At 39.5% G+C, this 144,179-nt stretch overlaps 2 protein-coding genes across 8 annotated transcripts; one reads left to right on the forward strand and one right to left on the reverse strand.

The window, feature by feature from the left end:
- Positions 1-12,775: 12,775 nt before the first annotated feature.
- Positions 12,776-91,196, reverse strand: LOC122989847 (protein MTSS 2-like). 7 transcript variants are annotated; one of them, XM_044363117.1, is made up of 16 exons: positions 90,488-91,196; positions 68,859-68,920; positions 68,268-68,341; positions 37,628-37,712; positions 36,797-36,888; positions 35,791-35,865; positions 34,499-34,507; positions 31,857-32,014; positions 31,209-31,316; positions 30,999-31,096; positions 29,236-29,380; positions 28,049-28,123; positions 24,687-24,842; positions 23,984-24,166; positions 23,195-23,360; positions 12,776-22,709 (listed from the first exon to the last, which is right to left on the reverse strand). In XM_044363117.1, exons 1-16 carry the CDS (start codon positions 90,572-90,574, stop codon positions 21,829-21,831), a joined length of 2,454 nt encoding a protein of 817 aa, XP_044219052.1. In that variant the 5' UTR covers positions 90,575-91,196; the 3' UTR covers positions 12,776-21,828. The 7 variants fall into 7 exon arrangements, with proteins under 7 accessions (XP_044219052.1, XP_044218828.1, XP_044218974.1 ...); XM_044362893.1 differs by having other exon boundaries at positions 29,236-29,521; XM_044363039.1 differs by having other exon boundaries at positions 29,236-29,383; positions 90,488-91,195.
- A 19,359-nt stretch (positions 91,197-110,555) lies between these two features.
- dhcr7 (7-dehydrocholesterol reductase) lies at positions 110,556-118,922 on the forward strand. The gene is made up of 8 exons (XM_044363467.1): positions 110,556-110,681; positions 111,612-111,718; positions 112,546-112,768; positions 112,894-112,984; positions 113,150-113,363; positions 116,318-116,522; positions 116,826-116,957; positions 117,166-118,922. The coding sequence occupies exons 2-8, from the start codon at positions 111,612-111,614 to the stop codon at positions 117,628-117,630; spliced, it is 1,437 nt and encodes a 478-aa protein (XP_044219402.1). The 5' UTR covers positions 110,556-110,681; the 3' UTR covers positions 117,631-118,922.
- The last annotated feature ends 25,257 nt before the right edge of the window (positions 118,923-144,179 follow it).

The raw sequence follows: 144,179 nt of genomic DNA on the forward strand, positions 1-144,179 counted from the left end.
GAAACACTCAGCAAAAAAACAGAATCCCAGGGGGGATCAGAGGCCCCAAATGTTGAATTATATCACCTGTCCAATCAGCTGAAATATCTTATAAAATGGCTCAAACCCTCAAAACTTGATTCTTTCTGGTTAGAAATTGAACATGCATTATGCATTGACATATGTTTATCAGACTTCCCATTTGTCAGCCAACCATCAAGCAACATTACTGTTTTCAAAACATAACCATAGCTTTAGCTGTGTCAGCTTAGTGTAAAGCACTTCAAATCACAAACTCCATAGTTGTAACATCCCTCCGCTCACCAATTTGGAACGACCCAGACTTCTTTATCAATGAAAAACATTAAATTTCACTGCCTGGAAGGATAAAGAAATTACAGATCTTTACCATATCATTCAAGGTAGAACCTTAGTTAATTTTCAACATCTAATCCAGAAGATTGGCATTGGGAATACAGTTTCTGGAATACATGCAATTAAAATCAACCAGCCTATCAAAACTCAGTAGAACTCTCAGGAGTCTAACTCATCCAATTCCAATCAATAATATGTTGAATCTCTCAGGTCCAAAGAAATTCCTATCAAGAATTTACATAATTCTCAGCAGTTCAGACACCTCAATATCTTTCCCAGTCTCTAAGTGGGAACAAGACCTGTCCATTAGTACCAATGCCAACTTCTGGACCCAAATCTGCAAAAATAACTTCAACAAGAGCGATAAGACAAATTAACAACTCATACAGTATAAGGTTATTCATAGAATACATTACACTGGTGACAAATTACACAAAATGGAATTTAATGAATCAGACAGATGCACACACTATTCACAAAACACAGCTGACACTTACTTGCATGCCACTTGGCACTGCTCACCAGACAGGCACTTTTGGCTCCAAGTTACAGATCAATTATCTCACTTACTGGACTGCTACATCCCTTTATCCTTGGAGGTCTGCGTCTTAGGCGACCAATCAGCACTACAATTATGCAGCACTACTTCTAGTATTCTCCTCACAGCCTGAACTATCGCCAAGAAGACTATCTTTGTAAACTCACAGTGCAATGATGAATGAAGTACTTTCTAGGAGTGTGCTCGAATACAAATACGTTATTCAGCAAATCACAAATAGTGTTTTTTTTTTTTTTTTACGAATATTTGTTTCATACAAATATTTTAAAAATTATTTGTTCTCGGGAAGAAAAAAAAAGTCAAATACCAGTGCACAGATCGTTTACATCGCTATCTCAGTCTCTCTCCTCTGCTCTGTTGTTACGTCTATCAGCAGGTCTCATCGAGTGGAGTCACATCCACCTGCTACATGACGCGCTTTTCCTAATTTGGACATCACCCCAAATTTTTTGCCGTCTAACTTTTAATGTTCTCTTTTCTTTTCCCTCATTTTATTATTTTCATTTTTTATCTCATTTTATTTATTTAAGTTAAATGTAACTACTTACCCGCCATATACTGAATGTGTTCTTGCTTTGCTTGTGTTTTGTTCATTCTAATCAAGTCCCTCCCCTTCTAAATACTGCTTTCCTTTGGTGTTTAGTTTATTGTGGTAATTAATGCAGTTATTGAGGGGGTGTTGGTAATTATTACTTTAATTATTACTTATTTGTTGTTAGTATTTTTTTTACATTCATCATTTTGATTAATTAATTTAATCTTGTTTTACTTTATTTTTGCATCACACCCTCTGATCCAAAACACTTATTGGTAACTCATTATAATGAATTTTAATATGAATGTATTAACGACAAAGATTGCTTATTATGATGATCATTTTGATGATGAATGTTATTATTATTATTATTATTATTATTATTATTATTATTATTATTATTATTATTATTATTATTATTATTATTATTATTATTATTGTTATTACATTGTTGTTGTTGTGGTGATATCATTATAATCATTATTATAATCATTTTGAATGCTATAAAGACAGACTGGTAGGATGAGGGTTAGGATAGTATTATTATTATGAAACAGAATACTATTAGTAATACTGAAACAGTTATAAAACAATGATTATGAGGCTGATTATTATTATTATATTGATTACTACTGGTAGGTCGAGATTGATGATGATGACGATGATGATGATTATTACTATTATTCTTAAAAATATTACATTGAATATTTCTAATAGTGCAATGATGTTGATTTTAATACAGATGATCATTATTATTATTATTTTTATTGTTATTACTAATATTATTACTAATGTTACTAGGATGATCGGTGCCTCTTTGTCCATAGAGCCCAACCAGAGATGCCATCCAAGCTGCATTGTAGCTGTTTTATTTATTATTTTCACTTTCTTTCTTCCTTTTGTTAATACTGTCTCCCCCTTATGCTCTTTCTCCCCTCTATATCTTTCACACTAAAAACCCATCCACCCACACAAACACACAGGCGCACACACACACACACACACACACACCTACAATAAGAAAATCTAAGCCAAACTCTATGCTTTCTTTTTTTTGTTTGTTTGTTTGCTTTTTTCATTACTGTTCTTGTTGTTGTTATTGTTGCAGCTGTTCTGCCTTTTTTTCTTTCTCTTTTGTTTCAGTTTGTTTGAGCCTAGTTCTCCCTCTGGCCTTGTGTTGTGTCATGTTTGTTTTTGTTTTGTTTTTTGGTTTCATATTTGTCACTTGTATTGCACTATAAACAAATAAAATATTTTTTTTTAAAAAGAAAAAAAAAAAAAAGATATCATGACCCAAATGTGTTTTTCATGGTCATTTTAGGCGTGGCCCAACTGAACCATTAGGATGACCAGGGGCAATACTGAGCTTCTAATGCTCATGCTAGCATTGTGATATTAATGATCTGATTTCATGCTGCACCCAGTGCAAGTAGTTTTCCACACAACAGCAGGGCACAGTAAAAGGAGTTGGTAACGTTGCTGAGGCGTTGCTCATGGTGGCTGACCAGGCTGTCCAAAAATGCCAAAAATTACTATGTCTGGTTTTGTAAACACAGTTTTGGATGATCATAGTCAGTGCTAACCTTGGTGACAAATGCATTGTTTCCTGTGACTGCAGCCTGGTGGAGAAAAAAAAAAACGCCTCATGTTTTTAATATGAAGCAGCAGCAAAAGGAAATGTTGGGTTTGCATTAGCAGCAACTTCATACAGCTCTGATACAGTGTTAAGAGGATTGAACAGTAATCCATAAGCGTAACAGTGATGCTGGATTGCGTGCTAAATTGTTTACTGTGTATCCCTTGTTAGTATGAGGAATCTATCAACTATGCCAACATGGTTCTCACTAAGTTAATTGCTGAGATCTCTGCACATGGCATGGCACAAAAAATAGGTCAGAAACACAGGAAGTCAGATGATCAAAGAGGTTGTAAACAATCCCTGCCATGTGGCAGTTTAAGACCTCAATGGTGTTCACACTGGAGCCAGATACATGACACTTACAAACATGAATATGAACTATCAACACAATAAGATCAGATCTGACTAAAAAAAAAGAATGAAGAAAAAAAGAAATTGAGCTTTAAGGCCTGTAATGTGAGTGTAACTTTAGACTTACCATACTTGCCAGAGTTTTACGTCCTCACAGCTTTTCTGTGCAATGACGGATTTATCAAAGACATTTAAAGTACTTTTACTTTTGGTTTTATCTCCAAAGTGGGTTAAATTATCTGGCTGAACTGTTGGCTTCTTTTACAATTGGCATGATCATCCTACTGCTTTCCACAGCTCTGAAAATAAAACCCACGTTGTAATAAACTCTAATTTTCCTTTACACCCCAAGTACAACTGAACACAGTTGCTTCTGATGGATGCAGTGCAAAGTCTGAAAGTGCAGCTAAGGTTGATGAAAGTGTTGATGAAAGTGGAGCTAAATCTGACAAGCAGACCCCGACACCCTGACATCCTACCAAGGCCACCACACATGAAACTTATTATTGAAAAGATTCTAAGTGTCAAAATGTTCAAGCTCTAGTGTACCAGCAAGCAGTAGACACTTGATATTCTGCTATAATTTATGCATATTTGTGTGTTTGTTGTCATCTCTCTCATCTCAGTGTCACTTTTCACAGATGTATTTTCTCGTTGTATTGTTTTTTCTTTGTCATTCAAAGTTGTGGACATGCTGTGAGAGCATACCGCACATCATTTACTTAGACAGGCTTTCTTTCGTCAAGCTTCTCCTCTTTCTTCCTCATCTCCCGTCGCCACTCCTCCTCTGGGCCACTCGGTATGCAGACGAGAGCTTCTTGATAGTTTTTGCTGTGAGCTGAGGTATTCTGTGATTTCTGATTTGGCTTTCAGATGCTTCAGACGATGGAGCCACCATTCTCCCTGAAGCCTGACAGCCATGTTAGGATATGATGAGAGCCACAAAATGCAGGAGAGACTGACATTTTTCTGTCATCCTCTCAGACACCCAAACTCCAGACATCCTTTTCATCTCCAGCAACCTTGCTTTGTTATTCTATCCGCCGACTCTTCCCTCCCTCTTTCCCCATGCCCTCCCTCTATTTTTAATAATATATACATTTAAACATGAGATCTGCCTGATTCATTGTGAGGTCTCACAGTAGGCCACCTATCAGTGTGATAATCAAAACATGTCAATCAGTGGACTTGTTGCTTCATGATCGGAATTTCATTCTTTCTCTTCATTTTCTTCCTTTTTCTTCTCTCCTCTGCCTCACTCTCTCTTACTCCATCTGTTATTAATTTGTTGTCATGCTCTCCCCACTTTCGAAGTGAAAACCTTTTTTATAGAAGGTCTTGAATGATTGATTTAAGAGGTTTGTGGCATCACAGCAGCATTTAAGACAGCAGCTGTCCTCATCAACAAGGCCCAGGACCCCCACTGACACATACTCTTATCACGCCCACACTGCATATTACATTGATGTAAAATCTCATTATTATCTATAAATCCATCACATGTACCATGATGTACTACTTTGTACAGTCCTGGTCAATATTTTGTACATTCCATTTTCTTCATTTTAAACTATGGAACAGCTCTTTTCGCTTTAGAATATATTTTATTTTTTAAAATTTTATATAGCAGATTTCTATTCTATAATATTTATGATTACTTGACTCTTGTGTTACTTGTATTTTATGTACTTGATATATTTTGAGTTATCCACCACAACATCAAGGCGAGTTCTTGTACAGTATATGTAAAACTACTTGGCAATAAGATGTGTTTTCGTGAGACAGACAGCAAAAAAGAAAGAAAGGAATGAAGGATGAAAGAAAGACAGAAACAACAGTGTCAAGATAGTGCCAAGATTGTATTGGATCAAGAGAAGCGATCCATGAAAAATGTATGATATTTTCCAGAAGCCAAATTATAACCCAAGATCTCTGATATTATGCAGTTGAAGATCATATACAACTGTGTGATCTCACAGTCAGATATAGAGTGTCTCACAATATTAAATCATCAATAAGCAGGATATAAGCCATGACCATTGCAAATGAAATACCAATAACTGGTGTTGAATGTGTTTGCGAGGATTGTAAAGATTATGGACTGGTGAGACCCTCTGAGCTGCAACTAAAATTTCTTTTTCATCCGTTTATCACTTTGTAAGCACTTTGAAGTGCTTCTGTGTGATTGTGCTCCACAGATAAACTTGAACTTACAGTGACAAATTTGTCACAGCGACAAATTTGTCACAGCGTCAGACTTGTCACTGTTTAAGAGAGAGATTTGATACTGTCATCCAAATTTGTCCTTAGGTGTTCTCTGTTATGTGGCGTCACCCGCATGCTTGTGGCCCTCAAAGGGTTTACTTAACTTGAAAAACTGAAAATCCAGCAGTCACGCCACGAAGAGTGTGACACTTGAAATCTGTATCACGTTCTGATAAACAGCTGGGACAGATGTGTGTTGACAGACAGACTCTCCTTACACCTTCACTTCACGTTTTCACACTTTCACAGTTGGTATTGAATATGCCAGGAGATATGGCTACATGTGCGCTACCTGTAAATGCAAAATTTTTGTTTCTCCAACCTATTTGTCTATAAATCTGTTCTGACAAACTGTGACTTAACTATTTCATCACCCCCTCACCATGATAACCAGCTTTAAAGCCCATGTTCTAAAGTAGCGTCTCTAAAAGAGGATAACTTGGCTTCTGAATGAGCACTTATCCACCATTACAATGGATATCTGGCCTGCCAACAAACTGCTTCTTGGCATGTGTGAATCTGGGGCAGAGGAGGCTTGTCCTTCCCGTGGTCTGTCTAAAACCACTGCACATGCATTTCTGTAATGTCAACAAGTTAGGTGTTCTGAAAGATTGTTGAACAGCTGAAACTGTTCGGGTGAGAAATCGTGTTTCATCCATTGACCTTTGTATTCTAAAGGAATATACACTGTACACCACAAAATGAAAAAAAGAAGGAATAAATAATTACAAGACATAAAAGGGGAAATTTAAGACATCAGGAAATATGTATAAAATGTTAAAGCAGAAATATTAAACTTTCAGGAAAATATGAAAATATTTAAAAATATATGAGAATATAAAAATATGAATACAGTAAGGGATCAACAAGACAAAGCAGACAGCAGTGGGAGTAGGCCAACATTAAACATAAAGACATTGTTCTGAAAACTAAGTGCAAGAGTGGAGGTGCACAGGGCCACACAGTGCTGTAGAACAAAAATAGCGTTTAATGGTGGCTAATGCTCTGACTGGTGGCAGGATACTGGTGATATGACAGAAAAGAGCATGGATGAAATTTGAGCAGTCAATATACCATAACATTGGTTAGATCAAACTCTGCCAGGCCAAGCCACAGCTAAAAAAGTTTGTGATTCAGTGTATGCTGTCCTTCCACGTTTATCCGACTCAGCCCTGGCCAACAGCATCCCCAGGTAGCAGCACTGATAACGTTCAAGCATTGGTTATTATCTACTGGTCTACTGTTCACCACTAAATGTAGTAAATTCATTTGTGATGTTAAAGCACCAACAAACCCGTAGTCTATACAATACACAGGTGTTTTCACTTATTATGCCTGATTACACCTCTTCTCAGGACGGTGTGGATTTGTTGTGCTTGTCTGACATCTGCCTCACTGTTCTGTTAGTGTTGTTTCACCTGCAATGTTATAACTGTTATTAATCCTTAAAGTATGATGACATCACGCAATTCACATCTACATGTGTGGTGTACAGGGTCAGGCCTTCAATTATTTATTTGACTAATTGTGACGGCCTGTTGCCTTTGGTCCTGTGGTTTGTGTCTGTGTGTCGCAGGTCCTTGGATGGGTGGAGCTGAGGTGCCATTTGGGCACTAATTGGGAACACCTGGCCAGTGCCCCAGAATGAATACTTAGAATACTTAAGCTCGGCTGTCCTGATTCCAGCTCTCTGATCCCTTCCCCACTTACCAAGCTTTGTTTGTTTTTGCATTACCCTTTTTGGTTTTGTTTTGCACTGACAACATGCACCTCACCTTATTCAATGCATTAATACACTTTCACACCCTATTGCAGTTATTATTGTTATTTGATAATAATTAATAAATAATACATTTGAGTTAGCTACTGCTGAGTTTGGCGTGTCTCTATTTTTTGTTGTGGCCCAAGAGCCGGTCATAACACTAACTGTGTGTATTCATTGTTTGACTTTTTTTTTTTGTTTGTTTGTTTGTTTCTTCTTAATCTTATTTGCTTTAAGTATTGTCTTTTTTTAAATTTATTTTTTTACAAAATTTCCTTTGATAATTTTCCTGTAGCTGTTATTTTTCCCTTTCTCTGTTCATCATATTGTCACCTGTGAACGATGATTACATCATTGTTTTCTGAATACGCATACATGCTTGCCTTGTTCTGAAGTGGTTTTTCCATTTGGTCTTCTGTTGGAGGTTGTCCCCTTTTTAGATATGTATAATGTCACTTGTCAGTGCTGCTTTGTGCCTGATGAAGACATGATTGATTGAAATGTTGCACAGTAAATAAAAAAAAAAAAAAAAAAATCACAGTGGGATTAAAGAACCATGTACAGATTCAAGTTTTTGCCATAGTAAAAAAAAGTAATTTATTAAAACTAAAGCTAACACAAACAATGAGATGATGCAGGGTGGATGTCAGCAGGAGGAAGAGAGAACAACAGTGACCACATGGGCCAGTTTTTATAGCCAGACAGACCCAGGTGAACTAAATCCTCTAATGACCTTCCGCTGTGAGCCAGCTGTATTCTTTTATTCCCTGGAGTAAGTTATTTAACCTGTGCTGTGCACCTGTCAGTAACATCAAGTATGGTTCAGTTTTTGTTCTCACTGTGTTGATTCAAATTTGTGGTAATTCTGAAGCTGCAATTTGTGGTTTTATGTTGTAGTAAATTGTGAAGACCAAAATCGCTGCAACATAAAAAAGTAGTATATATTGCACACATAGTAGTGGATTACAGGTGTTCCTTTAATTGTGTCCACCCACTGTACATTAAAGTAATATGTCTCTGAGTAGAGTTATATAAAGCTTTAAAATGTGCCTCTCTCAAATCTGTCAGTTTTGCCAAGCCAAAACCTAATTTGACAAAGTCAGACATTGTATGAATAAAATGTGAATATTTTATAAATAAATAATATGAACTTGACCGACCCATATTTAGAAAAGGCTTTTCTATATTCTTTCTTTCTTTTCTCATTAATAATAGTTTATTATTCAAATCTGGCACAGCAGTAGGTTAAACATGTATTTCCAACAGAAGTGTTGCTTCAGGAATTGTAGTATCAATGAGTGATGGAATCTTTTAACATTTCAGTACAGTACATATCAGACCTTCATTAATATATGGAATCAGGCTTCTTGCTCATGGACACAGAATACATATTGTATGTCCCAGTGCATCAGACGATACATACACAGCAGATACTTTACTTTACTACTATTACTGCTTGCCAGAACAAAGGAAGTGGGAACGGTCAAATGAGTAAAAATGGGAACAAAACTCTTCTTGATATATAATCTGATTGTGCCAGGTTTCCATCCAGGGTCCACATGTACATTTTAAAGCCATAAATGTCTGTATCATTATTCATTACTGCACAAAGAGCACCCTGCGTCAATTTCATCCTCACTGTCATTGAGTGTTGTGTCAGATAAAGAGATGCCTTTACACTTTCTCTGATCTTCAAGGGGACAAAATGGACATCACACACACCTACAGCACTCTATTTAACATCTCTAGAGCAGCAAGGTGTGTGAGAAAGACGAGGCAGAAGGCAAGGCAAGTAAAAAGCAAACATCAAACATAGTGCATTTCAATGTACAAAATAAAAATAGAAGGAAAGACTGTAAAAGAAATAATAATAAACCTGCTGAATTTTTAAGAAAATGTTGCAGATTTAATAGGATAAGCTTTACTTGTCATGTTCATCATAGTAAGGGATTACAGTACAGTGATACAGTATGTCATGCAACAGTATGACCCTTTTATGCGTTAAGTTAAGTGATATGACATCTGACTGAGATTTTTTTGATAAGCAAAAAAATTGGGTGTTATCCTCGACTCTGAATTGAATTTTAAAAGTCATGTCCACAACGTCACAAAGACAGCTTTTTATCATTTAAGAAACATTGCAAGAGTCAGACCCTACCTTACTTTGGAAGATGCTAAGAAACTGACACATGCTTTTGTTTTTTCACACTTAGATTATTGTAATGCACTTTATATCGTTTACCAAATAAAACCATTGATTGACTGCAACTCGTTCAAAAACTCAGCAGCAAGAATTTTAACCAAAACTGGGAAAAGGGAACATATTACACCAGTATTAGCGTCATTGCACTGGCTACCTGTAATGTTGAGGATAGATTTTAAAATTCTTTTACTTGTTTTTAAAGCCCAAAAAGGTCTAGCACCTTCATACCTCTCAGATTGCTTGTTGGAGTATGTTCCAAACCGTTTGCTAAGGTCGCTTAACGCTGGCTTGTTAAATGTGCCACAAATAAAATGCAAAAAGTATGGTGAGGCAGGTTTTTGCAGCTGTGCACCAAGGATCTGGAACAAACTCCTGCCACATATTAGACAAGCATTTTCTGTTGATAATTTCAAGAAGCAGCTCAAAACTTATTTTTATGGTCTTGCTTTTAATTAACTCAACCTTTTATTTGCTTTTTACCGTTATCTGTTGTTTTTACTACCAGTATTATATTTCTTATCTTCTGATGATTTTACCTCTTTTTTTATCTTCTATCAGGTTCTTTTTTTGTTTCTTTTGTTGTTTTTGTTTTTTTTTGGTTGTTTTAATGGTTCCTATTTTTGAAATATGTTTGTTTTTAATACCTTTTCTTATAAAGTACTTTTAGGCGCATTTTATGTTATGAAAAGTGCTAAATAAATAAAGTTTATTATTATTATTGTTAATAGAGTTGAGAGTTGAGGTATGCACTCACTTCAAGCCTTTCATTGTAACCAAACACAATTATCTCTGGTAAATCTGTCTTTAACTGGAGGACAGTTTTTGCACATTCAGCCTCTTATTTTTTCCTTTCTACAACAAGTTGTGTGTATTTAAGTGACATCAATATCTGTATAGAAGGCAGCTTTGTTTCTCTGCAAAACTTTGATCAACAAAAGATTGTAAATGTTGAATAAAAGGGGTTTGGAAATTGAACCTTGGGGAACTCCACATTGCCACCTTAGTTTATTTGGATACATAATTGCGAATGGACACAAAATAGAGACTGTGCTGCTTTTCTGTTAAACCACAACAATGAGCAAGTCCTTTCAATATGTCATACAGCAGCTTGCTATTAGTGGTGCTAACACTGAACTACATCATTTAAATATTTAATTTAAGTCCTAACATGAGAAGGACCAAGCAGCAGAGACACACTCTCACTCACTTATCCAGCATTTCAGCAGAGCACAAAGACACACACACACACACACACACACACACACACACACACACAGGCACAGTCACAAAAGACATCAGGCTTACAGTCTCAAGCCGCTGCGAGTTTGAATGAAGCATGCCTCCCTCAGATTAATTGTGGCCCATTTATTTTTAATTAAAGTTTCTTTGTGTGGTTCCACGCTGGAAACGTGGGAGTAGGTGTTAAGTAAAAGAAGTCTGTCCTTGTTCTGTCAGTGTGGCTTAATCAGGACAGACTGACAGGATTTGGTTCAGTTAACCAACACACTATTTACTGATTCTCAGCAGATGAGGGTCACAGCAGCAGCTTTTGTTGGAGACTGAACTAAAATCTCTCAAAATAGATATAAATTAAAGATTATGAAAATTATCTTTATGGATGAAGAGCTACTTCTTGCTCAGAAAATAAAGAAATTATTGATTCTTAAACTCTCTTTGTTTCTCAGCATTTATCCTTGCAATTCTTTGTTCACTTTGCTGTGTAAGCAACAGCTCAGTCCATTCAGCAACCATAGAAAGTCAGGTAAACTGAGGACATTCAGAAAGGATGAGTATAGCCTGGCTGCTTGTCTCAGTCTTCTCTGAACAGCTCAGGTGTCTGACATATCTGCATGGGAATGGCCTGACTGTATAAGCAGCTTGTATCATAACTGATCTGTCTTCCTCAGACTGGCTTCTGCATGGGGAAGTTAAAGGTCTTGGGCGCCCCCTACCAGCAAACACTAGAATGCATTTAATTTCCTCTCGCTTCCCTCATTTCCACCTTCATGAGTGATCTACAACTTTTTGTCATGGGCACTGACCTGGAAAAAAGGCAAATGAATTGAGGTGGAGAGCGCACACTCAGTATTCATTTAGGAAAATAACTGTAATGTCCACTAAGCTGTGTGCTGGATCAAGAGTGTGCAGAATCTAGTTTAGTTTCTCTGATATTCTTGGCATCGTAATCAGTCTCTATATAGTGAATAGTGGGGAACTTCCAAAATATAATTAACATGGCTTTTCCAACACTTTCTGTTTTTTTCATAACACTGAATACATTTTTGCATTAATGATGCAGGTGTTTCTTGTTTTACATTTACATTATTACTTTTAGGAACTATTAAAGGTTGATTTTCATATCATTTCCATATCAAATAAATCCTTTTGATGCAAGTAAACAAATTATTTGTTCAAAATTGTCCAAAGTGGACTGTGTGAGGTTAAGTTGACTCTCCTCAGTTATTAAATGTCTGATCATTAAAGATAATTGCAATAGTGCAATTATCTTTAATGCAATTATAAGTGGCAATTTAATACTGCTGATTAATGAGTCTCTACACTTAGTCACTTCAACTGAATGTGTGAACAAGAGAACCAATTCTGATTGACATATTTATACATTTTCTTCAATTTCCGTAAAATATGTCAGTGCTATATTAATGTTAACTGTTTTGAATAGATTTGCATACATATTGAGTTGATAAATTAATCCAGCTAAATTCGCTTTTTTGATTGACGAAATGCTGCACAATTTATTTTTTATGACTTTGAGAACTCACACAGAGTGAAGTGCAGATTTTTGAGAACAATAATTGGAAATGTAATAAGGGATGGATGCATTAATGTCAGCTGCAGATTGACCTGTAGACAATTAGGATTATCCATGTTCATGTATAAACATGTATGTGTTCAGTTTGAAAACTGAGGCTGAAAGTACACAAAATGTGTTGCTTTTTACTGAAAAACTGATATCCAGCCTGTTTTTTTATCCACTGATGGGTTAAGATGGAAGATTTATTTGTTAAAAAATATTCTGTTATCGTAAATATGGTCAATATTTAGTAATCAGGCTTTTTAAGTAATAATACTCGCTTCACACAGCAGCACACAGTTTAAGTACAACTTTTATTAATACTGGAATCATCACAGTGCGTTTTGTTACATTAGCAAGTGACTAAAGTTAACAAAAAAGGGTCAATTTTACAAAAAGGAAGACAGAAAATAAAACCTTATCATCAGCGACAAGAGGCGAAAGAACCTTAGAAAATCAATTCACAATAAATTAAAGAAGAAGAGCAGAGGAGGGGACAGAAAAAAGAGAGAAAGACAAGACCACAGTGCCTGCAGGGCTACTCGGGAAGGAAGAGAGGAGCAAAAGATCGGTTTGTACAGAAACATAAGAGCAGATGTTGACTCCGTCACAATGTTATCCTTTGAACAAAATGGCCACATAGAAATTATATCAATGCCTCAATGGTGAGTGGTGGAGAGATTTCTTTGTAGAGTTCAGATGGAGTCTGCAGAGGAAGAAGAAGAGTAAGAGAGCGAGCGAGTGAACAACAGACACTACCGAGAACTGGAGTATTGATAGTAAGACATTCAGTTTAGTTACAATGGCAGCAGGAGGCCACTTTGGTCACTCCGTTCTGCATGGCTGTATGACAGGAAGTTACAATGTGTTTCATCACAATCCCCTGGGGGATTTCAGCAGACCCTCGTGTGGCTTCGTAGAATCTACCTTAGTCATGTTTGCTTCAGATGAGTGTGTGTACTGTGTGTATGTGCGAGTGTGTAGTCGGTTTCTTAGCATCAGACAGCAAGAAGGATTGACAGATTGTGTGTGGGAGGTGACAGGGAGGAACAGTGGGGGTCTTAACAACGTGTCCTTGTGCAACAGACACATACACACACACATGCACGCACACACATGAAGGACACATTCAGTATGGGCAGATGGCTAAAGGAGTGAGCTTTATATAAAGCAAACTCAGAGTGCTGCATTTGTTCTCATCATAAACAACACAGTCTTTTCTTATTTGAATCAGTCAGATAAAGAACTACAGCGGGTTGATTTCACTTACTTCAAATGGGTGGTATTTTTACATCATATTTAAGACGGGAAGTTTCAGTGTGTTGCATTTGAAGAGATATAGATTTCTACTGGTGTTTTCACGCTGCAAGCAAATGCTCATGTTGGAAGTCCACCAATGTCCTATAAATCTGAGTAACCAGGGAAACTCAACAGTGTTTTCATGGTCATCAAGCACCACCAGGCAGCTAGAGCTTCTGTTTTACCGTATCAATACAATTTCAATTCAATATCAATACATTTCACTTCTGGCAACAGCAAAATGCGATGTGAAAGTCTACAAAATGAACTTCTCAAAAAACATTGTGGAACAGCTGAGTCAGTTGTTGGGTCACTGGTGAGCTCTGTAGTCATTTGAGTTGTTACTGGTTTGAAGGAATGTTAAAAAATATTTTGAAATGCAGTGAAAATGCCAGATATTGGCAAAAAATGCAGACCACTACACAAAAGCATCTGTAGCCTGAGGCAGTAAATCAGAACGAAGAGGCAAATGTACCAGGATGCTTGCAGTCAACAGTCTCCTACCCTGAGATCTCAAATCTACTTCTGAAATTGTTTTAAACTCAGCCCTAATAACAGTGTCAAACTTGTGATGAAAAGTGTAGATAGAGACACTCAACACAAGTCAACATTCTTGATTCAAAACTCTTGATAGCTATTGGTAAAGAAGCAGGGACTTTAGAGAGAAGGAGTTGGATTTTTTACTTTTTTAAATTGCATGTCTTAATTCTTACATTATGGTGAAGATGACATACACGCAACACTAATTCTCACCTCATCTCTCTGACTCTTTCATCTCATATTTTTTTTTTTTTTTTACAATACTTCAACCTGAAATAACAAATATTTTGGCCACCAGCAGGCAGCAGAAATGATCTGTAAACATACCTTTTAAGTTGATATGGTGAACTGGTTAGCATACTGTTGCCTATCTATACAGCAGCTAGCATTGTGACCGATGTTACTGAATCAGTTTTCTGGTTTAATGACTCCTTCAGCTTGTTTTAAGTGTAAATTGTTAGCAATTAACATTAAGCTATAATTATCACTAGAGGCCACAATGGGCCCTATTCAGCAAAAGTTAGTTTTAATTAGAGTTGATTTTTACTTTAGTAGGTTTACTTGTGTTTAAGTAATCATCAGTGAAGTAACAGCACTTTTCATTTGTTAAACTAAGGTAGATTTGGCAGTCAGCCTTGTGCTTTACACACCAGGAGATTACTAAAATCAAACTTGCATATTGTAGGTGTCTTTGAAAGAAGCACACCAAGAACCCAACAAAGTAAAATAAGATGCCTCTGAGATGATGCCAAAAAGATGTCTTAAAAAGCCTGATCAAAATGAATTAAAATTTAATCTAGCATTGAGATTCCAGCTGCTTGCCTTGAAACCAGCTCATGTTACTACAGCAGGAAGAAGTTTACTCTAGCTAACGCTTACAACACTTCTTTGAACAACACACTCTGGAGCCATAATGATGCCACCCATTAGCCATTACCAACTACACACACACACACACACACACACATACATTTAGACCATGGCACACATGGATACTGACACACATACACATTGTGAGAGGGAAGGGAGGAGAGTGAACGGGAGACAGACAGAGAGAGAGAGACAGAGCTGAGCTCATATTCACTGTGGACTGTGGTGAAAATGAAGACTTTATTAGAATTATTTTTCATTAGTTTCGATGGTTTGCGAGGTATCGAGAGACAGAATACAGCCAATGGGACTCTCATCATGATAAGCGTTGTTTTTTAACTTGTCAGCAAGGCATCCCTGGGTGTATTAACCAGTGATTGGAAGTTCAGGGGTATGCAAGAAAAGAAAGAGGAATATTGGAAAAAGAAGAGCTGTTGGAGAAGTTTAGAATCAGAGGATATGTAAATTTAGTTTTCTTTGCTTCCTCCATACCCCACATTAGTTGGTCAGAGACGTGAGTTGTTGGCAGTTTTCATACAGTTCCAGACTGTTCAGACAACGGTGCTGTTGAGTATTTACACCTTGATCCCACCATGGTCCGACCATTGCAAAAAGGGTATCACAAGTTTTGATTAAACATTTAAAGAGTGGTTCAGAATTTTGGGAAATACACTTTTTCGCTATCATGAGGTTGTCAGGCAACAAAATCATTTCCCCTTTCACTTACACTTACACCTCAGTTTTTGCATGGATTAAATAAATGAGATATAGCATGTTAGTGAAATGTAAAGGTGCAGGTAGGCCAAGCTAGCTGTTTCTTATTGTTTTCAGTCTTTATGCTAAGCTAATCTAAGAAAACCAGCTGTAGCTTCAAATTTAACAGACAGATGAGAGTGGTATCAATGTTCTCATCTCACTCTGGACAAGAAAGCAGGTGAGTGTATCTCCTGAAAACTTTTCTGTCAACATTTGAAAGTCTATAAGCTGATATCTGTCACATACTGTGCCCAATAATCAACAGCACCATAGTCTGCACTACCTGTATGTATATAAGACAGCATTTCCTAAGGTCATTATTTCATCTTTTAATCAAGTTTGTATATAACTAGCTGTAACATGACATAAGTGTAACATCTTCCAGGTTTCCATGAGTCCAATTGTTGCCTAGCTGGTGTGCTAGCCTTGCTAGGCACCAAGAAAGCTAATACCAAAAGAAATTTAAAATGTAGTAATTTCACAGAAAATGAAGATGGGATATCTTGACCTTTTAACTCAATGAAATTATGAAATGAAGGTTAAAATGTTACTTTTACAGTGTTTGTTCCTTTTGGACATGCTGTAGTTAAGACTGTGCAGTATGCTCAGTAAATGAAGATGGGGTTTTGTATGTGTGTGTGTGTGTGTGTGTGTGTGTGTATGTGTGTGTGTTTGTGTGTACGCACGCATGCCTGCACGCATGTAAATCTGGCCATGTGCTGTGTGTATGTTCCTACAGAATGTCCTGTTTTTCATTGTAGCTCCTGCTTTGCCCACATGCTGGTAGGCCTACTTCTACACACATACACTCAATAAAAATGGGCATATTGACACATCTGTAGCGGAGTAGTTATTTCAGCTTGTTCAGACAGTTAGTTCAGTACACAGTTAATTCAGCATGTTAAAAAAAAGACATTATTGTTTAGTTAGATAACTTCTTGTGCTGTTAACTGGGCATTTTAAAGGAAAATAGCAATGTTGTGTCTCACACTCATGTCACACTCATCCTAAAGCCAGTCGTCCTGTAGCATGACAGGTCGTGTGCAGTTTGACCTGATTCTCTCTAGATCCCATTCAGTATGAAAACCATACAGTTATAGTGTTCTTGTCTTGTCCTGAGATGTTATCCATCATTTGGAATTATTGTAAGCAGTGTGTCTGTGTCTGTGGGGGATTATAAACCTTTTATTCAAGCAATAACTCTCTGTAGATGACTGGCAGTGAATTCAGTTGTTTGCACATACAGCACATACCAACAAGTCCTCCAAATTAAACGACCACATAGATCATTTGTATCTGCACTCCAGAACAACCCATAGGAGCATAATATGCCACTTTCCAAAGCAGGATCATAATATGCCGCTTTACAAAACGCTTTTACAAAGTAATTATGATTTATGATGTGACAATGCTATGGTTAAGGTCTGGTTAGGTTTAGGAGCAAAAAACACTTGTTTAGGGTTAGGAAAAGATCATGGTTGGGTTAAAATGATCACTTGAAATATGGTAAAACGTGGCAACCGTCAGCAACAGTAAACACTATGTTACGGTTATGAATGCAGTAAAATATGTCCCGATGGTTGACACTGAGAGATGGAAATGGGATGCGAACAGTGGTCTCAAACAGTAGTCTCCTATAGCTTTGGCCACTTTTTGCCATCTATGGCTGCTAGATGGCGTCTGTAAATCAAACGTAACTATAGGTTGTTTTTGGCCACTGAATTTACGACCTATAGTGTCGTTTTTTCTTGGGAGGACAGGCTCACACATACACATTCAGACTAGTAGCATTGGCTCTTGCAGTGCTCTTGGATGTTTAGTAAAGGGTCTCTAAACTCCAAATTACACCATCAGATCCATGCCATAGGGGACAGGTTTTAGACGTGGAACACAAGTATCCTAGAATGGACAAAACATTGATATTTTCCTTTATAACACCCACACTGGAACATCAATGTGAATGTACGTACATGCACACTACCCCTCTATTGCTTTCCTGCAGGTTAAACTGGAAACTTCATTCAGTTGTACGAGAACAAGGTTCTGACATTGCAACAGTTCAAGCAAGTCAAACAGTTCCATGTTCCCCTTCACCTTGTAGTACATTCAGCATACGTACAGTGTGACCTTGACAGGCGGTCTGACACAAACTCTTCAGAAACATTTCTCCTCACCCAAAATATGTTTTTGGGGGGATGGAGTCCAAGCCCGCTGCTCTCCCCTTCCACCCTCTCACCCAGTCATGTTCAGCTGATACAACACACAGCATCCGCATGTGACAACACACATACAGTAGTTCCCCCCAGGAAAAAAAATAAACCTCCCCTTACTGAAGCACTGTTTTAAAGTTCAACAAAATAGCGTGCTCACAGAGGGTGACAATGTTTAAAAATTGCAAACATTCTCCTCTCCATCTCTTTTAATTAAATCATCCTAATTTTCTTTTAAAACAGCCAGAAATAGGTCTAAAACAGTGCTCTGTTCGAGGCAAAAAATAGAAATAAGTCGACAAAAAGAGCATGTATGAGTGTTGATGTCACTGGCTATGTTCAGGTCACTGCTAATAGAGCGTACAGACATGTTGATGAAGAGTTCACTAGCCTACAGTTCAACAGCCAAACAAGGATGCACTCACTCTCAGCCCACACATCCTACATCCGTATGTTACACAGCTTAGTAGTTTGTGTTACAGCTGGGGTTTTTCTTCTTTTTACATTATTTAAAAGTAAGACTAAATACTCAAACAGTACTGCAGAAAGAAAAAAATATATAATAAAACTGAATAACCCATGTAATATTTTCTAACAAACCTTTATACCAAATCTGTGCGCCTGATTCTCATTTACAAGTACAGCACATACAGTACATATTGTATGAACAGGCAGTGAAATGCTCATTCCACACATCTCTCTCTGTCAGCTTTCAAAGTCTAATTTAAATCTTTCTTTGTCATCAGCGAGCGAATCACCTATTCTCCCATTTTAATGTCCATAAATAATTCTTTCATACAGCCGTGTCCTGAGCTGAACTTGGTTATATTTGCACTGAGCTGAGCTGAATCAAACTGGAGTAGTCCGGTAAATTCTAAAAGATTTTGACAGCACATTATGTGTTCACACAGCATCCTGAAGCTACATTCATTCCTTATGACTGAATAAATGCTAGTTTTTTTTAAGTTTTAATTGATGATGCTCATCAACAAACAATTGTACCTGTGCTTTCTTTATGTCCTGCCTGTAGCTCAAACATCATCAGCGTAAACACGAATCAGCCATCAGACATTGACAGAGCAATATGGTGACAAGTGAAAAAAACAAAAAAAACAAACTATTATGTTCCTACAAGAATTCATTCACACTTTTCAGTATTGTTTGTCTCCTATGGTAACATTAGTGCTAGGTGATGTGTTTTTTATTCTTACCACAGAATTGCAAAATAGCGTTGTTCAGCTATGTTTAACACTTAACTGTCCTTTCCCAAAATGCAAAAATACAGTACTGGTAAGAATATATTTGCAGATAATCCTTTGTGCTGAAATGTATTTGCACATGAACATGGCTGAAAAATACTTTGTAATATACAGTACAGTGTTTGTACACTGAAAATACATTTCTGCAGCATTTCCATCTACGTGTGCAAATACATTTCAAGTCTTTTGTTAATGTATATTGAAGTTGTTTCACCCAAATGACAGATAAACATATTCTCTCATTTACTACTAGTGTTTTCTAGGCATGCAGATAATTTTGGTTTAATTTGCCCAGATTTTGATTCCTGTAGATTTCTGCCTCCACTTCAGTACAATGGAGAAAAATGTGATTGAAATTCTGGTGCTCACAGAGTTGGAAAATGTCATTTGAAAAATTCAACGATTCAAGCGATGTGTCTTTCCATGTTCAGTGTTCTTGTTACCCTGCATGATCTACAAAATGGCGCTGTCAAAAGGTTTTCAGGGGGCTGTCTCTGTGGTTGAAGGTAGTTCTGATGAAATTGGGGCCTGTAGATGATCCAGAGTGACAAGGACATTGTTTCTGAGAAGATTAGTTGCCGTTAATTTTTTAAAATGTCATTTAAAAAAAAAAATAATATCACAAATTCCATTCATATTGGTTAACCTGGAGTGGTGGCTGAAATGTCAAAACCTGGGCAAATAAAACCAAAGCTATCTGCATGGTTAGTGAGAAAATATGTCTGAGCTATTTGTGCCATGTATTTTTATGTCTTCCTTCAGATCCCAGTGCAGCCACATCATAAACAGCTTCAGTACTATTCACAACCCACAGCAGGTGATGGCTTGACGTCCAATCCTGTTTTAAATAAATATGTTGCTCTACTTTCTTAACCCATCTGTCATGTAACCAATCACTCCAATTCCACCATTCTTTATCACTTCCTCTTTGCCTGTCTGCCTACTTCTTCTTCTTCTACAAATTAAATCATTTCCTCAGGACACGGTCTTATTGGCAACCATCTCTCTCACTTTCACTCTCTCTATTACACAGTATGACTACAGCAACACCTAGTGGCTATTGCACTGCACATACTCTACCACCTATCAAAGTGCTTACAGTTTTCCTTTTTTTTTTTTTGTTTTTTCTTTTTTGTAATCCATTTCCTCCACTGGAAAGAGACAGGGACAGAGAGAGAGAGAGACACACGCCAAAACCAGCGAGGCATGAATTCACAGTCGATGTGTAATTTTAGCATTCCTGATGATTGCCTGAATGTGACAAAGGAGAACCTGCAATCCTCCATCGATCCTCTTCCTCGAAACAAGAAAATAAAACACATTTATTGCTCCATTTCTGATTAACATTTTCTCTCTGGTTCTAGAAAATATATATGAATATATCTATACGCCTGGATTACTTCTTGTAGCTTCTCGTACAGTGGTAACAAGGTAAATGACGTCACGATATAAACAAGAAAATACACGCACAACACACAGGAGAAAAGCCCTGCCCTCATTGGGTAACCAGCTGTCCTGCAGCAGAGCTCTACCCACCCCCCTCGCACACACACATACACACACACACACACACACACACACACACACACGATCAATCACGTGCACACACACTCACATTTCACACTCGCTCGCGTGCATACACATGAATGCACTCGCACACTACACGCACAGAGAGAGAGAGAGGGGAAGGGGGCACTAGCACGGTTCAATGCCAACAGTATTTTTTTAAAGACTGTTCTACATTAGGATGAACCAGAGGAGCCCTCTGGCTTGTTAGCTCCCCATGCTAATACCAAAGCTTCAGTTCAGTGGGCTAATAAGTACAGTGTGTTGCTGCTGAGACAGCCTGGGTTCAAATCCAGCTGGTCAGATGGCACTCTGATGCCCCGCCCTCTCTCTTGCCCCCACTGGCCCCTCCTTCAGTCATCAGTCTCTCATGTGGGATTAGACAGTCGGGTTAGTTGGAGAAGAGGATGGGGAAGGGTGTGCAGTAAGTTGGCAAACAGAACCCAGTCTTTCTCTCTGTCTTTACCTCTTTTTTAAATCGTATCAGTTCTTCCTATGAGTCTTTCCATCCCTGGGTGAGGGTGTAGAGAAGAGAAACATGCGTCCAACACACACTAGTTATAGTGGCCTGCTAGGAGCCTGTCAATATTCAGTATTTAACTTTAATTGTCAGCATGAGTTAACATTATTAATGTTATTATTATCATTATATTATATATCATTTACTCTAATGGTGTCTTTAAACTTATTTTTTGTGTATGTTTTGTTTTCATTCATCTTCTGTTATATTATAGATTTCCCTACATGGTTAAGTTCTTGTGTATGTACTAGGCGGTTGGGTTGCACCACACCAACACCTGACTCCCTATTGGCTGACAAGTATCTTCCCCTTTCTGCTTCTACTCCAATCACAAGATGCGCGGCGCCGAGCGGTCATTAGAGACGGTCTTGCGAAGTCGGACTCCTCTCCTGATGGTGGTCAACATGTCACCGGACCCCTCTGCCCCCTCTGTCCCTGTTTGAGCATCGATGGAGCCAGTTGGCGGCGGGGCTGGGTCATCAGGGAGGGCGGGGAAAGGAAACTGCCCCTCTCCAAGGGCATGCGCACTGGCTACCAACTCGCCAATCTTCTCCACTAGGCTGTGCCGATTTGCCGCGATCATCTGATCCTCCTCTGATCCTGAACCTGTTCCCATTGCAAGGCCCCCATGCTGCTGGGCGTAGACCTCTAATGCTGCCCCTGACCCCCAGGCGGTGTTAGGCAGGCTGAGGCGCTTGGGTGATGCCTTCACATAATCAAGCGCTCCCTGTGCATCCTCGACTCCAGTGAAGAACACGCACTCCTCGCTGCCCACACGCACAGGCACGCCACCTGGATGCCCTCCACCTGCGTACCCGCTACCACCCGCACCAGGCGAATGTGAGTCTCCGGGAACAGTAGGTGTCTTGACAGGCACAATGGGTGGTCGAATAGGGATGGGCCCTGCATTGGACAGGGTGCGCCTCACACCTGGTTTGGTAGATGGGGTTCGGCGGATGGTGGCAGTGCCTGGTGTCCCTACTCCACCCCCACCAGCTCCACCAGGCTGTCCTGGTATGCCATGACCCCCAGGGCCGAGCACCCCGCTGGGTAGACCAGCCGTGCTGGCTGGCCTCTTGGTCTGGATCATACGCCGGTAGTTCTGGGCGATGTTGGAGTGACGAGGAATGGTGGAGGACTTGTCAAACTCGGTCTGTCCATCTGGGCCTTCAGCATCACCGTTCACTGAGTAGCAGTCATAATCTGAACCTGATGTGGGGGGGAGGGAAGGAGGATGAAATGGACAGAGAAGGAAGACAATGTAATGTGGTCACATAACTGGATTAACAAAGGGAAAAATGCATTATTTGATCAGCCAGCATTTTTGCAGAGGAACAATATTGTTCAATTTCATCTTTGTATTCCCATCTCAAGACACTGTCAGAATACACCCGCCATGAACTTGCTGCCAGCGTGATTAAATGAACTCCTCTCCATTTGATTTTGGCACACTACATTTTAAAGACTGGGGTTTTAGGGGAAAGTTATGAAGTCAAAATGCTGCAGAGCTGGTTAATATGAACATTTCCAATTTAAAATGGTCATAATACCGCTTGAAAAGTGTTTTTTCTGAGATTTTACAAGATACAAGTAGATGAGTGTGGCCAGGTTCTTGGCAAGGAAGCATTTATGAATTTGGGCTCCCTTGACTGAACAAGATTAAAAACTACAGCAGAAGAAGAGAAATGTTTCACCTTGTGAAGGGATTGTGTCCTCAGAGCAGGACGGGGTTGTGGTCTCTGTGCTGTAGCCACTGGAGTACTGCAGGGAGTCTCTGCTGCTTTTCTGCTGCTCCATACTTAGTCCTCTGGTCAGCACCATGGCCAGGTCACTGGCTGCTGGAGAAATCTCCTCTCCATGCTGAGGAGTTCAAATATTCAATAAAGACTCCAATTACTCCCACTACTAATGACACAAATTGTTTAGTACATCAGCACAGCCAGTAAATATGTTAATAATTCTCAGTTTCTAATTATATAAAAACAAACAAATATAAAGATCATTATTCTATTATGTCTATTACTACAAGTCTGCTGAAACTTCTTTATGGTTGTCCTAATAAATTCACAATTAAATCTAAACTAAATGATTTTGTTCCAACAAGTGCACTCAATGCTCTGTCCTTTTTCTGATATATATATATAAGATATATTCAATAATTTTTGAAATTGCAAAAATGCAGGATGATGCTGGTCATGTAGAGACCAGGAGAAACAGAAATGCACATGTAAAGTTTAGTCTATTGCGTAAAAGTTAGAAACCAAAACCAAATATCTCCAAATTTGGCTCATACCATACTGCCAATGGCAAAATACATTTGGATAGGTTGGTTCACGTGTTGTTATTTTGTATTGTCTTTTCCTCAAATGAAAACAGTGACATGACAAAGAAAATTGGGGAATTTTTCTGAAAAAAGTTGAATCACTGGACTGTGTTTCTGTAAGTTTATACTCATCTCGCTTCTCAACGTTATCCCACATTACCTTGGCAGCGATGGTAGCCGGATTCATCCTGGGCCTCTGCCCGTCATCAGCGTGTGATGGTCCAGCGTAGCCCTGGGAGCTTGGTGATGCCTCGTTCTCCCTCAGCCTGTCGAGAGGTTCCTTTCTCCTCTGAACTGCCGCTGCAGCCACTGGCTGCTCATACTGACCTGCTTTGGACCAATCCTGAAGAGGTGAGTGCAATTAATAAACAGGAAGTAGCGGGTAGGGTTAGCGCAATAGACTTGTCCACTATCCAGCAGTTTGAAGCCCTTCATCTGAGTGCAGAGAGAGGGGGTCTGTATGGGTGGATTGTGTCTGGGTGCTTGGAAGAGTGTGTGTGCGTGGGTGTGTGTGGGCAGGGGCCTTTTTTTTGGGTTTGAGTGTGCTATTGTTGATGAGTTTGATTGGTCAGCTCTCCGCACCCTGCTTAGTTTTGGCCAATCTCCAGTCGGTAGATTGCAAAACCAGTGAGTGAGACAGGTGAGGCCAAAAATAAAGAAAAAAAGATTCATGCACACACAGCAGGTGGGGATGAGCATTTTAAGGAAGCAAAGCAATGTGGTTATGAATGAGTTACTCAGGTGATAAAAATGAAAAGAAAATAAACCCTAAGCATGAACTTAACATAAAGAAAATGAAACGTATTAAACAGCAACAGAAGAAAACGGGCAACTGAAGGAATGGAAGCGAATGGAGAACAAACCTTCCAGATAGGAACCTTTGATGTGGGAGAGGAGGAGCTGGATCCAGAGGGGCGGTTATAGGATGGGGACACAGTAACAGGAAGAATGACAGAGAGAGGCCTGGTGGAGCCAGAGTGAGAGAGAGCGGGGCGGAAGGTAGCGAAGGACGAGCCAAACTGTGGGACAAGAGACATAGTCACATTATGAGAGAAAGAAAAAGACACAGACAGACTGAGAGAGAGAAAGAAAGAGAGAGAGAGAGAGAGAGGTAGCTGGCTCTGGTTAAGGACCACTGGGCCAAACACATCAATATACACAAGCCAGGCCCTCAGTGTGAAACAGAAGAGCTGGAAGAAATCAGCAGGAGATTTGACAATAGAGAAGACCTCCAAAACACAATTAGTCACTGCTGTCCATGCATCAAAATGACTCTATATGCAAACTAAGTGTACTAAGTCTAAGGTCAGTGAAGTCTAGCAAGCCTACTTTTAACAGCTACTTCATATGTTTATGTTAGAGTGGTCATGGGATGTGTTAAAGCAGCCCCAGACATGCATTTGAAATTCCACATTCAAAAACAAATGTGAGGTTTATGCTTCATCATCACAGTTTTTTGGGTTTTTCTTTTTACAGTAGGAAGCATCTGGGACTGACGGTCCCAGAGGTCCACAGGTTAATACTGGTGATGCTGGGAATGGGACCAGCAACCTTTTGGGTGCTACTTTTATGAATCAAAATGCAGGGAGCAAAGTGCAGTCAAGTGTGCCATGCACAGTGTGTGGTGAGGAAGTAACAGTGCACTTTTATAGATTTGTTGCAGGTGTAAAACACACCCAGTTGTGCTTTCTGAATAAGATTGAATTCAGTTAGATTTGGCAGTACGTAAATGCAATCATGTTGCTACTGTCACACTGGGAATGAAGACATAATCAGTTTAAAACTTAAATGGTTACATATACTGACCATTTCTGTAATGATCCACAAATAATTCTGCATGTTTTTTTTGTTTTGTGTGTGTGTGTGTGTGTGTGTGTTGTTTCTACACACGCCATGACTTTCTCTACTGTGTCATGCTGTTTATCGGCTCTACTTTTGTCTCCAGCGCATTCGGTTGTTGCCCCAGTTGTTCGATGTTGTTTGGTGAGGACACAGAGATACAACCTGTTGACACTGTTCTGAGGGATTTCGGTGATGAAGAGGAGAGAGAAGTTTTAATTGATTGATTTTTCATCAAATTGTGTGTGTGTATGTGTTTCCAGTATATCCTGAAGACTTAATCTTCTCAAATGATCCTGATAATTAGAATAAAAATATTGAGATACAACTAACAAGTTTGATTTGCTTACAAGCACAGAAGTTTGTGTGATTGCTTGGCAACAACCTTGTGGTTGTGAAAGATTTAATCAAGGGAACCAGAGGATGTGGGACATGGACTCCATACTGACAATGTTTAGAGATGGATCACTTGCATGCTGCCTTCAGATGGCTGCAAGGAGAGTTAATCAATTGAAAGGAAAGGCAGTCATACTTGCAAGCTCTTGTGGATAACAGATGCTGGTTAAAATCAGACACTTTGCCTCATGAGCATTATTGGAATTGTATTTTTCCCCCATAAACAGATGTGCCTTCTGATTGAAGAATGCATGACAAACAGGAAAGCGACAAGCTCTCAAACATAAGTAGTAAATGAATCTGTGATTTTCGAGAGCTTTATGTGGGTGTGCTTCTATCAATTAAAGTGACAGAAGCAGCACAGAATTCAGAGGTTCTGTGTATAATTTGCTGTTGACCTGATCTGAGTAGAAAGTATTAGTTGGTGAGGATGCAAACGCTGTGAATATTAAAACCAAAACTGTAATTTGCCACCGGATTGCTATACTCTACTGCCCCTCTCCTCCCACTGTAACACACAGAGGGTAACAGGTGAGTAAAAAACATCCAACTGTGCCTCAAGAAGATAAGATTTTGCACAAAAGTAGAGCCCTTTGAGTCTAATTTCTGAAAGTAACTATTTGTTTTTTATTTTGAAAACACTGGGATACATTAATAGACCAACACCTAATGTCTGATGTGTATTTTTCTTCATAGTTTTGTTGTAAAATAAGTTGATGGTGTTTGATTTGATGTTGTTTGAAAAGCTTTCTCTGCTGGAGAATCCATTTACCCCCCTCAAAAGGAGCTAAATGTATTAAGAGTAGGAGTTGTTGGGGAGCTATTACTCTGTTCAGATTCAGGTTTGCCTCAACATCCAGAAGTCAAAATCTCCCACTGTTTTCAAAAATCCATTAAACTCTTAACACAAAGCTCCTGCTACCTTAATGAATGTAACTCATTATTTCAAACAGCATGTGCTTCGTACTTCTTTCTTTTAATGATTCTATAGCAACACAGATGCTGCACAGAATAGTTCCATTTTACCTGAATTGAAGTTTTGTTTTTGTTTGTCACTGCCGTCAGAAAACAGTATTGGAAAAATAAAAAAAAACCCCAAAACAGTAATAAGCTGTTGAATAAAGTTATGTTAGAAAATTTAATCAATACACATGTTAACATGATGCATTATGGAGAAAATGTAGCAAGCTGTTTTAATGGATTTCTGAAATCACTACGAGACCAATTTCAGGTAGATGAGACAAACTATACAAAGATCGAAGTGTTAAAACTTCAAGTTGTGGTTTTACAGAGGATTATGTACCAAACTATTTCTTGAACAGGAGCACAAACTTCCTGAAATCTTGTCGTCAGGGTCGTCTAGGTAAATGTGAGAGGCGACCAGTGGAAACTCCTAAAAGTTACGTCACCCGGCTGAGAAATGTACACATTGGTACAGATTAAATATGAGATACATGTATACCATGTTAGTTATTGAGATTTAGCAGTGCTGGTAGATGGTTTTTGTGACCTTTAGACAGAGCCAGGCTAGCTGTTACTCCCTGTTTCCAGTCTTCATGCTAAGTTATCTGGCTCCTGGCTGTGTTCATATTTAGCGTTCAGACATGAGATTGATATCGATCCTCTCTTCTAGCTCTTGCCCAGAAAGCGAATAAACAAGCTTTAATTTCACACAGCTACCTCTTGCTGCCGTTTCGGGTTGATGAAACTGTCTCATGTAGCTCTAAATAAGTGGCTCCAGACTCCAGAATTTTTTAACATTTAAATTTAACATTGAACATTGAAAAAAGGGTGATCAAATTACAACTCAGTATTTAATTCAGTATGTATTCACTACTTATTTCCGTCTTATGTAATTAAACATTTTTAAGCTTGATAACAAAATGTATTTGTCTATTTGTTGTTTTCAAGTTACACCACTTAAACTACTTTTAACTCATATTTAGTTTCTGTGCTTTACAGTGTGCATTATATGAGTAAGAATACTTACAGTGGTGGGGGAGCTGCATTCACTGACTGACTGGCATGTTTCTGAGGCCTCTGACGATGCTGAGCTGGATGACTTCTACAGTAGAAATACACAGAGAGAAACACAAAACTTTGGTTTGGCAATCTTGATCAAGAGTCATGTTACTTAAATAAGCAAGATTAGTTTGCCACTCCAATTTCCTCTCTTTAAGGGAAACTTCGGTATTTTTCAACCTGGACCCTATTTTCTCATCATTTTGTGTGTAAGTTACTAATGTCAACAATCATTTTTGAAATTGGTCCAGTGTTGAGCAAGATTTCTTCAGCCAGCAGCATGTACATTGATGGGGCAATGTCACTCCGACAATGTACGTCCACTAAAGTGCTTGTTTTTGCCACTTACAGGCTCTCCAACATTATTTCTTTATCTTTCACTTGATCCAGTCCGTTTGTTATTGTGTCTAACCAAGTTTTGCTCATGGAGAAGTCTCATTCTGAAATCTCGTAAGAGTTGATTTGTTATCGAAATCAGCTAAATATTCAGCCATGACTCTGAAAATCATTTAGTTAACACTAAGCAATACTTCCTGTACTCCAACACATCAAAATCCTCCCCACACTCCTCTCTCCAACTCTGTCATTGTTAAATATTCAGCTGATTTCGGTAACAAGTCAACTCTTGTGAGATTTCAGAATGAGACTTCTCCTTGAGCTAGACTTGGTTAGACACAATAACAAACAGATTGGATCAAGCGAAAGCCTGCTTCTTGGCTGCTGGCTGAAGTGCTCTCACTCAATACTGGACCAATTTTAAAAAATTGTTGTCCCCATTAGTCACTTTGATACAAAAAGATGGGATAATAGGATCCAGGTTGAAAAACACAAGTTTCCCTTTAATACATAAACACAGAGAAAAATGTATGTGTTCATATGAGCATTACTGTGTGTGTGTGTGTGTGTGTGTGTGTGTGTGTGTGTGTGTGTAAACTGTAAATGTATCTTATTTCCCCAAAACAATCTAAGAAATGCCAGTTGAGTGAGATGATTTTGATCAATATTCAGAGTAAATTTGCCAAAAAGCCAATTTCAAACACTCAGAATACTAAAATCAAACGTTGATTTCTTGACACTTCAGAGGTCTGGAGGGAGTCAACAACAACAATTTAAGCCTGAATAACTTTTTATTTGTGTACATAAGTATGTGCATACCTGGCTGGTGATGTCCGAGGGCATGGGTGAGGGGGGCTTGGAGTAGATGTTTGCATCCTGGGAGACAAAGCCTGAATCGTGAGAGGAGACGCTGCTGAGGCGGTGGGCCGCGATGCCCCCTGGTGGCGGAGGCTGGTGTGGCAAGCTGCTGCGGTAGCGATAGGAGGAGGAGGAGGAGGAGGAGGTCGGTGAGTGGGGCAGAGAGCCTCCACCACCGCCACCAATGCCACCACTACCGCCTCCCCCTGACGAACGGGAGGCGCTACTGTGGGCGCTGTTGACGCTGCTGCAAGGAGGGGAAGGTGCAAAAGAGCAGGGGGGAGGCGGGATGATGAAGGGGTGAGGAGTATTAGGGGAGGAAATTGAGGATGAGGGTGATATTTGCCGATGTGGAGTCAGGACAGTTTTTTGGAAGAGAGAGCATGATTACAGGGATGTGGTTTTATTTAGGGGGAATATGTAAGATATAAGAGGTGGGTTATTGGAGGATATGGCAATTAGATGGTTGGAAGATGCATTGGAAGATTTTATGATTGGTTTACATGATGAGTTGGAGTTCAGGAATAATTCACAGCAAGTTGTTGGTCAGTCAGGTTAGTGAAAGCCCGCGATGCGATGACGCATTAAAGTCACACACAGTTAAAAGCAGAGTCCCCGAAAATGAAGGGAAAGGAGGTAACGAAACACCCCGCATGAGAGAAAGAGGGCAAATCACACAAGTGCACACAAACAAGATACAAAAAGACGAGATAGATGTGCAGTGGAAAAGGAGACAAGAACAGAAAAGAATGGTGGTGGTGAGGGAAAAGGGTGGGAGAGAAAAGGGGGGAGGAGGGGGAGGTAAACAGAGAGTGTGTAAGCTTATGAGGATCCAGGGCACACACGTGCATACACACACATACACACACACACGCACACACACACACACACACACAAACAAACACTAAACACTGCAGGCAAATGGCTGTGAACTTGCATGCTTTAGAGCTTCGCCTCAAGGGCGACTGCTACTACATGCACACACTGACAGACACCGGTTCACACACTCATACACCAAGTTAAATTTTAAGACAAAGAACCACAGAAATCTATTTTATGTTTCATTCTTCTAGCAGTATTCATGTTGTTATTTAAAGATTTTGAATTCAAGTACTGTATGCATTTACAGTTAAGAAGACAGAGATTGTGTATTACATCACTCCTCTAGTGTTTTGAACTGAAGCTAATGATATTTAATATAAATGCTAAAATTCTTTATCAATTATCAAGGACAAGCATGTGAAAGTTTAGCTGTTCATAAAGAAAAATCAAGATTCAACGGAACATTTCTCTGTCTGAAAGCTGTGGTTCATTTATTTGGAGTTTTCCACTAAACTGAAGATGACTGAACAAACAGTTATGATGGACTGACACACAGACAGAAGGACTGACAATCACAGTGTAACATAAACATCAGGGAGGGCTCCTCTTTCTGATACTCAGAGACAACTTAGAAATCATTACAAAGAACACTGTGGAACAGGCATTTCTCTGTGTGTGTGTGTGTGTGTGTGTGTGTGTGAGTGTGTGTGTGGGTATGACTTAAGCCACTTTCAGGGATACACACCAGACTTAAGACCAGTTGATCAGGGATGGCTTGTGCAACCGGGGACAAAAGCTGTGTCCCCAGTTGGTGAAACGCTTATTTTTTGGGTCAGCGGTTATGGTTGGGGTTAGGGTATGTCTCCATGTGTGTGTAGATGTGTGTATTTGTGTGTGAGTACCTGCACATGCTGCTCTTGCGTGAGCCAGAGCTGCTTGGGGATGACGGAGGGGTCTGATAGGACCAGCTGTAATCTGACCCCTTCAGATCTTTAATCACCTGAGATAGAGAGAGAACTCGTTAAGCATGTGTTTCTTTCTTTGCATGTGTTCTTCATGCTGTGTGTGTGTGTGTGTGTGTGTGTGTGTGTGTGTGTGTGTGTGTGTTTCACCTGTTCACTGGCAGGGGGCAGTTTGTGGGGGTCAGTTGTCAGCACAGTGAGGTCATCGATGATGGCCTGCAGGTGGGTTATCTCTCCCAGCATAGCGATCTCTCCATTCTGACAAACACCAAGAAACACACAATGAGGGATATTTACTAAGCCTGCTGCAAATCAGTCAGGATCACTGCAATTTTTCAATTTAGCTGGTTAGTTACTAAGACTACAGATGCAAGTGAGTCCAGCTGCAGTTCATCTGATTTGCATGAAGTGTAAATAAGATCTGATGTTGGGCTATTTTGACGCTTATTGCATATGTCTGGAAAGTAATGGAGCACAAAGGAACAAGCAGTTTTTCAGTCATATCTTGTAATTAATAAATTACAATAAATGTTTGAATGTAACGTAAGGATTTAGTTTTAGTTATACTCATGATTACCTGTAACACATAGTAAATGTTGCCTCCCAATAGAAATCAAGCACTTTGTTGCCCCTTGCTTGTCTGACTTTTTGTTTCCTGGCATCATACAAACAAACAACCCATGCTTTCCCTCATGGTGTCTTTGAGCAGATTGTTAATTAACACAGATTGTGGTTATACTGTGCAACAATGACAGGAAGTGCTCTTTCCCTTCCACCCCATTTCCTCTCTCTCCTCACCACGACTGGTTGAAGGAAGCCGATGAAGGTGCAGAAGCGACCCCTCTCCTCCACCAGGGCGCGGCGCACTGCCTGCTTCTCTGTCTCCTCCATCAACAGGCACATGTCGGTCACATCCTGCATGGCGCTGTCCAGCTGGGGCTGCAGGTCCCCTCGCCCTGGGGTGGGGAGGATAGTGGTGAGAAAAAAATACAAGAAAGAAAAGAGTGAAACAAAAAGGCCAGGAAGAAGATGAATAGTAAGGGTAGTTGTAGAAAGGTAAGGAAAAGATAGATAGAAGGGAGGTTTTCATCAAAAGAGGTGGATGAAGAAGAGGAAAGAAAGATGTAGGTGCAGGAGGGTGTGCATGGAAGTGTATGGGAGTAAACAGGAGTAGAAAAAAATCACTCATTAACCCAGTGTGGTTTGTGCAGGCTCTCCACCGACCTCTGCTTCCCATAATGCACTGCTCCATCAGACCACTGGCATACATTGTATAACTCAGATTGAGTGAGACAAAGTAATCAGCAACACTTTGTTTGATGTTTTGGCTCTGTACTTGTTTTCATTTGCATGTTGAATCTATAAATGCATGTTATACTATTATATTATAATAACATATATAGCTGTTTTAGAGGCATGAAATGCAGTAATGTGAGGATTGAACCTCAGGCATCTGAATCTTTCTCAGATAATCTTTTTCAGCAAGGTCGAGCTATGACTGTAGCTACAGCGATTGCTGTGACTACAGGGTGAATGGGTGCGTCCAGTGTTGTGGCCGACTATGCCTGGCTTTGAAGATGTCTAGCTTTATCACAGGTACCACCTTTTGGGGACTGGTAAAATCATTCATTCTATAATTAAAGCTGGTGCTTTCTTGTGGTCTCTCTTGTGTCAACTAAATTTTGTGTCAAATTTATGCGTAAAAAGTTGATCACAGTATGTGAGAGTGTGCAATTCTCCCTCACTATCACTGTGTTAGTCCGCACCAGAGATAAAGGCAATACAGAGCCAAAACATAAATAATGTGTTTCTGTCTTAAAACTCACTTGCTGTAATTGAAAGAGGTAAGACATAGGTGCATAAAAGTATGGTGCACACAATCTGAATCCCATCTACTGTTATCGTAAAAAACATGAAAATGCAAGGAATGGAAAGCAAGACCTGAAATAACTCTTTGTAGTGTTACAGCATGCAAAAAAGGCAACAGAGAAGTCTTCAGTAACAGATAAAATAAAAGACAGATAAGACAGAGGGGGTAGTATGAGAGCCGAGTAAAGCCTGCGGTGTCACTACAAAGCTAATAGTACCAGCTACTGAAGTCATGCAGGAGTCAAGGAAGAAGAAGTTCAATTACATCATGCATGGTCGGGATTTACTACACGACTTAAACTTCTAGAGCTAAACTCACAACAGAAGCTGAACTCTCATCTGTCACCAGGAGACAATGCCTCGATAAAGCCTTTCATTTATTTTACAATGATCATAAATAAAAACTATAATACAATAATTAATGATTAGTGATTATGAGCCTCAAAGATAATTACATTTTCAGAGACTTACTTTTTCATTAATATACAAATATACAGCTGTTGTCCTTATAAAAACTCTTATCAGTTAGAATGATATCTGAAGTCAAATGTCATTGTAAAGTAATTCTCTAACACAGTGATTCCCAACCAGGCATACTTATGTCCCAGGGGGTCCTTCTGTTGCCAGGGGGTACATGGAAAGATTCTGGGGTAGCTCAACTGATTAATATATATATATATATATATATATATATATATATATATAATTTCATTAAAAAAAACATATCCACACATATTGATTGAGCTGTAACACTTGAACACCACATGTTGCCACTGAGAGTGTTTGTTAAAAGTATTGGATAAACAGTTAAAATGTATGGGTATTGGATAAATAGTGGAATAGCTCAAACTAAACACATAAACAGTTGAACTAAAAATAGAGCTAGAAGTTAAAACTAGTAGAACTAGTTAGCTAGAAGTAACAAACAACAAAAGTTGAAATGTATAGTCTAATGGTTGGATAAATGGAATAGCTAAAAGTAAATGCATGAACACTTGAAATAGTTAGCTAAAAGTAACAGATACACAGCTGAAATATACAGCTGTTGGATAAATGGTAAAAATAGCTAAAAGTGATGGAACAGTTGAAATACTTAGATAAATGGATAAATCGTTAAAGATATCTTAATTAAGCAGTTCAAACCTAAAGGTAGTGGACAGATAGTTAAAAGTAATTAATGAATAGTTCAAATAGTTAGCTTATAGTATTGGATAAATGGTTGAAATAACTAAAAGTAATATATAAATGACTGAAATGTCTAGCTTAAGCCACTGCTAGTAAGAATGCAAACTTGATCAAACCAACCTAAAAGTTCAAAATCAATTGAAATTTACAACATGGTGGAACCACTGCTCTAATATACCACAATATACCCAGAGACCTTTCCATGACCATTGGGAATCCTTTCAATATGAATTTGTACCATGTTTGATAAAGCGAGTTCAGCTGGGTTTTAGCCTTCACTACATACATGCTTGTATGGTTTTCTGCAGATGAAGGTTGGAAATGTGAGTAAGAGAGGCAGGCAGGTGATGCTTCAGAGCTGCAGCGAGCGATAGGCTGATACTTACCCTGGATCTCTATTACAGGGAGACAAATACCACAGGGACAGAGAGAGAGACAGAGAGACGGTGGCAGTGAGAGGGGGAGACAGCAAAAGGAAAGCAAAAAAAGAGAAGAAAAAAGGGGAGACAGAGGGAAGAAGGGGGAGAGAAAGCAGAAATAGCAGAACTCATTGTTAAGGTTAGTATAAAGAAGCCATCACAAGACAGCCACAGTGCCACAGGTTAGAGCAAAATAACACTGCTGCAACCAAAAACTCAATCCAGAAATAATATCACCAAGCATCAGCGCTGACAGAACTAACCAGACACTTGCAAACATAACAGCAAAGGACACTGCATTGTCTCACTGCACTGTCAGTGTTACCAAATATTGTATTAATAAATGTTTTTATTGTTAATAATATTGTTTGATTTAATTATTATAAGCACTCTGACATAACATGTCTTTCTATTTGCATTCATAGAGTTGCATTTTTTTTTTTTTTTTTACAAAATATATCATTTTGAAACTTTAAAGATTTTGTATGTCTTGCATTCATGTATTCATCTGCCTGGCAACTGAATGGAAGCTGAGCTGTTCCGGAAAGAAAACACTAATTATTGGTTGCTGCATCATTGAGTGAAGTGTTTCAGGACGAATGAGAAAAGACCTGCACCGAGAGCACCTCTACAGTACCACTAGATGGCAATATAAACCTGCAGTTTTTTTACCTAGACTGTATAGAGTCAATGGTTCTTGACCTCAGAATGAGTCATGAGAATGAGTCAAGTTTCTGTATGTGCGGGTTGTGAATTAATCCGATCAATGGGGTATCTTGTTCTGTTTTGTTTTTACCATGGACTCCAATCAAATACAAACCATAAATCCACATTTGATCTCGTTGATGTTGTGTTATCGTTCACTAGCACTACTAAAGGTGGTGAGATGACATATGATCACATATATCATGAAAATATTAACAGATTTTCTAATTGGTAAAACATATGTACAACTGCAGTAAAAACAGCTCTTCATAATTTTGCTAATGATGCCATGGACCGCTTTAGCGACCTCCCCAGACCTGACTTTTTGGACCACTGCACTACTGTGACACTTTTTTCAACAGTCATGCACACTGATCTGTTTAGCTGAATGTATCAACAACTACATCATATGAGCTACACAGACATACCATTGATACTAGTGTAATTAATGATGTCTGGTCGACCTTGGAAAACACAATTTGACTTTTAAAATGTGACCTTCTACCTGCTCTGTCAAATGTGAGAAGAGCCTGAGCTCGACTGCTGACTGTTACCTTTACGAGCCTTCTTCTGTAGTTTCATGGTGTCAGATGACTTCTTCTTGATCTCATGGCGTGACCTCTTGTACTCTTGAAACAGGATGAACAAAGATGCTTTAGTAACAGGAATGTGAGGCCCTCCGTGTGAACTCATACTATCTTGTATTTCCAATATTGATTTAAATAAAAACATTTCCTGAAGCTGCTCTTCCAAGGGCTCACTGATAAAAGCTGATCTTTGATGATTAGAGTCAGATTAGCCCGGAACACCATCTTCAGTTTTGTGGCTATCAGTACAGAAGGTCTGAAATCAGTCAGATTTACATGAAAGCATGAGAAAGTCTATTATAAAACATACAAATAAGTCTTGGGGTGCTTTCACAACTACAGTAAACTGTTTGATTCATTTCAAACAGACTCTTATCTTTGTAAATATGTTTTAGCATGAATTCAAAGGTAAACTACCATCACAGAAAGAGCTCCACCAAAAAGAATAAAAAAAGCTGACCCTGGCTTACTTTTGCAAAATCCTCTGTCAAGGCACTGCACTTACCAAAGCACCCATTCCTAGTAGATTCTACTTAGATACTTGCTTTCAACTGTAAAATCCTATGTCATAGTATTACAAACAGCTATGCAGTGTCTTGGCATCTGATAAGCCTTCAATTGGATTGTATTTCATTGTTCTGCTGGTACCTGTAGAAACATGCCCAACACAGACCTTGAATTTTTTTAATGTAGTGCTTTGTTCAGTCTTAACAGATAATATGATATGAGTTTAGTTTAAGTGATTATTCCTGGTAATTTACAATTAAGGGATTTAATATCATACATCTAACCACAGTGATCAAACAGGAATCCCCCTTTCATTTGTCTAACCTTCTCGGTGGTCACTCAGCCTCAGAGCAGTGTCTCACAAGGTTTTAGGATTTAAGGCCACTTCAGCGAGAAAAACGTGGGCTTGAGCTTAGTAATGGTTCGGTTACTTGCATTTGCATCATAAACTGGGCTGTTTTTGTACCTTTGGCATGATCCTTGTCCAGCTGGTTGGCAGTCTTCTTCCAGTCCTCAATCTTGTCTTGGAGAGGAGTGATCAGACTCTCCATCAAAGCACTGGGAAAGAGAGAAATGGAGTAAGAGGCTAGACAAATGACGGAACAGTTTATAATTATAATACATTTTCTGATCATTAATAATACATTCTGAGCGCTAGCTGCTGGTGTGGTATCTTGAGAAGAGACAAAGTCAGTGTTGTGAGCAGTAGCGACCCTACAGTAACGACCACCGAGCCCCACTGAACATAACAAACCTATATTTCTGGAATGAGATCATTACGTAAATTCCCTCCATGTGTTGTTCCACTTCGCTATTTTAGTATCTGGAACACTTCTCCCTATCTGCACATGCATACATATGTTATACAAATGCACACACATGAATGCAAAATTATGGGAACATGTGCACATATACACAGACACACACAGGTTTTACATAGAGGACTCCTGTCATTACCATGGTCATAGATCACCATTGTCATTATCATCACCATCAATGTAATAGCTTTTGCTGTGAAAAAGTCATTAGACAGTATGGAGAGTGAAGGAAAAGGCAAAGAATGGTTGAAGACAGACTCCTGGAGAGGTTTTCAGAGTGGCCCGTGTTGCATGCCAATGGTTATATTCATTTACAGTCAATTAAGTAGCACAGCAGTGCTTAATGGAATCCAAACAACTAACAAAATCAAAGTATTTGTCTCATCATGACCCTAAAAACAAGGTCAGCTTTACATGGAAACACATGAGGTTCATCTCAAGACTTAAGGAAAGGAGGCAAGAACGGACATGTGTCTTACTTGGTGAACTGGCGAAGTTTGGCCTCAATGCTGCGATGCCTCATGCACATCCTGGTCAGAGCTGAGCCGATGTCTCTGGTTGCCCCTGGAAACACAAAACAGCTAGGTTCACATGATGAAACACACACACACACACACACATATACAGAGATGCTACCAAAGTGTCCACAAAAAACACAGAAACCACACAAAGCTGTGACCAATATTTACATGACAGATATTAGTGTGCTGTGTAAAGTAAATGCTGGTAAAAGCATTGTCTCCTTCAAACAGATGAACAACTACTGGGACTTTGTATCTTTTTACATTCAGCCAGTATTTACACAAGACACTGATCTGCCTCTTGTAGATAATACACACACTCTGGCTTCGTCCAAATAAAGTAGTGTCTCGCGAGTGTGTGTTTGTGTGAGAGCCAACTGCTAAGGGACCTAGATTCATGAGCAGCTAACCTGCAACTGTAAACACCAGTCTATTTTAAGGCAGAGTGGGTCCATGTGGAAAAAGCTGACCCTGGAGTTGAAGTCAGTTTAAATGATGGCAGACACTGTTAACTTCCAAACAAGGTGCTCAGAGCTGCTACTGCACAGGTGGAAAGCCTACAAGAAAACGTGATTATAGCTTCATTCTCATGCTATGTACTTAAAGACTTTCCAGCAGAGGTAAGGCTTGTACAGTATACCGTGCCTAGAGAATACCATAATCACTGCTGCCACTGAAATGTACACACTGGAAAATTCAGATTAAACAGCAGCCAAATGGGATTTCCTCGAGAGACAGTGTTTATCATAAGGGCTTACATGGGCTTACACAGTAAAATGCAGGGAGTGCCGAGGGAGGAAGGCCGTTATTCCAAAATGTTATGCACCAGATTAATATTTTCATCCAAAACTGAAAAATCCAGTGATTGAATGAAGGGATGGTAATAATTCAAGGGCACAATATCAGAATAAATAGGATACAACTTTTTCAGCTATGCCATTCATGTTACCACATTGTTAAGGAATGGAAACTGCCAATGCTTTTTTACACACACTGTTGTTGTTAATATTCAAATTGCAAACAATGTAGCCTCGTCCTTCAAAACATTAGTTAATTTAGGATCAAATGGCCTGATGGCATTCTGTCATGGGTTTTATACTCAACCAAGTAATTATATTGTAAAAGTGTTTCTTGTTTGTTTTTTTTCTTTTTTATATTCTCATTTACATTTCCCATTTTGGGACTGAACTCTAATTTCACAACAGAAAACACAAACAAAGCAGATTATTAGCCAGGCTAGGAACGTGGCTGTAGCAATGGCAATGTTGGCTGGTCTATCTGTTTGCCTGTTCACTACTTAAGTCCAGACCGACATATCACAACAACAATCTGATGGGTTTCTGTGAAATTTCTGGTCTCCAGAGGATGAAGCCCACTGACTTTGGTGATCTGCTGGCCTTTCCTCAAGCACCATCCTGAGGTTGACATTTTAGGTTTGGACTTCTAATATCTAACCTTGGGATGGACTGCCTAAAGTTTAATACTGACATTCATGGTCTTTATTGTGTGTACTTTGGTTGTTATCCTGATGCTTCATCTAGTGGCATCATCAGGTCAAATTCTTTGGTTTTTGACAGATACATGGGGAAATAATGACATTCTCATCAGCTTCAGCTGTACTTTGTGTTTAGTGCTAATTACAGTAGCAAATGTCAAAGCTAAAGTGGGGAACATGCTAAATGTTACCTGCTAACATCAGAATGTTAACACTGTCACTATGAGCATATTAGCATGCTGACATTAGCATTCTGCTAAGTACAGCCTCACAGAGCAGCTAGCATGGCTGTAGACTTTTTTTCTCTAAACAGTGTGGATGGAACTCGTAAAGGGGTAACCAGGGATGTAGTGGAATATTTACATACCTCAGCCTTTTTTTTTTGCATGACGTCAGGTAATCTAAATGACCTAAATTCATTATAATAAATTGCATTACAGTAAATTGATACAGACTACAAATATTGTATTTAAACCTGCAGTGCAGAACTTTTGTCTCTCCATTCTTTACAACAGCTAATCTCCGCGTCACTGCCGGTTGGTGCAAAACGCATTCTGGGATCCTGCCAGCGCGAAATGTCATACCAGACATACCAGATTTAAAAATTTCGTATAGTACTGTGAAATACAGAGAGATTTATCTGGCTGTGGCCTAATCAGAAAATTCCCGTAATCCAGCTTTAATAGAACAAAAGAACAAATTGAAAGTGTAATTTATCTTCATTTGTTTGTGATTGACATATTGTAAGAACATAGAACTTTATCTGCTCATATATCAAATTTAATCATTAACTTATATAAACTACTTAGTTTAGATTGACAGAGTTAACAAGCAGTGTGTTGGTTAAAACAGCATTACCTGCTTCTTTAGAGTCCATGAAACTCAGCTCTAGTGTGGCATATCTTCAGGCTAATGTGAAAATGAATGGCCTGGTCTGATCAACATACAATGCCTTGCTCATAAGCACCTCAGTTAGTTTTACTTGTTTAATTTCCTCACCAGCCAGTTCACAGATTCAAACCAGCAACCCTCTAATTAAAACAATCATAAGCCACATTCTCATATATGCCACCACATACCCATACACTAACAAATACCAAACACACACACACATACTTACACTGTGTGTTGTTCAGATCCAGAGAGAAGTGCTCCATTCATAATTAACAAATTCCTCCCTCACGCCTCCTGTTCTACCCGGCAACCATTCATTAAAGCAGAGCCACCATCCCCCAAATACACACACACACACAGACACACGCACTTCAAGTTTACACCATGCATGCCGATCAGTACATACAACCGAAGCAATATTTTGAACTGTGTGTTGACAGTGTGATTTAATCCCAAATCAATAAGTAAATCTTGACAGGAACAAGGTTAGAGAGTGAAGCAAAGTCACCAAACTGACAAAAAGGCAGTCTGTGATATTTTGTGTTGAAAGAGGAAGATTGGGAAAGAAATGAGAGAGGAAGAGATGGAGGAGAGATGAGAGAGAGTGAAGACGAGAGGGATAGCCTCGCACATTTTAATGAGCTCACTGCTGGTGAGGGAACCATGGGACTGGAGTTACAGCCAAGTGTGTGTGTGTGTGTGTTTGATCTCTACATTTATGATGGTCCTCTTCCTGTTTGTCTGTTATTACCATGCCTCTTAGACTCCACAGGAGATCAACAACAAGATGAGGGGCGGAACAGAACACACACTACTCACATCTGGAATACAGCTACTGTGTGCATGTGTGTGTTACTATAATTTGCTTCCAATGCAAATGAAGATGTTTTAGCAATTTGATTGAACCATAAGTAGCCTACCAATAGGTATAATATCCCCTATTCTGGCTGGTTGAAGATACTTTCTTTTTTGGCAAAAAACAACTAGAGCTGAATTTTTAATGTTGATTCAGTACTGTTTTATGTGTATGAGGGTCAGCTGTGCACATACTGTGGGAAAAGCAAATAAAAGAGTGAAGACACAGAAAAGGTGGAGGTGATAGGCCAACAACCTCATCAAAATGAAATATGTTGTGTATAATCTTTTAGCTAAAACATTCTACAATGGCTTGGCTGTTATTACTTAAAGCTGCAATAATCAAGATTTTTTATGTCACTACTTGTAATGACAAACCCATTTTAGCTTGTATCGGTTCATTGTTTTCATTGCAGGCAGCTGTTTTCAGTGAAAAGCTCTCTAAACCCACTGCACGCTACCTGCCCAGCACCAAATGCCTCACAGTCAGCAGGTGGTTGGACAGTAATTCTTCGTATTGTGAGGGTTGTCCTCTGCTCCTACACCTTGAGAGTTTTATTTTTTAATAAAGTATTACAATATTACAGGTTCCAAAATATATATTTTCACTAAATGAAATGTACCGGTTATTCAGACATAGCTTCTAATCCAACCACCTTTCTGTCTGTCTATCTGTCCTGCTGAGAGAAGGAGGGACTCCCTCCTGGGATATATGACTTTACTCTTTTTCCTTCCTCTCAACCTCACTAGCTCTGCCTTTTCCTGCTTTTGATCTGCTTCCTGACTGATTCTATGAAAATATGTGTGTGTGTGTGTGTGTGTGTGACAGAGAGAGAGAGAGAGAGAGACAGTGAGTGAGAGAGACCCACCCAGATAAAGGTATACTTTGCAGTTTCACAGATTTGATATAATTTATACAATTAACCACATCCATTACAGAACACATGAAAACCCAAATCCATTATTTCATTATAAAATGCTACATGTCAATTACATTGTGTGCCGCAAATATGCTACTTTTTGTCACATGAGTTAATTAAGCATCAACATTGGTCTAACCAAAGCAGTGCTCTCCAAAATATAAATAAGGCCGGTGCAAATAATAGTCACAACATGCCTGACAGTTACAACAATGTAATAGATAAATAATGTAAAACTATGTGTGAAGCCAGTTTTTATCAGAATGCTGTAGGTGTCACCTTTGTCAAATGGTGTAGACCTGTATGTATGTGTGTGTTGCTGTAATATACTTTAAATATGGCTAAAGTTGTATTATAACATATTAACATATTAATCATGTTTAGTCACAAACCAGGCAAAGTGTTAGCCTACCCAGTGAACAGCAAAGTAACAATTCTTCCTCGTCACCTAGCAACTGACTTAACTGACAGCTCTGTTACCGTTTCCATGACAGCGTAGATCTTGGCCTGTTGCTAAGGTGAGAATCAGAATGTTTGTTGCTAAGGTCAAATTGTCTGCTGCTTGGGAAACAAATGTCTGAACTGCACTGCATGAGAGAGAGAGAGAGAGAGAGAGAGAGAGAGAGAGAGAGAGAGGGAATACCACACACACACATACAGTATGCAGTCACTCACTAACACACACACACACACACACACACACACACTGAAAGCTCACTGTGAAAACCGGAAGGGCTTAGAGCTGAGAGAGAGGGAACAGATAAACCAACACACATGCATGCACACACACACACACACACACACACACACACACACACACACACACACACACACAAGTTTCCGCAGCTATCCTTGTTCGGACATTGCATTGACTTCCATTCATTGTGGACAACCTATCTCAAACCCTAACCCAAAGCCTCAATTCACACCTTACCCATAATCTTAACCAGAACTTCAGAAATCATGTTTTGCCTCATTAGGACTGGGCTTTGATCCCCATGAGGACTACTTGTCTTTATGCTGGAAAAGGTCCCAAAGAAGTAACAAAAAAGCGCGAGCACACACACACGCACAGATATAGGCATTTTAATTTCTTTGTTTTTCATCTGAATACAGGTTGAAATTTTAAAACACAGATCCATGCTGATGGCAATATCTTCTGATGAAGAGCAGGAACTATCACCAAAGTCAGTTATTTCCTACATTTCCCAGAATGCATTCACTGTAAAAGGTCCCCCAAGGATAGGCATGAACATGCTGCAGTTCAGTGTGTGCTACACATACAGTATATGTGACACCAAAGCAAGAGTTTATTTGACTCCTGCAATAACTTTCTAGACTACAAGGAGTAACAGCATAACTTGATGTCTGTTATTAATATTTCATATACATGGAGTGTTTCCTGCTCTCCAAGGTTATAGTGACATTAGAAGTATTTGTATGTGTTGTCACATTTGTTATTTTGGACCTTAGGTGTAAGAAAAAAAATAAACAAAACAACAAAATGGAATTCAAAATGCAGAGAGAGACACCACCAGTCACATCTTGTCTTGATAATATCATAGACGGATTCCAGGTACTTTGAGATTACTATTACAGTTACAAACAAACACACACATACATGCTGTCGTATACTGTTGCTTTCCCAGAAAATATCAATGAGCCTCTTTGAACAGTCGGCTTTCTAATGATAGCATTCTCTCTCTCCCTCTCTCTCTTTCTCTCTCTCTCTCTGCCTGGGGGATCTGTGGCCTTCCCACCAGTGCATCTCCATGGCAACTATTATCTATAATCTTGCCCAGGGATTCGTCGGCCTCTGTCTCGCTGCTGCGCAATGCAAGCAAACGTGCAAAGCTAAAAGTGAATGGCTTTAGTTATAATACGTCACACGTCTGACGTGTCTAAGTGCATTTATACGCATGCATGTTTGTGTGTATGTCTGTGTGTTTACTTGATATGATTATGTTGTTCTCATTTTTGATGTTCTCATGGTGATGGAAATATAGTCGCTAGTCATATAGTGAAGAATGTGTGTCACTTTTTATAGATTGGTACACACACACACACACACTATCTTCTTTCCACCAACCTGTGGACATTACACAGAATGTCAAATATAAATAAAAGCTGTCTGCATTCACAAGCTGTGAGACAGAGTCAGCTGATGGCTGGTACTTTGTAACCTTAATGAGGATCAACTCCTCCAATTTTTGGTTACAAGTACAACAATCTTCCAAAACAAACACCTGTCTGCTGCTCTCATTAACTAAGACAGCATCTGCTGTGTGAGCTTTGAGGTCTGAAAACGCTTTGAAAAGGCAAAAGTGCAGTTTGAACATGGAAGACACAACCTAAATGTTTATGCATCCTCACAGATGATAAGGTATGTGACCTTTTATTGTTGACTAGCAAGTCAAGTCTTCCTTTATACATGGATACACAGATAAATGTGACAGAGATTAAATATCTAATATCCTTGCAAGTTAAATCCAGTGAGTTATGTTGTTGTAAATCCACTCTGAGCCTCTGTGCATCAGCAGATGTTAATTGATATGCAATGTCATTGTAAGTGACAATGGTAATTACAATATGTGGAACAAGGGATCAGTTGTGCAACAAATGCACATGCAAATCATAAATCATAACATCCCGCATACACACGCTTATACACTCTAACCAGTTCCATATCAAATACTGACTGTGCTTAAGAGGAGCAAGAAGAGAAAATGGAAGGGGGACGAAAAAGAGGAAAGGATAAAGAAGGTGATGTGAGGAGGATGGAGTCAGGTATGACAGTGTTTTTGTTTCTTGGGTGGCATAACAAGGAATAAGGGTTAATGCCAGAGCAGGTGAGGCTGCAGTTGCCAAGGTTACAGACGTCTGCGGCAACCGCCCATCTGTTCCCCCTGACGCCAGCATCTCGACGGTGACACAGCAACAATAAAAGGATAAGACAGAGAGACCAAAAGGAAGACAGGCAGGCAGAGACAAAGAAGGGCAAAGAAGGAGGTGATGAGGAGACAGATTAAAGAGGGGAAGACGAGCAGAGGCAGGCAGACTGCAGTCGTAGCAGCGCCAGATAAAGAAGAATTATTCATGAGGCCTAGATTCTCTTCTCACTGTGAAACCAAGTCTGAGATTGAGCTTCCCAGACAACCAGGCAGCCAGTCACCCTGACCAAAACAAGCCATCAGTCTCTGATACAACAGCATCTCCACACACCGAAGAGTATTCCAGTGTAAACGCTGAGCCGCAAACCTCCAATACCGCATGCTGAAGGAATGCATTACAGCATGAAACATTATACTTAAGCAATGAGCCACAAGAAGCTGTGGTTTGGAGGGATTTTGATTGAGGAGAAAACTAGTCGTAACAGTATAAAGGCTCATTAGGTTTACTAATCAATAATGTTGGTTAACAATGCGGTGAGCAGGTAAAATTGTGAGCGATGATATTTGGTGATGAAGCACATTACGCAAGTTGAAAAATAGACCCAGCAAGCTTCTCCTTACCAGCAATCAAGCAAAGTCAAAAAAGACTGTTCTGCCCATATCATTATGTAAATGAAATAATGTTGGTAATATGATTTAAAATATGATATGTCGCAATCACGTACAATACATGCATCTAGTCTTGTGGTGGGGATATCAATGGGCGATACCTGAACTATAGTCAGAACCTACACTGAAGGTATCTACAGTGGGCTTCACGTTAACCCTTGCATCAAGTATATTTCCAGCTTAGTTTTCTGACTTTTTTGAGATGGAAATTTGAATAAAATGTAAAACCAATCTCAAAAAAGTTTTCCTGTCTGAACCAGAAAGGGGATTTATCATCAACACTTGTAAAGAACATTAGTTGATTCATTGGCTCAACCAGTAACAGTGTGGCGCAAGTCAACCTATCTTACAGAACTGTGACCATTTTATCCTTGAAACATTGTAATACTTGTAAAGATTTGGATATTTCTCGGGAAGGAACAGTGCCTAATGTGACTTCAGCAAATATAACTTGATTTGTTTCAAGTCAAACAAAACATTCTGTAAACCCAAATACAACTACAATATTAGAAAAGCTCTATAAGGCTTCAAAGGGTAGGCTACAAGTTGTCCTGCCAGTCAGACATTCTCCCAGTCTACTGAAATTCACACACACACACACAAACACTCTCTCTCTCTCCCTCTCTCTCTCTCTCTCTCTCTCTCTCTCTCTCTAACATGCCAGCTTTGACCACTGACCCTCTCTGTGGACCCATGACATCAGTCAGAAGGTCAGGGCGAGGTCACTTCCTGTCAAAACACGTCTCTCCACCCCAACTGCTGTTGCTATGGTGACAGTGGGATAAGATTGGCAATGACAGCTGAACTGACACACACTGTCAAGGCTAAAAAAACTTAGAACACATTATCTGTGTGACTGTGTGACAACCTGTAAAATACTTTTAAACTCATGAATGTAATTTGAATATTTCTCTTTTTTCTGCATATTCTCCCTTTGTCCAATTTTCCCAGAGGGATAACTACATTTTTATTCAACAAGTAAATTCTTATGTTCCTCAATTAGCACAGGATTTGTAAAATGTATGATTTGTTTGCCTATCGATAATATTTTGCATACAGATTCTTGGCAGTAAGCCCTGCTGCTGCTTATCAGACACTGTCCTTAGTGACCCATCACGCTGGAGAGTGTGACCCAGATGAGTGTCCGCTGTGATGAACCTGAACAATCGATGTTCTGGTCCAGTCTGGTTGATTTCCACGGCCAGTCAGTTCAATCCTCGGTCGCCTCAGACAGCACACAGCGTTAATAAATCATTATGAAGTGGTGTCGCCACAACAAAAAGAACACAAATCTCTTCATCTATCCAGTCTTTTTTTTTATTCATGGAGTGAAATAATAAATTATACAGAGTATCCAGGATCACCTGCTGTCATAGGCAGAAAATGCACAAGATTCATGCCCTCATATTCCTTTCACATATCAAATCAATTTCAGTCATGGAGAAGAGGAGACGGAGCATGTGAGCTGGACATTCACATTTCTCAAATAACTCGGTCAACCCTTGATGTCTGAAATGACAGCTGTAAACGAAAATACAGCACACAACTGACTCACCAGGCCAGGACTAAAGGTGTCACAGACAATCCAATAGTTTATTTTAAAATTAAAGAGACATGTGCTTGGTGGCTCCCAAAATGAAATGAAATGAATCTATGAAATGCAACTAAACTCCAATTTTAAAATATTAGTGTAAAAGGTCTCTTTAACTATATTACAACATAATGGGATACTTGACAGTGAAGAACCCGCCTTTGTCAAAGGTTTTCAGACACGTCCTGTTCATTGGTTTTGTTAGAGCTGAGCCAGCATAGCTTAAACTGAGCTACTGTAAACTGTACTGTCTATAGTGATTATAGCTTAATCAGCTCTGATTATCCACTATTAATACCTCATGTACTGTGTATCTAATTACACTTTGTGGTAATAATGTCTTCATATAATCTGTAATTAGCTACTTCTTAAAATTAGAACGTTGTATCAATTGTGTCATTTTTTATTTTAACATAAGAAAAATGTGTATATCTTATATGTAGTGAACAGAAAGAAACATCTAAGTACTGTATGTTAGTGTTGGCTCACTCTTCAAACTGAACCATTTGATTGATGGAAGTCTTGAGCACACACAAGGGAGGAATGGAAACCAAAGGGCTTTGGTTTTGGACAGAATGAGGTCAAAGGTTAGGGCTGAAAACTTCAGCTCAAAAGTAAGTGGACATACTGTATCTGACTCTGTGTGTGTGTGTGTGTGCACCGTTTTCTGGTGAGAAGCATGCTAAACTTTGCCAGCCCTGTTTCTAAGCAGCGTATCTTAGTTTCTCTCTCTCTCATCTGTCTGTCTTTAATACATACAGATTCCTGTCAGAAGGAGAGTCCTGTCATATGGGAAAAACCATCAGAACAACTTGACAGCTCAAAGCACAGACTTGAAAGTGTTAAAGCCATAAAGCAACATAATAGAAAGTTTCTGTATATTCTGGATGCACCGTGATTGTCTTCTTTCTCACATACAGCTTCACGTACATCTACGTGATTTGTTATAAAACAGAAAGTGCATGCATCACACGCTAACAGTTGTTTCCTTCCATGACATTTTAGGAGCTAATAAAAATAACAAATGTGATAAAAAAACTGTTTCTTCAATTTGAAAGGAATGACATTTCCATCACACCTTGATCGGGGGTGTTCAAATTTAATGTTCATTACCAAAACCTGAAAATCTGATGTGACTTCAACACAACCTGCAAGGAATCACTTCTTCAGGATTACAGAGACCAGCTGGTAAACAACCTTGACATCAAAGGGTTGGCCTTGATCATACAGGAAGTCCACTGCCGGACAACTTCCTTACACACCAAACACACACACAAACAACAAATGTACCCCCAAAGCCCAGCGCCTTGGACCCATTAAGATGCAGGATACTGTAGAACAGTGAGTGCGCTGGTGTAATGGTTTAGAGTGGAGTCAGCTGGGCCTGGGAAAGCATGCACATTCTCTGGCTTTGATTACAGAGGCTTTAAATCTCTCTTACACACACACACACACACACACACACACACACAAAGAGAAACACACGTTTATACAAACTGAAATACAGATACACACACTCCCCAGAGATTGAGGCAGGGCTGAACTACAGGCCTCCAGACAGAGCATATTTACTCCAAAATGGGGGGCTGTTGGCAAAGGGCAGTTTGTGCTGCTAAAAATACACATCGTCCAACACAGAAACTGAAACCTGCCAGGCCAGCTTACATTGTCATTACGCAAAAAACTGTGGAAAAATGTAAAAAGAGAAGAAGAAAAAAGTGCAGGAAAAGTTCAGCAGGACTTAAAAGGCTTTCCTTTGGATCTGTCTCCCTGTCTCTGTTTAACAAAAGAAATGTGAGTTGTAAAGCAAAAGGCAAGTCTTTTAGATGGTCAGGTTTGTTTACACAGACACTTTTATGAAAAAAAACTGAACTGATCCCACCTGGAATAACTTCTAATGAATGAGAAGAAGTCATAGACTTTTTGGAGGTTTGGCTCAGAGAAAATAAATTACGCCTGTGTCTTAGATGTAGGGGCTTCACTGTGTTACATGTTTTTGTAGTATTAGAGAAGCTAGAAGCTAGCAATCATTGCTTCTCTAGCACAGATTTAGCTGAATTCTAACTGAAAAAATATGGTAAAAGGTAAGGTATGGTAAAACATAACTGAATACATCAATAAATAACATCAATAAATAATACTGTAAGTATCTGACTTTGTTAGCGTTAGCTTCCCTGTTAAAATGCTTTTGCCACTGTTACAAGAGTGAATATAAAGCAGTATGAAGTAAGCTTCAGCAGGTAGCTTTATTAACTGATTGTGGCCAAAGGAAACTAATGGGGTATATAAGACAAAGTTGTTTTTTTCCTTCTAACACTCCATTTTCATCACTTAACAAACAGTATCATGTAATACATTCAGTTATATTTATGACCTGTCTTTTAACTTTTTAAATTTTGTCAGATTCATGGGCTCCATAGAATGAATGTGTGTGGCTCTGTTATAATCCACACCATTAACAGACTTGATTTGATTTGATTTATTGATTAGGACAGTGTGCAGTTTTAAGCATAAATGATGCACTGCACCGGGGTTAGCTTCAAGCTAATTTACATCCGTAGTCCCCCACAATCAAAACATACAACAGCACAACAACAAACAGTACGGTTATGATGTGGTTATCAACGTTGTCATCATGGTAGCGACTTGTCAATCACAAGGTAGTCACGCCCTAAAGCATACCCGGCTTTATCATGTATTTTACTCTAAATTGGACCATAATTTACAAAATGAACATCATGCTGTATTGAGGAAGATTTGAAACTAGCGACTGAGACCATAAAGTCATTAGGAAACTGTTTACTGAGGCAATAAATCAAGTGACAAGTAGGCTCATTTTCTCATAGACCTCTATACAATCTGACTTATTTTTGCAACCAGTGGAGTTGCCCCCTGCTGGTCATTAGAAAGAACGCAGGTTTAAGGCACTTTTGCATTGGTTTCACTTTCACAGACCTGGAGATACCTGCCTATGTTGTACAGTATGCAAGCAGCCACCCTGCTAAAGTGTCCCTGAGCAAATGAACTGAATCTGTACTAGTTCTGTATTCAACCATGAACTCACAGATGCATCTAAAAACACCCTGTCCTTTGTCATGGACAAGCAGTATTGCAGTATAATCATTCTGTACATTACTGTTTCATATTCCCGTAACAGTAATCCTGTAACCTGACACTTTCCTACAATCGATAAAAAGTAAAATCAATTGAAAATACATTTGTGCACCTCCGCAACCTAATATTGATCCTACATATTTCTACTCATGGATATAAATGGTGAAGTTTGAATTTCAGTATGAGGTCAAGTATCAGTCTCTCGTGCTGAGAAATCTGAAATTCAACATCTAGACCTGAAAATCTTCTCTGATCGTAATCGGGTAAGAATGCTGAACAGTAAACACTCCTGTTCAAACAAAGTCGCTGTTTGATGGCAATGTAGGCTGTGGTGCTTCCCTCAGTAACGGCTGTTGAGTGGCTGATTTTCTGAGCTGTCTGCACTTCCTAACCTCTTGAAGCTACATGACACATGATCTTAAAGAGCTCTCACTGCTCTGGCAAATACTTGAAAGCCACTCTGTATTAGGTTCAAGTGAAAGCTTATCTCTATAACATATTTTTGTAACTCTGCTGGTGTGTGTGTGTTTGTGTGTGTATTCTCCAGTATCATGTGTGAAGATGGTCAGCTGAACAGTATTGTGGCTTAGCATTTGCAACAGTTCAATAAGGATCAAACATTCATGCTCAAAGAACAGAGGGTTAACACTTGAAGCCTGCACACACACTTTAACAAAATGTCATGGGTTCTTATAAATACACTGCAAAAAAAAATAAAATATCTGTCAGATGAGTCATGCAATGTAATCTGGAGTTCAATTTTTTTCCTTAAAATAGCAATAGTTGGTTGAGATAATTTAGCTATTTACAGCATAGTTTTACTTCCAAAAAAATCCAGAAATGATCTTGAAACAAAGAAGATCATTCTATTCATACAGGGATTCACTTTTCAAAATCAATTTACTTTAAAATGGAAAGATGTGGAAAGAATTATAAAACATGTTGCTTCCAAGCGGGATGCAAACATCCTTTGGGTAGATCATAAAACAAATTCCATCCCTGGTATGGCATTTATGATCTTTCAAGTTTGAGATTTTGACCTGCAATCATGTGTTCCTGTCAGGCAATGCTTTATTGAACAAAGCAAGAAATCCCCCACCTACATGTAGGTCAGAGGTCAGGAAACAAAACCCTCTAGGTGGTAGAAAATCAATGTCTTGCTCAAGGACACGTAAACCAGGCTGATAATTGAATATTTAAGCTAAAAAAAAAGGGGGGGGGGGGGGGGGGGGGGGGGGTTTACAGTCTGTATGTGTTTTTTTACAGTAATGAGGGAATGATGAAGATTAAGCAGTCAAGTCAACTGCTCCATCTTTCTGCACCATGCACCTAAAGAACTCACATTTTCCACGAAGCCCTCAGGATCAATGCTTATCATGGCTTCCTCACACGCTGGTTTGCATGTAGAGCACATCCAGAGGTTTGAAAACATGACTAACATACATGATCAGGCCCTGCGTGGAAAGGTGTTTGGAATTCACTGCTCATCCACCCCTCATGTCACTGATTCCACACTGCTACACAGCACAAACATGCATTTCCCTCGACACACCTACTGACACATAGCATCACATATGCTAGAGTGCATGTGCAATATGGACACACATTCTCAAACTATTTTACAGCATTCACGTGTTAACATGCACAATGGTAACTGTGCATTTTACAGATGGTATTCACTGTAACATGCAGCGTGCCATCTGCACGGACGCATCATATGAGCTGCTTGAGGGCAAGATGTACATCACACACACACACACACACACACACACACACAGATATAAGTGAGGTGGTATGTATGTCTGGGTGTGTCAGCATCACAGAATGAGGATTATACACACACATATCCTCATGAGTGGATATTAGCTCTTCTTGAAATGTGGGTTTAATCTTACACTAACACATCCCTCTGTGTCTGACAAACCAAAACACACACACATACAATTTACATTATCAGGTGGATATAAACTACTAAATGCCACCAATTACAGCAATCCTTTGTTATCTTTAATGTGATGCTTGAATGCATTGTTGTATTCTGGTGGTATGATTTATTTATATAATTTATGGGTTTCCAACATCTATAGCCCTTTTCAAAGATGCAGGCCTTTACATTAATCTGATGGCAATTGAACATGTCAGTTGTGTGAATAAGTGCCTGAGTCACTTTTACATAAAAGTCACAACAGCAGTCTTACTATGTTGGACCTACTGAAACTTTTGCTAAAACTCTCAGCACAACACAAGTTTGAACTGAATGTCATCACCACACCAACACAGAGGGAGACATTAAATGTGTCTTGTTGCACCTTTTAAGATCACTGTAAAACATTTATTATCTCAACCATCATCTTGTATGCACAAAAATAATAAAATCTGTTTAATACTGCTATAAACACTGTGAAATTTCACAGCCCACATGATCCAATTTTAAGTTCTTAAGGAGATTCTTCTCATATCAGATCGGTCTATAATCCCCTCATAGTGCAACTGGAGCAGAAGAGGTTAAAAAAACACACAATAATAATCTGACCACTACTCTCTCCCTATATTGTCATTCATGCATGTGCATGTTGGACTTCATAAAACAGGCAGGAGAATTACTAATTTACTCATTTTTAATCAATCACAGAAATATATTTAGGTAATTTATTTATTCCTTTATTTACCTATTTCCTGTGTCACTTTTGGGGTCCCCTTATCTAATAATGCCAGGACTAGACTACTAGGGGTGTGCCTGCACAAAGCACAAATAGTGGGGTTTTTATGAATTATTTGTTTTCAGGGGGAAAAAAACAAAAAAACATGTCAAATACCAGTGCATAGGTTGGTTACATCACTATCTCAGTCTCTGTCCTCTGCTCCACTGGAACGTCTGTCAGCAGGTCTCAATGAGGGGAGTCATATCCACCTGGTACATGACGCACATTTCCTAATTTGGACATCACTCTCGGAGTTGGGGATGTTCCCCAGAGATAAAGCTGAGCCTTCTGACACACGCTTCATGAACAAGCTTCAGGAACATTTATTGTAACACTTTAATTTTCTAAAATTAAAAGCTTAATAAAATCAAAGACAGGATTTTTAAGCGTCTTTCCACCCTTACTTGAATACAAATACTGATAAATATACAAATACTAGGCTTTCTGCACATCCCCACAGACTACACAATATTTTGTCTTTCACGATGGTCACCATGTCAGATCAGGCAATCGTAGTGCTATAAATTCTTGCCATGCCTTGGTCAGGAGACTGGCAACACTACAAGTATGACCCTGACCAATCATCATTCACGTCCTTGCACAAGTTCATAGGTTGTTGGGGAGGAGGGTCGAGAAATTGTCACTCATGGCTACAGAAGCGTTATGTGTGATGCTGGCAGTCTTATGTTCCAAAAAGAAAAAGGAAAAATGATTGTGGACCTGTTCCTGGGTGTCACATAGAGGACAGTATGGGCTGTCTGTCCTTCAAAGAGAACTTAAGATGATGGATGTTAACATGTCAAGAACATTACATAAAGCTACCAGGTTTGCTATATGTAAACAGAAGGTCTCGTGAAGGAAAAAATGATTGGGTTTGCATATAATATGCTCTGGTAAATGAAGATATAAAGGTGTATTTTAATGTCAGCTGGTTTTACAATCACTATAACTGAAGTGCTCTCTGATGCAAATATGTAAACACTGACACAGAAAGTCAAAGTCTATGTCCGGCTGAGCTGAGCTGCATTTAGTGTCTCAGACAGCGGCAGAGCAGCGGCTCATCTTGTGCATCAGGTGCCAGATATCACGCAAGCACATTCGTTAAACGTTCTGTCATGTCTGAATAAAGCTGTAAGAAATGTTAACATGGAAGATACTTGCAGTATGTCTGAATGATAAAGAGGCATCACTTTAACAGAAACAGTAGATGAAGCCATGTTCAAGGACTTATAATTGTTATAATGCTGCTTTCTTGGCCAGGTCTTTCTGAAAAGAAAATAATTATCCACTTGGTGTGATCAAATGACAGAAAATGAATTGAAAATTGCCAACAATGCTGAGCTTCTGAATCAATTTCTGATCAATTGTCTGAGGCCTCCTCTAAAATAATTAAAATGTGAATGATACACAACCATTTCAATTGTTAATTAAACATTAGAATGAATGACATAACTGACATAATGACATAACTATGCATATACTGTAGTGGAATAACCAATCTGAGCTGTGCTGTCAGACTAGAGTTAGGCTGTGCTGTGCTGAGTCACACACTGCAGTGGTCTAAATATAGCATTGTGGGTAACGTAGTCTGGGCATCATGTATGCCCCTCTGCCTCTCTGCGCACTCCTGACCCCCGTAGATAAAACATTAAAGAACCGGATAGCAGGAAAACGATGGGTCACGACTCTCACAGTAACACTGATTTTGACAGACAGATGATGTAAAACACAAACTGTACAGCAAAGTCAGGGAATCATCAAATAAGCCCTCTCTGTGTAACTCTCAGACACGCACACACACACACACGGTCAGGAGGTGATGGAGTGTCTCTGGGAACGCTTTAGTTTCGAGCAGACTGGCTGGCAGCAGGTCAGGTAGCTGTGGGAAACACTGCTCTGCTGTTACTGCTAATGTCCTTCTCAAACTCTCCCTCTCTAATAATGCATCCATCTAGCTTCCAGCGATTTTCAAGAGAACTGTTGACATACCAAAACAAATAAGGTGTAACTTAGGAGCATTCCCATCAGCTGGTTGTTCTCTTCATAGTCTACTTTGATAGCTTGTTTGGAGTTAAATATAGCTATTTACCATCTTTCTCTGGCTGAAATCATTGTAATTAATGTGACTGACTTGCTTGTCTGTCCTCCATGCATGCACAGTAGAAGAATTACCCATTTTAGTGTTTTAAGGTGGACAGAGATATTAACAGAAACGAGCTGAAACTCCTGCTGTGGACACAATACCACGCTGTTTTCAAGCAAAAACAGTGTTTTAGAATTTAGCCAGCTTATTGTAGATGTAGTCTCAGTTTCAAGGTCCTGGTAGTGTGCGTGCTGGCTCACTGTCACACAGTCATGGCTTACTGGGACACTTGAATTGAACAGAGCCATCATTAATGTTAGTAGTAACACCCGAGCTTTTCCTGCTATAACAAGTCAAAATGTCTGCTGTGAAAAAGGGCTGTTGTAATTCAAACACCTCTGAGTTTTGGACTGTTGATTCAACAAAACAAGTAATGTGAAGACATCAACAACATCAGCATTCGGGTTCTGAGATCTTGTCAACAACATTTTTCATGATTTATTTATTGTTTTACATTTTACTGACAAAATTCATGGATTAATCTGAAAAGTATTCGACAAATTCATTTATAAGAATCATTTTCAGGTTAGAGAGGGGACTGATGTTAGGCATGCAGTTCTGATCGTTACGGTCAGGGTTTACAGATTGATGTAGTGTGTGGAGGGTCCTCAGAAGGATAGCAGTATAAGGGTGTGTGTGTGTCTGTGTGTGTCTGTGTGTGTTTATAGCTGAGCCAGCAGCAGCCAAACCAGTTATCACGCCTGGCTGATGGCTGTTAATGCTGCGGATTAACACCTAACTCTCACTAACTCTGCACACACATGCACATACACAAATATACCCAGTTCTCCCTTACTTCTGTGCGTGTTGCTTCACTAGTTTTTACAAATTTAGCAAGATTTAATAAATTTCAACTAATAAAACCCAAGAACATTTCCTGAATGCCTACATTGTCCTACATTTCCAAAAAAACAAATCTTAATGCTGAAGTAAACAGCATGTATAGGGGACATACACATATACACACTCCCTCTCACATACCGATCCTCACTCATGCAGCCTCTTGTCTCATTAACAGGACTTGGCCTTGGAGCAGCAAGACTCACTGAGCCCAGCTTCCCATGCTTACTGAGTGAGTGCACTGCACTGTGTGCAAGTGTGTGTGTGTGCAACAGAGCATGTCTTGTGTTGTTGACCTCTGGGACAATACTGCACTGTGACATCAGGAAATGTCCTTAGAGGCCTGCCAGCGTCTGAGAGATGGATGTAGGGGAGGAGGAGGGCAAAGGAGGAATGGGAATGATGGGAGGCAGGATTTGATGGGAGAAATGTGTTGGGAAGCGAGAGGGTGAAAAAGAGAGGAAGGAAGAGGAGAGGGGCATTTGGGGGTGAGTGATGAGGGTGGAGGAAGGACTGAAGAGTTGGATGAGTGAGAGAAAAGCGCCGATGGAAGAGGGAGAGAGAGAGAGAGCGAGACAGAGAGAGAGAAAGAGAGAGAGAAAAGGATGGGGGGCTGGAGGGAGGGAAATAGATGCACAGTGTGGCTGAGGCTTAATTAAAGACAATAATGTTGTTTTTGTAGCCCTCAACAACAACAGGCCTCTCAGCCATGGCCTACTTACAGGCGAGAAAGAGAGGGTGAGAAGGGAAAGAAAGAAAGAAAGAAAGAAAGAAAGAAAGAAAGAAAGAAAGAAAGAAAGAAAGAAAGAAAGAAAGGAGGGATTAAGGAGTTATGAAGAGTGAATGAACTGATGATATTTATGAGTATTGTGTGTGTATCCAAAGCCTGATATATCTTATTCCTCTGTGCCGTAGACCGCCGTTGTTGTCCAAAAACTATTAAAAACACATCAGTGAGCCACACCATCGCCCTGGGTGACATGTTCCTTCATTACGAAGGGTTTGAGCATGTGTGTTTGTTCAGACACAGCTCATCAAACTAATGGCAGCAATCATGTTTTCAGTCTCCGGAGAGTAGTTCTGTGTAAAGCAGAGGCCACTGCAGTGCTGTTTACAGAGCTTCACTAGCTTGTTGTGCTATATATCACAACTTCTTGACTATTTACTGAAGATCTTTGAGAAATGTACAATGTCTGGATCAGTTCTGTGTAAAGCAGAGGCCACTGCAGTGCTGTTTACAGAGCTTCACTAGCTTGTTGTGCTATATATCACAACTTCTTGACTATTTACTGAAGATCTTTGAGAAATGTACAATGTCTGGATCAGAGTCTGATCAATACGAGTATGAATATTCGTCTGATGCACTATAAGAAATGGAGGTATGTGATGTATTCATAGAAGCTTACTTATATAAGCCGTATTCAGAGGAGGAAATACAACAGAGAGAGACTGAGGGCAACAGCCCACACTAATGTTACCTTGGTCTTGGTCGTAAGCACTGGTGTAACTTTGGGGTGAACACTTGGATTCTTTATTGCCTCCAGCAGAACACACGATACAAAGGGAAAAAGTTTTTGTTGTATATATAATCGTGTGGTCCGGACATTTCCACAACCAGGTACAGAGCACTTCATTTTCTAACACTTAACTCCTACAAGTTGAAAAGACATGGAAAAATGGCAATTGTTTACAATATAAACTATGTTGTTGTGGCGTCTTACACAGAACTACACACCGAAGACTGAAAACATGATTGCTGTTATTAGTCTTTGGAGACATTTCTGAACAAAGGACTGAGTAACCCAAATAATTATGATATTGGTTTGACTAGTTTGATCAGCCATCCTACAGTTTGGAGGTATTTACTGACCATAAACAGCTAGCTTAGCCCCAGTGACTTGGTTCACACACCCCCCCCAACCCTGAACAAAAAACCCAAGTAATTCCTGAATGTGAGCTTACCTATGAGTAATGTTAGCAAGCCAGAAACCTCATGTTTCAAAAATGCTACATACAAACACATTACATATTTTTGTCCCTTAATACAATGAAACTCATGTGAGAGACAAATGCTGTTTACTACACTAAAACAAAACAAAAAAAACAGTCTAATTGTGATTGTAGGTCATGATGGTTATTCAGCTGTCACAGTAAGGTTACTGTAAGGACAGTAACCAATTATTCCTCATACTAACCCAGTTTTGTATAATACAAAGCCCCAGTTTAACCACTTTGCTTGCATGATCAACTGTATCAGATCAAATGTATCGCCAGTTGACCGTGAATGGCATGCTATCTGTGAAATGCAATTAAGCCATCTTGCTCAGATTTCTCCTCTCCTCTTGGCAACAACATGGCTATTTTTTCTCTGCCACCACTTCCCTCTCTTTCTCACACACTCACTGTCTCTCCTTGTTGCCTGGCAACCATGCTCATAAATGTGATCCCACTTGTCTGCGATTGGCTGAAGGGACGGCAAATCCATGTCAGAGTCGGAGCGAGAAAAGAGGGAAGACACGCATGTATCACACATAGGAGGTATAAACTTTCATGAATATACGAAATTGCATGACCGAAAAAAAAATTTTTTTTGAGTGTGCAACTTTACGCATGCTCTTCTGGGGCAATACCCAGTGCTCATTGTTCCCATTGCACGTTGTTTTAATAGACTGAACCATGTGTTTGTGTGTGTGCATGTGTGTGTTCACAATTGCTTGGCATGCTCTGTACAGTGCCTACATGTTTACACGCACACGCCTGTGAGCTAATATGCACGCATGTTAGAATTGCATGTGTAGGGGTACAGTGGGAGTGTGTGTGTGTGTGAGAGAGAGGAGTGGTATTAACTAGCAGGTGGTCCTTGCAGGGGGGGGTTGCCATGCTGCAAGCTGAATAGGGGAAACCGCTCTTGCTGAGCTGCATATGTGTGAGTGTGCCCTTGTGTGTGTGTGTGTGTGCCCATGTGTGTGTTTATGTGGGTAGCCGTATTAACTTAAGTGGCCTCACATCTGAGCGCTACCTCTCTTCCTCCCACCCAGGGAGTCATCAGTGCAGCCAGCATGGAGTGCCCTGCCGGGCAGCCTAGTTAATGAGGGAGTGTTGAATACTTTTTATTACAGTGAATGAACATACACACACACACACACAATACATACACACATACACACACTCAGCAAACAAGTTCAGCTTTGAAGCAAAGGCAACAAGCAGTAACTATTATTTCTTATATTGTGTTTAGTTGCAGAATCATTTTTTTCTTTTTCCCCCACTGCAACAATAGCACCATCTCTCTCTTTCACACACACACACTCACACTCATATTACTCTGCAGGCACTTAGCTCAACGATTGCCAAGAAGGACTACTTAACTAATTTGAAAAAATAAAAATTCCAATTGATTGTGGCAGCTGTAACACATGAACACCATGTGTTGAGTTTGAGAATGAGTGAAAACTTATTAGCAAGTCAGTAGAGAAGTCTATGCAGTTTGCTAAAAGTGAAGGATAAACAGCTGAAATAGATGCAGTAACTAAGAATGTTGGATAAATGGTAAAATAGCTAAAAGTAGTTGATTAACAGTTGAAATTGTTAGCTAAAAGTATTTGATAAAAAGTTCAAATAACTGAAAATAATGGATAAGTAGTCAGTCCTGTTAGCGAAAAATAATGGATAAATGGTTGAAATTATTAGCTAAAAGGAATGGGTAAATGGTTAAAATAGTCTAAATTAACAGATAAACAGTTGAAATAGATACAGTGGCCAAAAAATAGCCAAAAAAAGTTATCTTAAAGTAGTAAACAGATAAACAGATAAAAAGGTTAGCTACCGTAAGTAATGGATAAACAGGTGAAGAAGTTAGCTAAAAGTAACAGATTGACAGCTGAAATGGTGAGCTAAAAGTGAAAAGATAAAAGTGAAATAGTTAGAATAGTAAGCTAAAGTAAGAGATAAACAGTGAAATAGTTAGCTGAAAGTAACTGAACTAGTAATACCAATGTAAACTTGGCTTTTGAACATGACAGGTACTAGGGTTAATCAGCCAGGGCTGTGGGGACACGTCTAAAAAAAAAAAAACAAGTTGGGAACCTCTGACCTAGCTGATGCTCGTATCCACAGTGATAGCACAGGCCTGCTGTTGAAGACTTCTTCACAATCCCTCACAACAGTCCTCTGTCCGTCCTCTGTTTTTATTGCTTTCTACACTCCATGCTCTCTCAAGCATGGACCTCTCTGTCTTTTCATACAGTCATCCCTCCATTCCTCAGAGGCCTCAAACAATCCTCAACTGTTGGTCTGCATCATTTCACCACCATTTAAAACACATTAACTATCATTTCTCCACACAGCACCACTGTGCCTCGAATCAGGGTCTCTATTTACAGCAAATCAATGCACTCTTCTTTGTTTTGTCAAGTTTTAAAAGTGCAGTGTCTAACAGTTTTAAACACCAATAAACAGTTGTTAAATTCCTACCTTGGTAAAATTACTGTAAATGCATGAGACTACAGTCAGGATCATTGACAGCCTCTATGTCACACCAGCAGTATTATTAGTGATAAATCCATCAACAGACATGCACCTCCCTACCAACAGGAACTGATCATACCACAAACATCCACCCGCACCCTCAGCTGTGCCAGCAGCTTGCTCTTTCAGGCCCCCAGTACCAAGCTCCGCACCATGAGGGATTGAGCCTTCTGCTCTGCAGCACCAGGCTGGTGGAACAGCCTTCCTAACCATCTGAGGGCAGCACAGACCCTAGACTCTTTTATAAAAGTCCTAAAAACATTTCTATTCAGGAAAGCTTTTTTTTTTTTTTTTTTAAATCTTAACTCTTATTACTATTTTCTTTATGTTGTGTGTTCTGTGTTATTAATACTGTTGCACTTTGAGTTTCGCTTTGAATGAAAATTGCAGTACAAATTAAATGTATGATTATTATTATTAGTTTCGCCAAATCAAAACCACATTTCTCATAAACTCCATTGCTTCCTGTCCCCCAGCTCCTTTCCTTTGGCTTCACTGAAGATAAACATGTTGAAAATGAGTTTTCCAGCCTTGTTTCTCTCCCTCTGCAGTTGAGATAAACTTTTGCTCTATTTCTGCCCACTGTTTAGTGCTATAAAACAGAAACAAACATTCTTGTTCTTTTAATGAGTCAACAGAGATCATTTGCCATTTAGCAACTATATGGAGTATAATCAAAAAGGCATCAAGACAACTATGTGTATGAAGCAATGTGGCAAATGTGTTTGTTGATAATTGAGTACTTTTTAAACATGCCCTGCTTGAGGTCACTAGACTTTATTTTTGCAAACCAGTGTTCAAATTGCATCCAAACCTGTCAGAGAACATACTGTACTCTCACACTGCACCTCTTTATTTTGTTACCATCAGATAATGAAGTTTGATTTCAGCTCTTATATGCATCAGCGAATGCACACATGTATTAATAAGATTTATGACATTCATTATCAAACCTTGTATTCAGATGCAGGCAGGCAGCCTGGCAATAAAACTGCAAGACATTCTGTACCATGAGATGATGATCCTCATCATCTCTCAGACACACACATACACACATAGGTGAAGTGCGGCTTTATTGCTGTGCCTTGTGCCAAGTGTGCATAGTGAGAATCCTGGGATTGAACCAGGTTTTACTGGTGCAGAGAGTTTAGAGACCAAAGAAAGACAGAGAGAGAGTAAAGCGATGCATCATCATCATTATTATCATTATAGGAATAAAGAGAAAGGAGTTGATGAGTAAAACTGTAAAATAGAAATGAGGTATGGTACACTAGTGTTTTTCTTCAATATTAATCTCTTCAGAAGACATCTCTATCCTGGATCCTGCTTCTCAGAAATGATTCATCTTAGAAATTGAGACTACTGATATTCATTTTTACATATTTCCCCAAACAGCACTTAAAAGTGAGTGCTGCAATAAGGATAAAATAAAAATGAACAGTGATATTGCCAAAATTCAATCAAATTGTCATACAATCTTGACTGTGAAAGATATCATTGCTATCTGGGCGATGGCAACTTTACATGACAGAGGAGGAAGAGGGCGGTGACAGAAACTGGCAGACGTAAACAACAGAAGAATGCAGAAAATAATGGTCAGTGAGGTGCAAATCAACAATGTTATGAAGGTTTCCTAAAATAGTTTTATCAACTGAGGTTTCCACTCTCCAGTCTTTTGCCTGCAGGCCTAATTTGTTTATTTCCAGCCATACTTTATGCAGTAGTCAGTGACTCGTGTACTTTGGCTGATTTTCTGTTATTTATATACTGTTATGATGTTGGATATCTGTGTTAAACATAGTCTAAGTTCCAAATCTTGAAGTTGGCATATGTAGAAATGCTCCCTGCAAGTCAAAAGCCAGGGCTTCAACCTGCCCTGAACGCTTTGTAATGTTTTTTTTTTTCTTCAAACATTCCAGCAACCTGACGTTGGCTTGTTGCACATGTCAATAAACCGCTGTTCATTCCGTTGCCTTTGTTGCTAACGTTGTTGCTAAGGCTTTCCCATGTGTTTTTTCGTATTGTCCATTCTCACTCTCATATCTCGGAGCAGATTTTGGTTCAAACATGTATTTGAGAAGCTGACATTTTGAATAAAGAATAAGAAAAAGTAGTGAAATCCTACTACCATAGTTTGTTTCATGGTTTGTTGTCGTAGCCTCCTGAGCGGCTGGAAGTCGGCTGTCACACAGCTTCTGGAAGCTAACCAATCAGAACAGAGTGGGCTCTTCGGTAGGGCGGCCTTAAAGAGACAGGAGCTACGTAAAACAGCCTGTTTCAGACAGAGGCTGAACTGAGGGACTGAGTAAAGAGTCAGTATAAGATAAATAAGGAGTTTATTTTAACTGTAAATCATGCAAAGATATTCCAGTAGAGCCCCAGAATAAAAAATATAGACCTGGAAATTTGCATATTATATCTCCTTTGAACTAAAACCAAAATATCTATACTTTCACAGATAATGTGCCTGCTTCAGATTAATAAAAAAAAGGATCATCTGAATAGAGAGACAAAACCAAATTTGGGTCTAAATCTCCATTAAAACAGATAATAAACAAGTGTAAAACTACTGCAGCCAAATTTGGACACACTCTCTGTCATGCAGTTTTCCGCCTTTAGACAGAGATTCCTCAAACATTTTCCTGCCAATATTGAAAACGTTAAAGTGAAGCATTGAATGTTTATATGACTAAATTTTGAAAGACTGCAAGAGACCATCCCTCCCAAACAGACTAATGCTTCATGAGAACATGACTGTGTCCATATATGGGAAAGTGCCGCGTGTCTGTGTGTGTCTCCCTACTGATAATATGGCAAGGATGCAGAGGATGATGAACATAAAACTGTGCCAAATAGACAGGTTATTAAAGATAGGAAACATAGACAGAGGGCTCCTACACCAACACACATCAGGGATGCAGGTGTTTGTTTATGTGCTTTCATTTCACTGGTGTATGCTGTCACACACATACACACACACACACACGCACCCACGCACACATAGAGAGAGCCAGTTCGCTCTGGGGAAAGTGTGTTGGGCTGTGAGAGAGGAGTGGAGAGCACATCTGAAAGTGCACTCAAATTCATCCCTCACCAGGGAATTCACAAACACTTGCACATTTCCTCCTGCTGGATTTCACCCACTCGCTAAATCTCTCTCTCTTTGACACACACACAAATACACACCAATACAAACACAAGAAAAACTGTTTCTCTCACCCTCTCTGCTGCCTTCTTTAACTTTATCAGCTTCAGAGGCAAACTGAATATATCTGGTCCCTAAACATTAGAGAGCCAACAGAGAAACAAGGCCTGGCTGTGATCCAAGCAGGACAAAAGGACTAGTCCTACTTCTATGGGACTATTTCCTATTGGCCACCGTACACAATATGTGATGAGAGGATTGGCACCGCACCACACAGCACACTGCTGCTGAGGATTTTCTGACATCTATTCCCCACATTTTTGTTTTAGGAAGGAGGAAGAGCTCTCCTCTGAAAGTTTCTGCTGTTATTCATGTTTCATAGCTGGCGTTTAAGATGTCCTTTCATTCTTCCTCTCCATATCCTCATCTGACCCCTAGAAAGATGGTTAGAAAGATAAAGCGACATTAAACACAAATTACAGCAACCTGGTTTCCATCCAAGTTCTTTTTTTTTTGATGATGATGCATGAGGTTATAACATGGCTAATGGGCCATTCACATACTGTACCGACTCAAAATTTGGGACAGTAATAGTCTGCTGTTCATTGTGAATGAAAGCTGGCTTTGCAGCCCAGCATGCTGCCTGCTGAGCCAGAGACACTGAAAAGGTGCCCAGCTGCACTACAATAAAGAGTTGAGAAAGGCTGGGAAAAGGTGAGAGCCAATTATGCTCATTATGATTTCTGTGAAAACAGAAACACATGTGTTTTTACTACTCCACTCCGCTATGTAAGGAAAAATCACAGCTTCCAACTTCCCAATTCTCTACTATGTGTATTTAACGAGCTACCGGGACTTAAAAACAATGTATGGAAACAAATCCCTGACATTATTGTAGCCTACACCGATAACTGTCCAGTCAAAGCAGAATATGTAAATGATGTGCTCAATGCATTACACACACAGATCTACAGATTCATGTTCATGAGAGGCCGGAGACTGCATGAGACTGCCTACTACTATCTGTAAATCTGAATGCACCTTAAGAGTCTACAGCCATGCTAGCGGCTCTGTACTTAGACACAGTGCTTTGAGTGAAATGCTAATGTCAGCATGCTAATGTGCTGATGTTTAGCAGGTGCAAAGTTTACCATGTTCTTCATCTTAGTTTGCATTTTAGCATGCTAAGCTAATTAGCACTAGACAAAAAGTACAGCTGATGCTGATGAAAATGAATGTTCCACTAATATTCCCGTTTACAGGCAGAGGGATTTCAGGGATTCCCTCTGCGCCAGAGGGAACGGGAATCACAAGATCAGGCAGTGAAGCACATCCAGTACCTAGGTTTTCCCTTGATGTTTTCTATACTACTGTTTTTGGTGCATCACACCGTGTTGTCACTGTCAGTCAGGATAATAACCAATCCCCTCCATCCTTGTTGTGGAGAAGGTGCGCTCTGCTTTTCCAGCCCGCCCTTAACAGCTCTCCGCTCTCATTCCCTTCCTCTGCCTGCCTTCCTGCTCCAGCATATGTCATCTTGCCTGCGCAGGGGTGTGTTACACAATCAGCCCATAATGCATCTCTTGCAAACTGTTGGCTAGTTGGTTTGTTTATAACACACTGAGCTGACCGTAAACAGGCAAGAGGCTGTGTGTCGCAAACTGCAGTAAAAACCCCAGTTGAGAAACACATATTCCAAATGCCCTGCATACATGTCAAAAGAATGCTCCTAAAACCTGAATAACATCAGCATATCCAACATGTCTTTATCAGAAAATGCTGCATTCGGAATAAGGCCTAATTCAGAATATCCAAACGGAATAAGCTGTTTGCATGACCCGTATCAAACTCTGAGTATTATCATATTTGGAATAACAATGTAATATTAGTATGCATATAAATGTAATCACTGACATCCCTAGAGCCACAATAGCAGCATGACTAAAAACCTGAAGTCCCCAGTCTGCTAAAATATGGCACAAATTTGAATGGAAATTAGTCTGTCAAATAAGTAACGATACAAAGACATATAGTCAATATCAATACTATTATATAGTGGTTACACAGTGCCCTTGACCACTAAGACTTCCAGAAATATTCAACATTTAAATCAATGCAGCTGGTGAAAACACATACAAATGAAAGCATCAAAAATAGAAAATCACATAAAATTCAGTCGGTTGGATGTAAACAACCATTGTAGGCTCATAAATGAGAACGCTGGTACAAGAGCAGAGTACAGGATCATCAGTACCCTTTGGTGTACACACACACATACACACACACAGTAATAAGTGGCACATTGATATAGCGAATGGCAAGAAGACAGAGAGCATCATTATTGGTGCCGTCTCCTGCCTCCATCCATTTAACAAATCTATTAGAGAACATCACACACACTGAGAAAGAGCAGCAATTGTACAGCAATCTGACAAATGGACTCCAATAGGAATGACTCATCAGTCCAGAAAGTACAAAGAGGCTCTCATTCACAGTCTACATCTTCTTGCCAACATCATTTATGTTATGTTTTTGCCTGTGTGTGTGTGGCAGTGGCAGCGGCATGTGTAATGAGCTGACAGTGCTCGGTGATTTCCTGTCTGGCCTGTAAAAGCAGCACGAGTCTCTTCCTGTATCCTCCTCTATAGGAGCCCACCTGGGGCCACACACACACACACACACACACACACACACACACACATCATCATCACATACACTGTCTGGCAGCTGCACCTAATAAGTTGCAACAGGAGGAGAAATTCCCTCCACAACAGCTTCAGTTGTCTTCCTCATGTTCCCCCCGCCTTCAGTGGTAACATAATAGTGTTTGTCTGACCTTCTCAGCTCTCAGCCCACGCTCTATCAAAACTACTGCAGAGCTTTTAGCCCTCACATGGAATATCAAGAGTGTCAAGCCAAAAACAAAAAAACAACCCATTGACAACAATTCTATAAAGTTCACTGAGTTCTCTGGTTGAGTTAAGTGCAAGAAAAACATCGTATTGAGTTCTGCATTCAAAATATTTCAACTGGCTTTGCAATATGACTCAACATTTTGTACAAAATATGCTTATTATGTTGCTTGATACTGGGCTTTCATTAAAAATCAAACATTATATCAATGTATAGTGATGAATTTTGAATTATATAGATTTACACAGGTGACATATTAAAGGAAAAATTTGAATAAATGAGTGGAGAAACATAACGGATCCAGATGATCTTTGAATGATGATGTGAATCTTATGTTCGGCCTTCATAGATATCAGATCTCAGTCCAGCTGAACACCTTTGAGAGAGTTTGGAGCGCTAGCAGTACACAGCATCAAACGAGGGAATGTTTTTTGGAAGAATGTTGTTCATCCCTCCAGCAAAGTTTCACACACTTGGATAATCTATGCCAAGGAGCATTGAAGTTGTTCTGGAAGCCCAACACCTTATACGGTGTTTTCACCACAGGAGCTTTTCCATGTGACCAAGAACTTTTTGAGGACCTATGATGCAAAAATAGTCGCTGTTCCGTGAGTTTAGGAACTATCAGTGAAGAGTTTGCAGTGCCGATTGATCAAACACAGACTCTGCTTCAACTTGTGATCAGCTTCATTCACAAAATAAGGTATAAATAAAGAAATAAGATACTGGATGCCACTAGTAATTACGTTAGGATGAGTGGTCGACATTTTTTAAAATGTTTATTAACCCCAGACATTAAGTTTTGTCATCAGCTAGTTTACAAAAATAAATATATGACTATGAAAAACTCTCTCTCCTTTTCCACCTCTGCACATCTCCTTTTCATCCATTCATTTCATCTATTCAGACATTAGATTCACACAACAGTAAATACAAAGAACAACAAGATGACTCTGTTGTTGTTTACTCATGTGTGAAAACTGTGTTTCAAATGTCTACGTCATTCTGTAATCTGGTCTAATTTGCCTAATCTTCACAGTTCTTTAGATGTGGTATAAACACAAACAAGAATGTGAAAAGGGGACTTTAAGTCCCTGAGTTTAGTCATTCTGCTTCCATATTCCTGGAATCCTCTGGTCATAAAAGTGTACTCCTGAGACATGTTTTTGTTTTTCTCTTTAATATGTCACCCATGAGGATTTTTAGAATTAATAAATTCCTAACTGATTGTCTATTATTGGCTTAACTCTGAATTCAACTTGATTCTAAGATGTTTGAATTAGGTTCAAAATAGGTATGTTTGTTTTAGTGCTTATGTTTCACTTCTTTATATGTTTCGGAGGGGAAGACATAATTTTGATGTTTTGGATTTTTATGGTTCACGCATTGTCAGATTTAAAGATATGGCAGACTGGTACATAATATCAACAAACACCAGCTTTAACCCAAAAACACTGCTATCTGCTTCCAAAACCCCATGTTGTTTGAAACACACTCAAATACAAAACTGATCTTCCTATTGCATCTACAAGGCTAACAAAACATTCCCGGCTTTTTGACACACATTGCTACAAAAATAGATTCTCCTATACTTCGGTCATTTTGGACTCTATAAAAACTGCAGTGCAACTGCTTTGAAGTTTGAGACAAACTGTACCTTAAATCTTCTGGAAACACTTTCATCAGTCAGAGGAGAATTTAGCAGGCCAGTTGATAACATCTCAAGGACATAATAAGATTCCTAATAGTGCTACCATGTGGAGACCAAACCAACACAACACTGGCAGAGGGACACATAATGCACATAGATAGCTGGGTTTCTGGGCCAGGAATTGGTAACACACACACACACACACACACACACACACACACACACACAGACACTTAATGTTTTCTTACCTCTGGTGTTGGTAGCCATGTCCGCCACCTTCTGAAAGGCATCCAGGAAGGCCACAGCAGCCAGAACAGTGGTTCTACATGGACAGAAAACATCACCTCAATTAAATTTTAAATTATGATTAAGCTTTTTTCACTGAGCATCTGCTTCAGTCTGATTTGCATATTGCTATTGCATATTGAATGTGACAATAGCAATGTGTTGGTGATTTCAATGAATTTGAAAGTAGCAGACTTGATCTCAGTGTTGGTACATCTAGCAACAGCCCTGTTTACAGCTTACAGAAGAACAGTAACAAAGGCAGAATTTGTTATTTTCATTTAGTAATGTCATTTTTTAATTTAGATTTTTGTAAATTAAGACTTTAATTAAAATCATGTATCACAGAGTTATTTACTCAATTTAGAGAGCAACAAAGCATAAAATTACAACATTTACTTGATGTCATATGCTGGTCTAAATGCTTTTACACAATCTGCCAACAAGAACATTTCATAGAGGTCACTGAACCTGTTACAGGTTTTTCACATTGGAAAAGCTAGATTCATTTATATATTTATTTCTTACTCAATTTCATTCTCAGAGGAACTTACCGGAGTTGGGAATGGAGCTTGGTGGCCTTGGCGCTGAAGTCCTCCCACACAGGATAGGAGCACTGGCAACACACAGACAACAACACACATTAATGCCAAAACATATCACGTATTCATAAACAACTTATATTTCTCACATGCCCAAACCTCCATCCATATCTTACACTGGGTGCCAGGAGAGAGACAGATATACCTTGGATGTGAACAAATGAAAACATACAGGGATTTAATTGACTGTCAACAATTTTGATGATTGATTAATCATTTTTATCCATTTTGCAAGGAAAATGCCAAACATTTCCTGCTTCTTTAAAATATGAGGATATTTCTGGATTTTGAGCTGCTGATAGTAAAAAGCAAGACATTTGTTGACATCTTGGACAACACTTTGGAATTTCAATGGACATTTTATACAAGTTAAAAGTTATAGACTGGATACTTGACTAATCGTAAAAAAAAAAAAAAGAAAAAAAATATGTTGACAGATTAATTGATTTTGAAATTTAAAATAATACCTGGATTTAATTTGATCAGGTATCTCATGTATTGAACTGAAGCATGTGTTACACAACTTCAATGTTTCTCAGCCAATTTATCAAAAGTTCATAAAATTTCAAGGTCACATGAATTTTCTTCATTATTTTGAGCCCTTCTCTGTCTCCAACATGGAGAATCTGAACACTATGCTGCATCTCTCTCAGTTTTTCTCTTTGTTAATCTATTTCAATCCATTTTAAATGATAATGAATTTATTTGACCATGTGTAGGCTGTATGAACAGTACCAGTGGAGAGCTTTTGCCAGTGTGGGAAACACATTTTCACATTTTTCAGGCATTTTATGTACAGACCAATCAATTAATTGAGAAAGTATTCTGCAGATAAGTCAAATTTGAAAATAATGGGTATAGTTGCAGCCCCCAGAAAAAATGCTCTATCCGGACCAGGTGAAACATTTAAATGCTGCTTCCATGTTAAGGCATCAGTAATAATTAAATAACATTATAATAAACACAATAGTATAACATGAAAGGGACCATTCTGAATAATGAGTCATTTTACTTTTGATACAGTAAATGCATTTAGCTGATAACTTTTACTTAAGTAAAGTGTTATATTGCACTGAATAACACTTAATGGTTCAGTATTGATTATTTATGATAATCATCATCATCATCATCATCATCAGTCATTAGACAAAGAAATAATCTTTTTTTTTAATTTACCTCTTTGTTTCAAATGTTCAAAATCAGACTTTTCTGTAAGTCACACTCTTTGTTCCCCTTAGCACTATACTGTAAGTCTGCTTTCAGCTTCTGTCATAAACTAATTCCTTATGCCCCTTGAATAAAAGCACACACACACACACACACACAAACCTATCTTAGTCTCTCATCACTTGGTACCCTACATCAACCCTTTTTTTTCACCCAGACTCTTCCCCCAACACAGAAGCAACCCCTCCTCTCCTCCCTATGCACCCACCTAATCCATCTACCCAAACACACACACATATATGTATGTAGACACACACACACATACAGAACACTTGACAGCGACTGGCATCAGGCAGCATCAAAGGGTTTGACTGGAGCAGCCAGGATTGCTAACACAATTCAAAGCTGAAGCAGTGTCTCTAATGGATGCTGCTCCCCATCCTCCCACCCCCTCCTTCAGACTGGATGACTGCTCTATCACACACCCCCATCCTTACCACATATTACATTATACTTGATCCAGGTTAACCTATAACCCTGTTAAATGCCTGCAAATGATGTGTGTGTGTGTGTGTGTGTGGGTGAGTGGTTGTATTTGTATCAGTATAAAGTCCAAATGCCCTTAAAGAGGCAGGAAGATAAGGAAAATCTGAAAAAAGACAAAATTCAAAGAAATAATGAAAAAATAAAGGTGAATGAGGACGGGAGGAAGGAAATGTGTGTGTGTGTGTGTGTGTGTGTGTGTGTGTGTGTGTGTGTGTGTGTGTGTGTTGGGGGGGTGGGGCATCCCATTGTGATGTCAGACTAGCACAGACAGTAAGGGCTGCTTAGTCTTTGATCTGGCCTGTTTGATGTGGCTTAATTTGGTCTGAAATCACAGTCCTATTTCCCCTTGGTACCGAAAGCTACCCCCTCCACTATACACACACACACACACACATAGACACACACACTCTCTCTCTGCTCCCTCCCCTTGCAGGCTGTTTGAAGTGCACTACGGAGCTTAAGCAGTGCGGATGGTAGATAACACGAAGTGACGCCCTCCTCTTCGCACACACACACACACACACACACACACACACACACGAGCAGTGCTGCATCTCATTAGCATATTTTGGGCATTTCAATCCAGTAAGAAAGCCTGGTGGCAAGTGACCAAGTTAAGTGTTTATGTGTGTGTGCGGTTGCTTCCTGTTACTCAACATGCAAGTCTCCATCCTCACGCTGTACGCTGCTGTGAGATAAGTAGCCCAAACACGGATGGACACTTGAGCCCTTTCATAACTTTGACCAAGCCAAATTAACACCACTGAAATGTGAGGAAGTAGAAAAGAACTGAGCAGTACAGTGAACACTTCCCATTTCATAGAGTACTGCATGTTTATAGTCACTGTTAGTAGTAGTCACTGGTGTACTGTATTATGGCCACATCTATTGCACACTATGGATAAACCAATTAACCAGTCAATATTTATATATTAACAATGGATCAAATAACAACATGTAATGTGAAAGGTGCCACTTGTGGTGATGAAGAAAGAGAACAAATTATCACCCAACTCTGTGGTTCCCCTCAGCTCTGTGGAGCATTATGGTGTCTTTCAGCTCATTGTTTTGGTTTCTACGGCCCACAACTATTTTAATTGACTCTTACCACTCTTTTTAGCATAGCAGGAATCTGTTTTTAGCAGAACAGCAAACGACAGACCGGCAAAATGAGCATTTAGCAGCTAAAAGGGTTGGTGAAAACCAAACACAGTTAAAAGGAGAGTGAATATTGCATCTGAGACACCACTCATGAACTCATTAAACGTCGATAATGTGTCAGTGTTGTGTTTAAAGCTTGTTTTGTAGTCGTTCAAATAAACATTTGTAATAACAATAAGAAACCCATTCATACACCATACCGTTGCTTTACATTATGTTGGGTCACTCTGTCTGTCTTTAAATATTAAGAGTAAACCCCTGGAACATGTTTCACTTTTTGAGAGGCTGATGACCTTAATGAAAGATTCCTTTGAATTACATAAACTGCGGCTAACCCAGCAGTGGTAACGAGACTTCCACTCTCTATTGATATCTGATTCTATTAGAAGGAATTGTCAATAAGATTATAACTTAATAAATAATAAATGTCATCTCTAGTGTTTAATGACTGCTGGTAACACTAAGTGTTTTTTTTAATGAGCACATATCAGCTACTTGTTTTTTTTCAAAATTCCATTAATAGGATCAAACTTTAAAGATTTCTGTGGTGAAACTGGGCAATCTGGGTAACCTTACAAAGACAGAGGCTGTCTATCCAAGGACAAAGATCTGCTGTGTGAATTCTTTTGAAATCAGTTTTGCATTTCAGAGGGTTACAAGGCTTTCTGCCTGCAAGCTCCATGCTCCATAAATGAGTTTGTGAGTGTGTGTTTGTCTCAACCAGAGAGCTCAAAGACCACAATCATAACCACAGTGCTCATATGATTGTGGGACTTGGAAGATCACGGAGGCTGAGGGGTAAATACATAAGCGTGTGAGAGACACAGAGCGGGAGACAGTGAGTGTGTGAAAAAGCTTTTGGATAATATACTATTACATCACCACTTCCTGTGTCACAGAAAAACTCAGCAGAGCGTGCATGATTACCCCTAGAGCGCACACACACATACATACTAACCGATTCATGCCAGTGTAAACATATCACAACTAAAAATGTATCCTCAGTTTCTTCCATCTCTTTTTTCCACATCACTGATTTAAAACTGAAGTGGATATCAGATTCTGTATCACAGGGTGTGCACTATACACAATCACAATGTTTTTGACTTCCATTTATGGGATAAAATGAGGGAAATTTCCAGCTTTGTGCACGTCACCTTGTTCCTTCACCTTTCCTTCTTCCTTTATACCCTCCCTTCCTTCCTCCCTTCTTTATTGTTGCCTCTTCCAGGATAAAGCCCTATTGAATGTGGTGAGCTGTTGAGCTGCTGCCTCCCTTTCATTTTCTAAGAAAGGCCAAATTACTATAAACAGGCAGCCATAAAACTAAAGACTTTAAACTAAAGACCTAAAATCACTGTGATAACCAATCATACATTAGATCTATTATGTATTCAGTCTAAATAAATAGAAATTGCAGCCTATGATTTAAATACAGAAACAAACTCAATTCTGACATAGCCTCTGTATCAATCTGTTTCACTTATGAACATTAAACTGAACAACCAAGCAGCGAGCTGTATTTAGACTGACAGGACGATGGATTCACCCATATGGTGTCAGAGAGGCCTGGCAGCATTGTCACATTTGGTCTGGCTGTAACCTAAGTCCCCAACCCCAGAAACTGTGTAAGACTCCTCCTTCCTCACTCTGTTCCTCCTTTCATTCCTCCCAGTGACAGTCCCTGATCTACTCAGAATTATGCTAATTGGCTGATTGTATTTCCCCCTCCTTCAGGCCTATTCATATTCCTGCATCTCCCATCCCGGGTAGTGTTTTATAAAGAGGTTTATAAGCTCTGATCTCCAGTTGATGATCCCCATGAAGTAGACAGCCTTTTTGAACCCAAGCTGTATAAATGTTTTTACTTGCTTTAGTTTCAGGCTTATGTCACTGTCATTGGACATCTCAGCTAGACATGCTATATACTGCTTTTCTCAGAATAAATTTAGCTACTTAGAAATGCCATCATTCAGCATGTCAGTGGTACTTTACATGCTCTAGGACATGTTTTATGCTATTTTAAATCATTTGGATTTGTCCACAAGTTTTAAACACACAACAAACATCTGGATATGATGGAGAGTCAGTGCTAACATAATGTCGGAGTAGAGATGTGGTGTTACTATTGCAATTTATGAGGCCAATTATAATGCTGTGTAATTAGAGTCTGGAAGAGGAAGCGACCACCAGACCAGAGTGACGTAACAGCAACAGCCTGACTTAAGCTGCTGAGTTTCTCTGCAATCCTAACACAAACACAAACAAAGCTTTATAATATAATGCCAGAGCAGAGATATGGTGATACTATTACAATTTATGTGGCTGAATATAGTGCTGTGTAATCAGACAAACAGAGTATGGAGGACGAAGTGACCACAGGAGCTGTAACAGCGTCAGCCAAGAGAGAGACGCCTGCATCAACTGGTGTCCAGTGAGGATCGTCAGAAAGATCAGTAAGAATGGAGACAGAGTGCAACAAACTTTGCGATATTTTGGTAAATCTGACTATTACCATATATCAGAACAGCACATCAGCAACTGCGTTACCTGTAACTTGCAGCTGCATCCAGCTTTAAGGCACAATCCGGCCTAGCTCATCATCGTCCAAAAAAGGTAAAAGAAAGAGCAGTTAGAGTTAGAAACACCTGTGTGATATATCCAGACTCGATGAGGAAAAACGGCAATTAAACCTCTGTAAGGATATATAATGCTACACCATGAGTAGCTCACTGGAAGCTCATCGGACAAGATGTGCACTATGCATTCTGGTTGTTGCAAGATTCTGCCTAAAGAGCAGTATGGGGAATCTACAGCCTTTTTCTCAGTTTTCTATGGTCACAGGGCACCAATTTCAAAAATAATTGCACATTTCTACTACATAAATCACCTAGTTTTAAGGAATCATCATATTCACAGTAGTGAATTTTTCCTTTAATTTTTCTTTTCTTATGAGAAAGTCATGCTGCATTAGCTGTTAGCAGTTTCTGCACTGTAATCATGGATGTACAGACCACAGTCACATGGATCACTTTTGATACTGAAGAAAACATCTAAACATGATGATTATGAGGAGATCTGAAGTTATAATTGTCAAATTTAACATGATTTCTATGCACATTGTATCTGTAATGAGGAAGATGCTTGTGTGTAACAATATGACTGAGTTATGAGAAAAAGGGATGCAATTTCTGGTGCAAACTGCATCAATCTGGTTCAAAGAGTTAACTTTATTTGTGTGTGTGTGTGTGTGTGTGTGTGTGTGTGTGTGTATAAAAGTAGAGGGTAGGTAAACTGTGTTTACCCTCCACTTGATCCCTGTTTTCAATCCAACCAGTGTACAGGGACCCTTCCATCTTCCTCTATCCCTCCAATAATAATCTCCCACCCCTGATACAGAGTAATATATTGACTATTTTTCCCTCTTCCCCTTACACTCTTTCTTCCAGTAATCCTCTGTTTCATCTGGTCTTGACTCTGGACTCTGGGGTGCTGTCAACAGTCCTCTGGCCTAGTTCTCAGAGCACCACCAGTCCACCCAGTCTGCCCAGCACTCTATTGAGAGCTCCACTCCACTCACTACAGTGGATGAGAAGCTTACTGTCTCCTCTCGTTCTTTTGTTCCCTTTGTTTCCCCCACAGCAAGACAGAAAAACAGAGGAAATCCAGCAAGAGAGACAGGGGGAGAGAGAGAGCGGGTGGAGGCAGGCAGAGAGGGATGTAAGGATTAGCCCGATTTTTTGTTGTATAATCGAGCCAATTCACACGTTAAAAGAGAAATGCAAGAACCAAACAAAAGAGGCTAATTTCACAGCGTTTTATATGCATAATCGACTGGCTGGGAGTTTTCAAATAGAGGATCAAACTCATTTTTATCAGGGTTGGGGATGTATAACCCACAGAGAAAAATGCTACATATTATCTGTCTCCACTTCTTCCAGAAAGAATGGTGCAGTCTTTTGTTTACTCCATTACACCATTACAGTGATTCAGGCCTTCTTACACAGGTAGAGCTTACTGTGCTTCTTCTAAATACTGAAAGGGACTGAATACTGGCATGTGTTCATAGATAAATAAATTGAGCTACATTATGATAACATTGTATCTGATTGTGGTCTCATGTAAATAATCAATACTTCATACCAGGCAATGCAGGACAATTTTCAAACTTAATTTTACAATCAAAGACATTATTCCTGTCACTTTTTTGACCCTGCTATATTAGGAATCATGTAGCTATCTATGCTGGCAGCTTTATATTTGTGCCAAATTCCATGGCAAACCATCCAATAGTTATTGAGATATTTCAATAAAGGCCAAAAAGTATCTCGCTTTTGGTGGCACCAGAGGAACGGTCAGGGGATTGCCGAAGTCAGCTAGCTTCAACCTCTGGGGACCATGAAAATTTCAGTCATACACCTTTTGGAATGCACTAACAAATGATGTATCCTGCTGATAGAACTGTCAGATCAGAAAACTTTACTATGGGTCATTCTGAAAGGCGATGACAAACAACGGGTTTTGGATTATTGGATAGATAAATTAACTAACCAGGGATAAACTGTAACTTGAATTCATTTGATAGCAGCTTTTAGTAAAATAAGTACCGTATTTACTCAAATCGTGGCCTTGGCCTTTATTTACCTCAACTGCAGAAGGCCTTTATTGGAAGCAGGCTTATATTAAGAGAGGCCTTTATTTCTAATTCCCTCTGTTTAACCCAAGTTGTCAAAGCAGATGGCCGCCCACCTTCTGCTTGAGGTTTCTTCCCGTTAAAGGGGACTTTTTCCTTACCACTGTCACCAAGTGCTTGCTCATGAGGGAATTGTTGGGTCTCTGTAAATTAAAGAGTATGGTCTAGACCTGCTCTATGTGAAAAGTGTCAACCACGCCCCCAACCATTATTGTTAATTGACTATCATCTTTTCTTTGAGTAGATATGGTATGGTATTTTAAAAGAAAGAATTATGCAGTAGCAAAATAAGTGGAGTCATGATTTCCTCCACCATGCTGAGTAAAACGCCTCTCCCAGCTCATCGGCTGGCACTTTGTTTCAAAGGGAAAGGGATCAGCATGCAGATGAGGAGACAGAGGCTGCCTCGCTGCATAATTGATGAAGTGCAGCAGCTAATTCCAATCTAAACATAGTGATGAGAGGAAAGAGGAAACCATCTGTGTGTTGTTGTGTCTCTGCGCTGCAAGGCCAGAGATCATAGACACCCTATCAGTGAAACATCTGCACAATGGGGTGTCTGCACTGTGCTTTGGGTAAAACAATATTCATGAATCTCATGTAATATGCCAGACGGAAGCGGTCATGAATGTATACACATAATCAGTTGCTACTGTATCACAGCAGGAATGAAAGATAAGCAATAAGAATGGAAGGAGGTTAACAGTATAAGTTTTGGATGCAGCTACAACAAGATAGATTGTTTTGTAAAAATCTGTAACTGTTTGTGATTGTCTGATTTAAAACCAGTGTGTCTAAATGACAGGATGATTTTCTTCCCACTGAAATGAAAATGTAACATAATATAACTTTGACTCAGTCAACATTACATAATGACATACAGCCATTGGTACTGACTTGTTCTGATACTTTGTATTGAAAAAATCTACAGAAGGGAAACAGTCACTGGAAGCTGACCCATCCAAAATGAGATGTGGCTGCAGTTTAGAAATGTTGTATTGGAACCATGAATGTCTGGAGCACATTTCATGGCAATCTATTCCAAAGTTGTCAAGAAATTTCACAAAAAAACACAAATGTCAACCTCATGGTGGTGCTTAAATAAAATCAGAAGATTACAAAAGTCATTAGGATTCACCCTCTGGGCAACACAGATATGTGTACCAGATTTCATGGCAATCCATCTAATAATTGTTGAGATATTTCACTAAAAAACAAAAATGTCAACCTCATGGTGGTGTTAGAAGAAAGGTCAGGGGATCACCAAAGTCTGCAGGATTCATTCTCTGGGGACCGTGGATGTCTGTACAAAAGTTCATGACAATCCATCCAATAGTTATGAGGATATTTCAGTCAGGATAAAAGTGGGGTACCACCCAACCAACACTACCATCCCATGAGCCATGACGCTAGCAAGGTTAAAAAAGAATGGTCACAGCCAAAGAAGCAGAGGCCAAGATATCCTCACTTGTAGCGTGAAGTATGACTCAAGCTTACTTCTCTTGAGTTTTTCATTAGATCTGCCTTGCCTGGTAAATCTCAAATTTTATTATCAAATTGTCAAGATTATTTTAGACTTTACAAAGCACCTCCAGAGCCACAGAACATATTATACAACTATAATCACAAGCAGGCTGAGTAAACTGCAAAGCATAAAAGTGAACTGATTTGAGAGGATTTCTCCTTTCAGCTCTACTGTACATACTGTAGCTTTCAAGCCAAAGTAGCATTTCATAGAAATGGAGAGAGAGATTTCAACACAAGATTGATGCTTCATTGCATGGTATGTTCACAAGCAGCCATCAATCATCCGGGCTCTTAAAGGTATGAAGAGACACTTAGCTGTTTCTCTCCTCACCATTGCTGAGCTGGAAGTTATTATTATCGCCACTGCTCTAATCGTGTAAAAGAGCTGTTGATGCACATTGTAGGTGTGTCCGTAAGACCACTTAGTGTAAGTGACGGCAACTGTTCCTGTGACCCTCAGCACTTAGAGAGATATGTAGGGGGAGAGGAGGAGGAGGAGTAGGAGCTTGACTAAGATGGCTAAGTCTGATGAAACCCAAACAGATGAGGCTAAATGTGTCCTAAAAACTCAAGATTGTGTGCAGATTTGGTTGACATTAAAACTTGTTTTGTAAAAAATGAGGAACTACAGTATAATCTGAGTATAATCTGATAGTGGTTGCAGCAATTTATGGCTTTAGTGGTGTTGCTGTTGACCTCTCATCAGCTCACTCTATGGAGCATTTTGGTGTCTTTCAGCTGTAGTGACTACAATGTTTCTAAAAGACCTGAAACATATCTTTGGCATGTCTGTACATACATTCCTTTATACTTATTGGCCAACATATAAACCCATACCGATATATCAGAGATACACCAATGCCGGCCAATATAGCGGCCTGACTGACTGATCATAACTGAGATGTAAATATCTTTCTGTTGTCTGTTCTGAACAGTTTCCAAAGATATCTTAATAAGAACGTACTGTTTCAACGCTGTCAAAATGTGATTTTTTTTTATTGTGCTTGACCACCCTGCAATGCAGGAAAAGACATTGTAATGTGAAGGCATTTAAAAAGATGACAGGAAACAAGGCGGGGCAACAAAGCACTACAATATGTTGTGAGATGCAGAGGCTGTCAGTGCTGATGGAGATGAAGGGTGGAGTTTCTTTATGGTTGAGTGCAGATGCTGTATTGTAATTTTTGCTCCTCTTCATTCCTCTACAGCTGTAGCATTCTCTACCATCCTACTCACTTCTGCAGCTTCTATCATGAGCGAGGAGATAAGCATTGATTTTCATATACTGATAAATCAGCTCTTTATCAATCTATATAGTGCAATACCGCAATCATGGCAAAACACATACATACATGAGCACATGTGCTACAAAATGAAATACAAAAAATGTCTTTCTAAAATGAAGATGTGATATATGAAGCATGAAGAGATTTTCAGGAGCTTCTTTTCGAAATGAACAAGAGAATATTGATTTGCAACATTCATTGTTATTCTCTGTCTCTGTCTCTGGCCTGTTCATAATGATCAGTGTGTTTTACAGTGAACAGCTGAGTGTGATGAGAAGGCTTTGACAGGCCTGACAAAGGGATCAGTGAGAGAGGCTGTCTTGGCTGGCTCCCAGCAGCCTCCACGCCTCCCACGACCAGTCCTCCCCATTCATCTCTACCGGCCTTAACGAGCCCCGAGGCCCTAACGACCACAGAGATTTTAACAAGCTCTAACGAGGGAGATGCTCCTTTACGCGTCCTATGATTTTGCTGGCACGATGGCACCTTTTACTTATGAAGTGAACTGAATGGTTTTGCACGGTGGTGTGTTTAATGAAAAAGTTTCAAGGTCAAAATCCTCTGTATCATTTAAAATCAAAACCATGCATGTGAGGTCATTTCCCTTAAGTTGCAAGACACACTGGAACTGCCCTTAACTCACTGTTTCCTCTGTGACTTAAAAAATCTGCTTCTCTACAAACTGGTTGTGTTCCAAGGAACAGCTTTACAAGCCAATTTTCACCATATGTACTTGCATAGAATTTCCCCAGCAAATACAGTTCACCCAAAACACTTACAGCAGCAAAATGTCTGAAATGACTGAAATCAAATAATTTCAGAGGACATTGCTGCGATAAGTGTTTTTGCTCAGGGGTAAACCTGTGCAGAGTCTCTGAATAGAGGTCACTTTGTCATTTGGGCACTTGACTGACTGGAAGCTATCATATTAACACAAACACACCACCCAGTCTTATACAAACCCGCTCTGCTGCAGTAACGTTACAAACTACTAAAAAAAAGCAGCATGGTACTCCACAGATACATCCACTGCCACAAAGATAGATACACACTGAGAAAATGTGAATCTTAACAAGTCATTTAAGCTAGCATCAATTCATAAAATATGTATTCAGTTAAGCTGTTTTAGTAAATTTCATGAACCAGCTGTTGTGTACTGCATATTAATGGAGTGATCTGTCTTACTGCCTCATTGCAAAACACAGACATTTTGACAGACCACAGTAGGAAATGCACAGGTGTAAATAATACAATTAATGATGGATGAATTACATTTAACTGCTTTAGTTTCAGGGTCCTGGTATTTGTACATGCTTGGCTCACTGGCTTAGTGGGACACTTGAATAGAACAGAGCCATTGTTAATGTTATCAGTAACATCTGTGCTTTTTCTACTATGACAAGTCAAAAAGTCTGCTGCGATAAAACATCTATTCTGAAACACTGGTAACAAAGTAATGTCTCATCAATGTTCACTTGTTGCAAGAAAATTTTGATGTAGGGAGTGAATTCAACATAAATAGCAGCTGAATTTGCATGTCCTTGATTTTTCTATTTCCAAACTGGTCTGAAGGAATCAGCGCTGCATGGACATACACGAGCCATGAGGATGAGAGAGCTGTCTCTGTCTTTTTCCACCCTCTTTCTATTGACACGCATCCCGGACTCTGTTTTAAACAACAGCGCTGTGGTGGGAAGTCCCCTGGACCACACAGACACAAACACACCACAGATTGGACTAATGATACGCTTCCACAGAGCATCTTCAGTTCTGCAGAATGGCCCGGCGTCATAGGACATAATTGTCATGGTCTTTTAAAGGGATCAACAACAATGGGCAGTGTCTGAGGGGATACTGACCAGTTTACTTCCAGTTCTCCTGTTCTGTTGATGATGTTGTTTTTCTAGTTTTCTACTTCAATGAGGGGGCAATTGAACTTCATACCACTGTTTCCACTAAATTTCCTCTGTTTACTTCCCAAATACTGATAAAGTTTAGGTCCTGTTTGGGGTAAAATACAAAATTAAAACTCCAAAAAGGCATTATCCAGTGGAAAAGTCACTAGTAAAAGGCATAAGACAACTCACCTGGAGTTTGTCAAACAGCACTCTAGGACTCTACAAGTCAATTGATTCCCTCTGATCTGACAAAATTCTGACAGAAAAAGGTGTTACTCATCACCTGGATTATACCATCACTAGGTATGTTGGTGCAGGCTGGCAGCATCTTAATCTGGAGGCTTTCACCAACAAGGAAGACCACATACACATACAGAGGGGTCCTTGAAAAACAGCTGTTCTATAGTGCACACAGCCATTGAATATCTAAGAAGAACCATAAGCAGAAGAACTCCTCCAATACAGGTGTGCCAAGTTGAGAGAGCTCAAAGCTGTAATCACTGTCCTTGAAGCTTGAGGTCTAGGCACATACGTAACTAGATATAAAATATATATCTCCATGACAACTGAGCAAACTCCATCCACTGAAGATTTAGCATTAAGTGGACCTGGAGATAAGATTTTTTTTTTGTCACCTGTAATGATACTATTATTTGTCTTGTTTATTTTAATGGTGGATAATGGTTAAAACCTCCTTATTGGGATTGAATTTGCGATATGATTGTCATTGTGAAGTCAACATTTAGAATAAGTAATGCCACAGGACAACCATGACAGTGCTTTTTGGACTACAACTAAAATTGGAAAATATAGCTGAGAGCATGTTAGAATACCTTTAGTTACCTGCTGCTACAAGACCAGGATGAAACATTCACGGACATGATGGAACTGCAGGGACACGAACTGTGAGGTTGTGTATTATTTGTGTCATATGGTGCACACAGTGCGGTGTGAAGCATGGTCATGTCCAGAGATGCATGATTGTTGATCTTGAAGAAGGCCTGAGGGCCAAAACGTCATCTTTATAAAAAGAGAAATGTGTATGGAGCCAGAGTGTGCGACACTTTTTTCCTACTCTCATGGCCAGAGATACAAGCAGAGCAGATGTGGCTGACTAACAAGCTGCAGTCTCTTCCTGCTTCCCACTATATCTGAGCTCAGGACTTTACTTCTAGGTGACATCTCTGTATGAATGAATAAAAGTCTCCTGCAAAGCAAAATAAAATAAAGTTTTGTGGCAGTTTTTGCTGTGAGTCAGCTGGTGAAAAACATTAAAAACATAAAACTAATTCTGCTGGATTCAGACAGTGTAGACTCAACATGACTGCAGCTAGTGATGATTATTTTCATTACTGGTTCATCAGTTGATTATAATTTTGATTAAATGATTAATAATTTTGTCTATTAAATATAAAACACCCATCACAAGTTCCCAGAGCTTAAAAAAGATCTCCAAAATTCCTTATTTTGAGTCCAAACAGCCCAACTGCATTTACAGTATATGAAATAGAGGAAAGTAACATATCGTCACATTACAGATTAATCAACTAATCATTTCTTTACTATTAAAAAAACTGTTCCTAGTCAGACATGAAATTTAAAAGAAGCGGGCATTTAAGCAACAGTCGAGGTCTAACAAAAGATGCTACTGAGTTGCATTATGGGAATTGTAGGGAATTGTGTTTTTGGACCTTGACTCATACTAAAGGGATATCTTGACCATTGCTGCTTTAATTTTGATCATTCTTTTTTTAATGTGTCCCTCAATGTTATGGAAGTGCAATACTAAAATTGTTGGAGTGCTCGTTTAAAACAAATTCATCACTAATGCTCCTTGGCAAAATCTGACAAGGATGCATTTCAACTATTGAGAGTGTTTTCTTACTCCAGTGGATTAGGTCATTTTAAAATGATGCAACTTCTAACAGTGACTATAAAAAAACAACAGTTAAGATGTAATGAAAACATAAAACTATTTTCTCTATGTACTGTATAAATTAACAACAGTAAACATAATAGCTATCCTCTGCTCCAGTAATGCCAGGGAAGCCTGGAATGGATTCAATATTATGATAGGTAGGGAGGGGAAAAACAAGATAAATAATATAATACAATAAAGGTGTATATTTTGCTAATGAACTGAATCATTTTTATTCTAGATTTGATAACCACCCCTGCTTTAATTTTAATGATCATGATAACTTTGAGATATTCACTAACACAACTGATCACTCGATAATTGTACGTGGAGAGGCAGAAGTAGCAGCCAGCCTTGCTAGAATCAAACCGAGTAAAGCACCTGGACTTGATGGATTAAAGGGTAGGGTGACTAAATCATGTGCATTTCAGCTCACAGCAGTTTTTACGAAATTGTTCCAGCTTTTACTGAATGAACATTCTGTTCCCAAAGCATGGAAACTCTCCAATATCATTCCTGTCCCTAAGAAGCCCAGAGCAACAGAGCTCAATGATTTTTGACAAGTTGCGCTGACCAGCATCCTGTGTAAATGTATGGAGAGGGTCATAGTCAGTCATCTTTCAGCATCTCTCAATGAATGGTTTGACCCACTTCAGTTTGTATACAAGAATGTCTGAGGTACTGGACACGCAATACTGACACTGATAAACACTGTTAGTAAACATCTGCAGAAGTACAAGAGCTATACTACTTTTATTTATAGATTATAGTTCAGCTTTTAATTGTATGCAGAAATATACTCTGATTAAAAGGCTTTGTCACATTAACACCAACAGACACGTTGTAAAGCAGATTAAACAGTTCCTCACAGATGGACCACAGAGAGTGAGATGCAGTGGTATTACCTCTGATACAGTTATCCTGAATACAGGAGCACCTCAAGGCTGTGTGCTGTCACCTGCTTTGTTTTCCCCATACCCTAATGAAATGCAAATTATGAATTCAGCCCGCCAATTGTATAAGTATGCTGATGACATGGTGCTAGTCGGTCTTATGCAGACAGGGGACACAGTTAATCAGTCTTCATATTTCCACCATATTGGTGAGCTTACTAAGTGCTGCGAAGACAGTGTCCTTTTTATTAACAAAAGTAAAATCAACTCAAACTGGTTTCTTGAACATGACAATGAGTTCACTGTACTCAAATGTCACCAGTCACCAGATCTCAATCCAATAGAGCACCTTTGGGATGTGGTGAAACAGGAGATTCATATCATGGATGTGCAGCCAACAAATCTGCAACAACTGTGTGATGCTATCATGTCAATATGGTCCAAAATCTCTGAGGAATGTTTCAAGCACCTTATTGAATCTATGCCATGAAGAATTAAGGTAGTTCTGAATGCAAAAGGGGATCCAACTCTGTACTAGCAAGGTGTACTAGCAAGGTGTATATATATATATATATATATATTTATATATACACACACATAATAAGGCGCCTGCTTCCCCTTCTTCTGTTTATGCTCCTGACGGGGGCTGCGCCACCACTGCGAGACCAGTGAGCTGTACTGTGTGTAATGTACCTAAATGCAATAATGTTGCTAAATTTGTGAACACTATTCACACTGGAACCATGTCCATTATTGTTGTCTGTACTGTGCATGTTGTGTTCTTTATTACTGTATGTACTTTGATTGACTGTGATGTGTTTTAACCAACCTGTAAAGCCAAAGGTAAATTCCCACATTAGTCAACAATAAAGATTATTATTATTGTTATTATTATTATTATTATTATTATTGTTATTGTTATTGTTATTGTTATTGTTATTATTATTATTATTGAATAGGATGACACTTACTGAAGGCATACAGGGAATTGCTCAGGACCCTGTGCCATAGAAGTGCATCAGTACTATTATACATATAAACAAATGCTAATTTGTGGATGCATTAAATATGCAGTTAAAGGAACAAGATGACAACTAGAGGAACACAGACTTAAAAGCCTTTAACAGCCTTTAAGGGGGGGAAGGAAATCACATTTTATTTTATTCCTTCCTACTGCTGCTATCAACAAAATATTACCCAGTAACCACTGGTCCATATATTCAGCTGACCGTGAACATGACCTCTGCGTCTCATCATATTACCCCTCTGGGGAGGGGGGCGGGGGTGTAATTCACTAGAAAGTTACGAGACATAGCCTCCAGGGATATACATGGCAGACAACTAGATCGCACACACACACACACACACGCACACACATACACACAATTTATGAACATATGGGAAGGTTTCATGTGTACAGTACATTTAAAATGCCACAAAATCGTAATTACTATTCCCACTGTGAACTATTATCACATAAAATCTACTACTATGAGGTCTATGCACCACAAAAGAAACCAAAAGTAACTTGCAAGTATCAAACACACACACAGCAGACACACAAGGCATGATTGGTTGCCTTGGGTGGAGGATCTACCGAGAAAGGAAAGAGGAAGGGAGGACCTGGGGAGGAGGAGGAGGAAAAGGAGGACGATGTTGGGGAAAGAGGAAGAAAAAGTGCTTTTTCAACAGTGTAGATCCAATCTGCTGACGATGGCTTACATTTAGCTTGGCTCTTATTGAGAACTCATGTGAGCATGCATGACACCTAAAAGCACCACCAGCAGAGACAAAAGCACATGATTAACTTGGGATGGCAGGATGGCATATTGGCTACAGCAGGTGTTCACAAACGAAGGGTTTATGACTCCAGCTAAAATATATATAACATTGCTGAATAAGACGGTTCACTGCTAGATGCTGTAAGGATGAGGCAATAGTCTTGATAATAAAATACTGTATATAAGTAAGTCTCTCAATAAAGATCCCTTCTATAAGCAGGTTTGAGACAGCAAATGTTTGAGAGCTTTACAATACTATCTGTTATTTCACTTTACACTTTAGCCACAAAATGGAGATTTGAAAAGCAACTGATGAAAACATTGATATTGCAATTAGGTAGAAGAATAAAGACACCAGGAGATAGGACAGAGATGTTACTGACTTCCCAGTCATTAGTTGAGTTGACCAGTCTTACTGTGACCCACTTAAAGTGCAAGTCTTCCATCTCTTTTTGTGAAACAATTCACTTCAGGCCAAGTGCTTTATGATCGGTTACTTTTACACCTAAACTTTTCTCCTATAGTTCTTTGTAACAAAATGCCAGTGTTGCTACAGGTTTGTATTAAATTGACATCAAAAAGAAATACTTAAATATCACACATTCCCACAATATCACACATGAGGCCCTTACAGTGAGTCTATGTAACTTTATCATTACCACTGTGGCCACAAGTGCTGATGTTAAATGCAAAAATACATCAGAGTGACAGTAAAACAAGAGTCATGAAGTCAGAAAAACTCCTGTTACAGAATAATCTTTCCACAGCTTACTAACATTAGCTAAAATTAGCCACCACAAATATTATTGAGTAAGGGTGCGTTTTATGTAAATGAATGTGTGTTTTTGGTTTCAAAATGATCATAGTTTCACTTTAATTTCTGCGTTTGAATGTGTGTTATGTGGACTGTGCAGATCAAAACATTCATTGGTATTTTAAACATGTCTCCTCTGCAGCGAATGTGTGATTGCACAAGTCTCACATCCACTTAATAACCAAAGCTGTCAAAACCAGTCTGTTTCCGAGAACCAGTGACGAAAAACTATTAATCCATTCGTTTCATCTGACAAATGGCTTCTTCTTTGGTGAGCTATAAACATTGATTAAAGCCACATTGTTTCCTGTTTAGTCAAAGTGAGTTTTAGAGCTGATGACTCAGATTCTCATCCGCTCATTGACGTTCATTCAGTGCCTCCTCAGGGATTCAGGAATTCATCCATTTTAGACAAGGACAGTAGTGTTTTTTTGGCCCAGGTTGTAGTGACCCATATATCTCTGAGTGAGCTGGATAACATAAACAGGACGGCCATTAGAAACCAACTGAATAATAGATGAAAACAGGGATGGCATAAGAAAAGGAGCAGCGCAGAGAACGATAGAAGAGTATGTTGTATGTGTGTGTTTGTGTTTGAGCATCAGTGTGACCTCTGTCTTGATGTTTCGGTGATATTGTTCTTGACATTCATGCCCAGGAAGTGTATTAAAAGGAACATAATTAATGTTAGAAGGTCTGGCCAAGAAGATGCTAACAGCTATTTCTGGCAAAGTCAAAGAGTCAGCTGCAACCACAGCTTTCTTTAAACTGTACGGCTCCGTAGCCAAGGGGGCATTTCAGCAGTGTCTCCATGCAAATCTTAAAAAACACTAAGAATAGACAATTACTGTACTCAGTACTGTGGGTTATGGGGTCATTTCACAAGAAGCAGTTGAGATTTCACTTTCCCAACAGGAAAAAGTGCTGCAACATCTACATGTTTTTAAAAAGCAGAAAAAACCACTTGCTTTGACTGTGATATCTGCCAATCCTGCAATACTTCTTCTGTGTACCTCGCACTTTTTAACTACATCCTGTACTCTGTTAAAGAGCACTACAGATGCTGTGTCATAGGTGCTGATGTTGCTATGCAACCAAACCGAATGGTTTTCAAAGGGATGAACATTTTCACAAGTCTGTTATCATCTCAAAATGGTTGTATTTGGCAGAATAATGATTTCCCATTAGCACAGAACCCTTGAAATTGCCTTGATTTATGATCTGCATGGTGAGTGCATCTCATTATACAGCCCTCAGAAGAATCCCCTCCATGTTTAACAAAGTATAGATGAATGAAACTGCTCATTTCCATCACAGGACCAGCAATGCACAACGTTTTGGTCACTGCCACACCTACAGTGCAGGCACTGCAGACAGTGACAGCAACACCCATGCAACAGAAGTTTGAAGTTTAACTAATAAAAACAAGCTGAGCATTTTAGTATTAATATGAGATCATTTTAGTAGTTTAAGAATAACAACTATTTAATGACAGAAATCCTAAATCTTTCCAGAAAAATAACTACATTTTGTAAACTGAATTATATCCCACTAGCTCAAAACACTAAATGAGTAATGTACTGACTCAAAATGTGTCCATTGTACACCCCACAATACAATACTTCACACTCAAATTATGTTGCTCTTTGCACATTTCTCTGTTCATAAATAACCATCATTTAGATCCTGAGGTACAGTTGACACTGCAATACCTGAAATTCCCATTTCTGATGACTGGATGTATGATACTTGACCTTAAAGGCACACTGTGGAGCTTTTGACCACTAGTAGTGCTATAGAGCAATGTTTTGATGAGTGGGTCCCCTTTTGTTTGTACCTTGTACACACACACGAGGATGCACATTCATGCGCTTAGACACGCAGGCAATGCTATACACATCCCTGCTGCCGGTTTCACACTCTTCCAATGATTCACAGTTGGAGGCTGTTATGCACCAATAAGCATAGCAAATTGCCAGGAAAAAGAGGAACGAAGAAGACTGTCAGCTAGCAAACATTTTAAAAATCAGCTTAGCACAGGTTTTATGAGATAGGGAATGCACTCGACATGCTTGTTAGGCATGAAGGGTTCACACACTGCATTTCAGTAAGAAACAGTGAATGTTAACATAACTACTTTTTTGACTTTACTCTTAATTTTAAGACTTTGTCAACACTGCTCCAGTCAATCTTAACAGTTCCTTTGAAATGAATCCATATCTGGTATCCAAGTATCAAGTTTTATTGGAAAAATTATTTGATCTGTGTATCATGTGTTGGATTAGTATTGACACTGATACTGATGTATCCCTTTCTCCTACACCCACATGTCTCACTGTAACAATAAAAATCCAATAATCTCGCCTTTGGCACAATTAGAGTGCAGCACTGGCCGTGACCTCTACCATTTGGGGTCATCCCGATGACAATAAAATGTGAAGATTTTGGAAGAGAGATGCATGTGAAACCAATAAAACTCATTTTGAAAAAGGGAGCTGTATAGTCCAACAATATCCATCTACATTTTATCTCTGAACAAACATCTGTATCATCTCCAAACAGGACATTTCATAATTTACAGACACTGCTGACCATGTTATGGTATCATAAATGATGCAGGGATGCACACACAAAAAATATTTAGATGGGAAGAGACAAAGGGAGAGTGATGATAAGGAATGACAGGCAGGCAGAGGCCTGCAGAGCTGCATGGGCGTCTGACAGGCAGACATATTGACAGAGACTGTATCATGAGCCATTTCATCCAACCAGTGCATACAGTGCATTTGGCATGGGTGGGTACTGAAGCCTGGCAGCAGCCGATTCTAGTGCCATGCTGGAGCCTTCAAGCTGCAGAATCACTGGCTGAAGAAGTGTGACAGACAGACGGGTCATTCAGGCAGACAGACAGGACACAGGCAGGCAGAGTGGCTGTAGCAAACAGACAGACCGACAGAAAGGCATGGAGGTATTGAGGCTGGGTGTCTGACGGCTGCACGGCTTCTCACGCCTTCATGTTTTCCTGCCAGATCAGCCTGACAGAAAATCAATGACGCTGCACTCTCATGGAGACGCACAGTATCCATTGAAAAGGCGAGAACGACACAGCAAGGCTGAACATGCAAGAGTCATGTCTCTGTCTGCTTTCTTACAGCGTCAGACTTTGGCTTAGGTAAAAACGACGACGACGCTGATGGCGATGATGATGATGAAGCATCTCACACAATTATCCACCCATGGTTCACACGTGTGTGTAACGGAATGTCTCAAAGCTATAGCCTAACTGACCTATAGGTCCATTGTTGGACATAAATAAGATTTTTAGAGGCCTGTCTAGTAAACCCATTGGCTCCATAAACCCATTGAGGTGAACGGGGTTCCTGGTTCATGTAGGCACTGGCTACTGTCACGGGGCTCTCTCTTATTATGGGTTGTTCAAATTGAAACATTCAGAATTATGCGCATATTGTTTAAAAAAAACGCCAGACGCATTAATAAACGTGTGTAAAATAGCTGATAAGGTTGCTTTGAGTGCGGTGGTCCTGTGTTTGCTGGGGAAATGGAATTAAGCATCACGTCAAGCATGTCCGATAATAGATGCATTGACGTTTACATGCGCAGCCAATATTCTGGCGATGGAGGAGGAGGGGGCGGGTTTCGCACCAACAACCCACCTGGGCGCCGCAGCAACGGTGCCATTATGCCATGTTAATTTAAAAAAAGAACCAAAGTCAGCATCAGCATATGAGTAGAAGAGTGTCTACACACTTCAAATGGTTTATTTAGGACCAAGACACCGGCTGCATTATGATTAGGCTGTGTTATTCTCAGGGAGGGAGCACATGTGTTAAAGCATGATAACGGTTCCAGTGAAACGCAGAAAAGGCTTTTATTTACCTTCATGTCGTTGACAATCGCCTGGAATAGACCCCCGAGGGCCCCGCATTCCTTCTCCACGGTCTCCATGTTTGCCAAATCCACCATTCACCGGAATTTGCAGAGGCGCGCACCAACTGCGCGCTACCAACACCCAGCAGGGAAAAGAAATGCAAAAATGTATTTCCACAGAATCACGACGGGGCTCTTCGGTTTCCCCTGTAAACCGAGAGACCGACAGTAACGGAGGGATGCAGCGAGAAAAAGGAGGAGGAGGAGGAGGAGGAGGAGAGGGGGGGATGAAAAAAAGGAAAGGTGCCGAAAGAAACGGCTTGCGCTGCGGTCTCTTCCAAGCGAAGGGAAGATGGGTTGTGAGAGAGGAAAGACGGTCTCTCTCTCTCTCTCTCTCTCTCTCTCTCTCGCTCTCGCTTTCTCTCTCTCTCTCGCTCTCTCTCTCTCTCTCACTCGCTCTCTCTCTCTGTCCCCGGCTCTGGGTCAGTCAGGCGGTGAGACGTTCAGATGGTACCGGGACGACCATCGCTCATCTTGGCGCAGCCAGCGCTACGCGGAGTCGGTCGGGACGCATGTGAAGGCAGCAGAAAACCGGAGCGATGGATCGCCGAGTGTGTGTGTGTGTGTGTGTGTGTGTATGTGTGTATGTCAGGGTCTGTTTCTGTGCGTCCGTGCATGCATGTGCGCGTAGGTAAAGGCAGGCTGTGATTGGTGCAGAGGCGGTGGGCTCAGCGGTGCGGGGAGAGCAGCCAGTAATACGATCCATGCAAGGGAGTCAAAAAAGGAGGCTGGACAACTCTGGACGGCCTGTCACATGGCCACACGCACGGACACGGACACACACTCATACATACACACACACACACACACCATAGACCACTCGAAAAAATTCAGCAGGGGGTAAATGTCAAATAGATTTAGCTACCAGGAGAGTGTGTGCATGTGTGTAAGAATGTGTCCTGATGACCCTGATTAAAATATCACTTCAATAACCCTTCAATGACCTGTGAGGACTGAAGGATCCTCAGTAGAAAATATCATGGGATTGATTTCTTCTTTGGGTGCATGTTTGGTTGGGATGCAACCAAACAGTTTCATGCTTCATGTAGTGGTCGACACTGAGGAAAGGTATTAACATGACATGACATTCACAATAACTCCTGTTAATATCGCCATGTCTTTTAATGTAGACTGTTCTGAAGTTAAAACTAACTGCAAAAATGTTCCCTGAAGCAGTTCTTGCATGGATAAAAAATCCTCGCAGTGGGAGGTTGTGGTGTGATGTGGATCTGTTTCTATGCCCTTGACATGAAAAAGCCACTGCATGAGTGGCTCCACTTGGGGGGGGGGGATCATGAAAGGGATAAAGAAAAAAAATCTTATAGAAAAATGGTTTAATCTTTCTCATTTTTTTCTATTATTTGAGTTTTTCTTTTGAATTACTGGTACTTTCTGCTGTTCAAGCCTATAAAAGTCCATATATTAAGTCAAATACTGGATTCTTTCACATCCTCAGACTTCTAAAATGGTAGTTAAACATCAGACAGTCTCATCTAAGTCCTTCAAATAAGTGACATACCTGATTCTACCTGATTTGAAGGCCTCTAAAAATATTAAAATGAGACAAATTCTTGAAGGAAAAATCAGTCAGAAGCCATAACTTGCAATGAGGGTTGACAAATAGACCAATTAACTTTAAAGGGTCACAAGCCAAAAAGGTTGGAAACTACTCGTTGAGATAATATGACATTTGTTGTTAGTTTTTAGCATACATTTGGAGTTAAAGAGCAATATTTTTGTCTCTGTATGCAAAATGTATTATATGTTATGTTACTGTACTAATTTATTGTGTCATGCACATACAAGTTCCAGCCCAAAGAATACTGTCACAATGATGAAACATTTGTTAGACATGAACATACAGTAACTTCTTAAATAAAACAAAGTACTCAACAAATACATCTACAGAAAAGGTTCCCTTCCTAAAGCACAGCTCCACCCAGAAGAACTCATCAGAAATAATATAGTTTGGTTCTTAAATCATCATACAATGAACAACAAAACATGAGATGGACTTCATCTTCACTTTCACCTAAATCACTCTTCACTTCACTTAACACTGTTGTTTTTCATGAGACAATCATTTAGATTTGTTGCAAACATCATCAGAAAATCTTTCCTTATATATCAGGAACAAGGTGCAGTTACAATCATGACTATTACACTGTAACCTATTAATTAATTCCAAGATGGCAAAACTGGTGTAAGCAGTACTGTACTCACAGAGTATTCAAGTAACATGATACTGTAAGCAACTAAGAATGATGGTTAAAAGGTCAAAGGTCACAGTGCACTGGATATTCCTGTGACCACAGATGGATCGTGTCAGAGAGAAGTACTTGGAAATAAGACAGCAACGGCAAGTGGTAGATGGGATCTTTTTTTAGTGTCAGTTTCAGGTGGTAAGATATGAATGTCACATGATAACCTTATGATGGTTTCAGTATGCGGTGTCTTAATATTATATTTTTATTGTGTTGAGTTTCAACCCCCAAACATATACAGAGAATGCAGAGATATTTGACACAACTAACTGTCAAACAAATGATTCAGACTTTGCTTTTGTCTCACCTGGATTATCGTTCAGTCCATTACTTCATCAGGTAATATTAGAAAACTGCAACTGGTCCAGGAAAAGGCAGCACATATGGCACTTTCTTGTGGGTTGAGAACAAATGTTACTAACATGCATGACGTTCTCTCTTGGTTTGAAGTTAAAAATAGACTGTTGTACTCATTGATGGTTTTCATTGGGAATGTCATAACAACAATGACATTTCCTTTTTTTTTTTTTTGCAAAAAATGATCCTTTAGTACAGATAAACACAATTATTTAACAAGACATGCAGCTGGAGGTTGTTTTACTTTACTAAAATCCAAAACCACATCAGTTCAACATACAGTAATATACAAAGCAATGCAAAAATGAAACACTCCCAAATCATATTAAATAACTAAATAATATATATGTTTTAAAAAGCATTACTTAGGAAGAAACCTTGGTAATGAATATGTTTTCTATTGGTGTGAAAGGGTTCCATGGGCATTTATGTTACATTAAGGTACTTATGGCTATGTTAGACCATGATAAATACAAACAGAGCGTGTCTATTTTATTTGTGTTTTTGTTGTTTGAATTCAGTCAAATCTCATGTTTTATTTACCTTTTTTTTTTCCTATTATTTACCAAGCTCCCACTGAGTGAACCTTGATCTAGAATCTTGGAGTCCTTGTATCTATAGAGAGCAGCTGACAAAAGGCATGCCACACTGTGTTATGCATAGGTGCACACATGCTCAGTAAAAGCCCGTGCCAAATTCTTAGCATCCTGAGAGAGACCTGCTAGGTATAAGAGGGAGCATCTCCGGTTCGTGTGTTTGTGTGTGTGTGTGAATACCATATGTGCACTCTGTATGTGTACAGCTTTTATGCGGCTGTAATAGCCTTCTACAGTGACCTTGAAAGTAGGAAGGATGTAATAGATATCATATAACCAGTGCTGCTCCTGTCTTCGACTAATCCTTCCTATCTGTGTGTGTTTATGTGTATCCTTAAATTCACACATTGTCTTGCCTTTCCTGCCTACAGTCAGTTCACGCTGTCTATCTTAACACCCAACAGATTTCCTGGTTCACTTGGATGTGGCAGAAAACAGAGGAGCACGTGTTCAACCGCAGCAAAATCCTCCTTTGGTTCTCATTATCTCCCATGAGGCCTTTCCCTGAAAATGATCAGATCAGTGTAGAAAGTAAACATACTTCAAAGAGTCATGAAAACAGTGTGGGTGTATTAACAGCTGTGTATGGTAAAGTGACAGATTCCAGCCAGGTTAAATCAATTTGACAAGGTTTTTACTGCATTCCTAACTGTGGACCTGGTTTCTATTTAAAGGTGTCTCACACACAGCTACTGGAGGGCCAGCCGGTCCTGCGTGTTTACTTTCATACAAATGAAAACCCTGATGAAGTTTTCTCACACTTTATGCTGTAGGTATCTATCAAAGCTCTGATTTAAAGGAAAATACACGTTTTTGTCCATTTCGTCGCCTTGTGTTAAGTGTCCAGACATTCCCAGCTTGATTCATGTTGAGACACCTGTGATCAATTTATGCAGCATAGAGATTCACTCTATACACACTTTATGTATCTGCATATTTTAATTTCGTCTTGAAAGTTATTTTATAACCAGGCAGATTTTGAATGTGATCAAAATTGAAGACAGACCAAGTAGAATAATTTTTGCTCTAGAATCAGTATATACAATATATTCTCATTTTTTATCTTGAGCTGTGTACTTTACAACTTTACTGTGTAGTAGCTTCCAATTTGTGAATGGAAGCTCGTTAGCCCAGCTTGTTAGCTTCGATTTTTGGAGTGGAATACAAACTGAACTGAGCTGAACAGCACGACAGGTTTTTCCAAATATTGAATGTTGCTAAGAGACAGACAGCTGAAATCAATAATGGTTGATAACAAATGATATGAGGGCTTGCTGAAAAATGCCTCATATCAATGTTTGTAGGATATGATAATGACATGCAGAACACTGGGCCTTAGATGTCAGTCAGACACTGCCACAGGAATCGACCACAGGTTTGATTTTTTTTTTTTCCTTACAGAGAATTCAAATTTCAGTTCAACTTTATTTTTATTTCCTTTTTAAATACTAAGAAAAGTAGTTGATGGTTCATCTGCTTTTCTCAAACTCTATGAGTTGTTTGAAAATGCAGTCTCCAGCAGACTTTTTAACGTTTCCAGATGACTCCAAACATCTGGGTCAAAAAAAGAAGTGGGGAAAATACAGTATGTGTGCTATCAACGTAACCTTTAACCCCACAAATTTATGTTTGGACCCATGAAAAAGAGACAGACTTTATATACTTGGCACAGCAACTGCAACCACAGTTGGGAGGAGAGAGTCAACGAACAACGAATGAAATATACCTCAGAGCCTTATTGGCTATTTCATCACAGTTGAAGAGGGGCTACAGAATTTGGCTTAACTGAACCTTCAAACCCAAGGAGACACATTCAAATAATAAAATACTATGAAGTGAACTACGTATATGTATTCAGGTCTGAAGTGTCTATGATGAAAAATTATAAAGCTATTGACATAAAAAAATGCCCTTAATTAGACCAATGTGTTATAAATAAATAAATGAAAGTGATGGTATAAGAAGGATCTGGGAGATGGGAGATGGGGCATGGTGCGTTTCTGGTTGGAGGATGGGGAAAGCCAAACTCTATAGATTGTTGGAGTCTCCTCTCCTGGTGTATTCAACCTTCTGACACAAATTTGCACACATCCACACTGCTGTGCAGGGAATCCTTCCACATCACTGCAATGTCCCTGATACTGTTGGACAACAAAGTGAGGACGTGTGCCAGCAGCAAACCAGCATGCCCAACAGGCACCAGAGTCTTGATTTGCTTAGAGAGTTCTGCCATGGAGATGCCTCCCTCATGCAGTGCGGGGCTGATCAGCTCAGCGAGGCAGAGCCACATTTGAGGCACATTTGCAGTGAAATAGTCTGCAACATCACAGATTTCTTGCAACCCAAACAGACAGCTACTGGCCACTTTGTAACCGAGTGTTGCAGCTGTAGTCATACAGATCTATACATTTATCCACTGTATACTGCCCTCACAACTTCCACAGCGGTACGAAACACTGCTTTCTGCTAAAAATCCCACAGTGCAATTCTCCTCAGTTTGGATGAATATTAAGAAGCAGCCTTTGAATTTTGTTGCCTTCTGGAGGAGGCTCAGTGCTCCACAAAAATAACAGACTCCCTGCCCCTGAGCCTCCTCTCAGTCCTTTCTCTTCTCCACTGCAGAAAGAGGAGCTTGCATGCAGGATATTTCTTCTGTTTATGTCCTTCGTGTTGTGTTTAGCAAAAATGTAAATTATTCATGCTATCAACCATTTTAAAATTGATGACTAATCTCTGTTGCCGCACGGTAAACCAAATGAAGCCTGACTCAATCTAAGCACAAAACTCAACAACTTGTAAATGTTTTTTAAACCTACCAAGCATAAAAGTACACAAAGTACAAACTATGTAGAAAGGTGCTCAGCATAGATATAATAGAATAATGATGAAGGCTAATGAAGGCTAAAAGCTAAAAAGAAGAGGCCTCCAAGACAATACAATGAACAGCATAAAACAAGGAAAAAAATGTCATATTCATGAAGTTGAATAAGATTACAAAACATCTCCAGGTTCAGTTATTTTGATATGGTGAAGTCATATAAATAAATACAATAAGTGTATATCTATAATAACTAAAAAAAAAATCATCAGCATCATAAACATAATCTATTCATATACGGAACAAAAATGTTATATTTCAAATGAATATTGCCAATCATTCATTTGTACTTGTATGTGTTTATAACTACTATGTTATAGTGTTTAATAAACCATCTATTAATTATTATCAAGCCATGCCTTTAGACAAGCTGTAAGACTGAAAGCTATTACAATGTTGTAACATACTGCATGTTGTCACAAGTAGCACTCTGGTCCAACACACGAGCAAACAAACACCTGCCCTGGTGTCCATCAACAAACTCATGTCATGCAATGGAAATGATTAATATAGCAACTAAAGTGAATTCTGTCCATCCTAGCCATAAGTTCTTATTCATTTAAAAAAATATATATTTAATGATCAATCAGTTCATCAGTTCATTCTGACTCATATACTGACACAAAGAATGTTACACAACATAAACAGTTATACTTTAAATCCACAAACTACTGTAGTATGATTAGTTTGATTAAAATCTGCTTGTCATTCTTTCATATATAAAAACAATAACTACCTACTTAATGCTTCTCTGTTCTCTAATGTTTTGAATATCACAGCTTTCATATTCCTGTATTTTCAGTGAGTTACTCAGAGAGTTGTCCTCACATCTGAATAATCCTGCCTCCTTTAGTGAGTGAGTCTTTCACAAGCATTCACCTTCAACTACATTTGCTGCTCTTGCCAACCCGAGCAGAGCAAACTTTCAGTCTACAAACCTCTGTTGAGGTGTACAGTACAATTCTACATTTTCTATTTTGCTGCTGTCTTCACTTTTTCACTTTTTTGATTTGAACATAAGAAAAACCTGATAAGACTTTTAATCTTTTGGACAATGTATATTCATTGTTTGTTCTCATGGAGTTTCTACTAACTGGAACCTACCATATGCACCTGCTGATAGTTACACTGAAGGTCAGATCAGAGGCACAACAGTGAAATATGAGCAATAAAATAAGAAAAAAAGTATTTTGTCATAGTTCCTTGTTATTTGTTGATTTTGAAATACTTGTGGTAAAATGGCTCAGAAGATTGGTCAGTGGGTTTTTAAATAGCATTTTTGCATGCCCTAAACAGACTCACATCACAATAAGATGATTCAGATGTTGAAATGACACACATGTGACAAAGCTGAGCCTGTATGGAGTCAGTGTAGGTTTCTGTTTCAAGAGAAAGACAACTAAAAAAAGAGGCTGAGTCACATCCAGTATAGAGAAAGCTTTAGCCTGCTCCTTGCTGGAACCAACAAGGAGCAGGCTTTGGAACCATTGCCATGTTTTTACAGGGTTTAAAACCCACACCAAAATCTGTTGTCTTAATAATATTTATATTCATCTAAATTATTCTTTATATTCTGAGATCAGTTTTTCCAACAATTTATTTAACACTTTGTCACTTAGCGTGTGTTTTTGTGAACTCTTCAACTCCCCCTCTAGACAAAAATGTGTTTTGCTTCTTCAGTCGGATGTTTGAGCTTCACTGTGCAGAATGATGTATGTGCAGTTTGAAACTATACAGTTGAAAGCTGTTTTGACATTCATCTGCTGAAGAACAATTTTCTCTGAGTTTGCCTTAAAGGATAGGTTCATAATTTTTCAAGTCTGTCTTAAAACAACAGTCACATGCTCAAAAGAACACCAAGGTTTTCCTCACTGTAATCATTCCTCCTGTTGATACTGGCTACTAAAAGATCCCCTTCAAATGTGCTTTCAATGTAAGTGATGGGGGCAAAAATCCACAGTGTGTCCACACAGTCATTTTGTGTAAAAATGCATTTAAAAGTTGATCTGAAGCTTATATGAGGCTTCAGCAATTTGAGTTAGTCATATCAAGTGGATATCTGCCACATTTAGTCTTTTTAGCATCATTCCCTCTTTGTGTTTGCCTGTTCAGCTGTTTCCCTGTTACAGTCACTAAAAAGACTGTAACGTTGAAAGATATCTACTTAACTTGCTTCAATGACTGAAGCTTCATAATAGTGATAAACTTTTAAATACATTTTTGAACAGAAGGAGGACTGTGAATTTTGGCCCCCATCACTTCCATTGTAAGTGCATTATGAAGGAATCTTCCAATGGTCGGTATGAACAGGAGGAATGATTACGGCAAGAAAAAATAGTTTCAGTGTTCATTTGGGCTCCTGACTGAAGTGTGATGTTGAAACTTCAAATTCAGTGTTCAAATTACAGTGCGGGTTTCAGGAGGGTAAGCTTGTTCCATGGCCAGATCAGTATTTTGAAGGCGAATCAGTCAAATCCCCAGTCTGAAGCACAGACATCTTCAGGAGGGGGAGGAAAGAAAGAGACAGAGAGAGACTTAATTATGCTATTGCCGTCTCTAATACTTACAAAGTTAACAAGACTAGGTCAAAACCTTGTATATGGCTGGACTGTGTATGAAATGCTAGAGGGCTTTTTGAAACAACATGTGGTGTCCAAGCCCCCAGGAAGTGTGGCTAAAACTCCTCACAACAACTGTTAACTGGATAAACTGACCACATATCAGGAATCTACATGATTACTTTCTCACCAGAAAAAAATATTAAAACTTAATCAAGTGACATATTAACAGTCCTAGAGCAAAAATTACAACAGCTTTTGACCTGGCTCAAAATCTCTGCCATGGCTGATCGCTGCCAATTGATGCAAAATGCATTCTGGGATACTTGACTGTCCCAAGCTTTGGCCAACCAATGGTGTAACTTCATCAGTCAGTCAGTCAGTCAGTCAGTCAGTCAGTCAGTCAGTCAGGGACATGTTTATAAGGCTGCCCCTGCTGTTGCGGTCCAGCCAAAAACTGAAAAAATAGACACCACTTAATTTTGGAAATGAAAATGGTCAGATAGAGGGTATACTGAGATTTAAAGGACCAGTATGTAGGATTTGGTGGCCTCTAACAGTTAGGTTGCAGATTGCAACCAATGGTACCCCTCCACCCCCACCCCCCACTCCCCTTTCAAGAATGTAGGAGAACCTATGGTGGCCAGGAAACTCGTGAAAAATGCAAAAAAAAAAGCGGATGCTGAGAATTGTTGATCAGACGCTGAGTCCACAAACAATAATTATGCATAGGCACACAAAACAGAAGCCCAAGAGCCATGATACATTAAAACACCCAGAAAAATCCATCAATAATGTTACGTGCATTATTCACAGATGCTGTACTGTTACATCGACCACGTTATACACACACATTTAAAACAACTGATGACAGAACTTTAAGATTTTAAATAGATTTTATGTATTTCTTATATCATCCATTGCAGCATGTTCTTCAAGTCATAATAATTAAAAATATAAATCTGTTTTATGTCAACAGGATTATTGATGTAAACAAAACCCATAGCATTCTTGTGAAATGTTTGTGTATTAAAATAATTCATGTCATAAGTCAGTCAATATTGGAGTAAAAGCTGGTGCTATTTCTATATTATGATTCTGCCAGAACTCTGCTGATGCACACACATATATTATGCAGAGCAGAATCTGTTCAGACCAGAGTGCCTGCATGGGGTCAGGGGTCAGATGTCAGTTAACTGTAAAATCGGTTGACTATGCGTTTCTTTTGAGAGGAAGCAGCAGAACTTGAGCAACTGATGTTCCCTAGTGAAAGCAGATGTGAGCAGTTCTCAACACGACAGAGTCCTGCAATATGTGAACATACACTGGTGTTATCTGTTGAGTTATTCAGAATTTTAAGAAAGTGATTAATCATCAGCTGGAAGTTATTTTTGTTTCAGCCATTGAGGAACTAAAACCAGCAGTGACCCTTGCTTGTGCAGCGTTTGTCAGCAATATAAAGCAGTATGCAGTAATTACAGATGGCTGATTTTACTCTGCTAGATAAAGGCATAGAGGTCACGACAAATGATTAAATCATTGTTGCCATGACTCCAGAGCAGTGAAGTTCTGCCTCATAATATTATAAACCAGTGTGTAGTTTTGGCATCTGATAAGCCTTCAAACTCATGGACCTACTCAGCCTGGACTATCTCACCGAAAGCTGAAGGACTACACCCCCACCAGCGTAGCCCCTTGCTCTACCACTTCTGTAACACAGGGCTGAGTGCTCAGTCTGAACACACTTATACTGTGCTGCTGAGGCTCTTCCTGGCAAGTGAAAAGAAACAGCCGGATGATCCTACTTACAGAGGAGACACATGTCACGTCACACACCTTCACACACCAACCGAGGGAGTCAGCAGCTGCAGGGACTGCAGCACACAGGGAGTTCACCATTCAAAATTATGAGTAACAGGGGAAAATGCAGGGAAACTAGTGTTTTGTCTTTAGTTCTCTTTTAAGTAAAGAGAGGCTACTGTAATGATGAATTCAATGTGTAAATAGTAGTTAAAATAGGAACTGAGAGGAATTTAAAGGAAACCAGAGGTCAGAAAGTGCGAGCTTTAGCTTTAGCTTTAATTTTTGAGAACCAACCCCATCAGCAGAAAAGAACATTGATATTAGATGACTATACAACCTCAGATTATCTTCTTATAGTCTAGTGCCAACATTTCAAAATGATGATGTTAGTGAAAGATCTATGGTTACAGTTAACAGAAAGGTGCAAGTTAATTGCAACTTCGGTCTCCTGCATGAAAGTTGGATGTGGTACACACCCATCCACCAACCCGACCTCCACATCCTCACTTTCCCCTTTGCTACATATAGGGCACACCACTTCCTGCATTAGCACTGAATGTTGACATAAACGTAAATCATGAGGTGCAGAATCATCCATGGGCTGGGGTGAACAGGCCCAGGATTTTAGAGTTCCTGAGTCAAAGTTAAGGGAAAGTAAATTTTTCATAGTTAGCTATTGAGTCGTATTTTTGCAAATATAATATGAAAATGCAGCATGTCATACCCCTCTCTCTACCCATTTGTACACGCTGTTTCAAAATGTCAGGAATAAAACTCCTGGGTGCTGGTAAAAAAAAATTAAAAAATCAGAAAAATCAGAATCAGGAATCAGAAAAAGTTTTAACTGGGGATCTGCTGCTGACAAAAGTACGCACAGTATTAAAATGCACTTTTATCAAGTATATATCTGTCTATGTGTATGGTATGTGTTTATGGATCTTCATTTAGATCCATGCTGCACGTGTTTCTGCATAATCCTAGGATACTGGAAAACAAATTGATCTATGCTGAGACTGATATTGCCTTCTTTATCCTTTCTTTCCTCCTTCTCTCTTTTAGTTCTGTTTTTTCTCTCCCTCATTTCCCCTTCCTCTCTGCGTGCTGAGTAAGTCTCTATGCCTGTCAAGTGTCAAAGCAGACAAAATGAAGAGATGTGGGAGGGATAGAGAGAGGGAAGGAAAGAAAGATCTGAAAGCTCAAGAAAAGGAGTGCAGGAGGTTGTCATATGCAAAGAGGGGAGATAAAGGAGGGAGAGGAGCACAGGAGAGACCCCAATTTTTATTACCCTCCTGCACCTCCTCCTCTTCTGTATGGCAGAGCAGAATGTAGGTCTGTGCTTGCCTACAGCCATCAGCAACAATCAGTTCTGCCCCAGTTACTGACGCATCTCGCAGACTAAACACACGCACGCACGCACGCACACACACACACACACACACACACACACGTACGTCACAACATGCACAAATACGCACACAGATGCACATAGAAACGGACACACTTACAATATGCTTGCAGAAACACACGCATACAAATTTCTCTGACGCATACACTCATACAGAGACACACACACCAGTCTGGTCAAGCTCAGTAGCACAGCTGCAGACCATTGGCTAACCAGCTGGACTGAGCGCTGCTGAAATATGAACCACGCTGAAGTTAACTTGTTGAAATGTGAAGAATGTGTATTCACAGAATTTGACTGGTGTATTTTTTTCAATTTAAGTGTGATACATGTGCCAAAATCATATAACATATACATTGAAGCCCCAAATTACCATTAAGATAAATGCTTCTTCCTTGTCTGTTGCTACATATTATGAAGAATATTATGAATATTACATAATATTCGTGCTTACTACAGTAGGATCTGATCCAAATATCACCTAAGAATAAATTTAAGACTTTCCAGTGGACAATCAATGTAATATTGATCAATTCTACAATGCATGTGTAACCAATAAGATTGGATTATATTATCATTTCAGATGGGGTTATAACCAGTGGTTCATTTCTGATTTATTGTAAGTGCCCAACATCAGCCTGATACTGTATATCACACTAAATAGTGCAATTAAACTGAAGCCTCTTCAAGTGTCACATACAAGTGTGAGTGAACAAAACAGTGAACTATACTTGGACTACATGGGTTGGATGGGTGCTATTGACTTTGATGGCAACCAAATTCATTCTATTGGAGTCCATTTTCTTTTTATTCTTTAACATCTTTCAGGCTTTTTTTTATTTGTGGACACTACAAATGTTTGAAATTGGTTAGATGTGTCGGCTGCTAGGTGTTTTAAGTTAACATTGTTTACTAGTGAGGCTGTAGCTGCCTCCTAATACAAGTCTACAATGATGACATTAGCTTTTTAAAAATTTCAGAAAAAAAAAAGTATTGATAGTATTATGTTATGTTATCAGTATTTTGGTTACATATCCAGCCTTAGCTGAAAGTGTGACAAGTGAGAGCTCAGTTCTTGAGAGAAGACCGGAAAGGAAACGTCTCCAAGACTTCACTGTAATTGACTTTGGCCACCATGTAAGCCATTGTATATTTGTTTCCGTTGAGGCTTTAGGCATATAAAAACAGTATGCTGGCGCAGTTATTGTGCTGTTCTAACCTCTTGGGAGTGCCCCATGGGCAAATTTAGGAATGGCTATGCATAGGTTCATGACATTAAAGGTAACACGGACAACTGAGGGTTGATTCTCTTGGGATTTACAGTGCTTTTAATAATCCACAAAGCAGGAAATGAACTCGACTCCACTTCCAGGTCAGTGCTTATATGAGGGCAAAGACTACATGTGGTCCTCCTTAACCTTTGAACCTTCTCCTTCACATTAAAGCAAAATACAGTACAGTGAAAGTGCATTTCTCTGTGCCACTTGAGATGAATTTCCTTCAGCTACATGTTGGTTTGGTTATGGTAATACAACATACAGTAGGACATGCTGAGGGCCAGAATAAAAACATGCTGCACTCCCTCTTTATCTTTATCAATTCAAATGTCCCATACCCGTTGTTCTCTCTGAAACTGTTCTGAAACTGTTCAGCATTAATTCTCTTAACTTAAATAATCATCAGAAAAATCATACAATCTGTGCTTACATTACATATTTTTTCACAAACATCCTAAGCTTTAATTAGAGGTCCTCTGTGTTGGAATTTCTTTAAATAAATCATTGTGAAGTGACTCATCATGATGCCCATCTGGGCTGCTTTCTAGAAGTCCCATGAGATGCTCTGTGTTTTCCTTTCATTAAATCTTGTCAACATGTTCTCACAACCATTACCTTCAGTTTGTGTATATCCTACAAAACACATTTTGTAATATGCAATACAAAGTGGCATCATTGTTACATTTTGTAAAATTACTATTATTCTCTATATTTTTTTTGTTTCATTAATGTCACCACAAATATTTTACATTCATGTATTTATTGAGTTCATCTGCTCATTTTGTCAACATGGGATTGATGTTTTTGTATTAGTTTATTTGTCTGAATTTCCATGACATAATGATCATGTTGTTAAAATTGTCAAAATTGATACTCGACCTGATATTAAGACTGATACAGTAAGACTATTTTACTGTAGTGAAATGTCTCCTGGTCATATACTTTACATCGATATATCTGACTGATTAGAAGTTGTGACTGTGCACCATACACTGTGGAACCAAAACAAAAGTTCAAATAAAGATGTAGCAGAGAAACCACTCACATATTTTGGAAAAAAGAAAATACAAATTCTAACCTATGCTGCACTGAGAGAAATAAAGTATATGGGTGCAATAACAATTTCTCTCCTGAAATCATATCCATCCAATTTGTAGTCACACTGGCACTGTGGCTCAAGGAACAGCAATCTCGGTTGGTCATCCCACCTCTCTGGTCCAGAAATGATGTGAAATTTTGTACAGAGATTTGTGTTTCTCACTTTTCTCACTTTTCCTCCACCATGAGGTTGACTTTTGCGGTTTTGAGTGAAATGTCTCAAAAATCAGAATAATTGCCATGACATTCGTTACAGACATGTTCCCCTCAGAGTGAACTGTGATAACTCAAGTTAATGATCCTTTAACTTTTTATCTAGCACCATCATCAGGTGAAAATTTTAATTCGTCCATACTCATGACAGCCTCAGCCCTACTTTGTGTTCATTGCTAATTAGCATGCTAACACAGTAAATTAAGATGGTCAAAATGGTGAACGTCATACCTGCTAAACATCAGCATGTTAACTGTAAGCATGCTGACGTTAGCGTTTAGAGCACTGCTGTGTGTCAGAGAGCTTTTAGTCTGTCTGTAGACTCTTAATGGTGTTCACACCTGCTTTATCCTGTGCAGGGCTGTGGGTCATAAATCACCATGCTCATTTATCATGATCGCAACATTGAGCAAAAATACAATAAGGTTCTTATTATTACCACCATTATATAACTTTAGTAGGTTTTAACCCACATGATGATGACCTACTCTACATCCCTGCAGTCCTTTTCATGAGAAAACCTCAGAGGTTAGATAGTGGAGAAGGTGGAGAGTACACCAACATCAATTTTTTAAAATGTGTAACTACAATATGAAAGTTATTCAACACTTTTACAAAGTTTTGACCGAACTGAGAGACACAGCAGCAAAATGTATCAGCTAAAACCTTTCTTCAGTCCCTGATATATTATTTACCCATACATCAAAATCTCACATTTCTCTCTCTAACACCGGGGCCTTAAGGTTAACACTTATTCTGATGAAGTGAGAATTCTGAATGGCAACAAATCACACACCAATAACTGTTATTAACCATGTTATAGGGGCTTTAATTGGCCTTACCAGACTGTGCATTTATTACTGTTATTGGGAGTATATAATGTGTCGGCATACGGCATGTAGAAAATGTGTATTTTTTTTATCATGGTCACAACCAGACAAATAAACCACTAAGGCTAACTAAGCAGGAGAGAAGAGAGGAAGAGAAGACATTAACATCAGGACAACAGGAGAGGAGAGAGGAGGAGACAAACAGAGGAGAGGATCTGCTCTCATTAATTTTTCACTTTCATTTATAGTAAATTATTTAAGAGCCGTGTTGCACTGCGTCTGTGATACAGCGAGGCCCTCACATTCATCAGACACTTAACACCAACAAAGGGACACACACACACACACACAATCTGAGCACATGTAACACAAGCACATACACACAAAATTCATAAATTCAAAATATTGCACGTATATAGACACAGTTACGCACACACACACACACATGCTCCATCCCATGGGAGCTGATTAGGGTAAGATTTGTCAGCCAACCTGCCCCCCACTCACATATGTGCTATACATATATGCCATCACTGCCAGCTCTTTTTATATTGATCACACAGATATGCACACACACAGAGAGCACAAACCTTCCTCCTTGCACATAGTGATGGTGCCGTATTTGATATTAACCTATTCAGTTTGTTGAATAACCCATGAACTGTATGGGAAAAACAGACCTGCAACTCACAAAACCAGATATATAAACTTTATTTGTGGTGATTTCATAATAAGGAATGATAAAGATAATGCACATATGAACATTATATTGTGTTCTGATTGGTGTGAAACATGCTAATTTTAAAATGCACCTCAGCCTTTCCTGCTGCTCCAAATTCCAGACAGTAGTAGACTTTAGCTTCTATTCCCAAGAAAAAAAAAAAGGCTCCTCTTTGCTATCATTGTAACAAGAAGAGTCTACAGTGAGGCTGTACTGTGGTGACTTGAAGTATTAATGCCAACATGGCAAAATACTCACAATGACAATGCTATCATGCTATTGATTAGCAGATATAATGTTTACCACATTCAATGTCTTAGTTTAGTGTGTTAGCATGCTAACATTTGCTAAATTGCAACAAACTAAAGCTGATGGAGGCCTAAAGGCCAACAGGTATTTGATCATGAACCACAATATTGGACAACTTAAGATTTTGCCTGATGATGGTGCTAGATAAAAAGTCAGGGAATCGAGAAAGTTATTACAATTCATCTTGTGGCTTACATGAATGTCTCTACAGAATTTCATGTCACTCAGCAGTCGTTGAGACATTTCACTCAAAACCACAAATGTCAACCTGGTGGCAGGCGAGTAGAGGGAAAGTCATTGGATCACCAAAGTAAGTAGGATTCATCCTCTGGGGATAATGAATGTCTGTACAAACTTCTATGGTGAGCTATCTAACAGTTGTTGAGCTATTTCAATCTGAACCATAGTGGTGGACCCACTACTGTCAAACCAACACTGACAAGATCCACAGATCCACACTGCTGGTGTGGCTGAAAAGCCATGCCTGCACTACAGTGTGATTGTGCCAACTCTTTGCACTTTTCACCACATATACATACATACACCAATGTAGTAATATAGTAATCCTAAAGCAATAACTTCACCTCTGACTGCGCACAGCATTTACCACCCACAGCCAATTAAAATCCAGGGTGTCTGCAACCGCTACTGTTTGATTAAACTTATGGGCTGATTGTCCTGTGTGAGTCGTTTTAACTCGCTCTATGAATACCCCAGTTTTCTGTGTGTCTAAACCTTCACTCTAATTCATTATATTAAGTACAATCATATTCTTGAATATCTGCACCTATTGGTCTTCATGTGTTTTATTTATGCCAAGCTGACAGCAAACATATTAGGAGCGGCATATTCAAACACATTGTTTTAGTTCAGTTTGTTCATCCTGCTGATAATAATGTCCTTCAAACTTAAGTGGCAACAAAGAAACACACCAAGACTTCTGAAAGTGTGAATCTGTACAGTTCGAGACAACTGTGCTGTGGTTCATAATGAATATGAATGTTTGCTGCACCATCGAGAACCCCAAAATGTCAAACAGGTTAGCAAAAGCGCTCAATAAACAAGCTCCTTGAGAGCAGATGGGTGCATATTTACATCAAACTTTCACAAAGTAACAAAAGGTACCTGCACTGCAAAATCTCCTCTTTGTTTCAGATACATAGTGCAGCAGTGATGTCTGCTGCTTGGCCCAGATACATCACACTGTCTGGATACAGCATAGCAACAAGGCATCTGATCAAAGAGAGAAATGGAAAGAGAGAAACAGAGTAAAGACTGCAGCGACACGCTGTCAGAAAAGTGGTAAAAAAACAAAAACAAGGGGAGTCGCAGAGGGAAATAGGAGAGATTAGTAGACATAGCAGAATGTTTGAAAGCACAGTAAATGAAAGACAGAAGAAGAGGAAGATGGAGGTCATTTGAGGATGCGAGGTGATGCTACAGGAGGATGAGGAGGAGTTCTCGTGTGGTAGACCTGGAGAAGACGATTCAGTTTTTTAAAATTGTATTTCAGTTTAATAAATTTCTGATATTCTCTCCTCTTTCAACATGACTGAATCAACCTTTTGGACACTGAATGAGTGGAGGGATTTCTCACCAGCTGTGTCAGTCTTGAATAGTTTCAGCAGGTATGTGTTTGGTGTTGATTACATGAAGGGGATAACACAAAGGTGGAATGTCTAACTTGGCACAAAAAGCTACAAGTAATGAGACAGGAATTTATCCCCATGGCCAATATTAGAGCCAGTTGTGCAGAGAAAATATCCCTCATCAACTGCTCACATTTCAACACATTCCAAAAGGGGACGTAAAAATAAACAGGATTCTCTACTTCTTTCTTCTTCTTTTTTTTTTTTTACATTTTGAGGTCTAAGTCATAATGAGATTCAGTGAAGAAGCCCTGTTAAGAAAATCACATAGCACTGTCAACACAAGTGCACCAACAAAAGCTAATGGTTTGATTTATTCAAAGGCTCAAATGTGCTGTAAATGTTTTGCTGAATATATTTTTTTTTTGCTTGGGATATGAAGTAACATTCAAATGTGGACAGTGGGTTAGTTTATTTTCTTTTCTGGTCTTAATTGTAAGCAGGTTTTGCCGAGAATCCACTTTAGTTTCAGAATCTGCTTGTCGACTGGTTCCCACTGACTTGGGTGTTTCACAGTGGATACTCTGGCTGGAGAGATATCAACAACAACACACTCAAAACCAGCGGACTACTGAATCTTTCAATGTCTTGACATTTAGCGTGGGTGGAGGCTTGCAGAAAATACTCTGCTGTCTAAGGGGGCTTTCAAAGAATCTGAGCAGCAGTGAGGATTCAGCTGGGAGAACTACAGTTATCTCCTGCATAAACACATGATAGCTGATCGGATGGTGCAAGCACGACGTCTATGCTCTGCTTGATGTATTACAATGCTTCATGTCCATATCTGTCATCTTTTTTTTCTGGCAAAACAGACATATAATGAAAACAGGTCAAATACACAGGTGCTAGTGGCGATGGGGAGCTGTGGATGACTTCTGTCCACCTGTACAGCAGTGGTGATGTGCCTGTTTGTGTCACAGCTGAGTACTACCCTCTAGTGGTAAATTGATACACATGCACTTAAAAAATACAGGACTGCCTCCATCCCAAGTGTGACATATGCTTTTATGGACTCGTGAGCATTTTCCTGACATCATATGTATCAAAAAACATTGCATCAAGTAGGGCAGCAGAACAGCTGTTTTGAATTCTGAGGCAGAATTCCTGGAAAATACAAGGTAAGCAGTAGCACCTGCACACCACTGCATCCATTCATGACAATCAGGATCTACTGTAATGGACATTAACATATGAAATGCACTTCATTTTTAGTATTATTTAGATCACACAGGAGATTGTACTCATCCTCCACTAGAACTCTAGAACAACAGTCCTTTCGCAGAACAAGAAAGAAAAAAAGTAAGTGCCACATCTTGGCCCACACTGATTTTTTTTGTGCTTTAATGCTTTTGTGTTCTTGGTGGTAACTGTCCTTGATGAGTCTGTGTTATTGTAAATTTCCTTCCCTGAAACAAGATTGGTTTGAATTCATTGCAAAACTGAAGAATAATCTCTTTATATGATGTTATGGGGATTAAACTCACGAATTATTGGTGTAAGCATGCTTGTCTAAAGATAATAGTTAAATGCCAATTCTGTCTTAGTGCTATTGTTGTGCGTGTGACTTTATTTTCTGTCTATGTCTGGAATGAATTGGCTCTTTTTAACAGCACCTTGCAATCATAATTAAGGAGTCATGTCTTTGTTTTCACTGTATTGATGCAGTTTTTTGTTGTTGTGTTTTATTGCATTTCATCGGTGTACTTTTTAAAACATTAGGATTACATTTCTGTTATCTATAAAAAAAAAAAAAAGTATCAAAGAAAAACTCCAGCAAAAAATAAAACATATTTGGCTTTTAATTTATTTACTGGTAGCCTCATATCAACTCAGTACAAGTGAACCTATTGTTTTAAAAGCTCAGATGCTAAAGGCACACATACTAATTACAGGTATTTCATAATGCTGCCACTTCATTGTTTACTCTGGCTAAACCATTCAAGCAGTGGCAAATTTGTCAGGTGCTAGTGGCTCCAGTTAGTGTCACCCAATCAGAGGACAGGGAAGCCTCTCAGGCCCGCCTCTACAGAAGTACTATTGGTTGAGTTTCATTACGTAGTCGCGTTATGGGCGGGTGTGTCACCATTACGCTGAGTTCTCTCCAGCGGTTGTTTAATAACCAGCCGCACCTGGAGTGAAGAGGAGACGAGCTGCCACCCTCCCTGTCTGACTGTACAGTTATCTGGTGAGTGAGCTTCAGTTCAATAATGCATCTGTGCCGACAGAATTATCCGGTATAACGTGTGTTTAACGTTACTTCATATCCGTGAACTTGGTAACGTAGGTTATTAAACTGTAAGATACATCGTTCAGGGTACAAAGGATATCTGCCGTTAATCGACGTAATGTCGATTTAGCATCAGAGATAACTGGATAAAGAGATAAAAAGGTTTGTTTTGTTAACGTTATGTAACGGCGGTTTGCTCCCCTGCCTCGTTTCATCTGTCTGTGGGACAGCTGCTGGAAAACATGGAAGCTAAACTTGAACATGCTACTGGAAAAGGCTGGAAGGCATCCAGGTCTCCTCATACAGCTACACGTTATAGCACTATTGTTTGTGTGGCTTTAGTGTGAATAATTCCAGCTAACATGACGTTACCTTTGCCCCAGAAGTGTGTGTGTGTGTGTGTGTGTGTGTGTGTGTGTGTGTGTGTGTGAGAGAGAGAGAGAGAGAGAGAGAGAGAGAGAGAGAGAAACATATTTGCAAGTACAGAAAACAAAAGTTGAAAACATATGGTGGCATCAGTGTATTCAGATAGCCTATTACACAAGCTGTAGCTTTATCAAACTGACCTCCACTCAAGGTATTCGTTATCTCACAAGGACATGCACTTTAATTCCCCAAATTACCTCATTATCTGTTTATGAATGCATGTAGGACTGAACTGCATTTTTGGCCTGTCGTGACACTTTGACTTTGCAGTATTTGTTGAAAGAGCATTCAGAAAGACTACACTCAATCAGTGAAAAAAGAGGGAATCATCTGTTTAGTTTTGCTGCCTGCTGTATAGCTTCTGCAATTAATTCCTGCATGTTGCACATGTTGGAAGTGTACAAAGTACAGCACACCTCTGCATAACTGATCTTAACCTGATAATCTGATCTGTCACCACAGATGAATGGTGCAGTGGCCATGGAGGCCACCAGGAGACGAACCCAGCACAGTGCCAATGGGAAAACATCCGAACAGGGAGAGGAGCCAGCACAGTGGGGGAGAGCATGGTGAGTTCATGTTGAGCATCATATTTGTATTTAACGGTGTAATTATCTTTCTCTGTTTATCCTCCTAACACACAAACAAACCCTAATACAGAGAGATGGAGAGACACAGAGAGTAAGACAGAGAAAAGAGAGTGCACAACAGAGAGTGGACATTAAGCATTAAAACAAAACATAACACAAACCGAAACTTGTGGTTAGTGACTGACATGAACTCTCAGGTAGCGCCCTCACACAGATGTTTGTACTGCTGAATGCTAAAAGGAGGTGATGGTGGACTGGTTACCTCCTGCACTGATTAACTACTTAAGCTCCAAAACAATGAATGCAGGTCGTGCATTCCTCCAATTTTTCAACCCTGTCTTGAAACAGCAGTCAGGTGCCTGCATGAACATTGAAAAAGGTTTTGCTGGCTGTAATTATTGCCCCTGTTCATACTGGCTATTAAAAGATGCTGCCATGCCTGTCAGGCTTTCTGTTCTTGCACAGCACATAGAAGGTTAGCAGTGATAGTGGTGATAGATTCACCACTCAAAATTCAGTTAATTTTGAAACAATGGGTCCTTTGGCTTCAACACGGCAACCCTCGATTTTGTGGGCTAAATGAAGCAGGGTCATCGTTAATATCGTTAGCTACACCTGCCATGTTCCTGCTATGACAGTCCAAACATCCAGTAAAACTTTTGTTTGAGTATGGCATTAACCTGAATTATTTAGCATAAGAAATTATTGACAGTAATAAATATTACTGGCTGTTTGAACAATTTAAACTGCAAAACCGAGCTTTCATGTTCAGTTGGCCTCATACTGTTCATCTGATTCATTCTCAGGGAGGTGGACTGGTTTTCCCTGATCAGCGTGATCGCCCTCCTTTGCTTTGCCCCTTTCATCGTCTTCTACTTTGTGATGGCCTGTGACCAGTACCAGTGCTCCATCAGCCAGCCTCTGTTTGAGCTGTTTCGAGGAGAGACCACACTGCTCTCCATCTGGGCCCGGGCACCTTCCTTCACCTGGTCAGCTGCCAAGATATATTCCATATGGGTGGCCTTCCAGGTAAGAGACAGCAGAGAAAAGCAGGACAAATGAGGGGGGAAAGATAACAAGACGCTGGGTGCAGCTCACAAAAACTGCTCTCTAACCTAACAAGTAAGGTTAAAAGAGGCCGTGTTGTCCCTCAGGTGTTCCTGTATATGTGTGTTCCTGATGTCACCCACAAGTTTATTCCTGGCTTTGTTGGCGGCGTGCAGGATGGAGCAAGAACTCCTGCCGGTAATGAACACACCCATACTCACACTCATCAGTTTATTAACACACACACACCCATCGTTACATCATACTGACCCTTTGGAGACGGTGAACAACATATTGGAATAAAACAAGAGTATCTCTTTAAAACATGCTCATGTGTTGCTCATGTGTCTCCCAATACTCAAGGCCTGATTAACAAGTATGAGATCAACGGGCTGCAGTGCTGGCTGATCACTCATGCCCTGTGGTTTGCAAACGCCCACTACTTCCACTGGTTCTCTCCCACCATCATCTTCGACAACTGGATCCCGCTGATGTGGTGCGCCAACATACTGGGCTACGCTGTGTCCACCTTTGCTTTCATAAAGGCCTACCTCTTCCCCACCAACTCTGAGGACTGGTGAGTACCGATACACACGTGACAGGATAGCTCAAGTAGGTGAAGAGGTGTCTGAACTTTACTTTTGTGGCCTAATTTCTAATTCTGAGTGCAACCTCAGCCATTATCTGTAAACCAGCCTTACAACATTCCCCATTGAGCGGACTGAATGTGGATTTGTAGCAGACACGCAGTAGCATGAAAAGAAATTGTGTGGAATCGCATAATAATGTGAAGAAACTGGCATCGGTTTTCCAAATCTTTAATTTATACTTAAATATTGTAAGACTTAGAATTAAATGTAAACTTTTACACCATTTAAACATAACTGCTAATTTCAACAAAATAAAATGTAAACTATATGATGAAAGTGTGAGGTCTGTAAATAACTAGCATTAAGTTAGATAAGCTACCAGCTGTACTAAATCAACCCAGTCTCACATCAAAATATGTCAAATGTGTCCACAGCGTAAAACGTATTATTTTCACAATAACGGCTCTAAAATTGTGAGATGCCTACGTTTTTATAGCCTGTTCTGTTGTGTTGGCCTGTGTCCACGTCACATGACTGTCAAGTGAAAACAACAACAACAAAAAATGGCTGCCATTCCTTTTATTCTCAGTGGAAAATGCAATATATTAAGATAGGTTCGGCATTAAAATGTGTTTTGTTTACATTTCTAGCGAGAAATGTGCTTTTTGTTTCCATAATCTTTGTTCAGTGAATGTATATGACGTTAAGTTTCTTAGTTATTACAAAGATTTTTTTCCGGCTTTCTATGCTGGTTGCTATGGACGCTGCTATCACTGAAACCACGTAGTCACATGTTGTTTGAATCATTGTCTTTGTGTTGTGTAGTTATCTGAGCTGTTATGTTGTTTGTGTTATTTTATGTAAATGTTTGATGTTCTTTTAATAAAAACTGTAGATATTTAGAGTGTTGCCGCAGGGATGAATTGAATTTGAAATCTAGAATTTGAAGCTTTGTGATTGGCTGACTGGAGGACCTGCCTGGAAGTATTTCCTCACTTTCACCGCATTAAAGTTTTCATATAATGATATGTTTTAACATTTCTCCACACAAAAATTCAAAAATGTCCTCGATAACTCAGCAACACGATAGGTTAATGTTAAGGCCATCAGCATTAATTAATTCTCCTTCCGTTCTGAGAGTTTTTTTGTCTTTTTTTGATAGTGGAAAGCTACAGAAGAGCATTGTTTGTGGGCAGACTTGGTGCATTCGACTACTCTTTTGGGCTGTCTGTCGTCAGTTGGCTTTATTCCATTTCAAATTGCTGCCGACCGCCGCAACCCGAATCTAAACACCACTATCTCTGCTAAGAAAAGGTGTTTTATAGCCTGTGATTGTAAAATGTGAAGGTGCTCATTTAATTTTATATTTCCAAGAATATGTGGCTGAGGATGTGTTAATTAATATATGGTCTTCCTCAATTAATATTGAGCCGTGTCATCCAATAAAGCACTGTAATGTAAAATTCCTTATGCCCCTTCCACAAAATCACACACACACCTGTCCTAGTCTCTTCTCAATTGTACCTGCATCACCCAGACTCTCGTTCCTCCCCCAAAACAGAAGCAACCCCTCCTCTCCTCCCTATGCACCCACCTAATCCATCTACCCAAACACACACACATATATGTATGTAGACACACACACACATACAGAACACTTGACAGCGACTGGCATCAGGCAGCATCAAAGGGTTTGACTGGAGCAGCCAGGATTGCTAACACAATTCAAAGCTGAAGCAGTGTCTCTAATGGATGCTGCTCCCCATCCTCCCACCCCCTCCTTCAGACTGGGTGACTGCTCTATCACACACCCCCATCCTTACCACATATTATATTATACTTGATCCAGGTTAACCTATAACCCTGTTAAATGCTGGCAAATTGCGTGTGTGTGTGTGTGTGGGCGAGTGGTTGTATTTGTATCAGTATAGGGTCCAAATGTCCTTAAAGAGGCAGGAAGATAAGGAAAATCTGAGAAAAGACTAAATTTAGAAATAAGAAAGAAACAATGGAAAAAATAAAAGTGAAGGAGGAAGGAAGTGTGTGTGTGCGTGTGCATGTGTGTGTGCATCACATTTTATACCATGGCCATATAAACGGGATGAAGACGGGGTTATCAAACTGGACTTTAGATTGTGCCTTCAACCTCCACTGTTACATAATTTAATTATTTATGCTCATGTCACATTTAGTTCTTGCTCTTGTCAACTTCATATATTCATAATTTGTATTTCTTTGTCCACAGTACAGTCAATATTTCATTGGTGTTAGTGGTGTTCAAGTGTTATGTCCCATTTAAAAATTACTACTGTTCCATTCTGTAAATAGATTTTAAAATTTCAGTTTAATTTTAATATTACTTTGTTTATTTCATACTATTATTATTAATACCTTACTTTTGTCTATTTTTGTTGTGTTTTTTGGGGGAGTTAATGCCAAGACACATTCTTTGTATGCTTGCATTGGCTAATAAAACAGATGCTGATTGAATATGCTACTGTATGTCATATGACATAAAATCCCAAAACTAAGAATCATAAAGATGCATAAAATCTCCAGGGTCCAGAAAACCTTAACACTGTGACAGTGAGGAAAATACTTCTGGGCAGGTCCTCCGGTCAGCCAATCACAAAGCTTCAAATTGACAGTCACGTGACGTGGATGCAGGCCAATTGAAAAGAATAGGCCAAAAAACATAGGCATCTCACAATTTTACAGCCGTTATTGAGACTGGGTTGACTAAATACACATCAGAACATAATAACAATTAACATTATAACAGGGACATGTTGTTTTGGTTTTTTTTTCATTCATAGAAAAGCAGATGTCACTAGATCATCTTGTGTCAGGTCTCAGTTTAGAGCAGAAAGAGATTCCTACATTTATAATGTAATAATCTTTTGCACTGCATTTTTTTCCACCCTTTATTGTGATTTTACAGTAAGTTCACAGGGAACATCTTTTACAACTACATGATGGGAATCGAGTTCAACCCCCGCATTGGCAAATGGTTTGACTTCAAGCTGTTCTTCAATGGCCGACCCGGCATTGTAGCCTGGACTCTCATCAATCTGTCTTACATGGCCAAGCAGCAAGAACTGTACGGCTACGTCACAAACTCCATGATTCTGGTCAACGTGCTGCAGGTGAGGAGATATAAGGGTAGATTTTAAACCTATAGCTCTTGAAGAACTGTAGTTAATGTAGGACTAGCACGCTTTGATATGCACAGATAATTACCAACTCTATAAAGATCTAATATTTGTCTCTTGGCCTTGAATGGTTTAATGAGTTTTTGGCCCCTGAAGATTAGCATTTTCTTTCCTTGACTTTAAGATTAACGTTCTTGACTCAGAAGCCGCAGTATGAATAAAAATGGAAGCCAGTGTTCTCTCATGTTGGTTTCTTAATGACTACTAGATAATTATGTGAACTGTGTTTTCTTGTAGGCCATTTATGTGTTGGATTTCTTCTGGAATGAAGCGTGGTACCTGAAGACCATTGATATCTGCCATGACCACTTTGGATGGTATCTGGGCTGGGGAGACTGTGTCTGGCTGCCATATCTGTACACACTGCAGGTAACATATACAAGCATGCTAACATGCACACAGGTGATAAATAATATGAAATTACAGCTTTAGTTGTTTGTAGCTGCACCAGATGTCAGATATCTGACTGAAGCACTGATATCAGGGGAAACAGTTTTCTCTGTAGATTTTTTAAGTACAGTAATATCACAATGTAAAACATTTAGTGTTGACAGTAAATGTGTTTTTGGCTCTCCAGGGTCTGTACCTGGTGTACCACCCAGTCCAGCTCTCCAACATCCACGCCCTGGCCGTCCTGTTGCTCGGTCTGGTTGGATACTACATCTTCCGCTCCACCAACCACCAGAAGGACCTGTTCCGACGCACCGAGGGCTCCTGTTCCATCTGGGGCCGCAAACCAACATACATTGAGTGCTCATACCGCTCCGCTGACGGCGGCATCCACCGCAGTAAGCTTCTGACATCAGGCTTCTGGGGCACGGCACGGCACTTCAACTACACCGGCGACCTGATGGGTTCGCTGGCGTATTGTGCCGCCTGCGGCTTCGGCCACATACTGCCGTACTTCTACATCGTTTACATGACCATCCTGCTGGTCCACCGCTGCGTGCGCGACGAGCACCGCTGTAGCAGCAAGTACGGCAAGGATTGGAAACGCTACACTGATGCTGTACCTTACCGGCTCATCCCTGGGGTGTTTTAGAGAGGAAGACAAAGAAGAGTGGGAGGGAGGGAGGGAGGGAGGTAGGAATGGATGGGGGAAAGGTTAAAATAGATAGAGAAATGATGGAATGGGGTAACAAGAAAAACATGCGTTGTGTGTGTGACTGTGTATTTGTTTTACACATTTCAGCAATATACCAATTTTTAACACTACATATGATACTCTGTCAGTTGTATGCATTTCTAATATATGTGTAGACTGCTGCACATGTGTGTATACAGGTACAGAACAGTTAATTGCTATACCTCTCTGCCTTAGTGAAGGCAGTTTTGAAAGACCAGTCCGCTGCTCTCTTTAAGCTGTGAACAGTTAATGGTTTAACTCGTTTTAGAAATAGTTCATTTGATCTTCCAACCCAGTTAGACCAAACACAACTTGAACTGAAGTCAATGACACATTTGTCAGCTTGATAGTCATATATCAACACCAAAACGTGTGGTTCTAGGTTTCATTTTTGAAAATTTGATACTTTTCTGGATTATATCATTGTAAATGTAAGACCTGTGGGGTTTTATTTTAAACAATTTGAAGATGTCACTTAGTACTCAGGTTACGTATGACTATTCATTTTTTTTTTTACATTTTTTTTTTTACATTTTTTCATTACTAAAAACTGATATATTAGCTAATATTGAATATAATGTTCAGTTTGCCTACTGGCTTAATGGACCAAAACACAACAGTTGGCTCCATTGTTGAGACCTCATACAAAGTGACTTTGTAATCTCTGAATACAGGTTGTCTTACATGCTCTGATTTTTTTCACCTTCTTTTTAACGTCTTATTGCAGGATAATTTTGTTACAAGAGACTTACGAGTTAGGTAATTGCTTGAATTGCTGGTGAGAATTCCCCTCATTGTGGTTGAGAGCAGCATGTTCACATAAATCATGTTTGTTATAAAAAGGTTTTAAGATTCATTAGACTATAAGAACGGCAGAAATTCCTTAACGATCTAACAGCAATAAACGGCACTTTCCAGCCTTTATGGGTTCCAGAAACCAAACATGTAAGCACTGCCTTATTATAAATCTGCTTTTTCTGATGTTCACGAAGTCTGTAAAGCATTTTGAAACTTAACAATTACAAGTTAGAATGTTTTACTTTGTTTGTGTTAAACCAACATGTTGAGCAAAACTTATGTTTGAGCTCTATAATATGTTTGCTTTGTCAAACCATCATATTTGCTTTGTGACTAGTGTTCATTTCTTCATACCAGCACTGCCTTTCTTATATCGATGAAGTGGGAAAATAAACTATAATTTTTTTTGACATCTTCCTGAAATATCTTTACTCTTAGACATGTTAATTTATCCATTCCATCCATGGATTCACCCATGCACTTTATATTCTTGTGATATTCCCCCACTGGATGAAATTAATAAATTTGAGTTTATGTTATACAGGGAAATACTCCATGATAGAGATTCTGAATGAATGAGATATATTTGTGATTAAGATAACCAAAAGAATAGCATCAATAGTATATTATAGAACAAAAGAAACACTTCACTGTATTTGGCTGCATCAAAGTTAGATGTCTCTTGTGATATCAACACTAGGTGGCAGCAGATGACAGTTAATCCCAGTGGACAGTCAAGCATGGAGAAAGTTGAAGATGAATACAGGTTGTGTAACAGCAGGATGGTTAAAACAGGAAAGCCCCATATTTGGAGTTGATTTACCTAAAAACATAAAATACTCATAATCCCTCAAATGAAAATCCAGACCCAAACCACTGCATTATGTCCTTGATTTACCTACCATTTTTTGTTTGTATGTTTGTTTGTTTGTTTGTTTGTTTGCGTGGAAACACTTACTGTTAACTGTACATACTCCGTATATAGCACAGAGAGGCCCTCTTTCATGGAGGTCGTTAAAAACCGCTCTGTTAAGTAAGTCAGGACAATGATGATAAGGCACCAGAGACCGAAGCAAAGACCAAAAAAAAAAAAAAAGACTTATTGAACATCACATAATCCTCAAAGGGTTTTTTCTTCAACAAAATGTGCTCAAGCAGCCTTGATATCACATCCAAAAGATATTTTTAAAGTGGATCGTTGCAGGTGAAGACATCGCCGTGTATAATTTGACAACTTGTTCCCAAGTGGCCTATTGTGCCATGAAAGCACCGGCCTACTCCCTGAATCTCACCCTCAGCAGGTCTCCTATCAGTGTAATGATACAAGTTATGGATGTAAATCAGTTATGATAATGGAAGACTCATTGATTCCTCTTGCCTGTGCTCAAAGCTAATGCAATATCCACCTGATTCATTACATTACATTACATGGAACGGAGTTACCATTCATTCTTTTATCAGGTTAATTGATTCTCAAATTATCCCTGAAGGCGAAGAAGTGCTGTGCGATGGCCGGGTTCACTCACTCACCGAGTTGACAAATAGCTCTCTGTGACTGAGATGGAAATCTGAAGAAAGGGATGATCTTTTTTGTGACGACACTAAAAGCTAGACTATTGAATTTGCGAGTCGGGATCATGCACCCACCCATATAAATGCCCAGTGTTACACAATAAGCATATTGTGGAAGCCTCTTTTTGCAGCTGCACATTCATCTGCAATGAGGGGCAGGTGGGGGTCAGGCAGAAAGAAATAGCCATAGCAAAGTGGGGAGTTTGAGTGAGTGGCAGAGAGAATATAAGAGGCAAAGAGAGAGTGAGAGACAGAGGGGGAGTAGTAGAATGAGATATACAGAAAGCACAATGGGATACTTGGAGTTGGTGCCACTCCTCAGCGAAAGTTGGCTTGATTTCCCGAGGGGCCAAATTAGTTTTTATTAGAAGTTTGGGGGGTAAGAGACTTGTGGGTGAGTCGTAAGCCAGGAGTACAGGGGCACCGCAGAGGGAGGAAAATACATGATTTGTCAGCAAACAGCGGGCACTGGCGATTCACATGTACTATAAAGTACAGCAGACCTCTTAAGAGCATTCCAGGCAGCGGTAGACCCAGTAATCACATTGTGGTGGATGAGGTTAGATTGACTGGCTGCTGGTGGTTGGTGGCAAAGGAGCAATTCTAACCATCATAATGTTGATTTCTTTTGCTTGGGTTTGAGGGTTACATTTATTGCAAGTGTCTTTCTTTTATTTCTTTTACTTCCTGTCTTTACAGCACATCTTTGTTTCTCTCACTGTACTGTACATCTGCCTGACAACAAAAGGACTCACTCAACTCTTCCTTTTGCTTTTAGCCACACTGCTAGCATTGCCAACCAGGGATGTCAATGTCAATCTGTCTGTCCTCTACTTTGGTCCAGACTCATATATCTCAACAATTTATTGGATAGATTGTAATGAACACATTCATGTTCCCCTCAGGGTGAATTGCAGTAACTTTGGTGATCCTGTACCTTCCATACAGCACCATCATCAGCTCAAATGTTTTCTTTGACTTCGAATTATGACCATAGACTAAAATTAATGACTTTAGCATGCTAAACCAAGCTTGTGAACATTATACCTTCCAAACATCAACAAGCATGTTAGCATGCTGCTGTTAGCATTTAGCTCAAAGCACAGAGTTGCTAGCGTGGCTGCAGACTGGCTATGTCCAAAATTACAGCCTTGTTCACTCATTCACTCCACATTTAACAGACACTCGATTGTTTACTCTATAGTGAGCAGTAAATATGATTTTTGAGCACGAATCATCGTCATTTTTTTTGTAAAGAAGTGTGTCTGCCATGGACAAAACTCCTTTGTGAGAATTTTTCACATAAATTCCACACCCAGAATTCACGCAAAATGGTGGAGGGTAAACATATATAAATAGTAAATAGGTAGGCCTAATACTTAATCTTGTTTCATCCATTTACTACTTCAACAGCCTAGTATCTCTGTTTCTCTCATTCTACATCTGTCTGACAACAAAAGAGTCACTCAAGACTTCATTTTGTTTTTTCTTTACTCTTCCACTGATCTTCCTTCCTTCGTTCCCTCCTTCCTTCTTTTTCTCCTCTGACCTCTGACCTCTAGCCTGGTCTGTGCCATTAGCTAATGGACTGATGAGACAGACAAACTGACCATCAGACTAAACAAAAAGAGACCCACCAGTTTGAAGCTGAAGGTCAGGGCATGTGGTCAATACTGATAGCATTCATTAAAGATAACCCCAAAGGTGTTGTGACTGCTGAAAAGGCTTTGGAAGTCAGAGCTTCCCAGTATCTGTTCATCCTCAACTCAATAGCGCCTTGAACTTTCGAGACCAGACAACACGTCCCACCTAAACTCTTGAAAAGTCTTCTTCTATTGTGTTTTTCCAGACATATTGAAACAGGCCTTAAATTGAGAAAACGAGGCCCGCCAAAATAAGCTGACAGACTCCTACGCCTACATTTTAGGCTTGACTCCTTGTAAATCACTCAGAGAGTTGAATTAAAAAAGGATTAGGAGCAGAGAAAGAATTAGAGGGATTAAAGGATTCTCAGGCCGTGCCACAAATCCATGGCTGATGTGGTAAAAATGATTGGCTGTAGATGTTGCATCTCATATTAACAAGGGTTGTGAGGCATTGAGGCGCTCTCTTCACACATCAGCAGTCACACCAGTCAGAGCTCAGGCACCAAATTGGCCATTTTTCACATGTTTGGAGTATGAGAGTCAAGGGCCTGACTTCCTTCTACTTCCTCTGTGCTGATAGTCAGCCTCCACTTGCGAACAGCTTGAATTTTGCACAGCTAACACTGAGCCAAATTGAGCTTGACAGAGCTGCAGGAGAGCTGCTGTGGCTGTATGGCACTTACACTGTTTACCGGATTATAAATGATGCTGAGAGATCAGCAACATTGAAGTTTACTCGCGAAAACAAAACCAGAGGACAAACTGAGTAATTCACTTCCACTGAACTCACAAATACACACACCACGACTTGTACAAACACAAGCATAGGCACTCGACGAATGCATTCTTAAGGCACAGACACAAGAAACAGGTGGGTACTTTCCAGAGGGAGGGGATTTGTTTCACATGTTTGGTTGCTTTGGAGACAGCCATGCGGATCCACGTCTGTGGTTGTGAGGGTGTGTGTGTGGCAGAATTGCCCGGGTGACAGCCAGTTGTCCAGAGGGTAGGGAGTAAGGGAAAGGGATATTAGCTGGCACTGGAGGCTGTGGACAAAGCTGCCAAACTGGGCAGAGAAACAACTCCAAGGACATCCTCTGACCAGATTTTCCCAGCCTCATCAGGCCTCGCCCTGCTCCGGTATCTGGGATATTAGCTGGTGTGGTATCCAATGATGCTGACAGCCTGGCAGTTGGGATCAGACTCTGATGCAGTTCCCAATGAAATTATTTAGGATTCTCACACTATTTTAAGCAAGACTGGAAATATGTTTTTTTTTTTTTTTTTTAACTCATCATAGCATGCTTAGAAACCTTGGAATCCATTGTTACTGCATCCATTGCTGAACTACAATAGAGAGCCAAAGTCATGTCTGTGCTAGACTCTGTTCCACTAGCTTCTGTAACTCACTACAATCTCTCATTCAGCATTTCTTTCATTGGTCTTTCTGAAAGAATGAAGCATGTTCTTGGAGTTAACCTTCCATGGTTAAAGACAAATCAGCATCCACTACAGCACTTACTATCAGAAGTTGAAACCTTTGTGATTTTAACAATGATTACTTTGTACTTTGTAAGCATACAAAAAACTACTGCTCCCATGGAAATTTATCAGCAGCGTAATTGCAATTTAGTATCATCCATACCCATAAAACTCATCAACACATTCTTCTGTCATTTTTTCAACTATTTAATTGTGATTTCTGCTATCGAAAAACATGGAAACTGCTCCCTCCTCTCTGTCCTGCTTTCATTACAAACATGCTTGAGCTAACTGCGACCCCTCCACTCACCCATGGTCTCTGCTCCTCTGTTGAACCGTGTCGTTTAACCCGTGATAGTGTAGGGCTTATGGGCGATGCTGTTGAAGGCCGTGAAGTAACAGAAATAATTAATAAACATATCGATATTAGATCTTTTTTTTAAATTACCATCCTTGTCGAAACATCCAGTAGCCTATGAAATACACAAAATACTGTTGAGAAAGGCTATGTTCCAAGGCTGGATTTTTCAGTTTACTATGTCAGTGCTCTCTATACAAAAAAAAAGTTCTTTTTGCAAGATGAATACCTGCATGATTTCACTTTTTAGCATGAGAATTCTTCAATTAAGAGAGGCTTCATTTCAGCATAGAAGCCTTGGACTTTAGCAAACGTTAGCAAGCTAACATGCCAAACTAAAATGGTGAAAATGGAAAACACAGGGACTGTCTTCCCAACAAAAAATAACACAATAGGTTTTCTCTAAACCTAACCACGTATTTTTTGTGCCTAAACCTAAACAGATCTTAACCATAGCATTGTCACATCATAAAATAGTAATTTTTTAACAGTGTAACGGTCTTGGAAAGTACAGACAAATTATGTTGTCCTGCCCACTACTGCCACCAGATTAGAAAATGCTGTCGTTAAGGAGTACATGGTCAAATGACATATTTGGTTGCTTAATTTGGAAGACTTGTTGTATATATCTTATCTGCTAAACATCAGGAGGTTAGCATTTTCATTGTGAGAATTTAGCTCAAAGCACCGTCGTGCCCAGGTATAGCCTTAAAGAGCTGCTTGTAAGGCTTTAGACTTTAGACTCTTGTTTGAACATTACTCATCACATCAACATACTTCACCCTCCTATATTGCTCATCAGTTTGCACTGAGTGTTGAGTGGTTTAAATGAGAAATACCAGACGCTAACAAACCATTTCTATGGAAGCATGATGTCAAAATAGTGTGGGTACTTGTTTAGGCAACTTGAGTTTCAACCCTCTTTCCTTCTTAAGTGAGGTTGAGAAAAGCACTAAATACCTAACAGCCACACCACTGCTTTTCTGCAATGTACCCTGACCTGCTTGTGAAAAAGCAAAAGTAGAACTTTTACAAAAGTAAAATTCGAAATACCATGGTATCCTTGTACAGTACCAGTCAAAAGTTTGGACACACTTTCTCAGTGAAGGGAGTGGGAAGGTGTGTCCAAACCTTTGACTGTCCTTGTAGGTCCTAACTTCTCTTAGCAGATCCACGGTTGTGTGAACCCATAAAGAAATGCTGAATGAGCCTTGCACTCTTCCTTTACCAATTAGCTGGCCGGTCTGAACTGGATCTAATGATAATTGAAGCAGCAGCAGCGCCTCACACAGCCCCTAATAGCTTTCTCTTTAATAAATCACAAGGGGCGATCACTCTTCCATTACCTTCAATCAAACTTGCAAAAACCACAAACCATTAAAATGCTGCACTGTATAGATTATACATGATGACAGCAATCCAATCTGTCGTCTTTTCTATTATCTGAAGCAGAACGAGAGGTTGGATATAATACAATGTCTGGTGTTAAGTCAGCATTTCAGTCACATATGCGTCTCGTAATGGTTCAATCTTGCCTTTTCTTGGCAGTCAAGCTGTGTTTTCTTGCTTTGTTTCACACGTTAACCACAGAGCTCCCTAAACTCAATCTATTCTACTAGCCATCTTAATGCTGAGCCCAGCTCTTCCTCGCCACATTATTAGCTTTGACCTTTGCGTGTTGGTTCCAGCGCTGATACCGAGCCAGGGAAACTCTGCCAGAACCTGAGCCAGAAATAAAGGGCTAACACATGTTGCATTTTATGAACAGCCCAGCCATGGAATCCACTTATACAGAGATGGATACAGGTCTGCTGGGACTTTAAAACCATGCTAGGCTCTCCACACACACATAAACAGACACACACACACACACACACACACAGAGTCCGTTCTTATCCACACCCTGCAACTCTCCCTTGGCCTGGTCCCGAACTTTGTCTGTCTATACGTCACCCCTTCCCCTCACTGCTCACTGCTTATTCCCACTCCCATCTTCACCTTCACCCACTGGGACAGTTCTGAATACATGCTCTTATCCCCACCCTTAATTTGACCTTGATCTCCCCACCCTGCCATTACTACACTAGCTCCTCGTCTATAAGCTGTGGTCTTACACTGCAGGATTCCTCCCTTGTTACTGGTATCATGATTCGTCCTTTGATTCTGTCACCACACCCACCCACTACACGTTTATGCTCAGGTCACCTCTACTCCCCTTCCTCCTCAGTGATAACTTGTGGTCTAAGGAGTGGTGCCCTTTCCAGCTGCTCAGCTCATTTCTACATTCTCAGCAGATTGTGAGTAATTGGTCACTAATGGTTCTTAACGCTCTACGCATCTGTGGATTTGTCAGTTGCTGTTCTTCCAGACACACAGACATAAAACTTGGACATTTTAAACCCCTGTACTGTACATTGCCTACTACCTTTGTTAGTGTCATGCTGGCTTTATTTACTCCTGGAATGAAAATGTGTCTTTTATGCAGATGGTGATTATCCAGATATTAAAGCTGCCCATGCATTTCTTTCCTGCAAAAAGTGAAAAAAAATAAAAAACCCTCTTTCATCTACCACAAAGTTGGTATCTAACCGAGCAAAGCAAGATGATACAATGATGATGAAATTGTGCTGTTGGTATTTACACTGGCAGGAAATCTCCACCAACAGGAAGTCCAAACTGTCTCTGTAACAGCAGTAAATAGCATTCTGTCAGCAGAAGGATCAACTCACCAGCATTATAATGTTTTGCTATTCTAGCTCTTTTGGTCTCTCTATTTGAAAGTTAAATCATCAACCAAACCAGTTTACAGATTATTGAAGTCACTTTAGAAGACTTTTGAGTATGAAAGTAAACAAGACTGAAAGTCTAGCTTCAGTAGCAGTCCCTAGAGACTTGTTGCTATCCTTAGACTGTGTCCACACTAAATACACACCAGCTAAATATACAAACACTGTTTATGTGTGGATACATGTTGTATCCACACAGCACATTTTAAGATAATTTTCATGAAGATCTCTGTCCTCACTGAGACACCAAAAACAATTGGAAGAGAGAAATGTGAGGTCAGCCTTTTCAAGAAATCATTTGCTCAGTGAATTTCACTTATTTAATTCACTTGTAATACCTAAAAACTTGCTAGAAGGTGGAATTTCTGGCCTGATGGTGGCGCTAGAGGAAGGTCTCCAAAAAGATTAAATTTTGATATTGATGGTGAAATTGTGTTTAGACTCATATTCATTTCATTGAGACCACTGCATTCATGCACTGAGGCCTCCAGAAAAAAAGGCTGAACCTGGCTCAAACTTTGCTACGGCACATGCAACATCATCCAGCAATGCACAGTGTTGGCCAAATACATACAAGTTCATATTCCTGGTAGATTACTTTTGAAGTGTGAACGACATATTTCCAGATATATTACTGTGGATAAAAGTTCATAGACTGACCCACTGACATGTCTCAAGCAATACAACAATTTTCAGACGGTTACCACCCACTGTAATTTGGAGCAGTCACTATTGCACATTATGCAATGTTGCACACTTTGTCTTTTCTTCATCAACTTCATCTCATAACATTTGCATCCTTACAAAACTATACATTAAACTAAACTAACTTTCTAACCTATTCCCCCTCCACAATGATGCTTTGTTATATACATGTACATCACTATCTAAGATGTATAATATTTTATATATATATATTTCTGTGGATGCCATGTTTTAGAGACAGTTTTTAATATGGCCAAATCTGTCTCTGACAGCTTCCAGAGGCTGTGTAGGTGATCAGATATTTAGGTGATCTTGGGTGCATTAAGAGGTGAATTTAATATATTTTTTGACCGCTGTCTAATTACAGATACACTGCTGTCTGCATGTTAATAACCTGATGGAAAGAGACATGCTGTGTATTTTAAGACTTGACTCAGCTGTCTTGGTTGGACTAAGCTGAATTGGTTGAATAATGGCTGTTTTATGCGACATTTAAAATCTGCAGAGCCGAAGAAATGTTCAAAAGTTTATTTTATCCCACTGAGCGTGATCTTACCAGTAGTCTTCACACATTGTAACATTAGTCTGTAAATCTTTCAGAGCAGCAGTGGCTGTGGATGGGTTTCCTCCAGAGTCTGTTCAGAGCTGTACTTTGCAGAACAGTAGGATGTAGAAGGTATTATCATCAGCCACTCAACGCTTCCTTTCTCCACTTCCTACTTCCTGTCTGGCCAGTGGCACTGCAAAGCCAGGGTACTCCTCTGTCAAATGCTGAGAATAAAACTGTGCATGTGTGCCTGTGTGTTTGTGTTTATTTACTTTTGATCTCCAGGCGAAATCCCATTGATTCCCTTCCCTCTTTACTTCTTTTGTGTTATCTGACCCGCTTTGTGCACAGTTGCATGCATGTATTCCTGTGTGTATGTGCAGGAAGAGCAGATATGTGTGTGTGTGTGTGTGTGTGTGTGTGTGTGTGTGTGTGTGTGTGTGTGTGTGTGTGTGTGTGTGTGTGTAAAGGGGAGGGGGGTTTGTGAGACAGCAGGCACATTTTTATGCTGTATCACTTTAGATGTATAGATTCTTATCCATGATGCAACGTCATCAGAAAGGCATCTGTTCGGTCCTAAATTTATTCTGCAGCATGACAATAACACCAAACATACAGCCAGATTCGTAAATAACTATCTTCATCGACAGGAACAAGGAGTCCTGCAACAGATGGTTTGGTCCCCACAGAGCCCTGATCTCAACATCATGAAGTCAGTCTGGGATTACATGAAGAGACAGAAGCAGCTGAGACGCCTAAATCCATAGAAGAACTGTGGCAACTTCTCCAAGATTCAAGATTGACCTTCCAAGTACCTGAAAAACTGTGTGCAGGTGCACTGAGGAAACTGCTGCTGCTTTAAAGGCAAGTTGTTCACACCAAATATTGATTTCATTTAGGTTTCTTCTGTTTCCTGCACTTTGTATAAAGTTAATTGATAAATAAAAACTCATTCATCACATTATTTTTGAAGGCATCCTCACTTCACTTTTAGTGCCTAAAACACTTGCACAGTACTGTATGTACAGGTAGATGATAATAAGGACTTACAACATTGAATTCAAGTGGATTTAATGTAAAAAGCCCCTTCAATGCCCCTCATAAGGTCTCCATCAGCTTTGCGCAACCTCTGTGAGGTTGCATGGGGGTCGTGAATGAACAGTGAGTATTTTTTTATTAATTGATTAATTGTTTTGGCTTAAAAAACAGTGAAAAATGGCCACACAATTTCCAAGAGCCGAAAGTGACATCATCAAATGTGTTATTTTGTCAAACCAACAGTCCAAAACCCAAAGCCATCAAATATTTGTAATTTTTCCTTAAAAAATTATGATCAATCGATCATAAAAATAGTTGTTGATTAATTTTCTGTTGATCGACCTAATCATTACAGCTCTAGTGAACAGCTTTTTTCAATTTAGCCACAAATTCACCATTGGATTGAGATGTGGACGTTGACCTGGCCACTAACACATTAATGTTGTTGACTGCATCAGGTCTTCCTCTGGCATTTCACTGTATTTTATTGCATTCAACTCTTCCAGTGCCTGTTATAGAGAATCATCCCCACAGGTTGATGCTGCCACCACCATGCTTCATAGTGAGGATGCTGTGTTTATGATAATGTGCAGTGTTTGCCAGACCGTGATTGCCAAACAGACCAATTTTGGTCTCATCAGACCATTGAACCTGGTATCTCATTTGTCTTCTGGCAAACTGTAGCCTAGATGTCATGCGAGGTTTTTTTAAGAATGGCTTTCTCTTTGCCACTCTCCTATAAAGCTTAAAGAACCCAGCCAGCTGTTGTTGTATGCACAGTCTCTCCAACCTCAACCTCTGAAGCTTATAACTCCTTCAGAGTTGTCACAGGTTTTTTGGTGGCCTTCATCACTAGTCTTCTTCTTGCACACTCACACTCAGTTTAGGAGGAAGGCCTTCTCGAGGCAGATTTACAGCTGTGCCGCACTCCTTCCACTGATTTAACTGGACTCCAAGGGATGTTCGGTGACTCAGAAATGTTCTTCTATCCATCCCTTGATGTATGCTTTTCAAACACCTTTTCACAGAGGTTTCAGAAGTCACATAATTAGTAAAATGAAGATCACCTGTGAGTTGCTAAGGGGTTTGGATTGTATAAATACACCAGTATTGGGAAAGTCTAACTTTTCTTGAGTCAGTATTGTGGCAAAACCTTCACCATGAAGACAAAGGAACACTCCAAGCAACAATTGGCTGTACAAGTGACGATTTATAGTGGGTGTGTCCTATAAAAGAGATTGACTACTTTGCATTATATTTGTTATTAAATTAAAACATGAAAACGTCCGAGGGCAATGAAAGTATGTTTCAACATTCATGAACACACTTCTGTCTCCTCTGTCGTCGTGCCAGGCTAAATAGGCCTCATTGCTGATTCCCATCAGCGGCTGCCACAGTGATCTAGTGGCTGGGCTTTGTGAGTGAGCTGTTTTTAGAAGGAGGGAATGTCACTGGATTTATGTGGCTAATGCCAAAACAGCTGCTGCCATGAATAGCTGAATGAGGCCTCGTATAGTTAATATTTACATCCAGTCAGTGTTGTTCAGGAACTGTTGCAGGTGAAGGTTAAGACAATACAAAATGAACACATATTATAGTAAAGACAGTTAGCAGTGATTGATCTGGACACTCTTAAAAATCTCTCTCTCAGGGTTTATCTCCAACACACACACACACACACTTACACACTTAAAAGCGCACACACACACCAGCTTCCTCAGCCAGCTGGCACAGTGCCCATCAGAGTCCACTCTGAGGCCCGTCTGCCATTTATGTTCCCAGCTCGTCCACAGGGCCCCCCACCCCACCCCACCCTGCCCGGACCCCCATGTGTTTGTGTGTGTGTGTTCCTGTGGACCAGTCCCTTAGCACGAATCTTCACATTTCCACACCCTGTTCCTATACAACTCCATCCACACATCTTCCCATTCACACTCTCGGTACATGACACACACACAATGACGGGTTAGTCGGTTAGCTGAACCTGCCATTACTGGAAATGAGCTGTGGGTGCAGTCTGTGTGTGTGGGTGTGGGGGGTGTATGTGCTAGGAGGGTTTGTGCACATGCATTTGTGAGTGTGTGTTTGAAAGAAAAAAGATGCACAAGATAGATAAACTAACAAAATTGGGCCCATCACACCAGCATGTAATTGGATATTTATTATAATAATCCAAAGTTCCTGTTGGCTGATCAATGACTGATTTACTAATAACACAGATAGGAGCAGAAATAGTGTCACGTGTTGCAAAGTGTGAGCAGGTTTCAGTGCCTTCCCCACATAAATAGAGTGGTATCGATCTTGTCATCTAACTCTTGGAGAGAAAGCAAATGAGCGTATATCTTAAAATGTCGAACTATCGCTTTAAAATGCTTCTTGGTTCATCGCTGTTAGTTGAGCCAGAGGCAGATGTCTCATTGGGCCAGGTCAGGTCTTATGTGAAGACCAAGTGAGTACAGCTTAAAAGATAAGGCTAGTGTTACTTTGTATTTTTCTTATTGTCTACAGTCAGCCCCAAGCCCATTTGTTCCTACTGAAGACATAAATCTTTGAAATTGGCTCACAAATACAGGTTTTCATTTTTTGAACTGGCCATGTAATTTTCTAAAACAGCTGTGCACTGCAGTTTGTAGCAAACGTTACTCAAACAGGTGGAATTGTTGAGGACTATTTTCAGCTGCGGATAAATACACATTTGATGCAGTAGTGAGTCTTTATAGCAGTAAGATGCTGTTTGTGAGATTACCTCAAAATAAACTACAGTGTGAGTGTTCATGGTAATGAAGGAACAGGTAACCCAGTGCAACAATGCGGTTCACTGGTATGTTTTTTGGACAAAAATGGACCTCTATCTCACAGAGGAATAAGATTTTTCAGGCAACACTTGTTAGACAGATCAATTCTTTGTTTTTTTTCCATGGGATTTGTTCAGAATAACAAAAATGTAAAATAGCACCAGCCTTATTGTTTAAAGCTAATTATCTGACAGTAGTTGATGCAATTTGTCTACTTACAGTATCAACAAATTTCATGCCATCTGAAGGTGAAAACAAAACACGAACCATCAGAGACACATATATGGGAGAAACATCTCCAAACTAGCATGTTTATAAAATTAATAATATTTATTATTTCCCTTCTGAGTCATCTAATCCTGTACACCAGCTGATGCATCCTTTAGGGATCAGCTAGAGGTTTCATGACTTACAGTGGGATCTGCTTGGATGCTGCACGTAATTATTCATGTCAAACACACAAACCTGAAATCTAGTAAGGTTTAGTAGAGAGATTTATCTAGACTAAGAGCAATAAAAATTTGATCCCAGAGTCACAGTGAGATATTAGTGTGGCTGCCAGTGGGAGTTGGTGTCTGTCTGCATGTGCCTGGGTATGAATCTCTTTATAAATCTTGGCTGCTACGAGGAGATGGAATGTATAATGCATTCAGACGGTTATGGATCTTGTTACCAGCCTTACCACACACATGCAAAAATTAATGTGACACACAATGGACCCTTTATGATCCAGTATGTAGTAATCTCATTACAAACGATATTAGCAGTAATCAGTCTGGTGATCAAATCCCTGCCTCTTCTTCCTCTGAGAGCAACAGCTTCCACATCCTCTCTCTTATGTGCATTTGCTTACCAAAAACAACAATGACTAAAGAAAAAGAGATGATATGTGAGACAGCACAACAGTTGCAGACAGAGACAGTCCTCTTCGCTTGCTTGCTTACTTCAGTTTAATTGTATTACTTAGCCAGATTGAGGATGTCTGAGTCCACGTTGTCTATCCAGATGATGTGCTGTACTGACTTTGTCTTGTATTTTTATGTCTGCACACCTTATGCCACTCCTCTCTAATTATTTGTTCTAGTCATGCTTTACCAGCAATTATGTTAATTCTTGTTTTGCTCACTGTGCCGGTTCAAGCACAGCTTGTGCTGTTAAAAGGACACCGATATTTGAGTCATATTTACACACTGAGGAGGGAGTTTATCAAAATCTAAACTACTGTTGGAAATATCTCAATAAGGTTGAATATTTTGACCTTTAGCACAGCAACCCTATGAAGCCAATTAAGTAATTAAGCATAGAGACAAATGTGTGCGATTTAAAATTTGATCATGCTATTTGGGATAACATTTTTGACCTTTAATAATCACTCTTATTAGGCCAGCCTATGATTTTCAAAAATGCCAGAAAACTGCTAAGATGTACTATCAGGTCAGTTTTTTTTTTAGTCAGAATCAGGCTTTCATGTTTATGCTGTTTTAAATGCACATGTAATCCATACTACTACATGTGATGTGTACAATCAGGTGCCAATATATACATTGGTACATTTTAGCACCTTAGCCTTTAGATAAAAATGTACATTAGTTTTAGTAAAATTTTAGTGATGTGATTATTGAGTTTTAAAGACATTTAGTCGTATTATATTTTGGTTTACTCCAGCTGTTCTGATAGTTCCTCTTGTCTAATTTTCTATGTTAGAGCAGACATATTTATACCTGTTGCTCGCCTCCCTCCAAGCGAAATTATGATGCAAAACAGTAGTTTGAATACATTTCACACAAGAACAACTCAAGCCAGGTCAGATGAAACAGTTTGCTTTGAACGAAGACTCTATGCAGAGGGAAAAGAAGACTCTTCCTTGTTGTGACCTCCGCCTGTGGTGACGACTTACAACTTTACAGAGACGCAGATTTCATCGGTCAAACAATCATTTCTGAGAAATGTGCTTTTGTGCATTTGTACGAGATTACGTCTTTCTTGCGCAAGTAGTAACAGAAAAAAAGAGGACTTGATTACCTGCCAGGTTCAGTGTAGATGTCCTACTTGTAAATTCAGACTTGGAGTATAAATACTTTTTTTTCCCTCTCAACATTAAGTAACATTACTTGCAAATATACAACACTTACAGAGAATGCATTCATTCCTATCTGGACCTTTGAGGAGGTTTTGTGAATTTCTGTTTAGGACTACGGATTAAGAGATAAATTATTTATCTTTTAAAATCACATTCATTTTCTAAAGTTATCTAAACTAAACTAATCTGTGTTTCAGATTGAAAGTATTTGGCTATACAAACCGTCATTCTGTCTGAATTGTTTGCTGCTGTACATGGCTACTCAAACTCTGATCGTTTGTCTCATCAGGGTCACAAACAAGAAAGATGTGATGACATCCCGTAGGGTACGGGTAGGGAAACATCTGTGGGACATAATGTACTAGCTTTACTTTAATAAATGAGGAAGTCAAATGAGAAAAAAGACACAGACAGACCAGAGGTGAAAGAAAAGTGCTGCGGCTGAAAGGAAGAAGACGAAAAGAGAGAGAACAACAGAGAGAGAAGAGCAAGAACTGTGCCGCTCAAGGACACGTCCTGTTTGTACTTTTTGTCACTCGTCCAAATTTCCGCACTTGAGAGCGTAAGTGGAAATAAATCAGCCGACAAGCCTCTGTGTGAATGAGAATCAGCAGTGTTTGTGTGTGTAAGATAGCAAGAGTAGGAGTACACTCATTTATTACCGTTGTGCCAGACAGATTGCGAGTGAACAGCCATCCGTCATCCCCACCTCTCCTCCAAACTGACTCCACCTTCTCAGTGTCCATTCACATTGTCCCATCCTCAACAAGTACCAGAAACCTGCACGGCCATAATTGGTGAACTGTCTACACGGAGTGACCGCCACATCAGTCGTCTCTCCGCCTCACTTTGTGCTTTGTTCCCTCTAATTTGGGGTCTTTTTGTTTTTCCTTGAACATCCATCTAAAAGTATCATTTCATTTTTCTTCCCTGCCAGTCCATCTATCACACTCATTGGTTTATCCTTCTATTTCAACCCCCCATGTCCCCTCTTTCTGCGTATTCATTTAACTCGGTGGCCCAACGTATTGTGGTGAATGCTAATAGGTTCCCACGCTCGCAAGGTACAATATAGTGAAGAGTAAATGACTGTGTGTGTGTGTGTGTGTGTGTGTGTGTGTGCGTGTGTGTGTGTGTATGTAGGAGGCTGGGCGGTCAGTCCACAGTTCCATTAGCCTGATGGAGTTTCTATTAAATTAGAAAGTCTCTCTCTCTCTCTATCTCTGTCTCTCTTTCCCTCTCTCTCTCTCCCAATCACATTAGTGCTCTTATCTCATTTGCGGAGGCTCTGCAGGCAGTGAGGGGGGGAGTGGAGGAGGGGAGGGGGGGGGGTTGGAGTTATGATCTGGAAGCGGACAAGAAAAAGGACAAGCCCTAAATAGAGAGAGGCAGGGCGGGCAACTGATGTGTATCTATAGTATGTATACGTGCATGTGCGTATGTACATGGTATGACTGCGTGTGTGTGTTTGGTACGTGTGTGATGGTACATGTGCGTGATGAGTGTTATTTTTCAGTTGTCAAGAATGTTAAAATGAAAGTGGTCCATCAACCATCATCCATTGGTTCATGTGTGTCTCTGACAGACATGACAGTCTTTATAATGCTGCCTGAGGACAAAATGCAGCACAGAGGGGGTGAGAGGAGGAGTGTGTGTGTGTGTGTGTGTGCGTGTGAGAGAGAGAGACTTATAGTGAGGACAATTTGTCGGTTCTTATTTCTACAATGGACTATTTAAGGATTAGGATTGAGATTAGAATTGGATTGTATTAGAGGGTTAAAGGAATAGTTGGACATAAAATGCTTTTTCGCTGATAAGAGGACTGGTACCACTCTCACATCTGTATGTATGGAGCTAGAGGCAGGAGGAGTTCTCGTAAAGACTGGAAGCAGGGGGAGACAGCTATCCTGGCTCACTACAGCAAATAGCCTGTTAGCATGCAACATCACGATGACAATAAGACTCAAGGAAGTCATTTCTCCCACCTGTTGTTCAGCAGGAATTTAGACCAGGAATTAAGAATACAGCCCATAACTCCCCAGTTTTTCATTTCCATTTGTGTACAAACAAGATACAGTGTGTTAATTAGTCAGTTTAATAGGTGTTGAAAGGGGGGATTTTTTACCTTTACCAGAGCCAGGCTAGCTGTTTCCTCCTGTTTCTAGTCTTTATGCTAAGCTAACACTGCAGCTCCCTACTTAAAACAAAGAGTCATAGTGGTCTTCTCATCGAACTGGTAAGAATGCTGGGGTTTTCACACCTGTAGTTCAACTCATTCAAAATGATGACATTGTTGGCTTTTCATTTATTATAGAGAGGGATAATCTCCCGAAAACATGGCATGTTCTGCAGGTCACATGAAGGTCGATGTAAGGGTGGGGTAAATGGCACAGCAATGGATGTAATGAAGGCCTGCCATTAGAAAGTACAGTTTGTAACGTATGTGTGTGTGTGTGTGTGTGTGTGTGTGTGTGTGTGTGTGTATGTGTTTACCACCGGTTCACTTAACTGCATATCATTCAGGGATGTCCAACCCAGATGATAGAGGTAATGACTACATGGAAACTTAACAAGAGAAATACTGCAGTGAGACGGGAAAAGAGCGATGGACACATGGAGACAGACTGGCATAGAGAATCGCCATACTGAGACAATGTGTCCCTGGAATGTATAATTATCAGTGTGCGAGTGTGTGTGGGGGTATGTGCAGGCGACAGTGAGCCATTAGCCAGGTTTAAATGAAGGTCTGCATCAACAGCAACTATTCTAATAATGACCGCCTTGGTCACAGACAAACTAATGTACTGGTGGCGTCTGCTATGTCCTGTTGTGTGTGTGTGTGTGTGTGTGTGTGTGCGTGTGCATATGGCTGAGTAAAGGAAACATACCTCTTAAATTGTCCAAGGTGACACTCGGTCTCTATGTGCAGACATCCCTTATGATGCACTTTTGGCAGCGATAGGGTTTCTCTGTTCTGCTGAGCACTATGTCAGGTGTCTCACACATACACACACACACACACACACATCTAAGTCAAACAACATCGGTCACAACATATTTGCCTTAATGTTCATTTTAAAATGTTTACAGGTGTAATTTTCTTCTATGTAATTATATGTTACACTGTTAGACGTTAAAAGAAGAATTTTTATATTTCTGATAAATGGTCCCTTGTTAAAGTAGTGCCTCCTTACAAACATGTGACCTCATATATAAGCATGCACAAACACTTGCTGACACTAATGCAAACACACACACACACACACAAACATGGTTTCAGGGAACAGACCCTCACTCCTAAATCACTCGACCTCAAACATTAACTCCAATGCTGAAGTGGTTACAGGTACTGACCTCACCGCTTACCTCATTCGTTAAACCTTTGTGATTGGTTAATGGTTAATGTGTGCCGTTTTGTGCCATCTGTCTCAATAATTAACCTCCTCTTTGTTCTCCCCTTCCCTTAAATCACTTTCTTTGTTTTATAAGACCCTTCATCTTGTTCAACCAGCTGCTTTTGATTGTGCTCCCTGTTATTATTTTCATAATGCCTCACCTTGCACAGCAGATAATCTGTTTTCTTTAAAGAGGACCTACAGACTACATTATTATTTTTGGTGTTGTACACATAATTACATACATTCTTGTTGGCATATTATGTTAATACAGGAGATTTTTCCACCCCTACACATATCATGTGTAAAAACTGCTTTTTCTGCTCCAAATTAGCTTATTTCTGTCAGCCCCACCAGCAACAACTGCCTGTGTGGCCAGTTTCTGGCAGCGGAATTGAAGTAATATTACGATAGTGCACCGATCAAATTATCGTACCAACATTCTCAATTGAAACCAAAAAAAAAAAAAAAGTTGGTATGTACATGTAGGGGTGCTGTAACCGCAGAAAAAATACATAAAACTTAAATTTCTTTGTTTTGGTAATTACAATTTTTAACATATAAGTATACCAGTCAAAACAAATACCTTGGATATATATACTACTGATTTCTTTCTTCTTTTTCTAACTTTTTTAAAAAATATCAGTTCAACTTTAACCTAAATAATTAAATCTTTCCTCTGGCTTTTTGTGGATGCCAGACAGTCATTTGGGTGGTATAAAAAGTTTAACAACAAAAGAGGTAAAACTTTCTTCTCCTCTCTGGTTTCTGTGGGATGAAACTGTCCTCTCGTGAACTGTTTCTTTCTTCTAACAAATTACTTTCTATTTCATTTGTGTGTTCATATTTGATCTTTTATTCCCACTCAATCGCATCACTTTTCCGCTGCACCAATCTAATTAAGGATTAATAATGGCTAGTCTAATCTAACCTGCTGTAAAACAATACTGGTCAGGGTGGTTGGCAGCTAGAGATGTCTGGTTACTGTGTAGTGACAGTTTAAATGTCTTGCTTAAGATACGGTTCTGTTCATCTGTTACAAGATCTAAAAAAAACTCTTTTCATTTTCACAGACATTTTCCTGAACAGAATTTCTCTTGTTTTTAATAAAGATCTTGGCTTTAAAATAATTTCTTCTTCCTTCGTTGTGCTGATGCCTAGAGGGAGAACACACTGTTCTGCAAATGTTACAAAATAATCCATTGTACAGTTCCTGTGACTTTATCATTTACCACTGTACTGATCGATTGGCCTTCTGTGTCCTGGATTTCAGTCATCCATCCATTCAAGCTACTGTGTGTGTTTGTGGTTGTGTATGCTGTTTCTCCCAGGATCTCCTGTCTCTAGGTCCTGGGAATCAAACACAGTAGCAGACAGTAAACACAGCTGGGGTCATGTGGGACAGGGGAGGGGGACATATAGGTTTTATGTGGTAACAGTCAGTTTAGCCAACAGTGACTTCACACTGTGATCGGGAAAGAAAAATTGGCGTGGGATGTATCACTCACAAAGACAGCAATGGGAGAGTTTTCTAGTATTATACACAAGACAAGCAGGTTACCACAGACACAGCATGCAGCTGTATTGATTGACAGGATGACTCTACATTGGCTTTATTCCTGCTTATTCACCTGTGTAGCCTCAGGCTGATACACTGAGTAAAACTGAAAGCAGACTGATGTTGACCTTTCAATGAATAGATATCGGCCTGTTGTGTATAGTCAGTGTTTGATAGGTTTTTTAAAAAAAATAACTCAAGGATTTAGCTGAACCAAGTATTAATCCAAGCTGCTATAGTGACAAACACAAATATTATCAACTGACTCTATAGTTCCCCACATCTCTAAAAGTTTTTTAGCATCTCTCAGCTCATAGTTTTGGTTTTATGAGATTGGAGACTGCAAGGTGGTGGCAGGGGAGAACATAACTAGGCAGCACGGGATGGTGGTCTGTAGGATGACTTTGGAGACCAAGAAGAGGAAGAGAATGAAGGCAAAGCCAAGGATCAGAAGATGCAAGTTGAAAACTCTTGTGTGAAGTTCAGGGAGGAGTTAAGACTCCAGGCACTGGGTGGTAGATGAAGAGTTGCCAGATGGCTGGGTAACTACAGCAGAAGCAGTGAGGGAGACAGTTAGGAAGGTACTTGGTGTGTCATCTGGACAGAGGAAGGAAGACAAGGGGACTTGGTGATGGAATGAGGAAGTACAGGAAAGTATACAGAGGTAGAGGTTGGTGAAAAAGAAGTGAGATAGCCAGAGAGATAGAGAAAGTAGAGAAGGTGGAAGGAGAACTTTGAGGGCTGATGAATGAAGAAAATGTGTGGATAGTGAATGAGGAAGTGCGGTGGATTAGCAAGGAGGAAGTGAGGGCAGCTATGAAGAGGGTGAAAAGTGGAAAGGTGGTTGGTCCAGATGACATACCTGTGGAGGCATGGTGATGTTTAGGAAAGATGGCAGTGGAGTTATTCACTAGATTGTTTAACACAGTCTTGGAAAGTGAGAGGATGCTTGAGGAGCAGAGGAGAAGTGTATTTGTATTGATTTTCAAGAATAAGGGGTGAATAAGGAGAATATGGGTGATGTGCCAAGCTGTAGTAACTGCAGAGATATAAAGTTGATCAGCCACAGCATGAAGTTATGGGAAAAAGTAGTGGATGCTAGGTTGAGAAGAGAGATGATGATTAAATGGTAAATGGACTGCATGTTTGTTTTTTTCTACCTTGCTGACGAGCTGGTGTCAGCTCCGTAGCCTTAGTTGCTAAGGTTGTCTCTAAGTTTTTCCATGTGTTGTTCACATTGTCCATTTCTCATATTTCACATTGGATTCTGTCTTGAACATGAGAACATTTGAGAAGTTGACATTTGGAGTAAAGAACAGGAAAAAATAGTAAAATCCTGTTTCTACATTTTGTGTCATGGTTTGTTTACGTAGCCTCCCAAGTGGCCAGAAGTTGGCCATGATGCAACTTCCAGAGGCTAACCAATCAGAACAGAGTGGGTCATCAGGAGGGGGGCCTTAAAGAGACAGGAGCTAAAATATCCTGTTTCAGACAGAGGCTGAACTGAGGGGCTGGGTAAAGGGTCAGTATAAGATAAATAAGGAGTTTTTGGAACTGTAAATCATGCAAAGATGTCCCAGTAGAGTCCCAGAATATAAATATAGACCTGGATATGTGCATAATACGTCATCTTTAAGCAACAACTGCTGTGTGTGTGTGTGTGAGAGAGAGAAAAACAGAAGAAGAGGGAGAGAGAAAGAGAAAGTTAGCCAAGTTGTGAGGTCAGCCAATGCACTGCCCCGCTCCCTTGGCACAGAGCATTGTGGGAGGTGAGCCAAAATTTTGTCCTTCATGGTAAACTAGAGGTCTCAAACTGCTGGCCCATGGGCCATATCTGGCTCGCCAGACAATTTCATACGGCCCTGCACATGCTTCCAATTTATTGTTAGATCCAACCTGAAAATTCATTTAATAAATTAAATAAAAGTTATTTAATTTTAGTTTTAATTTCCCATTATTATTTTTACTAAAGCTTTTGTTCTAGTAAGGTTGTGAAATTGTTGCGTAAAAGCTGACATTCACATTTAGCATTTATAAAGCCCCATCTAAATTGCACAACTCATCAACATAAACATTTTAGCAGGACTGAGAGCACTCAGACCTCCCACAGTGCATGACACTGATTTTTTGACTTCAAGTCTGACAGCTCCACTTTCCAGATGTTTACAGACCCTTTCTCCTTCTGAAAGACTGTTCTCAACAATGAACTTCAATAAGTCAAAACACAGATCTAGACTGACTGTTGCCCATCTCGACTACTCACTACCAGCTCTGTAAAAGCAAATGTGGCTCATCTGGTTCAGCAGAAGCGCTGCCAAGTGTCTGACAATAGACACCAAATGTGTTTAAGATACTGTATATAGTCATAAGTTAATGTTGAAGAATTCAAGTTCAAGTTGAAAAATTGAACTTTTTTGCTCTACATGTTCAAGCGGCCCCCCTCAGAGAGAACACCCTGGCTAGCAGCCCCCAGGTAATTGTGACCCCTGTGGCAAACAGATAGGTATTTGTGCCTCAACCCTCTCCGCACTCCTCCCAGTAAAAGCAAACAAAAAAAGTGCGGGACATAATTTGTGGAGAAATTGGCAGCTTTATCTTGACCTATTTCTCATTGAAGCACTTCCTTTTCACATCCAAACAATATCAGTGTGCAGATATCACTGCATCTGTCCTGCTTCTTGCACTATACAGAGTGGTCACAAACTCTGATCAAGTCACATCCAAATAATAATAAACTACACCAATAAACTGATTTATCATTCATTATCTCTAATGAAGTATAGATGTGATTCTAGTCTGTGGAAGTATTGTAATGTTGTCAGTCAAGGACTTACAAAGAACCATAATTTGTTTTAAATGGTGCCATCAATCATTTTGTAAAAGTAGGCGTCACTTTCGTACAAATGGGAGATAAGTCATTTTGCAATGAAAGTCTTTAATTATTTAGGGACCAATTAGTCAGACTTAAAAGCCCGGAGCAAATGCAGTTGTTTAAAATGAGCCATGCCTGACACAGAGAAGTTTTTTTTTTGTTTTTTGCATTAAAACCAAACCACAATTGTTTTATTCTAACCAGGAAAAACACGACAGAGGTAAAACTGAACGAACCCAGGTTGGTGGAAAACCAGATAGCATTTGTGCATCTAATGAGGTTCTGTGTTGAGAGTGTGTGTGTGAACTCTATTATTAAAGGTTAACCCATTATTTTTGAAATGTCAGCATGCATCATGTTATTAGTTGAAGGGTGAGGAGATGGAAATTGGTCACAACAACTCTGTCAAAGCGCCATTATAAAATAAAAGTGTCACTATGAAATTATAAAACATTTTAACATGAAGATTTAGTCCAATACAATTGTAAAAATAAGAATGAAGACAGCATCTTTAATAGTTTTTAGTTTAAGTTATTTAACTATCATATTTCACATTTATCACATTTATTGGTTAATGTATATATTTACTGTGTTACTCATGTATGAATTCATTATTTATTTCATATTTATTTATTTAATGTAAGCCATTTCCTCATTCCCTACAGTCCCATTGAGTACCTTGCTCCAATCTAGACAGAGTGCCAGACAGAGTTCATTATGAAGATCCCAAAGGGGACATCGGTTGACTTGCATCATCCAATCATGCTAACCAGGAAATGAGTCAGTGTTACTAAGGAGACCAGTTTCCAGGGTCACCAAAGACAAGGGCTTGTGTGTGTGTGTGTGTGTACTCTCCTGCACACACACACCAACACACACACACACACAAGGATACAAAGATGTAAATGACACTAATGACAAAAGAGTTAAATTACAGTATTGACATTTTCTTCTACTGTGCACCCGTAGTGACATTTGGTGACATTTGGTGAATTCTCACATCACATTCCCTTAATAGCAGACAATTTCTTGCACAATTTGACAAAGTTACCGGAGTAAATGATGCTGAACAAACTGGATACAATGGAAGTTTTATGGGGCACTGCTTTGATTTTGACTCATAAATATCAGTTTACTCGTCATGACGCCCATTTATTATCAGTTGTATAATGTTGTCTGCTCTGGAAGGACCTTTACAAAATCTGAAAACAAAACATACATTTTGGAAAGGTCAGATGGGGCTTGGGAGAGAAACTCTGTGTTACAAACTGGAGGCATGTCATTTGAATGATGTGGGTGTTTACCACTCAGGGAACGTCTCACAAAAGACACTAAAGTTCTGTCGAGGGATGTGTAGAACTCTGTGTTTTTGGAGTTTGTACCATATTAGGGACAAAAAAATCAGGATATGTTGGTGTCTGCTGAATTGACTGACTTTTTATCTGTCTCTCTCAAGGCTTCCAACTTTATGGAAGTACCTCTTTAAATTCTTAGCACCTACATCACTTTTAGCGAATAAAAAATTAAAATAATGCTTGGCTCTACACACAGAGTTGGTATAGCAGTACTCCAGTAAAGTGACAACATCAAGTAGACCTTGTCTTTATCAAAGTAGCAAGCAATGTCAGGCAGAGGAAACCATTCAAAAAATGGCCCATATTGCTCTGAATTCTTGAATATTTTAATTTTCTTTTTGCATTGTCAAAGCGGAAATCGGCAAAATTAAAAGTGTTGGTCAGACTCACAAGGTGTTTTAAAAATAGCAGCCCATAGCTGGGCTTTCATGCAGCTTCCCAATCTACTTCAAGTCTAAAATGGCTGTAATGGGAAATAATGCTGCATTCATTGGATTTACGAGTATATGCCAAATGGGAAAAGCCATTTACATCAGCGTCCTATTGGTACAAGCAGGATACGTCTGTGTAAATATTTGGCATGCAATAAGACCAACAACACAGCCAAAAACCGGATGTCAGGATAATATAAGTCAGAGTTATCCATTACAATTATAGTGTATAGTACTATATGCTGACAGTCAGCTGTAGATTGTTAACAGCTGACATTATGTTGGATGTTGGTGTCCAAAATTTTAATTTCTGAATGTCTTCAAGTTTCTCCTAAAGATGAAACTGTTTTTCGGTTGCATACACGTGACTGTCCATCTTATCATCGCTGCCCTCAGCTCATGCGCCCCACTCTGTCTCTTTGATCCCTTATTCATCCATCCATCTCAATCTCTATCTCTAATGTAGGTTGATGTTACTGTAATTACTGCCTCCTACTTTCTGTCTCTCACACTCATATGAATACAGAATACACTCTCTCTCACACACACACACACAAACACACACAAAGCAAAGACAATAAACACAAGGCTTTTTATATTTCATTTGATTCTTTCATGTGTCTCATCCTGATTTATGTAAATTACAGGGCTTGATCAGATTGAGTCTGCCTACCCTGCTTGGCTGTTGTGATTCTCTTGTGTTTCAGAGGATTTCCATATGAGTTGGGTAATTACATCTAGCTATTCAGCCTACACAGAGGGACACTGCGCCATGGGTGGCAGACCGACCGCAGTTCATTGAAAGGTCAACAAGTAAACAGGCATATCGTTTTTCATATAGTCCTGCTGCCTGCTCTGTTTATGGGTGTGTCTGTTACTGTACTGTGTTTATGTGTGGTCATGTATGTGTGTGTGTGTTTATGCAGCCATGGAAAGTTGAGCTTCATATTAAGCTACTGAGCCACTTTTAAGGGGATTGATCAATTCCCAGGAGGTGAGTGAAGAGTGAAGGTCCCCATCATTGTTAGTGACCTTACTGTTTAATTC

Source organism: Thunnus albacares, chromosome 1 (assembly GCF_914725855.1).
Source record: "Thunnus albacares chromosome 1, fThuAlb1.1, whole genome shotgun sequence".
NCBI classification, from domain to species: Eukaryota; Metazoa; Chordata; class Actinopteri; order Scombriformes; family Scombridae; genus Thunnus; species Thunnus albacares.

Bases quoted from the DNA above. Each gene is read 5' to 3' on its own strand.
- LOC122989847 (XM_044362893.1), bottom strand. From the start codon at position 90,574: ATGGTGGATTTGGCAAACATGGAGACCGTGGAGAAGGAATGCGGGGCC. The intron at 31,097-31,208 runs GTGAAACACACA...TCTCTATCTCAG, and splicing joins TGCCCCCTGCCAGTGAACAG to GTGATTAAAGATCTGAAGGG. The intron at 24,167-24,686 runs GTTTGTTCTCCA...TCACCTCTTCAG, and splicing joins CAAAGGTTCCTATCTGGAAG to GATTGGTCCAAAGCAGGTCA.
- dhcr7 (XM_044363467.1), top strand. From the start codon at position 111,612: ATGAATGGTGCAGTGGCCATGGAGGCCACCAGGAGACGAACCCAGCAC. The intron at 111,719-112,545 runs GTGAGTTCATGT...ATTCATTCTCAG, and splicing joins GCACAGTGGGGGAGAGCATG to GGAGGTGGACTGGTTTTCCC. The intron at 113,364-116,317 runs GTGAGTACCGAT...GTGATTTTACAG, and splicing joins CCCACCAACTCTGAGGACTG to TAAGTTCACAGGGAACATCT.